This window comes from Scardinius erythrophthalmus (genome assembly GCF_964197995.2).
Source record: "Scardinius erythrophthalmus genome assembly, chromosome: 22".
Lineage (NCBI taxonomy): Eukaryota > Metazoa > Chordata > Actinopteri > Cypriniformes > Leuciscidae > Scardinius > Scardinius erythrophthalmus.
Window position 1 is genome coordinate 23,764,133 of NC_138242.1, and position 144,179 is coordinate 23,908,311.

General features: G+C 37.3%; 4 protein-coding genes across 8 annotated transcripts; 3 read left to right on the forward strand and 1 right to left on the reverse strand.

The window, feature by feature from the left end:
• Positions 1–12,930: 12,930 nt before the first annotated feature.
• On the reverse strand, positions 12,931–30,127 carry klhl24b (kelch-like family member 24b). Its single transcript, XM_081352662.1, has 7 exons — positions 29,329–30,127; positions 27,321–28,299; positions 25,409–25,593; positions 23,118–23,236; positions 17,642–17,830; positions 15,432–15,620; positions 12,931–14,699 (listed from the first exon to the last, which is right to left on the reverse strand). The coding sequence occupies exons 2-7, from the start codon at positions 28,238–28,240 to the stop codon at positions 14,499–14,501; spliced, it is 1,803 nt and encodes a 600-aa protein (XP_081208788.1). The 5' UTR covers positions 28,241–28,299; positions 29,329–30,127; the 3' UTR covers positions 12,931–14,498.
• A 980-nt stretch (positions 30,128–31,107) lies between these two features.
• sh3kbp1 (SH3-domain kinase binding protein 1) lies at positions 31,108–78,263 on the forward strand. 3 transcript variants are annotated; one of them, XM_081352660.1, is made up of 19 exons: positions 31,108–31,183; positions 45,430–45,587; positions 60,720–60,843; positions 61,618–61,659; positions 62,054–62,160; positions 62,300–62,429; positions 65,203–65,396; positions 68,440–68,515; positions 68,648–68,742; positions 69,016–69,117; positions 69,492–69,543; positions 71,547–71,618; positions 71,893–72,052; positions 73,537–73,604; positions 73,838–73,947; positions 74,764–74,913; positions 76,214–76,431; positions 76,785–76,848; positions 77,355–78,263. In XM_081352660.1, the coding sequence occupies exons 1-19, from the start codon at positions 31,180–31,182 to the stop codon at positions 77,391–77,393; spliced, it is 1,965 nt and encodes a 654-aa protein (XP_081208786.1). In that variant the 5' UTR covers positions 31,108–31,179; the 3' UTR covers positions 77,394–78,263. The 3 variants fall into 3 exon arrangements, with proteins under 3 accessions (XP_081208786.1, XP_081208785.1, XP_081208787.1); XM_081352659.1 differs by lacking the exon at positions 31,108–31,183 and adding an exon at positions 31,815–32,150; XM_081352661.1 differs by lacking the exon at positions 31,108–31,183 and adding an exon at positions 31,815–32,150 and having other exon boundaries at positions 73,540–73,604.
• A 3,069-nt stretch (positions 78,264–81,332) lies between these two features.
• map3k15 (mitogen-activated protein kinase kinase kinase 15) lies at positions 81,333–112,533 on the forward strand. Of its 3 annotated transcripts, XM_081353325.1 has the most exons (30): positions 81,333–82,014; positions 83,492–83,631; positions 86,042–86,065; positions 88,011–88,088; positions 88,779–88,972; positions 90,299–90,467; positions 90,549–90,655; positions 90,783–90,953; positions 92,012–92,124; positions 92,280–92,439; positions 92,659–92,809; positions 92,904–93,011; positions 93,092–93,141; positions 93,372–93,467; positions 93,994–94,081; positions 94,188–94,321; positions 95,202–95,329; positions 95,410–95,540; positions 95,623–95,728; positions 97,226–97,383; positions 99,000–99,183; positions 101,416–101,593; positions 104,309–104,483; positions 104,561–104,746; positions 105,957–106,062; positions 106,153–106,384; positions 107,209–107,324; positions 110,115–110,224; positions 110,360–110,436; positions 110,661–112,533. In XM_081353325.1, the coding sequence occupies exons 1-30, from the start codon at positions 81,708–81,710 to the stop codon at positions 110,755–110,757; spliced, it is 4,074 nt and encodes a 1,357-aa protein (XP_081209451.1). In that variant the 5' UTR covers positions 81,333–81,707; the 3' UTR covers positions 110,758–112,533. The 3 variants fall into 3 exon arrangements, with proteins under 3 accessions (XP_081209451.1, XP_081209452.1, XP_081209453.1); XM_081353326.1 differs by lacking the exon at positions 88,011–88,088; XM_081353327.1 differs by lacking the exon at positions 88,011–88,088 and having other exon boundaries at positions 93,095–93,141.
• An 18,002-nt stretch (positions 112,534–130,535) lies between these two features.
• On the forward strand, positions 130,536–131,902 carry ccl20b (chemokine (C-C motif) ligand 20b; the record flags this gene model as incomplete). Its single annotated transcript, XM_081352775.1, has 4 exons — positions 130,536–130,671; positions 131,143–131,245; positions 131,675–131,752; positions 131,854–131,902. Exons 1-4 carry the CDS (start codon positions 130,605–130,607, stop codon positions 131,900–131,902), a joined length of 297 nt encoding a protein of 98 aa, XP_081208901.1. The 5' UTR covers positions 130,536–130,604.
• Positions 131,903–144,179: the final 12,277 nt, after the last annotated feature.

Sequence of the window (144,179 nt, forward strand, 5' to 3'; positions counted from 1 at the left end):
TCGAAAGTTGAATGAACGAGTACTTATTTCTTTTCTATTTCTTACAGGTTGAGTTGTTGTTGCCCATAACACGCTAGCATTCTGCTAATGACGTCAGCATTCTGATGTCATTGACATTTTAAAAGACTTTTTAAACAAAATAAGTGACTCTAAAAAAATCGAACACCCAGCAATGTGTAATTTCTTTGCATCTCCTTTCGAATACAACATTCAAATTACTAGACAAAAAATTATATCCTGAGAAAAGTGGGTTTTGAGGGGTATTTCGCCATAGACCTCCATTCATTCTGCACTCGCTCGCGAGCGCCCCCGCATGGACAGAGACGTGTTACTGCAACCAATCCAGAACCCGGAAGTAAGCAGAGAGTGCCAATTCTCTTCCTATTAGACATTCTCTGCTAATATGCAAATTCAAAATGCCGGAAGTGGCAAAATAAAAGCTCGAGGTGGTCAGTGTGTTTATAGCATGGTTTATAGTGTCAAATAATGAATAAAAACCATCTCATAATAATAACTATAATTTAACGATAATAACTACCTAAAATAATAAACACGTTTGGAGAAACTGTAGAGCAGTGGTTCCCAAACCTGTCCTGAAGGCCCCCCAACACTGCACATTTTCGTTGTCTCCCTAATCAAACACACCTGATTCAACTCATCAGCTCAATTAACCCATGTGATAATGAGCTGATGAGTTGAATCAGGTGTGTTTGAGTAGGGAGACAAAGAAAACGTGCAGTGTTGGGGGGCCTTCAGGACAGGTTTGGGAACCACTGCTGTAGAGTATCGTGATGACAGAGTAATGAAATGACATTCAGTCAAAGTGAGCCCCCTAGTGGCTGGCTATTATGGCTACAGGTCATAAGTCCCGCACTTTTCATAAAAGTGACACTAGCCTACTCTTCAAATACAGTTTCTCCAAACGTGTTTATTATTTTAGGTAGTTATTATCACGATAATCTATGTCCAAGAGTCCATTTCCTCGGATGAGATGGTTTATATTCGTTATTTGACACTATAAACCATGCTATAAACACACACTGACCACCTCGAGCTTTTATTTTGGCACTTCCGGTTACCGGCATTTTGAATTTGCATATTAGTTAAATATTTAGTTTCAACCCAAACATTTAGATTCAACATTTAGATTTAGATTTAACATTTAGATTTAGATTCAACATTTAGATTTAGATTTAGATTTAACATTTAGATTTAACATTTAGATTTAGATTCAACATTTAGATTTAGATTTAGATTTAACATTTAGATTTAACATTTAGATTTAGATTTAACATTTAGATTTAGATTTAATATTTAGATTTAGATTTAACATTTAGATTTAGATTTAACATTTAACATTTAATTTAACATTTAGATTTAGATTTAATATTTAGATTTAACATTTAGATTTAGATTTATATTTAACATTTAGATTTAGATTTAACATTTAGATTTAGATTTAGATTTAGCATTTAGATTTAACATTTAACATTTAGCTGTAACATTTAATATTTAGATTTAACTATTTAAAATATCTCTAAGTTGACAAATATTGTTGTAAATGTGGTAAAAAGTGACCGTCAAAAATTCATACCAGTTTTTTAAACATTGTTTGAAGCTAAATGTGACAAAATGTTGCTGTTATTTTCAGCGTGAGCTGCTTTACAAACGGCGCCCCATATAAACGGGTCTGTGTTTGAAACTGTGATGCAGAGAGCAGCCTAACAGCCACCAATTACATTCTCCCTGAGGGGCTCAAATAATTAGTGATGATGAGGCTTCCAAATTGATCTGTCACAAGCAAATGCATCCATTATTTAAGCATGGCAGCACTCACTTAACACACATGGGCAAACTTTAATTGAGTGAGTGTGTTTAGGTGTACTGTATGTGGGGCTAGTGTGAGACTGTGTGTGTATGCATGCTATGTGTGTTAGGTATACAGTAGACTGCATGTTGTCACGCTTAATCCAAGAGAAGATGGAGGTAATTCCAATATAAACATATAAGAGCTGAAACGCGAACGAAACAGTGTGCATAGCACAAACAATACCGGACAAAGAAGTAACCAAACTGAGGAACTTAAAGGAACACTCCACCCATTTGCATTAAGCTTTGCATTGTTAGAAACCCAGTCATACTATTGAATGGTCGTTCAACACTCTCTCATTTTCCCCTGAGACGGGAGAAATCCGTATTTACCTCTTACACTTCCTCCCACAATGACGCAAAAATCGTCATTTTGCGTCATTGTCGGAGGAAGTGTAAGAGGGGCGGATTTCTGTTGAGACTACAAGCACTAGTTCCCACCCTTTCAAACCCGCCCATAGGGGGTTGGACCTAATGCGCTAACAGACCTATCACAGATCAGTGCCAGTGTGTTTGATTTCCAATGCCATCCTCTTTTTCCCGGACATGTCCAGCCGTCGAGATCGTCCAAAATGTCCGGGATTCGGCTTTTGCTTTCTGCGGTCGCCATTCATTGTTTACATGCTCACCTTTTGTTTCAATCTAGCTGAATTCATTCCAATTGGTGAATCTGAATGTAGTGTTTACATGAACGCTAAACAAGTGATCGGTTGATGTGCGCTTTAACATTGCTAATAAAATTCCCGCTCCTCCGTGAGAGATGCAAGACCGGTGCGTCTCAGTAATGACGCCACCGGCCTCGCGCCGTTCTCCCGCGGCCGTCAGCCTCGTCCTGCTCGCCACAGTAAACATGATGAATGGTGACTGTAGAACGCAAAAGCCGAATCCCGGACATTTTGGGCGATCTCGAAATCCAGGGCAAACTCATCACGGAGACTCGCTAGTAGCTTAGCTTTGTTGTTTTCAACTGCCCTCTCTTACCGGTAGGCGTGGCTTGGGAGTGGCCTCCTAGGGCAGCGAAGCAAGTGCATTCTGGGAGTTGTTGTCTTTCATCCACAAAAGCCAAAAATACATTTTCTGGCTTTTCTTAGTCTAGAAAGCTCCAAATTCAAGAGTAATTTCAATTTCTTATACATAAATGACCTATTTTAAATACACATTCATCTTTCCAGAGGTGAAGTATCCCTTTAAGTACATAATAATGAACGGAATACAAACACATGTGATTGTTAATGAACGTCCATGGTAACAGATTAGTGGCGGGAAACTTGAACAAAAGGAAACAGGAAACGGGTAACTGACGAATACAAACTAAAAGTCCATGAAAACGAAGCTAAACACACAGTATGTGCATGTTATATCCAGTCCTGCATGCACTCCTTTTAATCATATTTGTGATATATAGATAGAAGAACTTCTTAAAAACGAGAGAAAGATAAGTTTACTTCAGACTCTCTGCTTTATCACATCCCTTTGATTTTATGATATCAAAATATCTTGCAAGAGACATATTTAATGTTTTCATCACCTTTGCTTAATTCATAGGCCAAATATCAGTTTCTGCATACATCATAATGTAATACAATGATAGAAAGAGACAGAGATTGCATAATTTTCTATGTAAATTTTTTTTTTACAAGAAAAAAAGATGGACTTCATTCTTGCACTTAAAGTCTGCATGAACCGGAAGTTGCAAACGACTTTTCTCCAGTGTTGTGACGTATTTCCCAGTGAAAAGGAATATTGAACAGAGGGCAGGGTTTTAATCTAGCGCTCCTCCTCTCCATCTCTGCTCATAGCAGACTAACGGTTTGAGGGGAGTGGTTAAGCGCTTCCCAAACCAAGCCGTCAAACCTACATCATCAGAGAATGAACGCCATTCCAGACCGGAAGTAACTTTTCAGACTTTGATTAAAGATTACTACGGCAAACTATTTTTTTCTGTGTATTTACTTGCACGGATTAATTGTTCACCACAAGACTAGTAATATGCGCTAACAAAGTAAATAGGGTAAATTTTGATTTCAGTTGGACTCTAAAAAAAGCTATTGTATATTACAACTTTATCTGATTTTTTGGTCTCGTTTTAAATATGAACCTCACTAATTCTGTTGCTCTAATGCTTAAAAAAAGCACACAAAATTTCTTATAAAAGCCTATATTTTCAGATTTAAAGAGGTTTTCTTTCTATTTTATTATTCTACATCTTAATAAATGTCAAGTCAAGTCAAGTCAAGTCACCTTCATTTATATAGCGCTTTTAACCATATAGATTGTTTCAAAGCAGCTTTACAGTGATATTAAGAAATTACAGTAACAGAGATTGTTTAGGATTTACAGCAGCTCTAGAATAAAGTTATTGTCCAGCTAAAGTTAGTTTTGATTGATTCATTTACTTCTGTTGCGAAGATCATTAGTTATTAACTCAGGGGCCGCTTACACGACACCGTTCTAACAGAAAACACTCAACGCGCTCCGGCCCGCTCATCCGCACAACAACAGTGCCTGGTGGCTCGAGAACCTGAAATAGATTCCAAGGTGCAAGCCTTGAAATAAAAAAATAAAAAAAGGTTATCTCTGCGCAAACCTCAAAAACGCAAACCCGCGAAAACGCAGACGGCGTCCACATGTGCATCACGTGTTTAGTCCATAGGTAAATGTCAATATTATTGTGTACTTTTCATCAGTGCACATTATTCTAAATACTTTTTTCCCCCCAATAAAATGTAGTGTATATCTGTGTATGTTTTTGTCTGTATATGCATGTGTGTGGGTGTTATGTCCATTCATTGAGATTTCAGTAAAAGAAAAGGAGATTAAAGGGTTTACTGAGAACAGTCTGTCTGTTCCTGACCAATCATTTCCATAGAGGGAGTCTCAGGGTCCTTATACCAACACTCATACATAGGTCTGTATTTACAAAAAGAGCACCGATGCACACATACTGTATGTCCTCCTCCTTTCGCCATTATATTTAATGTTATATCTTCTCTAGAATAAGTTTAAACACCTCTCAAACTCCTCAGAGGACAAAGTAAAGCCGAACTTATAGCAGAACTAGCGTGCAGTGATGCCAACAGTACAAATCTGTCCCTCATATAGATGATCCTCTCTGTCCGGCCTGTCCAGAAAGACAGCATTACAGGGCAGATTAAGACCTTCAATTTTCAGAGGAATGCTTTTGGGAACAGCAGCCAGAGGTCTATTACAGTAGGAAAGAGTCCAGCCTGTGGCGTTACATCACCGATCCTTGGGGATATTTTAATCAGTGTGGACATGAGGCGGACCGGGCACTGGTTTCAGACCCACCGCCTGTCATTCGGTCTGCCCGACGCCCCGCAGTCCTGGGGAAGTGCAGCAGATTATACTCAAGGTCGGGATGTACCAAACATATGTCCAGAGTAACACACGAGAGGAAAGGAGGTCAGAGAAATGATTGCATGCTGACATTTTGTCTTTCAGACTGTATGTGTCCACCTTTGCTTGCTCAGATTTATCTCTCGCCCAGGTTCAATGCAAGTCGCATTGAACGTCTTAGGTCGCACCGTAGTCCTATCAGACAGACTCAAATACCCCTTTATCAACAGCAAACCTGGTGCGTTATAATTAATATTAGAAAGGCCTGCTAAAATATTAGGGGGAAGAAACTGACTCATCACCAAGAAATGAGACAACTACTGAGCTGAAATGCACCTCTATCTGATGTCTTACTTTACAGTATATGCACATACACTATATATTAGTGTTATACCAATTTTTTTTTATAATATTAATAATTTCTTTCCTCAAATAAGGTGCGGAATGTGTAAAGGCTTTAACTAAAATGAACGGCTATTTTAATAACATTATTTTGGTTTATTATATAAATAAAAATATTAACAAATATAATACTTGTATATATATTTTTTAATTATTCATAATCTCTGTTCATTATATGTTTTCAACATTGATAATAAAAAATACATGTTTTATTAGAACCAAATCAGCATATTAGAATGATTTCTGGCGAAGGATCATGTGACCGAAGACTGCGAGTAATGATGCTGAAAATTCAGCTTTGACATCACATAAATAAATGAGGTAAATGTATTTAAAAATGTAATATATTAAAATAGAAAAGATATTTTTAACTGTATTAATATTTCACATATATACAGTTTTGTTTTTACTGTAAATTGGATCAAATAAATGCGGCCTTGGTGAAAAGTGTCTGCAGGAAAACAGGTCAGTGTTTAATAAAGACTATAATATATTATATATATTATATTCTGGATTTCTGGCTTTTACAGAGGTGCAATCCAGGATAAAAATTCTGTATTCATGCAACATTTACTGAACCCAAGGTCTCGTGTGTGTGTGTGTGTGTGTGTGTGTGAGTGAACCCTGATTGGGTTTTAAAGGCTTTTATACTCTTGTCTGTTGCTAGCAGATTTTAATCACAGACTGAAGAGGAGAGAAAACGCAAAGGGGAGAATCAGGAGTGCTGCAACATCAGATAATCTCCTGCTCTCACACAACCTGATGGACCATAACCTCTTCTCAACTAAGATCATACACCGTTGTCTCATCTGCACCTGGTGTCCGTGATCGCCGAATCTTAACGTATTACAGAGGAAGTTACTTCTAACCTTTTAAAATCCCAGAAACAGCCATATGTACCAGCTGAGCACACAATACAGACATAACAGGATCATGAGATATATAATACGTGTTAAGCTGCATTTTCCAAGAAGTAATTAATTCAATTGTTATTCCAAGGTGACCTTGGTGATTTGGCAGTCAACTGGCTTGTGAGATTTCTGGCTTGGTTAACCATCAGTTTAGGTGACCTTGTGTACAGCACATTCAATCAATTTGCAGTAATTCTACGTGCTAAATTCTGATTGGCTTGTTAATCTTTAAAAAAAATGTCAGTCTATATCATCTGACTTTCTTCCGGTAAGAAGCATTCTAGTGAATTCTGTAATGTGTCTGGGAGGGGGAACTGGTTGGTGAGCTGGGCTTTCATCAGTGAAACGGCATAGATGTTTGCCATTCTGCCTTGAGAGCTTATTAGGGGGGTTTACTCCTGAACAGATTAGATTTACTGCACCGTAAGAGGGTGGAAACATACAGACTGTACAAACAAGATGCAAAAAAAAAAAAAAAAAAAAAAACATGGGCAGATGTGCTCTCTGCTGCAGTCCAGCAGATGCAAATCCATTGTATTATGTGTGTGTGTGTGTGTGTGTGTGTGTGTGTGTGTGTGTGTGAGAGAGAGATTTTGAAGGTGTGTGCATATTTCTGGGTGGGCTTTTCTGTTTTTAATTTTGTAGTTTAATTTTGTAGTTTTGTAGTTTAATTTTGTAGTTTTTAGTTTGTTGTAGTTGATTTTGATGTATAGAAGTAACACCTGCAGATTAACAGATAAATAGATTATAGAATGCAACAGAAAGTTATATAAATCTTATAATCCAATCTATACTAAATTAACTCATTTCTACCCATCCATCCAACGAAAGTTCAGAACAGACAGACTGTGATCATTTATTTTGGATCTAAGATTAAGCTCATGCATGCCTTGATGACATAGCAATTATTAATTGCGATAATTAATAAGAAACGTGCTGATGACGTGTGATGGGTGCGTGGAGGTATGAATATACGTTGATAGGCAGGCAGGACATCGTACCATTGCAATCGGACCAATTTATGGTCCTACACCTTTAGACCACTACTGCTATCAGGATGTTAAGAGACTTTCAACTAGCATAGTAAAAACAATTGTGGAACGAATCGCCTATCCTGGCTTATGGATAAATGATAAATATTAACATGGTATTGACACTTCTCACTTTCTCTCTCCGCACAACCCTCACCTGGGCTTTGCTGCCCAAGAATCAAGGAATTTAGATGCATCTCAGGAACTCACTTACTGCAGACAGAAGCCTCGCATTGTCTGTGCTGCCCGTGCGCGTGCAAGCCGAGGCTTCCTTCTCTTTCTTGAGTCGTCTGTGATCTGAATGCAATTGGATTCTTTAGGGGGAGACAGTGGAGCCCTTTTGCCTTCCATTCAACTCTGAATCTCATTCATAAGAAGCAACACCACTGACAGAACAGGGGAGGGAGGAATCACCCCAGCTCTCTGCTGCAAAACACCACCAAAACATCAATGAGAGCACAGAGAGCATACCGAACCCAAGCGAGCACCTGCATACTAAGTAGGGGATGAAAGCCAAAGTACATAATGTAGTCTCTCTCATCAAACAGATAAGTGAGGAAGCATATGGATGATATTTTGAGCATATTGAGGGGTGCTCAACACACTGACATACACACACAAGAGAGTGCAGTGAATAACAGCTCTTGAGTGTAATTCATGCTTTAGCATGCTCATGGATATTTCTGCAGGGTGAAGCTTCTCCGGTTTCTTTCTCACTCCAAGCTGGAGGAAGTAGGCTAAATGAATGTGGGAAGCCTTGCTGGACACAAGCTAAAGCGGTCTGGCTTCCTGTGATACATAACATTGCAGCAGGGCATGATTGACAACACTTTTCCTGGCAGGTACTAATCAACTAATCACCCCAAAACATTTGGGTATGTATCACAATTGTTACACCATACTACTCTGATAGGCGCTAAAAAGCATTTATTTAATTAGTTAGAATCAGCATAAATCTAGCCTACTCATTGACAAATAAATTAATTCAATTAAAAAGTTTGATCATGGAGTCTATGCTAACCAGCTGTGATCCTTTGGTGGAAATATGGTTACCATGGTAAATGGATGCCTGCATCAGGTTTTTTTTAGCGGTAATCAGCTTGTAGCTGAGCATACAAATCAAGTAGCAAATATATTTATGTTTTTATGAGTCCATATAATGTGGGCAAATGTTAAATGTGCGCGAGCCTGTGTGTATATAGGGCAAAAGATTAAACACGCATGTGTGGAGAAATATAAAGACACGTGTTTCTCTCACTGAGCGCATATCCACCTCCTCCCACCCTCCACCTTCTTCATGGACTTCAGACCACATTACATGCATGTATGTCAGTGCAGATTGAAGGGTGAAAATGACAGAGCTTTGAGGGTGTCTGACCAGGGCTGCCAAACTAAACATGCATAGGACAGAAACTCTATTCAATTAAGAGCAGAGAGGCGGTTGCAGTGACTGTCAGTGATTCTGCTGAGGTGCCGGGAGTTCCTGTCATTCCCTAACACAGATTTTCAAGCCCCACAGGTGATGCTGTACATACATAAACTACTGCGCATTTCATCAGCGTGCTGCAGCTCAACACTGGCCTCTATGGGCTGATAAGGATATAGCAACATATTTTCCCATTTCGTTTTCCCATACGTTTATCATTTATATAAATGCGTTTGCTGTTAGACAGGAAATTGCACTGGGACATTGATTCGTAACTCGAAAAACGTGCATACAATTCCCTCAAAATTCTAAATAATAAGCAAAAAAATATTATTAAACAAAAAATTTATTAAATAGATTTTCCTGAAAAAAAAAAAGTGTTACATTTCAAGGCTTCGGTCACTTTTGACCCAAAAATTAAGGGGCTCAGAGGGTTGACAGTTTAAGGTCGGCAAGCTGATTTTGGAAACATATAAACTTGATTTCTGCAGCCAAAATAGCAAAACGCATTGAGTGAAAATGTGCTTTAAGTGAATTTTGAAGGTGAAAAGCTAATGACTGCTTTCAAACAGGTTTCCAGAACAGTGAACACTACCAGAGACAATTTTCTAAACAGATAGCCACGCCCCCAAGCTCACGTCATTGCTCGATATTGGCAGAGAATTTCCTGATTGGCTAACATGTACAGCTTATATATTGTCTTTTTTGCTGTTTATAGAGCTGATGGCTGTCACAAAGAATATGAGTGCATTTGTGCAGTGTTAAGGAGAAAATACTCAGCAATGGTGTTGAATGCATTAGTAGCCTATGGTTTGTCTTAAAGCACATTGAAAACAACACATGGATTTCCTGATTTATACAAGATTTGACTCCAAACAAGATTTCCTGTCTTATACTGTCATCTTATGGTTATATATTTGAATTGCATGACCATGATTCGGTGTGTCTTCTATTGTCCAGTGTCTCTAACAAGTAACAACATAGCCTATCTCTAGATTATGAGAATTCAAATATATTTTCTTATTTTAAATACGCTGTGTTTAAAGTCTTACCTGTAAGCAGTAGTGGTTTCTTAAAGAAATCAAACCATTTTGTCAGGCATGTCTCTATTAAAATAAATTTACACATGAACTTGATATTTTGATGCTTTTCTGGAGGTTTTTGGAAATATGCGAAAGCAGGTAAAAGGTCAACCTGGAACAAAGAATACGATTTTCCTTGGAAGGATTCTGCAGGTCTGAACAATACACCACTTCCTTGTTGCCTATTCCAGATAATGCACGTGACTCAGAAGAACGAGGAAACCATATTCACCTTAGGGGAAATGCACACGCTGCTGTTTTGCCATAGTGCCTTCACTCAAAGTGTGTGTTATTCCAAGTCATCTGTGCTCGTACATGTTACCTAATTTCTGTTAAAAACAAAAATACATCCCACCCATATAGCCTACGCACTTATAGTTGCACACAATTTCAGTGAACAAAGGTAAACTCATTAAAATCTCATTCAAATATAACTTACAATTGGTGTATTTATGTGTGCAGAAACAAAATTCAAAGTTTAAACAGGTGCATGCGCACATAAATCTGTTCTAATGTTCATGAAAACAGTGCCAGGAGGTGGTAATTTGCATAAACACGCCCACACCCCTCTTTCTCATGTTCGCTTGCATGAAGTCTCGCCAGAGCGCATGCGCAGCCAGATATTAAAGTAAGATATTCAACCGTTCTAAAAAACAGTCAAAACTATTTTTTATAGACTACTACACTCAGTTGTGTTTTGGATCTCGTATTTGCCTACATTTGCATGTACAGGCTGCAATTTACCTTGTCATTATTTTATTTACTGTTATTTTGAAATAGCCTAACTAATACTTTTACAGTCAATTCAGTTTTTAACATACATTTTTAAATAAAATAGTTTTAAAATACTTATTTAATAGCCACCATGATCATTTTGTTGTATGTGTGGTTTTAGATGGTTCTAAGCTTCATTGTAAGTTTGTGTGAATACATTTAATTTCAAACTTATAGATCATGATTTCTGCACATATCAGGCTAGAACGATTAGTGAATTAGACTAGACTCTATGTTTATCTTTAAATAAACAGTTCATGACAGTTTATGTCAGTTCTTCTGAGAATTCCTTTTTCTTTTTGTAAAACATACATTCTTGAGAAGGAACTCGTATCTCGGCAGGGCATTTTCAACGTCAATATGTCCATTAAATGTTCCCATGTTGCCAGTGGCGACAGTTTACAGTTCCTGCCCTGTGGCGTTGTGTATAGTGACATCAGGAACAGTAGTTCCAGTTGGAGAACATTTATTTGCAGGTGTCTTTGTAATTCAACACGTCTGCTCTTTGTTTGACTAGAGTGGCGTTTTTGTCAGTTATCCGACGGTTTTTATTCTAAGTGACTTAGTACACAATTTAATCCCTCAGCACACTGGAAGGAAACCAGTAAGACTTCGTTGAAATACATGACGCAAGGCAAGAATCACATTCACATTATTACTTACCACAACATACCAGATTTTTTTTTTTTTTTTTTTTTTTTAACAGGACTAGTTTACCTGTGAAAAACTCACCACAGTGATACCAGGGAATTGCAATGAGGTTGCTAAGGTGTTCAATAGCTGTGCAAATATTGTGGTCGTTATGATTCAGATTCCCTCGTTGAACTTATAATTTAAAAAGGGGGAATTTAGGTTCCCCTTCCATATGTGAAGCGCTATATCATAGGGCTCAAAAGTTCCACTGTTTTGTTTCACTGTTCCACTTTTGATCACAACACTTCACTTCACAGAATCCTAAAACTTCTGTGGATTATTTATATGATATGTACGTTTTGGAGTTCTGGCATGGAAACCGCATGTGTTTAGTACGTGCCTTACTGTGCAAGCTGAAACCTCAGTGCCTGTTGCCACCAAGTCTTGCTGCAGGTCTTTTGCAGTCATTCAAGGATTTTTCTGAACCTGCCTTCTCAGAAATCTTGTTGCAGCCGACGATAGCTTCCTTTTTCTGCCCCGTCCAGGTAGTGTAACCACTGCTCCTTTAAATGTGAACTTGCAAACTATGCTTCCAAAGGTGTCCCTAAGAATATGTAGTGCCTTCACTATCTTATTGTATCCTGTTCCTTGTTTGTGAACGGTGATGATATCTTAACTTTGTGGACAAATCTTTTGACTTAGCCATATTTCTAACATTCAGTCAAAGTAACACTCAACAAACCTGCCAGTTTAGATATTTCATGTGTTCTAGCTCAAGAACACCTGGTGCAACTAATGAAGCCCTTGATCAGTTGCATCAGGTGTGTGTGAAACATCTGTTTTGCAGATTTGTGCTGGTGTGAGGGATTCTATTCAGGGGGTTGAATAATTTTGAGACTGCAGAAGTCATTACAATTTGGGGAAACCACTTGAAACATCTGTTGTGTTGAGCTATTTCAATTACTTTTGTTTGATTTGTTCATTGCAAACTGCTGGAAGTCTGTACATTTTGCCAATAAACCTGATTTGCTATGGGGGATGAATAATTTTAATTACAATGTTAGTAGTGTGAGATGGTGGTTTCATAGAAATTCAAGGTCCAATAAAGAAAAAACAAAACAAATATAGTTTACAAATCCATACTAAAAATTGCTTTATTAAGGAAAACTTATGCATATACACCACATTAAGCTCTTGTATATTTCAGTTACTTAGAACAAGAAAATTTTAGTGACAGTTTTAAACATTTCTACAATATTGTGCTGGAATTAACAGACAAAACCAATCACACATCTTTGGCGAGTTGTCAAATGTGTATCATTCCGCCACAAAGGCACAAAATTGTAATTTCTTTTAACACACTTTTAAGTAATATCTTCTTAAATTGGCATTTTTTTCTGCAGAACCATAGCTGTAATCAGCACTTAAGCCACATTCTTGCCATATTTCTTATTTTTATTTTTTTGACATACAAGTTTTTGGCATGCACATATAGTTCAATACCCTATGATGACTCATTCAAAAAGAAACATTTGTAAAATAATAGTAATAAAAAACACTCATTCTGTCTATGGCTTTTAGCAACTGAGAGTTATCAGATAAAGCAAGCCTATATAGCACTCACCAAAAGACACCAAACTCACATCAACTAGTCTACACATTTATTTACACAAAGTCGTAAAACTACACACCAAAAAAGGTTAAAGAAAGGACACGTGTTGTTGCATTTGTGCGCAGGGTTTCGACTCGGTCTTTCAGTTGCATTGTAAAATTCCCAGAGTAAAATGAACAATGTGTTGTTCTGGTCTTGCATCTGACAAATCTAAACAACACTTCTAACCAAAAGCAGGCAACCAAGCTGACATCACTAGTCTTAGAATCCCTGGCACTCAAACACACAATCTTTTGCTGCTACATCACTGAACTGCATGCACAAATACTGAGCTCAGATTACTGTAAGAACAAAAAAAAAAAGGAAGAGTTTTATAGGAGCTGAGAGTGTGAACTGGCCTTTTGGCCTGATGCATCAACATTGCAAACACTTACTGATACAGTAAACCTGAAGAAGGATCATATTTACATCCGGGACACTGAGAAATATTAAAACTTAAGTGCCTGGTTGGGGCTTTTGGACTTCAAGGATCAAGAATAAATAACTTACAAAGTGAAAGCGCATAATGATTCACTTATAAACAAGACATTCCTGATTGTATTCTACATTATATGCAAGAAATCATGTTTTCCCATAGATTAAATGAAACAGAATAAACATAGGCTAATCGACTCACATTGTAATGCTTCATATGGCTGGCATTACTAGAAAAGTTTATACAGACTATTTCTAAACATGTTTTTTTCCCCCCAATAAATGTCATGATTGCCGCAATTTCTACTACAAAATACAGAAAATACTTAATCACCAGAAAACATGCATACATAAAGCAATATTAAAAGAAACCCTATACTTTTTGGTGCCTGATGGATTTTTGTTTACTATATACCCATTAGACATGGGAGTGGTTCCTGCATATTCTGTGTCTCACAAACATCTGGCTGAATCTTTTCAAACACACTTATATATACACAAATCCATCACAACTGAACACTCTCTCGACCAGTCGCACATAATCACACCATTCACCCATTTTAAACAACCACTGACACCATACATTAAAATACAAAAGAAAATTCAACATTAATAATAATAAAGTGGAAAAAATAAATCACCATGGGAGGAGTTTAACCCGAGGGGAAGACCCAGATCACAGAGAACGGGAGATCAGAGACTAGCTTGAATTCACAGCCGTGAATCAATTCTGTCAAACTGATTCCTGATGGTAGTATGTAAAACAGTTAGGGTTGTGTATTTGTCAGTTTAACGGACAGCTCTCAAAGCTTGTGAACTGAGGGGGGTTGGGAAACCGTACTTCTCTACCTTACCTGTCGTAATGATCCATTTTCTATAAGGCGGCTCAGTTTATCTGCGTCCCTGTTGTGAGTGAGCTTTTTAGTATCATGACTGGTAGAACTTCTCATTGTAGCGGTGAATGGTGACGCAGCCGTGGTAAGAAATGGGGCGGGGCATGGCGGCCACGCCCGTGATGATGCCCGTGGACGGGTCGTAGCACAGGATGGTGTCTGACGCCTCGCCGTTTTCACCACGCCCACCCAGGATATAGATCTTGCCGTTGCATACTGACATACCGCAACTTTCCTGAAAAACATAAACATGCAGGTCTGTTTACACAATGTGTCAACTGAGTGCAACAGATGGGTTTCAATAGTGCATTTTCTCCACAGAGAAACATTTTTAGTGCAAACATTTCAAGACAGGTGGTTAATGGACTAATATATACTTCTGTAGATGCCGTAAGTCAGTGTGATTTCGATATTTTTAAATGGACTGTTTTCCCGATGAATAGCTACACTACTCACAATACTTAACAATTAGGAATGTTGCTGTTACTATCAAAAATGGGAATCGATGGTATTGTAAATGACTAAATCACATCATCATTCTCCCTACACTCTAAAACAATTGATATATTTGTATATTATTTATATTTTGTAAATAATTGTTAAAATGTATGTGTATATAAGTTGTCATGTATGTATATATATATATATATATATATATATATATATATATATATATGCTTTTATCCAAAGTGACAATAGAGAAACAAAAGCAATATATGTATATTTCACACAAAAAACAAAAAAAAATGTATGTGGTATTTTAGTTTTCACTGTTATTTATGATTAATTATTAATTTATTACAAATTTCATTTGATACATCAATTGTTATTCTTTCTTTTTTATGGCTTCAAATTATAGTTTGTAATGTGATTCGTGTTGAAGCTGGTTTGTTTAGTTCAAGTCTTAGAACACTTTCACTTTTGCGCTCTGCAGCATTTCAAATCGTAACTTCATTGCAGTCAGTACCTGTTTGCTGAAAGTGTGGACCACATGCATCCAGTAATCTTCACTGGGGTCATAGCAGTAGATGGATTTGGTCAGGCCTCCAGCAACATAGATGAGATTGTTCAGTGATACGGCTGTGATGCAGCGCTTAGCGATGGGGATGTTGGCCCTTAGCAACCAGGAGTCGGATTCAGGGTCATAGCACTGAACCTGAGGGCAAACACACACAGTGACGTTAACATTTTTTAATTAACTATACAACTGGTAATTAACTACTCAACAGCCTTATTCAAGCCTGCCTCTTCAGGCTGCAAAACAGTCGCAACCGCAAACATACATCAATCCCCCTGCCATACTTGAAAGGAGGGTGTTGATAACAACTTCACAGATTTTTGTGATCTTAAAATTATGAAACCACCCTGGAGGGATATGAACTCACAAAAACAAATCATTGATCTTGTGTCCTGATAAAAAGGAAACAATTGCGCACAGACACAATATCTCCTGAGAAAAGCCTGGGTGAATTTCTATCTCCCTCTCTGTGTGGAGTATGTAATAGTGGACAGGAAGGTATTATAGGGGCTTCACACATTTTAGAAATAGCAGACACTTGTGCAAGAGAATGCTCTGGGCACAAATTATCTGGAAGACTAATAGGATAGAAACGGGACTGCTTTGACCAATCAGAGTTGAGATATGCGCCAACATTAGTTATCATCAGAACTTCCTTGTAAGGAAGCAGGAAATGCTCCAACGTTATGCAATTCTCTGAGGACGTTTACTTCAATATTCAAATCAACCATCACAACAATTTTAAGAAACACAGCGTCAAGCTGTACAATTGTGGAATTATGGGTCCAAAGAAGTTTTATTTGGGAATTAAAGGTCAGCTAGTTCAGAACTAATATGACCTGCACTGAATCGCAGTGAAATACATTAAGGAAATCCAAGAAAATATCTGCGGCTGAGTGTTTCTCTCCAAAGAGACACCTGGAGAATGTATCAGAGCGGGCTGACAGATCCAGGTCAGATGGTCGTAGCTGTTGATCTCCATTAGGGGGCAGCGGGTAGCACATTCAATGCATCTTCCATCCATTGTTCAGCTAAGGCAAAGTCAGGCCGTGATGAAGGACAAACTCTTTCTAACTACAGTGTAAGAGTAAACAAGCTGCCATCATGTAACAAAGGGGGGAATCTAACAGCTGGTAAACTCAAGGTTTAGGCGATTGATGCCATTTTGGTCACACACAATGTCGTAGTTACCATTGTAGGGGCTTTGTATACTTAAACATCCTGTCATTCGTGAGCAGAACGTATTTAAACGTAGAATGACCTCTGGTTCAACTCAATTATATATTGATAAGTTATTCAGCTTGAGTTTAAAGCAGTGTTGTTATTGTTAAACTAAACCCTAAAACTATTAAAAATCCTTTTTATTAATTGAAATAAAGCTGAAATAAAATACAACAAAAAAAATATTAGATTAAATAAAATTAAAATAAAATAAAAGTTGAAGTTATAGTACTAAAATGGCAAACTTAAACTGAAATAAAAATGAATTAAAGCTAATAAAACTATAATGACAAAAGCACATAACAAAATGTAATAATAATAAATAATAAAACAAACTAAAATACTAAAATAAACGGAAAATATAAAAATAAAAGCTATATGACAAACCTGTATGTCTTTTCTTTTTCCAGTGGAACACCAAATAAGATAAGCAACTTAATTAAGAATGTTGTTTTTGCCCATTCAATAAAATTTGGACAAAAGAAAGTCTCAAAAGAAAAGGATTTCAAATATCTAGTCATTCTGGTCTTCAATGACATGAGTACAAGTAAATTATGACATAATTTCCATTTGTGTGCAAACTGTCCCTTTAACTGTCCCAAGTGATAACTAACAGACTTCAATGAGACATGAATTATAAGGATTTACTATAGTAACAGCACTGGAATACAAATAAAGACATCGCCCATTTCTCAAGTAAAACTATATAATCAGAGCTGTTTTATTTACAGCGGCTGGGTTTATGGTCCACTGCACTGTTCAGAGAAATGCCAACATCACTACACTGGAAAACAAAGCATGTCACACCCGTGCGTGACCCAAAGATAAATGTCATGTGTTTACATGCAGTAAATACACAATGACATGCAGAGATAACAACAGGGTGGTTTCAAAGACTCCCTACTCCTCAGAAACATGCGTCAGACTCTTCTACAAACCTTATCTGAGCATGTGTTGTCATCGGGTCCTCCTCCAATCACAAACAGTTTATTGACACAGCTGATGACGGCTGGAGAGCTGACAGCCTCCTTCATGGGTGCCACTTCTGTCCAGCGGTTTGAGAAGGAGTCGTAGCATTCGACGCTGCTGAGACGTGACTGACCGTCATATCCGCCAACGGCATACACCTGTAGAACAAAAAACACAACGAGATGTTACATTTAGTGATGACCCTGTACACAATACACCATTATAGTGTTGCGTAATGTAGGTAAGCTCAAACTGTTTTTGTCTGTTTTGAAATGTACACATGACGTTTCTGTGGATGAAACAATCTGGAGGTGAGCCAAAGCGTGTGGATCTTGCCAAACAAGAACTACTGTTTACCCTTTCATGATTCTCAAATTGATTTAGTGACAAATGGATCGTTACAGACACACGCACAAGCCTCGAGGCTACCACTGCATTCGCAACATGACAAATCTGATTATACCTGCGTTTTATTGCACAAGTGGACTAAACAAACTTGATCCAGAAACAATGATGACAAATATCCATTTGCAGGAGTTCACATTAAAAATAGTCATGAGGTGAACATATCACTTCTGACTGTGCCAGCGGTTAGAATCTCGTGGTTTACTCTTGAGTAGCCAGAGGCAGGTTTACTTTAAAGGGGTCATATAAATGGTACATGCACTTTTACAAGTTGATTGCACTGAAATGTCTGTTGGCAGTGCCTGTACACAACCATCCTATCATGATAAAAATCCATCCAGTGGTTTTGTTTTAATCTCCTTATATGTTTGACCATCTCTGAAATCAAGCCGTTCGATATTGTGACGTCATAAGATCGTACGCCACTCCCGCTATTGTGATTGACAGCCGTGTTTCAACACAAGACCCGCCCTGAGCAAGCTGTGACAGCCGTCGTCATAGTAGTCCGCCATTGTTGATATGCTGGAGTAGAATGGCGTCTAAGCGATTGTGGTGTTCTGTTCTTAGATGTAATAAGGAACACAGCAGTCATTTGGATGTTCCTAAATCCGAGCCGTTGAAGAAGCAGTGGCTGAGTTTTGTTTTTGAAGCGATATGCCCAAATGATTGACGCGGGGATTCCCTCACGGGGATTCCCCACGATCGTCTGTGCTTTCATGTTTGCACGAATCATTTCACACCAGACAGCTTCACAAACGAGAAAAAACGGATCGGTACCAACGTGTTCCTGCTGAACCTCCAGAAGATGTGAGTGTAATGTTTTATTAACCTTTATATTAGTATTTATATTAATCTTTGCGAAATTTGCAAACCTTGCTGCAGGCTTCATGATGAATGCGTCTAAGGTTTACACTCAGGGTACATTACGGCATGTTTTCTATGTACGACGTTCTCAATATAATTCATAATCCCACGTTTATAACGAATAACACGTGGTTATTGTGTTAGATACGGTCAGAGAATGTCTAATACGGTGTACCCACAGAACAGAGGGGCGGGGTGAGCAAAGCTCATTATCATTTAAAGACACATGCACTGAAACGGCGTGCTGAAAACAGAGCTGTTTTTGACCAGGTAAAATTAGTGTTTTCTTACAATACTAATGAGAATTTTTAATTAAAGTATATTACAAACTTTTAATTTAGACCCTAAAGAATCATATTAGCTTGTACAAAAATGGCATTATATGACCCCTTTAAGTAACTTTTCCTAGCAGGGTCAATGACAAATATGGATGTCAGAGATGAAGATAAGACAGTCTTAAAAACACAAATGTAAAAGTTCTGAATGTCAATTACCTTGACTATAAGAAATCCAGTGCGTCCTATTATGCCTACTTTCTAGTAGGGCAAAAGCAGTACAAGAAATGAGTAGTACGTCTGAATTCAAAGTATTTGTAAATCAGTGGAAAATACCCAGATGACCTACTTCTTCAGCCGCATCCAAAGGACACTTTACTGTCCCATGAGGCCACAGGAAAGGAGTCGTGAATGACAGTGAAGCGAAACAACTGAATCACGTGTAGTTGTAGTTCATCCGAATTTCATTCAAACTAAACACATTCAATTCATACCATACAGAACATACTTCTCAACAGTCGTGAAGTTTGTTCCTCATTAGACAGTGTGCGGTTTTGAATGAAACTACAGTTTTGATGATTCAGTGATTGTAAGTTTGTTCATTATTTAAAAAAAAAGGAATTCAAATATTTTAAGGTAAAAGTTTTTTTTTATTTAATATACCGAATGTAATTATTAATTGAATATTTATGGGGTTATACCATTTGACATTTTATATATATGTGTGTGTATATAAAACCTGAAAATGCAAGAAACCCTTTACACTTCAAGGGTTTACAATTCAAATATTTAAGGTAAAAGTTTTATTATTTATTTTTTTATAAATATACCGAATGTAATTATTAATTGAATATTTATGGGGTTGTACCATTTGACATTTAAAAACCTAAACTAACCTTTCCATTAGTATTTAAATATATATATATATATATATATGTGTATGTGCATATGTATATATATATATATATATATATATATATATATATATATATATATATATATATATATATATATATATATGTGTGTGTGTGTATGCATGTTTTTTCCTTCCAAGATTTTCAGCCACAAAAATCAGCTCATTACAAAAATATAAGAAACCTTTACCTGAAAATGCAAGAAACCCTTTACACTTCAAGGGTTTTTCTTGTTTTGATGATAAAACATAAACAGACATGCCCTTGCAGAAACACTAAAGGTCGGCAGAAACACTAAAGGTATTACATGCAAATTAGGGGTAACAGTTGGAAATTGATGTGTAAATCAGGTTCAACTTAAATCATTTAAGACCGTTTAAAACCACCGTTTTTGCATAACCTGGTAATTAATCACAATCGATGTAAGACTTATTGACAGCATCCAACAAATGCGATCAAAACATCTCCGCTGAAAAAACATGACCTCTCTGAGTGCAAATCGTTGACAGTTCTGTGTTGTAACGCATCACTCAATCACTCTTGTTTGTGTAAGTCCCTGAAGAGATTGAGGAATTTCTCGCTCACTCTCAAATGAAACCACGTGGAACGCAAAACCCCTGAAGAGTTTGTCTCCTTCTCCTGTCTCGTGGCTCAATACTGTTAAAAAGAATAAGGTAAACATGTTTCCCTTAATGGAACAACCATGAAAACCGGTTGAACCAGTGTTGGCGCACGAACGTAGTCGAACAAAGAGGGGCAACTTACGGAAAAAAAAAGCAATGTGCTTTCTGATGAGCTCTTTGTTCAGACTCAGATATTATTGAGACGGTCCTATCATCCCTGGGACTGATAAGATGTATATCAAAAAAAAAAGCAATAAGGAATTATAAAATGTCTTCAGAGGAATTAGATTTCCTGTTCAGTGTGTGCGTAAGTAAAAGGCTAATATATGCTGACAGGGTGTGAGAATGCGAGTCATTCTTTCTCATTTAAATGTTAATCATAATTCTATATCACACACTTGCATACACAATAATCACATAGAGTATCTAACCAGTGTCAGCATGGCTCACATCAGATTATTGCAGCTTAACCCTGTAGTCATGCATTTCATTTTTCAAGTCTCAGTGTTGTGACTTCAGTTGATTAGATTTTATCTGTCAGTCATGAATCTTTCACAACCAATAAATCCAACTGCAGTCAAACAATCCATATGTCTGAAGGAGTTGCTGCTCAAAAACAAACCCAAATAACCTTTTGGGGTCAAATGAGTTTTGGGTCCAAAACTAGCATGGGCCTGAAACACAAAGAGTTGGAGAGACTATAGCAGACACCCAGAGACAGGAAGCTGGGGGGAAATATCTGAACAAGCCACAATACAAAGCATCAACACAAACAAAGCAAGAGAAAAAGGCGTTCATGCAGACAGCTGGCTATAACTTGCAGTGCATGTTAATTAGTGATTGCACAAGTAGCTTTTGTTGGCTCAGCTCATTCGATAACAACAAGACACTTTTGAGCCGGTTCCTTACCGATTACATAAAATGAATCAGATCTTTCTCACACAGGACAGAACAAAGCTATTTAACCCCCAGCCAAAGTAAATCAGATTTCTGGAGCTGATTACGTTCATTAATAAATGTTAAAAACAGCCTCATGAGTGATGCAATATCAAGTGACGTATACAGATCTAAACTCGTTTGACAGCGCCCTTATTTAATGGTTCATATAACTGATCAGTTCACATTCAGTTACTGATTATTAAAAAAATGCAGTGTAAGCAAACCAGTTCCAAGGGAGAAGTTAAAAATTAATTATATCATTGTTTAATGAAAACAATGTTTAATGAAAACAAGTTTCAAGCAGGAAAATCGAAGCTTTGAAAGTGGAACTGACTACAAGACAAAGAGCAGTAAATGACAAGCACGCAATAAATTATAAGGGTGGGAACATGTTTGAAAACTAAATACGGATAAAGATACTCCAACACCCATTTCTATATGTGGGAAATATTCATCATGGTTAGTAGCCTGGCTAACGTCAGACCTAGTCTCATTTAGACGTGGTCTGGGAACCACATGTTCATTTTCGTATTTGAGGTGTGGTTTACGAATGCCCAGAGCCGTTTATTGGGCGCTACGAATGTTTATCAAATGCGCCTGTACGTAGCTCATAGCCAATCGTTTCAATTATACCAGATGACGTATGTAGAGCGACATAAATTCGATGAGGAAGAAGACAAAATAAACTTGCGTTCTAAACTACTTAGAACACTATATAAGGCTGCATCGAAAGGTAACTTCGCGTCTGCTGCCATGTTGGATCCATAGATATAAACAAACTGCTTCGGTGTGTCGCATAGACATCGTCATCGTCTTGCTGCTCCCTCCCCGTTCTGTGATTGGTCCCCTCGCTGAGGCGAAAATCTGGTCCATGGAATCCAGGCTGCCTAGCAGCGTGAATAAAATCGCGCTGCGCGCAAGGCAGCATGGGAAAACCCAGGCTACATGGTTAGAGGTATGTAAACCACAGGCCATCATCAAAATAGGAAATCAATGTCTTCTTCCTGTGGCATGACTAGAGCCAAGACTTTAATTCATGGGGCTCATTGAAAAGGCAGCAAAAGCCAACAAAATGCCCTTAAAAGTTAAACACTGGAATGTATTGGTTTATTATTGGTTTCTAAATGTCTCTTGAATGGCTTGATGGTGTCATGCTCTCAGCAGCCAATAATTCACAAAACACAACACATTGTGGTTGGCGCAAACAATGTTTATCCTTGCTACAAGTCAACTGGTAATAAATCTAGTCTTGTTCAGGTTTATCCACATTTGAGTACTTGTATATTTTTGTTTATAGTTGAGGGCATGTGAAGCAACCTGTCCATGTTATCTACCAGAAGAGTGTTCCCCACATCACATGTTTCCAGTTATGGGCATCTAGCGGGCTATTGGTTATAGTATGAATGTGGAAGTCGTTCAACTCACCTTTCCTAACAAAACAGCCATTTTGTGTCTCCAGCGACCCTTGTTTAAGGAGGCAACCCTGATCCAGATGTTGAGCTGGGAGTTGTACATCCAGACATCCCTGCTGTTGATTCTACCCCCTGAAATTGCAGCACCAATTGGTCACCACCATTCTTGCATGTGCCATCACACACTGATTATAATCCTTTCAACAATGTGAAAAAGTAAATAACCCATGACACACTTTGTGAATGTTCCTTGTTTCTTATCTTATCTCATATAAACACATTATGTAAATAATAAAACACAAAATTGAAAATGTTCCAGTTCTGAGATAATTCCGGTGAAGCAACATAATTAGACCAGATATATTTATGAAAACAAATTTGCAATGCACTGAATAAACCGCAATTCATTATTTGCATATACACTACCAGCCACAAGTTTGTGACTGAATTTATGTTTCTCATCATCTTAAACTCCTTTAATACTTAAAGCTTGAAATGGGTTTTGTATAAAATAAATGCATCACTTACACCAGATAGTGAAGAAAAATCCACCAACAAGCATCCGGTATGCTACTGTTTAAAAAGCATCTTAGGATGCACCTCATGAAGTTGGTTGAGAAACTGCCCAGGGCTGCGTTTCGCAAAATCATAGTAAGCAATGGTCTCTAAGATCAACTTGGCTAACAGTGCTTTTGGGAAACTCAGCCCTGAGCAGTAATCTAGACAATGTATGGCTACACTGAAGAACTAAAAAAGTAGCTTTGATTCGTGAAACATTCATTTAGTCACTACATAATTCCATTTGTGTCATTTCATAGTTTGAGTGACTTTACTACAATTACACAATGTAAAAATAGTAATAAAGACTGAGCAGGTAGGTATGACCAAATATTTGACTGCTAGCGTATCGGTTAACATGTGTGCATCTGTGTGATTGTGCTAACAGAAGGTAGTAATCTACAAAACTGTTCCAGTTCTTCAGGAAGCACGTGGAAAGAACACACTGGACTCAGCAAATCTGCTCAACCTGAAGCTCATCTTTCTATCAGTTTCTATTATTTTCTGACTTACATATCTTAGTCTTGAGTTTTACATATATACAGGTATAGTTCGACAAACGCACAGGCTTCCTGCCTTGGAAAAGCCTGCCTGGCCCTGGCTTACTAAACAAACTTCAAAGGAGGAGTAGAACAAAATGTTTGGGGAAGGACTGAACTTAAAAGGAGGTTGAAACGCGCGAGAGAGAGAGAGAGAGAGAGAGAGAGAGAGAGAGAGAGAGAGAGAGAGAGAGAGAGAGAGAGAGAGAGAGAGAGAGAGAGAGAGAGAGAGAGAGAGAGAGAGAGAGAGAGAGAGAGAGAGAGAGAGAGAGAGAGAGAGAGAGAGAGAGAGAGAGAGAGAGAGAGAGAGAGAGAGAGAGAGAGACAGAGAGAGAGAGAGAGAGAGAGAGAGAGAGAGAGAGAGAGAGAGAGAGAAGCGTTAACTAGCAGATCTGTTCTCTTGGAAACACGTGAGCGCTTGGCACATGCAGAACGTAAACTGATCGCTCAGGATTCTAGCCCCCTCACTCACCCTCACTCTCTCTCTCTCTAACACTATTTTCTCATGAGATAACTGATCTCTTTTAATCATGTCTCACAGTCTTTTTTTGCTGAACCTGCTCGCTGTTCAAAGTGAGCTGCTCTGTAATGCGTGGCGCCCTGCTGTGTCTGACAAACCCCTGCAGACTAAACCATCAAACTGACAATAATTGAGAAATTAAGACAGAGGATACGGAAAATTGACAGATGGAGGGCGTGTAAAAACAACCCTTAGAAATAAAAAGACCACAATACAGCAATTAAACATTTCTAAATAAAGTCTTTCATTTTACAGTTAGTAATCCATATATTAAAGACCTCACAAAATCAAAAATCAAGTTTTGTGAGTTGTTGTCCATGTCTGTGAGCTTTAATGTCATCTATATGCTAATGCACCACTAAAAACTGACAAAATGAGCAGATATACGCATTCAAAATTTTTTTCATAGTTTTTCTATGTTAGACCAAAAATATTAATAGCTCATCTTGCACTTACAAGATTTACTTGTAAAAACATTTTATCCAACCAAATGCTATAATGAGATTGTCCCTCTCCATAATGCTAGCATTAGCAATCTTCCTGGATGTGATGTAAACAAAAGGCTACTGGCATTGAAAAAGGAACAAGGCCTTTGATAGACTTGAAGAAAACCAAGTCAAGTCTAACAACAATTGCCTACAAAACAATTTAGAGCTCAAGACTGTTATTACAAATATACGAGATTACCTGAGACCAGAATGTCGTTCCTGAGGGCACACACAGCATACTCTGACTTGGTGAATTCCGGGAGTTTGGCTAAGGATTTCCATTCCCCAGTTACAGGATCATAGCACTCAGTGTACGGCAGGTTGAAACCTCCCATTCTCTCACATCCTCCGACTACCACAATGACCTCAGAGAATCCTGTAGACCTGCAGGGACATGACTGGATGTCAAACTTGGACACATGGACAAATGTAAATCATTTAGTCCTGGTAACATTACAGAAAATAGAAAGTGTTCACATGGCAAGCAAGCACATATTTTGTCATACTATTAGTACTGCACAACTCATTGTTTACATTTTGTTTTCTTGTCATTTTCAGTCTATTTGTTCACTGAATGACACTGAAATGAGAAAAGTACAGAACCATTTCTAAGAATAGCAGTAAAAATCACTGTCTACTAGTGCCCAGAGCACAACATGTATTCTCTGTTCAAAGAACCAATCGGCAGGCAAACACATTTTATCCAGAACCAACTTCCCCCATTTTTCCCCTGAAATCCTCTGCCTAGAAGACTGTGCTCTCTGTGTAAATGATCATGGGGTTGGAGAAAGCTCAAGCGAAGATGCTAAAGTTAGAGTTGAACTTTGAATACCCTCTCTGGGGGAAAGAGCTTAGCACGAATAGAGCAAGTCGCCCAGTCAATTCATGCAAACATGGAAAAATCTGATCAGTCTTTCATGCATGATGTAATTACTGTAAATGTGCTGCACCCACATAATTCCCTGAGAATAATTGGTGGAGGTCAGCTAGGCCCTATCTCATAATTCAAATTTAAGAACCATCACAAATCTGCCTGGAAACAGAAGGTGGAACTACAACTTTCTGCCAACTGTAAGCCGACACCCGTCTGAAAACTCTAACACAGTACGCTATAACTTTTTTCATCAAACCAAGGAATAACAAAGGTACATGGAGTTGAAAAACAAAGTACCCTTGCATTGTCTTGCATGAACGTTTAGCACACTTTTGTCAGTTTAGCTGGTTGCATGAGACTTGGGCTGCATTTATCCTGATGACTGTGCTACACCTTTCTTCAAGCAGTTAAATGAGACTTTGGTGGTTCCTCCAGCGAATCACGTTCAGGCAGATTCCAGGTCACTATAAATTTGGCTCTGAGAAAAACAGAACTGTGCATTCCCCTCCCCCCCGCTCTCTCACCCCATGCTCCTCCAGACATAACACAAACAGAGCGCACACTGCAAGCAGGATCAGGTCAACAGGAACATGTTTTGAAACTCAGGTGTTCATGTGTTATGAAGCCTGTGAAGGCAGAATGTGTACGGGCAAGCCCCGCTGAGACTTTTTTTGCTTGCGCTGCAATGCAGTGGGCCTGAAGGGGCCGTCCCTTCTTGCTCCATCTCACTGTGCTTACAATGTGGCTCGAGTTGTTCCATATCCATAAATTAGAGCATTGAGCTTCCAATGATCAACTATGGAGTGCGGGGCTATAAAAAAACAAGCCTTCAAGTTACTTGTTGAATCATGCCTTCGTGTTTCGAGGATGATTGAATCTATAATGTAGCCTTTCTGAAAAGGGTTCCAGAAGTCTCTGGGATCTTTAAGGACATAGCAGAACGGGTTTTGCTTTTAACCAAGCTAGACAACTACAAATAACTAGTAAACTCCCATTTGCTTGATGTTTCTGGGTAGCCAATAAGTTTGAAGTTAAGTCATAGTAAACAAACTCTTTGATAGTGACTTGAGTGAACTAGACAAACAGTTCAAGCGAGGTATAAAAGACTCTTCTCTCTCCTGCAATCACTGGTCCATTTTACACAGTTTAAACTGCTTGGTGCATTGACTGAGACTTGAATTAATATGGTGCTTGAATAAGAGTACATTATAAGCACAAGAAATGTTGCTAGAAATACCTGCGAGGACGGGTTCTAGGCGACATCATTTCGTTGCCCAACACATGATAGCGTCTTGCTTCATGTAGAAGCTGGTAGCACTCTGGTGCATTTTGGATCAACTGGTCACCTTCTACCGTCTGTACGAAATAATTCGGATGCAGCAGGGGCAGGCGGACGTGGTTGAGAAGGTCTTTGAGCACGATTCTGCGGTGGTCCACATCGTAGTACACCCAACGAACCACTGCTTCAAACACCGTCTCCTCCTTTCCAATGACTAGCTCGTCACTAGCGATGTACTCCTCCAGTTCTTCCTTACGCAAGTCCAAGAATTCTTCATGCTGGGCCACGTCGGCAAATCTCTGCAGCGCGTAAGAACGGCAGCGGCTGGCCAGTTGCTTGAGGGAGTGCGCGTCGGCAAAACGCTGGATGCCCAGGCAGTTGCAGGGATCAAGTTGGTCCTCCAAGAACTTGGCACAGGCATCACGGAGAGTGCTGATCTGGAAGAGGCAGGAGGTCTCAAAGAGGAATTGCACATTGTCTGTGGTGATGCGGGCACGTCCAGTGTAGACGTACTGTAGGAAGGTGTCCATGGCTTCGACACGGATGCCGTTGATCTCCACCAACATCTCACGGCTCTCACGGAGGTCGTTGCAGAACATTGCACGGAAATAGCTGCTGCAAGCTGACAACACGGCGCGGTGGCATGGGAACTCACGACCCTCCACACTGATCACCACGTCCGTGAACAGTCGGCCATCACGGAACTCATTAAACATCTGCAGAATGCTCTCGGAGTGGCACGGGCCAGAGGTGAAATCGAACACATCATGATTACCCACGGACTTGTTGTCCATTTCCAGAACCTTTCTCTTAACTGCTGGAGACTCACGGACTCCAGAGTCCTCCCGGTTCAGTCTTCTGCCCAGAATAAGTACCATTGCTATTAGACCAGTGAGGCCAGAGGCCCTGTAGACAATAGAAGATAATGATGCCTCAGCTGAAATGAAAAAGAGAAATATTATTTTAATCAGGAAATCCATTAACATGTTATAAGCATATAAAAATTACAATGAGACACATTTCTGAGTCATTGCTTTCGTAACCTAATATAAAAATATGCTGTATTAACTGAAATAAGCTTAACACTATAACCTATACAGCTTTTCAGGCTCAATTTACAAAAGGTAAAGGAGCAGCTGATCAACCATGCAGTAACATACACAAAGTGTTGCTATATTGCTGGCAAATGTTATGTGACAAACATATGACACACATTAAGTATTAAACCTTTTTTATTAACAGTTAAATGACATTTTAACTTTTTTATATCAGAAAAGTACAAGTCTCTGCCTAATTTACAAAAATGACATTGTCATGACAACCTTTTGTTTGTTTCACAATGGCCTCTCATTGCCCCAGGTGAATTCACCTTAGACAACAGAATGCTGTTTTTCTGGTACTGCAGCCGCCTAGCGGTCACTTCCGTATTCAACAAGAGGATCAAAACAAAGAACTTGGGGAACGTCAACAAAATATACTTCAGAAATTGACCTGCCACCACGTGTTGACTGACAAAATTAATCATTCAAATTTATGATTAAATTCAATCGTAATGAAATTATATTATTCAGTTAAATTACATCATCTTATATGCTTTTTAAAACATATTTATAGCAGGCTGTAAACTTAGTAAAATTCCATAATTCTTGTGTCGCAGTTATGCCTTTTTTTCAACAAAAAAACAAATAGCCTACCATGGTATGAAGAATTTTAGATAAAAATACACAAAGTATTTTTTCTTTTTTTTTTCTTCCTTTTCTTTTCTTTTTTTTTTTTTGCATTGGTTACGTAGGACTTAGGCTATATAAATACATGCATTATAAATACATACATTTTACAATTGTCACAAAATGTGTTTCATACCTATATAATTTAAATGATCATAAATACAAAACTGTTACAGAATAGAATAGAACAGAATAGAATCTACTTTAGGCCTATAATATTATAACAAGCATAAACTCACCAGTTTAAAAAGTGAAGACTTTGTTGTGGAAGTCTCTTAAGTAGCCTACTTAAAGTCAGAAAATCAGTACATGAAAACTCTGCTCGTCTACCCCTCGGCGGTCATCTCTGTTCCAGCAATGAGCCCAAAAGAACGTCTGAGGAAAAAAACGGTCCGCTGGGTGCTTTATTGCCATCATCACATCCGAAAAACACTAGCGGCAATCAGCTGATGACGCAGGGAGTTCTGGGAAATGTAGTCTTCATGTAGGCTGACAGAATGACGGCAGAAGCGCAGGTGACTACAAGTACCAGAGTGCTCAAAACGCCACATGGCCACAGATTGTTTGTAAACGTTTCAACAGTCACAAGAGTGGCGGAGGTGAATCTCATGTTGGAAAGAATTTCAACTCCTTTTTTTTTTTACTCTTAAGAGTTTGAAAGAAGGATATAAAATACATTCTTGTGCAAAAAAAAGTAACACATTTTAGAAAACAATCATAAACAACACGCACACATGACTTCTAATTGACGTATTTTTGTACTGCGCTGATGATATTTTCTATCTATAACGACCGTAATCACAAGTATTTTTTACATTTTCATTAAGACATTGCTTAGTATGCTTATTTAACCGTCTGAACTGAGATGAAAGAACACGGTAGCAGATTTCAGTTTTTCCTACATTGTACATTGTACATTAACAATGTTTCTCTCTTTCCTTTCCATTGTAGCCTATTGTATGAGGTTCAAGACAAAGATTTCCTTTTCTCGCAATCCTTTCAACACCAAAAGGCACCATTTAAACAAGTGTCTGGCTCATTTGGAAAGCAGGTGAGGCGGTTTAACTTCCTCTCTTCTTCTGAATGCCTGGAGGCTAAACGGTTATAGGCCTAATAATAGACTAGGGCTATGCATATCTATTTTCTATACATAGTCATCACTTCCCCATCACTTGAGTGCCGAACGCTAAACGTAAACATACATAGGCTAGGAATCTTGACATGTTCAGGAAACTGAAATTGTATAAACATGTAGGCTATGCATAAATGAGGCAGTAAGCAGAAGGTATCAGAAAGCTACAGGTTCAAATGAGTCTGACTCAGAACTGCTGTAGAATAATTGACTCAGAACTACTGTAGAATATTTCATCCTGTGTTCTTAACACACCAACAACACTTTTCCCACTCACTTTTATTTGCATTGGTAAAAAAAAAAAATGCACCCATTTAAACCGTTTTGCTTCAATACTAAATTTGGACTGTGAAGTTCTCTCAGATAAACAAAATATATCCAAGTAAAGTCTACTTTAGCCATGGAATAAAAAAGGTAATTGCGACTTTTTATCTCACAATTTAGACGTTATAACAATTAAAAAAAAGCATAAAGCATTCTGATGGCAGACCTTTTCCTTTCTCTTTCAATGCTTTCACCTGCTATCTCTCTCTGCCTTATTTGTGTTCTGTTGCTATCATGTGTCTCTGTTCTCTCTTGGTTTCCACCATTGCTGCACAGCAGCCGACTGCACTTTCTGCTGTCTAAAGCACATTCCTCTGTCTCTGTGTGTTTATGTGATCAGTAGTCATTCCAGCATTAATAGTGCTATTATAAAGATCCACTCAGTTAAGCCTCATTACTGCACAACAGGAGAAAGTCCAAAGCAAATTTACTGACTTAAGCCAAGCAGAATATAAGACAAGAAGTATGGGGGGAAAGTACTATTTTATATTTGAATATTAATTAAGGATGCATGGCCAAAAAAATAATAATTTATAAGTGCACTGCGGGTTGTATTCTATACTGGCCACAGGGTGGCAGTAGTGACTTTAGAATCAGCATAACAGGGAATTTGCAAGCGCATGCAGGATAACAAATGGGTATTTGGATTTATTGTTTTAAAAATTGTAATTTAGGGCTCATTTGTAGGCTTGTATTTTACAATTAAATCCATGCTATAATATACCATATCAGTAATTATTGATTTAACATGGTTAAGGTCTCATCAGTTCACATAGCACAACATTTTATATAGCCTAGGAGTGAGTTTTTGAGATACAATCATTTTGAGGTAAGTATAATTAAAAAAATAATCCAAGTGTCCATGTTTGCTGTAAGTCTTACAGGTTGAAACAACAGCCCTCTATTTGACATTAATTTACATCGTTTAAGAATAAGTAGGCTATTTAGTTGACAAATATGGGAATATTACATTAAAATCTGGCATAGGCCTACGTTTTCTGACGTTTAAACCAAACACTCACTCCCTACAGTTTACATTCGTTTCAAACACTTAAAGTTCTTTAAAAGTAACCAGATATGTTACACCCCAGTGATTACGCTCTATAATGATATGTATTGAGTAAACAAAAACATGCTTTTAGAAACAATTACCTGCGACTTGCAGGCCCCAGGTAGGCCTATTTATTTGTATAAAAGCGGAAAATCCCGTTCAATGGCTTCGACCATTACAGCGCATCCTTCCAGTTCTCGCGAGAACTTTCGGTTCACGAGCGCCACTGAGTGAGCGCAGTGATGGCAAGCTGGAGTTCGTTAAGCGACGGAGGCAAAACTGTAGTGAAGCGCCTTACGGCTGGGGCAACATTCACATCATCTCTTCCCCCCTCTTGCATTGTTGCCCCTGCCTTTTTTTGCTCTTTTTAATGAGGGGCAGGAGCATTTGTAAGAAATATGCTTAGAAGCCGCGTTGCGCTTTCATTTTAAGTGATTATTTGAGGTATTTCCGACCCAGCGTGCTGCATCTCCGAAAGTAGCGGATTTCTTTTTTTCTTCTCTACGTTGAAAACATCCTAGACAAACACGCCGCGTATACAAGTTCATAAATGGGTGAGTACAACATATTTGGGATAAGTCCGTTCATTTTTATGCTAGATCTTGACCTCATTGTGCAATTGTTGTGTCATATAAAACATTAAATGAAACTGATATCATTGATAGTTATTCCATGATGCGTCCGTCGCACTATAATAACTATAGAAAGAAGATCTGATCATTTCAAGATGTGGACACGTTTGCATGGTTTTCCCCCCTCTTCTCTGTTGCTCAAATGTCATGAAGAGTTAAAAGCTGAATTTCATTTCCCTCTGAGGTTTCCTGCTCTCCTCCAGCTGTCCGTTATGTTTCTCTTTACAGATGTGGCTTTTGCTACATTGTTTCATAAGGATGTGCTCTTTTTATTATGCATATTATTTTATTATGACCTAACAATGCAACGTAAACTGCTCATCACATTTGATCTGTTTCCCTTTATGGATTACCTTGAATAGTTCTGAATAGGCTACATATCGACCGATATTGTTTCTTTACGACTGATTACTGTATAGATTCATGTTGAAATGTCTGTTAATTGGCTAATTATTAGTTTCCACACAATGAGAAATATACAATAGTTTGCAAAAAATGGGCTGACAGGCTTATATTAATTCATAAATTGTAATAGACTCAGATATTGGCAGGCTGATTGATTGGTTGATGTTCTTAGATTGTCATTATCGGGCATTAACTGTACCCGATTGGCTGATTAATATACCTGTTCTTTCTGCTAAGCGTCAAGGTCCGTTCACACCAAGAAAGATAATGATAACTATTAAGGCCCATTCACACAAAGAACTACTGTATTAGCGTCCACACCAACGCAGATAGCATTCTGTTCATTATAAACATGCTGCTGTTTTGTCTGCCACTTTAAATGCTCAAGCTCTTTGAGGAGGATGGATTCTGATTGGCTGTCAATGTTTTTATCTTTCATCAGCTGGAAAAATACATATTTTTAAAGTAATTCCAACAATATTATTCCACTGTGTCCTTAAGTTGTGATGTGGAGTCTGCTATTATTTTAAAACGATATCTTTATCGTTAAAGTTATCGTCCTTGGCGTGAAGGGCCTTCGGGGTTGTTAACGGACAATGCACATTTTTCTATATTTATATGTATTTTAACTTTAATAAGTGTTCATTTAAATTCAGTGGAATGTTTCCAAAAAGGAAACGTTTCTTTGTGATCAAAATGGTTTTGAGATGATTCAACTAGGTTTAAATGTTAAAGTTAGAACTGAGTCCCTCCCCTACATTTTTGTATTGATAGTCTGTTTCACTCAGATGTACATCAAAATACAGAAGAAAAGATCACACTTCTTCCGTTTCATTGCGACTTTAGGTAGAAAAGTGTGAATATCGGCAAATGATATTGGTCAAACAGAACAAAACAGGCCACAAATGCTTCTTACATTATATCGGGTAACATCACACTATGTGCTTTAAATAAAGGTGACTTGTTTGTACGTTTTTTTTTTTATTGTTTTTTTTTTTAAACAGACGCCCTTGATGGCCACAAGCTCATCACAGTCAGTAACTGGGCGGCCGCAGCCAAAACTGTTTTTAGCATCTCAAGTCAAAAAAAAAAAAAAGTCATTGGTGTTGTTTTCTTATACTACACTGATGATAAAACACGATGACAGACATTTTTGAGGAATGCCACACCGTTGTGAAACGAGATAGTCATATCTGCAGAGTCATCACTGTAGAGTAATCTCATATCTAAGACTGTCGTACTGAGCCTATCATTGGCATTGGATTACAATCTTTTATGGTTTATATTTAACAAACTAAAAGCAACTTCTTATTCAATGAAGCGCAAACAGATGTACAATCCTCTTATGTTCTAAGCACTCTCCCGTGATGAGCTCATCAAAAAGGGGGTGTTTTGTTTGACAAAACACAGCGTGAGACAGTCACACACGTGTCTCTGATCTCTTGGCAAGATTCATCAAAGCATTTAGATCAACAGGCGTTCGTGTTGAAAACTTAAACGGCACAATCCGGTTTTTGAGCACATTGCACATCACATTTGGTTACATTCTTTAGTGACTAAAGCCATCCATGTACAAACCCACCGGAGTGTTTGTTAGGTTTGTTCATTTCTGTCTAAACATGAACGGTAACGGATATTAACGGCCCAGGGCCAGCTGTGTGTACCAACTATTTCAAAACATAAATCAATGACACAAACAGGACTGCAGGACTGATATGATTTAAAAATCAATCTGACAAATGATCCATGCTCTGCGCTAAATATGGAAAAAATATAAAACATGCAAGATGTTTGTACCTTATCAACCCCTAAGTGGTGCATATTAGTACCTTAAGGGATACAGTAGTTCACTCAAAAGTGAATATTCTGTTATTATTTACTCACCTTAATGTCGTTCTGAATCTATATGACTTTATTTCTTCTGTGGAACATAAAAGAAAATATATTGAAGAATATTTCACTGGTTTGTCTGTACAGTGGAAGTCAGTGAGGTCCAAAAAACGTTGACGTTCATTGTATAGGGATAAAAATACACTGAGACATTTTTCAAAACATCTTCTTTTGTGTTCTGCAGAAGAAAGTAAGTTATGCAGGTTTTGAATGACTTGAGGGTAAATTTGTTGATCCCAACATGCACCTCTTTCCCCACCAGCGTTTAAAATATAAATAAAAGTTGCCAGCCACCGCCAGTGTTTTTGATCAGATTTTGAATCTTTCATGACCCCCAGAATATTTTGTTTTATGAATATCTGAACATGCAATACATCAAAAGAAAGAACAGACCCACTGCTTTTAGACAAAAAAATCTGTTGTATTCTAGCTTCATACATTTTTTTATCAACACTTGAATATGGGTAAGTTTCATAATAAAGCTAAATTTTGAGCAAAAAAATAAATTAAAAATCACGTTTTTGTCAAAGACTACGTCAGGATCAGATTCAGAATGAATATCAAAACACACTTGGAGTAGATCGAGTCCATCAACACCCTCTAAACTTGCACAGTCCTATAGCTTGTCCTGGGTCGACATTTCATTCAGTAGCAGCAGGTAGTTTTGATTTGTATGCTGTTTAATGTTGGTGATCGCATTATTTATTCATTATTATTATATATAAGATCGCTTGTTTCTGCATCGCCAAAGAACCTCTCAGTGAGCAGTTCTTAAAATAACCATTTTTTGACTGAAGAACATTTGAATAATCTGAAGTACCTTTTGTGTATGGAAAAGCTTTCATTCATATTTAAGGTTCTTCATGGTACCGTCAATGACAATAGAGAACCTTTATTTTCAAGAGTGTAGGAATTTATTTTCCTCTGTTTTGAATTAAACATGCTTTCAGTAAGTGAATTCATAGTGATCAAGGGCTCCCTGTGAATCCTCATATCGCATGCAAGTTAATGAAGCCCTGGCTTCCTCTGTTACTGTTTTCGCCGCAAGCTCCAGCTTTGCTTTTCCTCCCCAGTGATGTGGTGCGCTTTGGATTCTGGGAAGTGTTGCACTGTACTCCGGTCTCTTTACTGTCATGGCTGCTATGTCATGCTCATTCATTGCCCTTTGGCAGAAAACAGGGAAGTGGTGAGAGAAGCATGTTTCTGTGTACAGTATGATGAGTTCCCGTTATAGTGGAGCATTTACACATCTACCACAAGTTCCTCCATGTTATAGTTGCTCTTTTATTGTCAGTGGAAACATTGTAGGGGAACCAGTCGCAGTTGTTTATATATCACACTTTTCTGCCTAAAGGTGACTGGTTTGGAAGATCTACACATCTCCAGCTGCTTTTGTTTTTTTTGGTTACTAAATATTTTAGCTAATTTGATTAGCCTATTCTTTAAGCATCCAATTTAACACATCTTACCATGTTTAAAACCATTACTGCTGATTTTCCCCCAAAAGCAGGACAGAAAATGCTCATTTTCTGCAGATGCCTTCTGGGCATGCCTATGTTAAATAATAGTATTCATAGATCCTAATAAAATAATTCAGAGGAGAGTTGTTTTGTGTGGCATAGACGAAAAAGTTTTCTGTGCATATTACTGGAGGGGAAATGCACAATATGCAGTAATAAAAACCATAAGGCTTTGTATCAGATGGAAAAATAATAAAATGTTGCTCGTAAAAACAGAAGGAAGAAAGAGTTATGTGTTTTTGAGCACGAGTAGTCATTGATTTCTTAAGTCTACAGGAGATTGCAAGACAGACTTAAATTGTCATGCGCTAGGCTACTAGAGTAGATCCACCATGTCCAGTGTAAGAGTTTTGTACAATATTGTGCAATAGCTCCAGATTTATTCATCACATACAGTCGAAAACATCTGCTGAAAGAGCTTTTGGAGATTAATAATTTAAGTTTTGCTACACTCGCTGAACATTTCACTTTTAAATCATGCATTTAAGCTATAATGAAACTTTGCTCTCATAGATCTGCATTAGGACATCCAAACAACCAAGTGCTTTGCAATCACAAGCAACTTCATTAACGTGTTTGACTTTGGAGCAGTAACTTTAAAGAAGAGTTGTAAAATTGTTGTTTGTTAGCTTTAAAGGTTGTATCAGTGATTTCAGGCCCAAAAATAAATTATCACATTCATCTAATCTTTCCTAACGATCCGCTAGCTGCCCGCCCCATAAGCATGCCGTCAAAAAAACGCGTCTCTCTAGGCTCTGAGATCTGCACACAAAAATAGTTGCTTTCACTACCACTCAAAACCAAAATAAATAGTGTTCCAACCAATCACAGACAGGGGTGGGTGTTGTGAGGTTTTTGCGTGCAGCCGTCATAGGCAGCCGTGCACGAGTGCAAAACCTCACAACACCCGCCCCTGTCTGTGATTGGTTGGAACACTATTTATTTTACACCAACCACTCAAAACCAGATTGTTTTTGTGTGCGGATCTCGGAGCCTAGGCTGCCTAGAGAGACGCGTTTTTTTGATGGCATGCTTATGGGGCGGGCAGCTAGCGGATCGTTAGGAAAGATTAGATGAATGTGATAATTTATTTTTGGGCCTGAAATCACTGATACAACCTTTAAGGAAGTTGTCTTGCACTTTACTCTCCAGCATTGAGCACAAGAGTGTTTGTCCTACATACTACATTATTTAATGGCATGTTAACAGCATGTTTTATGCTTCTGGGAAAGTGTGTCATTTTGTGTCTTGCACCAATCGTATGTTAGTTTTTTTTTTTTTTTTTTTTAATTTCTGCACATGACCCAAGTTCAACGTCTAACCCACATATTAAGTGGCTTGGCTAATACAATTTGGGAAGCCAGAACACATGATGAGCCACATGTGGTAATGTGTTTAAGAGGACCTTAACCTTTTCTTCTACTATATAAAGGTCCTCTAAACAAAACAAAAAACAAAAAAAAGTGTTTTTTTGATGATTTATAGGGAATACAAATGTAAGCATCATTAAGAATATTGCAGTGATTTAAACAGTTTATTGACTGTTTAACATAAATTTAATCTCAGTAGCAAAAAGTGTGATAGGAAGTTTGATTAATTTTTGAGATTTAATTCTTTCAAACAAGTTCATTTCAGTGAACTGCTTGAAAACATGATTCATTTGTCATCACAGAGTGTTCAGAAATATCCCACCTGTCTTTCTAAAATGTTAGGAATGCGGTACCTTATCAGTTATGGTATTGATGGTATTACAGATTTAACTGATTTAGTATATTAGTCATTGGATATTTAATTGCAAAAATAGATTAAATGAGCATGAACATTTCAATTACCATCAGCATCTGACGCTGTTCGGAAGAGAAGAGAATTCGGAAGAGACTGACTCGGAAGAGAATTAATTGTTGAATAAAGTTGTTAAATTTTTTTTTGCGCACAAAGTATTATTGTCGCTTCATAACATTAATGGCCCTTTCATACACCCGGCGCAATGCAGCTTCAAGCGCGACACAAGTGTTTTTTGCTAGTTTCAGCCTGACGCAAGTCAATAGCGCAATATTTTTAGCGCATTAGTAATGTGCGCCTATAGGCGGGTCCACAACACGTGCAGCAGCACACAAACATGCCAAATAAAAATAAAAGGGTTTTTATTGTGTACATAAATATATGGTGAAATCCGGCTTGTCCCGTAGATGGTCTGCTTGCGTTTGCGTTTGCGTTTGCTCTGGAGACACGTTCAGTCTTTACATTTGCAAACTGCGCCATGTAAATAGCGAATCCGCCATGGCACGAGCGCAACTGGCTTTTAAAGGGATTGGGAAATTACACTCTGATTGATTTTTTTGCACGTTACGCCCCAAAACACACCCATTAAGAGAATAGAGACAACCCTTTTAGACCATGCGCTGGGCGCGCCAACCATTTTCCCGTCGTTAAACTAGCAAAAGTGGATTCGGACACGCCCTAAGAGCACTTGCGCTCTGCGCTTTAGACCATGCGCTTAGATCGTTAAAATAGGGCCCTAAGGTTGAACCACTGTAGTCACATGGACTATTATAACGATGTCTTTACTACCTTTCTGGGCCTTGAAAGTGGTTATGATTTTGGTGTCTATAGGGGGTCAGAAAGCTCTCAGATTTCATCAAAAATAGCTTGATTTGTGTTCCAAAGATGAACGAAGGTCTTAAGGGTTGGGAACGACATGAGGGTGAGAAATCAATGGCAGAAAATTAAGTTTCAGGTCAACTAACCCTTTAAGCACAGGGTTTCCCTGATAGAAGGCTGTTGCGACACCCAACCCACCCACGTCGAATCAGCTGATTAATGTATATTTATGTCAGTGTTACTTCTTCTGTTGCCCTGGCAACAGATCTGACTAAAGCACGTACGAAAGGACATTGATGTCTCTCCTAAGTGCTAACCAGACCACAGCAGAGTGCATTTGGTGAAATGGGTCAGGACTACGCCTGTGATCACAGCACTGCTCTGAATGTTGTATGTTTGTGTTAGGGCCCACCACATTTCGTAGTGTTTTTTATCTGCAGTTATATTAGGCCTACTGTTCCTTCAATCTACATTAGGAGGTGTGTAATAAGTCAGGGTGGCATGAAATGGTTTGGCTGTGAAGGATATCTGCTGTTCATTTCACTGACTCATTGGAGTCATTTTGTGTCATTCGCATCTAGGCTAATGCTGCTCATCCATTCAGACTTAAGCATGAGCTCTTTGCTGTATAAAAATACTTTTGCCAGTGTAATTAATTTAATTCATGTCCGTTCCATTTAATGCAATCTAATACCGTAAATTTGATTAACCTTTACGGAGTACATGGCCTGAGTCAGTATGCGAGAATTACCAATTAAAATGTAAGTCACAAGCTCCCCTTAGACGGGAAACAATGAGGGATTTTAGTTCAGTTCAATCACATCATTAGCCAAAAAGGTTGTTCGTACAATGCTGGAACATTATCGATCTTGTTCTGAATCAATGCAACCTAACAATAATGCGTGTATGTCTTAACTTCCAAGATTTATGCAAATGCTGTGCAGTGGATTATGGGTGCAATGCTTATATGACAGGGAATGGATCAGGCATACATGAATTCAGTGAGTATTACACATCGACTGTGTTGATGTTTAATACATGAGCTCAGAGAGTTGTGCTGGGGTGAAAAATGCATCACATGATTTCACTGAGGTCCTCTAAAGCAGACAAACACTTGACTCACATCAGCGCAAATCAACTGAGTCCAGACACACAGGCTAAAGGAGCTACTAAGAAGAGGAGTAGGCCTATTTATAGCTGCTCAGGGAGATGACCAGCACGCCATGACGCTGGTAAAAAAGAATAATACCTCTAATCTTCAATGCACACACGTGGTTCAGGGTTGTTTTTAGTGCTTGCTATGCATGCAGTTGCTAAGTTGTTTTAGGTGGTTGATTACTAGGACATTACTATGTGGTTGCTTGGTTGTTGCTGGCTCAAGTGTCTGTTATATTAGATATTACGTGGGTCTATGTGATATTTTTAAATCACCACATGATAATTGTCCAATTGCCTAGAATACACTCACCTAAAGGATTATTAGTAACACCATACAAATACTATGTTTGACCCCCTTTTTCCTTCAGAACTGCCTTAATTCTACATGGCATTGATTCAAGGTGCTGAAAGCATTCTTTAGAAATGTTGGCCCATATTGATAGGATAGCATCTTGCAGTTGATGGAGATTTGTGGGATGCACATCCAGGGCACGAAGCTCCCGTTCCACCACATCCCAAAGATGCTCTATTGGGTTGAGATCTGGTGACTGTGGGGGCCATTTTAGTACAGTGAACTCATTGTCATGTTCAAGAAACCAATTTGAAATGATTCGAGCTTTGTGACATGGTGCATTATCCTGCTGGAAGTAGCCATCAGAGGATGGGTACATGGTGGTCATAAAGGGATGGACATGGTCAGAAACAATGCTCAGGTAGGCCGTGGCATTTAAACGATGCCCAATTGGCACTAAGGGGCCTAAAGTGTGCCAAGAAAACATCCCCCACACCATTACACCACCACCACCAGCCTGCACAGTGGTTACAAGGCATGATGGATCCATGTTCTCATTCTGTTTACGCCAAATTCTGACTCTACCATCTGAACGTCTCAACAGAAATCGAGACTCATCAGACCATTCAACATTTTTCCAGTCTTCAACTGTCCAATTTTGGTGAGCTCGTGCAAATTGTAGCCTCTTTTTACTATTTGTAGTGGAGATGAGTGGTACCCGGTGGGGTCTTCTGCTGTTGTAGCCCATCCGCCTCAAGGTTGTGCGTGTTGTGGCTTCACAAATGCTTTGCTGCACACCTCGGTTGTAACGAGTGGTTATTTCAGTCAAAGTTGCTCTTCTATCAGCTTGAATCAGTCGGCCCATTCTCCTCTGACCTCTAGCATCAACAAGGCAGTTTCGCCCACAGGACTGCAGCATACTGGATGTTTTTCCCTTTTCACACCATTCTTTGTAAACCCTAGAAATGGTTGTGCGTGAAAATCCCAGTAACTGAGCAGATTGTGAAATACTCAGACCGGCCCGTCTGGCACCAACAACCATGCCATGCTCAAAATTGCTTAAATCCCCTTTCTTTCCCATTCTGACATTCAGTTTGGAGTTCAGGAGATTGTCTTGACCAGGACCACACCCCTAAATGCATTGAAGCAACTGCCATGTGATTGGTTGATTAGATAATTGCATTAATGAGAAATTGAACAGGTGTTCCTAATAATCCTTTTGGTGAGTGTATATGGACTGGCATTGGCAACTACCTCTTGATATAATGCACATTGTAATATATTTGTCACAAATCATTGTGATTCATGGGGACTTTTTTGTAAAATATTTTATTTAAAAATATTTCATATATTATATGTAAAATATATTTTAAAGAATATGTTTTAAAATAATTGTTATACTTCATCAAATACTTTAATCAATTCATTAACACATTCTCTATAAATAGATTGAGAATTTGTTTCCTCTTACAGATAAAATTAAATCAACAAATCAAAGGAAATTTTTTAAATAAAGTTTTCTTTATGGGAATATTTTTATTTTCAAATATTTTATTAATAATATATATTATATAAATTATTGCAAATATAGATTAAATAATGTATTTCATTTTATTTAAAAAAATATTCTGTTATCCTTCATGCCAAATACTTTAATATAATCAATTCATTAACACCATTTCTTGTAATTATTTTGAGAATGCATTTCCTCTTATAGATCATATTAAATCAACAAAAAGCAGTTTTCACCCTCATATATTGATATCATGATTTCATACCCTGGATGTGTCACTAATAATTGGATCCTGATTCAGTCTTTCTTGTGGCCAATAAAAAGAAAGACAAGAATCAACAGAAAACAGCTTTGTTGTTTTATGTCTGTAATTCTAGTGTGTTGTTGTGTGTGAGTGTGTTTGTGTTGGTCAGTTGTAGAAAGGCTGTGCTAAAAAGTCAGACAGAGACTGACATTTGTGGCAGACATTCAAGACAAACGCAAGTATTCTTGGTGTAAGGGTGTGAGTGTGTGTGGGAGGTTTTTTTTGGAAGATGTATTACCCTAAACATGACAGCTGTGCTTTGTCACATCTTTATTTCTAATCTAAAATTCAAACAGCTGGAGAGTGAGAGAGATGGGCCGACTTGATGGTCATCATTCAGGATGTCATCAAAGTCTAGCATAACAGTTCCTTTAAAGAATAAAAGATCCAACATGGTGTTCAAGGCCTGTAGAAAGGTCAAGTATGAATAATTGTGATTAAGGTCATGTTATGATCCACCTATGTATAGAATCTATGCCATCAGATCTCCACAGGAAGTGCCGCCTATTATCGCTTAAATGAAAAATATAATAAACAAAAATACAAGGATCAGGAAATGCGCACAATGAATGAGTGACACTCACTCATTCATTGTGCGCATTTCCTGATCCTTGTATTTTTGTTTATTATATAAATAAATGTTTCTATATTAATTGTATGTTAAATTTTTATTTTTAAATATCAAATGTTTTATATAAATTGAATATATAAATTCCTTAATAAATTTGTATATAAACTCTGGCTGATACTGGTAAGCCTATATTTTTAACGCAATTTTCCACCGGACAAATTGCGATTGTTAACTCATGATTTCTGTTCTGTGCGTCTGTGCGCACCAATCTTGCACTTCTATCTACTCCTCAACCAGACCACCTAGAGACTTCGGGTTTTTCGGCATTATGTTAAGGAAGGTCTAATCTCAGGAACGCACAAAAAAAAAATCCAGGAAAAGATTTACTATCTCTTAGTGTTGTGATCCCATGAGGTGAGAAAATTGCGCTAAAACACTCACCGAGTTTTTATTACTTTTTTTTAATTATACTATTTTTCCAATGATCAAAGCAATGTTGTGATGCTTAAAATAATTTAGGCATCACAGCATTATAATGTACGGTTACGGTATGAAACGTGGAAAATGGTTAATTTAAACGGAAGCTCAAGCGTGTTCGCTTGATGTGCGAGAACCAATCAGGTTCAATCTTGTTACGTAGCACATTTGAGCTTCCTCAAGAACCAATGAGCTTTGTTCTTGCACGTTAAGCAGGTGTGGGTGAGCTTCTGTTTATGTTCGCTGATCAGTGTTGTTTATATGTGAATATAAGACTAAATTCAATTTGTTCATCATATAAAGCTATCGAGGCTCTTCAGATTCATTCTACGATCTTTTTATGAATTATTTGAAGCGTCAAAGTAGTAGTTGCGTAGCTGTCAATGGAGGGACAGAACTGGCTCAGATTTTATTAAAGATATCTTCATTTGTGTTCTGAAGATGAACAAAAGTCTTAAGGGTTTGGAACGACACGAGAGTGAGTAAATACCACCCACCCAGATTATCTCTTCATGCACAAGGGTATTGATATACCATTAGATATTCAAAAATACATAACAGCATGGTCTATATGATCCCTCAGATGACCCTGCAGAACATTCTTGAACATTCTGTTGAGCTGTGCAGGGAGAAAAGCATGATGTTGTATAAACGAAATCGGTCAGCCCGCAGCCATAACAAACATAAAGGTACCGAATACTTCCAAACATCTGGTGGAACACGCCTACGCATATGCACAGATATAAAAAAAACTACCGGCACAAACCCACACACACAATATAACTGCAGAAATGCAACAGTCTGTGGTGTTATATGGAGATCTATCATCTCTAATGGCTGATCAGGCCCAGATAGAACCTCTTCAGATTTTTCTTGCCTTTCCTCCATTGCTTTGTTGGATAAACTGTAGAATTTGGTTTAAAAAAGCTTAGGGTTAGTTCACCCAAAAAAGGAAGATTCTTTGATCATTTACGAAACCTATAGTAAGAGTTGCTATATAGAGCAAAGATTGTATAGATGTCACAAAGGATGTTTGCAATGTCCTGCTGTTTGTGTTTGTGTCTGTGCAACATGCGTTGCATTGAAGCGAAGCGTGGGTGTGATCTCGTCTTGTGTGGCATGGCTTGATGACTCATAAACGCATCATTGTGATGTTCTATCTCCATCTCTCATCCCCATCCTGACGGTAACCCCTTCCCACCATCATGACCTCATGCAAACGCACACAATTCAATTCAAACCCGCAGTCACAAAGCTGGGAGGATGACATGCTCATCCTGCACTTCCCTAACAAAAATAGCACCTCTGTAGTTCAGCAGAGTTCAAAAAGCTTCCTTTAAATATTACAAACTATAACATAAAAATGTCTTCTTGTCACTTTAATTTCTCGGTTCCTTGTTTTGTTGCTTTCGCTCCTGCCTTGATCTCACCTAGAGGAATCCTCCTATCTGCAGTGAAAACATGATGCCTTCTGATGCTCCAGGGGTCTGTCAGCTCTAATCCTTTCAGAAGGACTCATATCTTTCTCTCTCTATCTCAGTTAATGTTTTATTATTGTGTATATATATATATATATATAAAATAAAATAAATGAAGTTATGATGTTGTCAGAACACACATGACAAAGTAGTTTTTATGGTAAGCATCACCATTTGTATTGCTCTAAAATAACCCTAAAATAACCTAGCAACACCCTAGAAACCATCCAGAATACAATAGAATCACCTTGATACAACCAGAACATGGATAGCAGCATAGCAGCACACTCAAAAACATTCCAAACACCTTAGTATCAACGTAGCAATTCCCTGGCAACTACACAGAACACCCTTGAATCAACTAGCAACACCCTAGAAAACATCAAGAACACATTATTCTCACTAATCAATGCCCTAGAAACCATCCAGTACACCCTAGAATCACCCCGCAACACCCTAGAAAACATTGAGAACACCCTATTATCACCTATCTATGCACTTCAAAACGTCTACCCTAGCAACACCTTAGAAACAACCCAGGACACATAGCAGCATAGCAACATGCTACAAACACTCCAAACATATTACTACACGCATAGCAATGGCCTGGGAACCACCCACAACAGCCTAGAGTTTTTGCAGCAACTTACGCAAGCACCACTAAAAACATCTAGTTGAACTTTTCTACATAAGAGAGTAAGATAAAACGGCAACAGAACCAAAAACAGGATCTTTGTTGGTTGCGTATGTTGAATTACAAAAGTCACATATAAAAAATTTTTGCATCTCCTTTAAGGTCAAATGTAATGATGATTAAAATTACATATTGATACTTTGAGAAATATAAATGGATCTCCTGTAGGTTTAATTTTTTGTTTTCACTGAATGGAGAAAGTTTGTCTACGTAAGTCTCGTACAGTAATACTGTATATCCTGCTTCCTGTGTGTAACTATGAGTGCTAAATCTCTCTGTTTGTTTTCCTCTCTCTCAGTGGAAGCCATTGTGGAGTTTGATTACCAGGCCCAGCATGATGACGAGTTGACCATAGCTGTCGGTGACATCATCAGTAACATCAGGAAGGATGAGGGGGGCTGGTGGGAGGGAGAGTTGGACGGTCGGAGAGGGCTCTTCCCCGACAACTTTGTCAGGGTAAGTGCTGAACTCAGCGTTTGCACTTTTGACCTTTCACTGCAGGAGGTAGTGAATGAATTCACACTACAGTCTCACCACATTTTCCTTAATTTAACATGACCAAACTATTAACATGTAATGCGTGTGTAATGCTCTGAAAAGGTTTATTCAGTGCAACCATTTTTCAATCAAACACCAATTACAACCAAATACACTACTGTTTTTTTACAACTGGTGCAAAAAAATTTGTCATCATGTCAAGCATGAATAACAAAATAAATCAATAAATTGCATCACTTTTTCTGGGTTTTCTCGGTAGTGTTGTAACATAAGAATCTCCAAACATTCTCAAAATCAGTTTTCTTCAAAATCTGAAAGGTTTTTTTTATCAAATGAGACCATGTGCTTGATGATACCTTTATTTTTGTAGAGTTATAAGCCATTACTTTTAAGTAGACCACTTAGATGTGAAATCATTAAAAATGTCTTCAGGGTATTCTGATTGGAGTATCCTTAGCACATTTAATGAATATATGTTATATATCACCCAGCACTAGTGTGTGTTCACAAGTGTGTATGTTTGTGTTAAACTGAACTTAGCAGGCAACCAATGCTTACCATGATCAGAGGATGGTGAGGTTGTTAGTGTCAGTGTGTGTGTGTGCTTACTGGAAGAGTATTGGTCAAACTGAGCAGCACTGGAGAAGAGCAGGATGCTAGTGTTGATTTGGAGAGACAGAGAGAGCATCTCTGCGACTTGTGCGCACTTTCTCTCTTTCTCTCGCTCTCCTTCTCTCCAGTGACATCAATGCATCAGGGGCGTATTGCAGCAGGAAACCTGTGAACTCCACTAGCAGGTTGTCATGAGCTCAGGTGTGAGAGTCCATGAAAGCTTGTTAGCTTAGTAGCACTACATACCTGTTAACTCCATTTCACAAGGCGTGAAATGAGGCTCTTTCTAATCACGCTAGTAGAATTATCAGTATTTTCATAGTACAGTTCTTATTGTACGTTGGTTTTGTTAATTCCTTACTGTAAACACACTACTTTTCAACAAGTAATACCACAGATGTCGGTGTGAACATTAGTGTAAATCATGTGGTTGGGTGAAATGTTAACAGTGTTAACAGTTGTCTTTTTTTAAATGTTTATGCAGGTTAGTTTTTTAACCCTATTGCAAGATGCAGAGTTTTCTTCTTTTAGTCTTTATTTGTTCATATGATATGCACATGTAAATGAAAACACGTGAAGTTTTACTCTAATCACAGTTGGCAAGACAGGAACTTCATCTAAAAACATCATTGAATTACTTTGGGCAAGTTTTTTTCTGTGAAATCTCACTCAAGTCTTTGAGTCATTTGAAGTCTGAATCAAGTCAGTTGTTTATGAGTCTAAATTTAGTCTCAAATCACAATTCCTTGTGCAAAAATATGTTTAATTGATGATACAAATGAATCGTTAAATCCGAGTTTTAAATTAATGAATTGAGCTTAAAAACCCAAACAACATATTTTATACTTTTCTGTTGTATGAAAAGAAAAGATTGCAAAGTAGTTAAAAAAAAGAAACTAAAGCTTTAGGAAACTAAATGGCAATTAAAAACACTTTACAATATCCATAAAGTCTTCTTTTAGTGTTTGTTTATTAGTTTGTTTTGATATGCTCATGTAAATTAAAGCATTGGCAGTTTTACGTAAATCAAATTTGGCAAGGAAAGAACCGTTCATCTTTTAAAGAAGCACCATACTACTTTAGGAAAGTTTTTTTTTTCTGTCTGTCCTCAAAAACTTGTTGTTGGAGTCTTGAGTCATTTTATGTATGATTCATCTCAATTCATAGTCTTGAATTGAGACTGTATTTTTTTAATGTTTTATATTGATTAAAAAGCACAATATACTGTAGATTAGTTTTATTCAGATCCCACAACCTTTAGCTTGTCTGTACTTTAGGACTATAAACTATGCAGTTTATGCAGTGAGACTGCAGCTTTGTGAGGTCACTTCCTCTTCTATGGTTAGAGGGAAGTATAGACTTCCTCTGATGACACTGGGGAGGGTAGGTGCAGTGAGACGCGAGAAAGTCTACGGGTGCAATTTAAACACTTTTCTCAGCTTGAGCATGACCAATGGGCGTATCAGACAAGCTCTAAAGACACTAGAACAATCATCATAGAAGTCATTCCTAAAAGACAAAAAGATTCTCTTCACACACTGGAAGCTGGTTATAAAAATTATGCAGAGATAGTTCACCCAAAAAGGAAAACTTACCCTCACGTCTTTCTAAATTTGTCTTTCTTCCTTTTGTGGAACACAGAAAATATTTTTTTCATAAAATGAGGTGTGGTGTCCAGTGTTGCATTGACTTTAAGTATATAGACAAAAACAGTTACAAAATTCTTTAAAATATCTTTTGTTTCACAGAGTAACATACAGGTTTAAGTTAGCACATTTTTAACTACTAAAATGCCCAAATATACTTCACATTTAAGATCATTTTCATGTGATTTTGTTGTACATTTAATGAGAAGAAATTTGAATGTGAGTGTTAGATTAATGTTACTCTCAATTAATCTGCGTGCTAATTTTTGTATTCTCTCAGCATGCTAAAATGGAGCTTGCCAAATAAATGGCCATTAAATAAGCTAGAGTGAAATTTCCATTCTCAGAATGGTTTGCATAGTGACCATACACCCACATATGGATGATCAACTGTATCTACACGTCACATCCAAGCCCATTTTCAGAACAAAAACACTAACGCAAACAGCAGATCTTGGCTGCAGTGGAGTGTTTCAGAAGCGATTCATGGTGCCTTCATACTAAAGCAGGGCCAGTTTTGTTATGTTCTCTCTGTGGGTTTGGAATGGATTGTGCTGAGTTTGGGTATCAGTAAAAATGGTGTGGGAGTCAGATTTCCACCTGAACAGCTTCATACGGCTCGCAGTGGTCTTAAAGCAGCTGAGTGAGGTTGGAACATTTGCACTTATTTGTGTCTACGCTAACTTAATTCATCCACTGTGTTCAGAGTTCGGCACCTTGACGACCTTAAAAATTTTGAGCAAAAGCAAGATGAGCCAACATGCTGGGGTTTTTTGAAGCTCTTTCTTGAGGACTGTTTTCTTGCTCAAAGGTTGCTCTTTTGGTCTGTTTACATTAATGATTGCTATCCAATCTATTTTTGACCTCATACATATGTTTCAAAAAATATATATAAATCCGATCTTCAATTTTCACGCACTTTATGCAAACATTCCAGAGTTTGTTCCATGATGGCGCTAATCCCAGGCAGCGACATTTTCTGTTGTACATTTTCTTCACCTCATATGACAGTTGCTTTTTAGTTCAAGATGGATGGCAATCTGGAGGGCTTTTCCACTAGCTATCTGATTGTTTAAAACACATTGTGTGAGCACGTCATCTTTAATATTTTGTTTAATATCTCAGGAGGATAGCTAATTCAAATGAGTATGTGTACGTATGTATATGTATGTGTATATGTATGTGTAAGCCCGTCTAAATCGGCCCAATGGCGGTTTCTGATAGAACGGTTCAAGGTCTCTGCACGTTACTGTCTTTATATATAGGCTATATCCGCATGGCAAAGTCATTTAATTCCATTTAAGCTTTTATCTGACTCAATTTTATCACAACCTCGAATTTAGGTTAGATTGACCTATTGGTATTTGGTCAATTATATAATAGTTTAGCAATGTATGTGATTATTCTATTTAACTCTTTACTTTATGTTTTACTCTGTCGCTCAGAGAGTCTTGCGCCGGCCGTTTCCTATCTCGCCAGTCTGATAGATAACCAGGGGTTATGGCTAAAGCAATTCAACAATGCCGTATACACGCTTGCCATTGTTAAAAAGTACCCATTTAGCCCCCTACAGTCGGCCATATAACAACTTAGTTAAAGCCCAAACAACAACCAGAGGTTATGACTAGTACATTAAGATAATGCCGCTTCAACGCTTGCTATTACCTTAATAGTATTTTTATCTAGTCCCCTATTTGCGACTGCATAACAACTTAGTTAAAATCAAGCAGTTAGCTAGGAATCTAGAATCCCACCAGATGTGCCTCACGCTCCTTCTAAACTGGGATCTAGTATGTTCTTAACCCTGGACGCAGATTTGTGGAAACATAAGACTTCACTTAATCTACTTGAGAAAATAATTTCAGAGTAATTCAGATTAAAATCAAATGTAACAATTTGTTATGTCAGGTAAATTTATCATGCCAATTCCATAATCAGTTCAAAGATAATCAATACAATAACATCAAATGCTCAGAGATAAAGAGTAAAAGATGTAGATTAATCCCGACATTTTGAAAAATACATAATGCTTAAGTCTTTAAGATCCTTCAACATTATGGGCTGATCTGAGTTACAGAATTGCCCTGAGCCTCTTGTTGCATTTCTTTATATAGACAGAAACTTCTTTCACATGGAAACATTTGCTAACAATAGGAATTTGCATTCAGAGTTTACACCTTTTGGGAGCAGAATGCCATTTGCCTGGAAGACACACCCTCCTCTGTGTGCAAGTTGTCTCTAAACTCTTAAGAACTTTATTACCTTTGGGTTTACTTCTTTTGGAATGAGACATTTGTACCAGTCGCACCGAGACATTTCAAATTATACCAAACATGTATAATACCGTATGATAATTATTCACATTAAACCATATAGATTTTTGGGTGAATTTTCTTCCAGTTTTTCCAGCCTTACATACTGTATATATATATATATATATATATATATATATATATATATATATATATATATATATATATATATATATATATATATATATATATATATATATATATATATATATATATATATATATATATATATATATATATAATTTTATTTTTGTCAGGAGAAAAATCTGAGAAACAAGAAACTCAATTCCCTTTATTTAATCTTCCAGGAGAAACAATTGAGCATCTCTGTTATGACTTTTCTTCCCGCAGGGTTGAGAAAGTGAGCGTGAACATTCAGACACTCATAGTGTGTCAGGAAATAAGCATCTGAAAAATGTGTTGAATTTTGTCTAGCTTCATTCCCAGACACCCTGTTTACTTGAGAAGTTCATAATCTTATGTAATCTCTTATCAGAGCATTAGATGGTCAACTTTGGGCAAAAATGCAGTTGAGCAGCTGTGACTTACAAACCAGACTTTTGAAAACAAAGTGCAGTTTTTAGCTCTTGGGCATCTCATGTACATTAGTTAATTTATTGTTTTTATTTGGTTTAAATGTCTATTTGTTTTAGGCTGTGCTTTAAAAGGAATCATTTTAGTTTCGTTTTAACCTTTTTACTTTTCGTTTGTTTTTGAACTTCTCTTTCAGTTTCAGCATGCTAAATCATAGTGTGCTAAAACCCTCTCAGATAAGTTATGTCTCTAAAGCCTGCCAAACGTTCAACTCCTATTAATCAACAACTCAACTAGTCAAAGATAAGCAGTGGACCATCTGACTCATTCTCGTGTGATGTATAGTGGAAGTGTGCATTTATCTTTAAGAGAAAGAGACACAAGAAAAGCATGTTGGCATCTACAGGTGTTTCCTGTTTGAGGTCTGCCACAAGTAAATCTCACCCTTATCCTGTTTGTCTGTCGATTTGTGCTCTACCATAATCTGCTGAGCCGCCACATGCTACAGGGAGGTTATGATAATGAGTGATGATAAATAACAGTTGCAAGCACACCAGTGGGCCGGTCAGTTCTTGTACGGGGGGGCTTCCTCTCTGGCAGATTGGTTCAGTCACTCACGCATCCCTGCTTCCTGTTTTGGTGATGTGATAATGGGCCGATAATTGGGCCGATAATTTAGCCTCTTGTGATTAAATGAGCGATGTAATTTTGAATAGACAGGCATCACAAGCGCTCAATGATGGACTCATGCCATCCTGCTTTTCTTTCTCTCTTTTTTTTTCTCTGATTCAATTCGACACAGCTGATAAGGATTGTTTCAATATCACGTTTTTAATTAAGATCAGATAATCTGCTATTCTCTGAATTGAAATAAGGAGATTATGTTCTGTCATAAATTACTTTTTAACTTTCCTATCTCACTTTTGCCCTCTCCTTCTGGATTGTTATTTTACTAGATTTTATTTTTATTTCATTTTATATTTTGGATTTCATCATATCGCATAAATGCCATAAATAGTGCTTGTTGAACATAAATAGTTTTTTTGTTTATGCATTTTTTTTAAATTTGTTTTTGTTTTCATCAACTAGGGGTTTGAACAAGGGGAACGTTAATATATATTAACGTTTAGCATTCAATTGTAACTGCCATTAGGCCAGCATCTCCAGAACATTTATGATTCAGCAGAACAGGCTCAATCTGCTCAGATATTGTGTCAGATGGCCCACAACGCAGAACAACTAATCACTGGATTTGCCAAACTTTGCATGATTCATGGCATTGAGTATTTGGAATATATTCAAGAGGATGAGCTAAATGAGTGTCTTAATTTCTATGTTGTTGTCTTTGCAACTTTTCACAAAGACAGTTGGCATTATTTATTGTTAATATTATTGTAACATTATTCATTTCAAAGTTACGTATCCTCACTGTCCCATTGGAAGGTTACCAGATGAATGGATGGATCTTCATTATCTCCGTGGAGGTGCTTTACATTTTACTTGGTGCCTGAGCTGTTTAAACAAAATCCTTCAAAATCATGTGTGTATGTGTCTACATGCATGTGCATATAGTTTTTTCTATGTGTGATTGTCATTTTTACCTATCTGTACTTTTGTGTGAGTGTGTCTCAGCGTGGGTCTCTGTTCTCGCTCCACTGCACTAATAATCCATTGGGGGCAGCAGCTCATGAAACTGTGTCACAGCCAATGAAGCGTTTCACCCTGAAACGTTGAATTCTGTATCCCGGCATCCTGAAGCACTTGCTGATGTAACTGGTTTGTAGAGCATTTAACCTCTTAAAATAAGAGGGAGGTTTAGGTGGTCTGCTGGATTGTGGAATTTTACGTCATTCATTGTTCTTGCTCCATTCTTCTATTCTAGTCAGAATTGCACTTCACTGCAGTCTCGTCATGATACTGACGAATTCCAACCCACCATACTGGTTGCTAAGGACCTTTCGGTCACATTATTTTGGGGGAAATTTCGCAGGCAAAAAAGATCCATTGTCTCTAGTCAATAGTTCAGCAATGTATGCAGCACAGCTCACACAGAAGTCACTTTCAAACCAAGCAACTTTTTTTTTATCAACATAGCAGATTTAATCTATTGTGTCTTATTGAACCTATTGTGAAATCTGTGCAGGGAAATCTTTCGCCCTCACATGAAAGTCCTGTCTGTCTGTATGTATACCTATTGAAATGATATCTGGATTTCACCTATGAAAATTTGCCAAACGTAGGTAAATGTCCCTTATGTATACCTATATTCTGAAAGAGCTAAGTGGAATAGAACGGAATGGAAAAGAAAGTGGAGCATCAAAAGCAGTTGAGCCAACAATTAGTAAACAACTTTTTCAAGAGGATTTTACACTGTCAACTGTCTAACAGTTAAAGTATAGCACACTGTTAGCATGCTAACTAAATCAAAACATAAGACAATCTAAAACAAGTCAACCATCTTGGTCTTGACCTTGTTATTTATATGTGAAGTGTCTGTATCTTTAAAGATCCAAGTATTGGATCAGTTTACCTGTACCTATATAAGACTGCACATTGTATCTGCAAGTTAGCTTGCTAGCTGCTAACTTGCTACATTAGCTGAAATATACATTTGACCCTTTCTTAATGCCGCAGTTTATGTGGACGTGATCTTGCATCTTTTTATAGCCGCTGTTGAATCTTCATGTTCCCTTTTTGCCAAGCCCAGGGCGCAAGTCATTTAAACATGTTAGATGCTTCAATTTAACATCAATCTAAGGTACTTTTTTTTTAAGTACATTATCTGACCCTATTGTTGTTGCTACTTATGTATTCTGTGTTGTTCAAACCTGCGCAAATAACAGACTTTATGGAATAAACATTGTTAAAACAGCTGTTCAGACATTTTTTGGTGGTGCACGGGAGACATTTCCATTATTCACCTCCTCTGTCTTCCAACGTGAAATTAGTTTTTATGAGAATAAATACATTTTTCATACATCGTGCAGCCTGGTTCTCAGCATGAGTAGGCCTGTGGCATTGATCAAAGAGCAGCGCTAGCTTACCAAGGTCGTCTACACTGTTGTGTATGAGAGAGCCTGTCATTCCCCGAAGCACATGATGACTTTTTTCCCTCCTCCCTGTGTAGTGGAAGACCAAGGAATGATGGGACGCTGTGGAAACCAGCTACCATTGACCATCTGGAGCAGACCAATGAGTGGGGGGGGGAGGAATGTAGATCACACGCACACATTTTCAGAGCTCTGTTAATGCTCTTGCGAACAGGAAGTTAGTGAAAGGGAGTCTCGTGACAGCCCCAAGTATGAGGTCAATGTGTGTGTGTGTGTGTGTGTGTGTGTGTGTGTGTGTGTGTGTGTGTGTCAGTGTATTAAAAGAATAACCATGTTTGAGATTCATACACAAATAGTCAGTCAGTATGTGGTGGAAGTTGAATTCTTTGTGGCCTGAAGTATGCAAGTATGTGAACGCCCCCTTCTAATCTGTTCCTTTGATAAACCCAGACTCTCTCTGTCAGGTGAGTCTGATTAGGCATCTGCTGTTCCCACAATGCATTGCAAAACTGCTGTTTCTGCTAGCAAGTTTATTTTTACAGCTTAAAAGGAAAAGGTTTCGTCTTGTCTGGTCTGTATGTCTGTGTTTGTGCGTACAGTATCGTTTGATTGAGCGCACTGCAGAAGTTTGCAACTACAAACTGTGGTTTGACTTTAGCTCAGTTGAAGCCTTTAGTTTGGCAGGAAGTGTATATTAAAAATGAGCCTTGCAGCTGCATGCCGTAAAGCGAGATGAGCGAAAAGCAACGAGTTGTGATTGTCCCCTCTACAAACACCACAGTTACCATCTTAAATGGTTACCATTTACCAAAAAGTCACCATCTTGTTTTATGTGCAAAATTACATATTTTTTTATAGTGCATAGAAAGTTTTAACTAAACATGAATATGGTTTTAATATAGCTATCCAAAGATATCTTTGAGCAAAAACACAGCTTGTTAGCATGTTAGTGATGTGTTAAACTATGTATTTTCAAAAATCAACAAGTTAGTGGATTGCCTAAACGACCAGTCAATTAATCTATCTTTAGGAGGCCTTATGTAACAAGCTAGTTTGGGGTCTTTTGACCCTGATCAAACAGGTTTCTTTGCATTCAAATATCACACAATAATAGAGCAACGCTTACTTGACCTGAACCCTCAAAAAACGAGTGTGATGCAGTGGCCAAAGATTTGTTTGCATGTGTTTGGCTGCATTAGCGGTGCATAAAAGAGAATTAAAGAAAAATTTAAGTATACAACTTTTCCAAGATCATGTTCATTAGCACGTGTGTGTGTGTTAGCGTTATTGTAACTTAAATACACTTGACAGTTTCATACGCTTTTAGTATTTACCAAGTGTTTGTTCTGAATGGTCCTGTCGTCTGCTGTGTTCAGACTTAAGTTGTGTTTCGATGTTTTCTACATTCAGGAAGTGTACTTTCTTGGAGCAGATAAAATAAAAAGGGAGTTCATATATCTGACTGCTTGTATTCATTGATGAAAATGTAGGCATGTGCAGTAATATTGAAAAGTGAGGATGCAGCGCATCGTGATATAGAATCGAATCGTTGATAATCGTAATCGAATTGAATCGTGAGACCAGTGACGATTCACAGCCTTAGCTGTAACATGAAATAACAATGAACAATACTTTTACATCATTTAGCAGCAGAGTTTCATGTTAAATTGTGCATATTCTACTGTTTTTTAAAGAAGTCTCACCAAGGCTGCATTTATTTGTTTAAAATATAGTAAAAACAGTAATATTGTAAAATATTATTACAATTCAAAATAACTGTTTTAATATATTTTAAAATGTAATTTATACCTTTTATGCACTTATGATGCATAACACACAGACTAAAGTTAATAAATTCAATTTTTTTTTAAGTTTCACCAAAATAATCTAGACAAACTTTTTTTTTGGTGACTAGTCAGCCATTATGACCCATTCCTAATGTGTTTATGGGTCTGCATGATCGTCCCTATTCTTCTTGCTCAAGTTTCAGTGTTTGACCCACTATGTGATCTCCAGCTGTACTTCGGCCCCTAGGGGCCTTGCTTTAATAAGTTACCATGGAAGCGACACCATAAGGTATGCAGGTAGACCATTACACATATGCCATACCATCCATGCTTTTATCAGTTTGGATCGAGCTGCATCTACATTGTAATAACTTGTTTACCACTCTCTAACCAAAACCAAGTGTGGTATTGGTGAATCAGGTCAACCTATTTGGGGAGAAGCTCCAACAGCCACAAAAAAAGAGTTTCTATCCAGAAATGCATTTCTGTTTTAATGATAATTGTACTTAAACACTTAACAGTACTTGCAGCAACACTCGCTTTGCTTCTGAACACTGTGACGTATTCAGATGCTTTCAGATTTCATCAGCTCCATGCTGATGGCTGGCACCGGCTGATCCGATTCGAACAGTAGGACTTTGTGAGATGTGGAGTTTGGAGAAGACCCATCAATCAATGAGCTCGCCTGTCTGCAGTGCTATCACAGTGACTGAGAGAACTTAGCACACTAACAGTATAGTTAATGCTAGGGCTGCAACCCAATGCTAACAGGGGAGATTAAATTCTAAATAGTGTATGCTAAACAATTGTGTTGAAAAATAGCTTAAAATATAGTGATAGAAAATAAGCAAGTTGATCTAAAAAGTTGTTAATGCCTACATTTGATGTCCAAAGATATTGTTATGATGAATGATTGCATTCAGTTTCTTTGTTGTGCTCCATTTGATTGACATGCATGCATACACAAATATTTACATTTTTATAGTCCAGCTAAACTCGCACCAAACCACCACTAATCATCATAAACCAGTCTGAACTAGCATGAAATCCTTCTGGTCTTTTCAGCAGGACGGTTGCAAGTGTGTTGTTCTCATCATAAATAACTTGATAAGGCACTTATGGCAGAGTGAATGGAATTTTGTTTTCAGGGTTTTTTCTTGGAAAGAATGTCTCTGGTATACACACAGATGTGTCTACACACACACACACAGTAACACAATACGGACATTTACAGGATCCAGTGTGATGTGCTGCTCAAGGTCAACTCTTATTTACTGTTGAGGGCTCTGTCCTTTCGATCTGTCTGGTTATCTCCTGACTTTTCAGCAAGTGTGTGTGTGTACGTGTACGTATTCTTTTTAGCTCTCATAGCATTCTGTCTTACCTATATTCCTCATTTTTCTAGGGAAAATTTTAAAGCTTTTACCAATACATCACATGCATTTAAAATATCCATTCTTTCTCTTCCATGAAAACAGACCAAAAATATTGATTCCGTTCTATTGTAAGCGTCATATTTGTGGGCAACATCTAATGTAAAAGGAGTATATTTGCATAAACGATAAACCATAAACGTTGCAAAAATATCCAGTAGCACCTCAATGCAGTACACAAGATCCGAGGGGAGGAGTCGGATCTTATATAAGGGGTGGAGATTGGTAGGTTTAGGGGTGGAGATGGGTAGGTTTAGGGGTGGGTTTAGGGATCAGGGGGTGGAGATTGGTAGGTTTAGGTATGTAAGGTGGGAGGAGTTGGATTTTATCCGACTCCTCCCCCCGGATTTTATGCTCTGCAGTGAGGACCATCTCAAAATATCAGCTGGATTTCATCAGGGAACATTGTATAGAGATTTAAAGATATAAATTGACATCAAAATTGTGTGATATCAGGAAAATCTTGAGGTGTGTGTGCATGGATGTTAAATGCATGATTTTCATGATTGGATATCTCTTATACTGCATTTTCTCTGATACCTTCTCGTTTCACGCCTAGACTGGTCACCGCTCTCTCTCCATCTCTTTCTCACGCAATCATGCAGTCGACATAAAGAAAGCTAACTACTGTAACCTTATTTCATTCCCTGGCTGATAACTTTAAAATTTTATATTTCTGCACATTATTCAGAAAATAAAATTGCATTTTCCTTTGTGAGACACTTCCTGTTTGTGTGTCATGATAAATTCTGATGCGTCTTCCCATTTTATTTTATTTTTTATTAGCTTTTTAAAACACATCTATTAGGTTTGTGATTTTTGAAACATTAACTAGCTGAAAAATATAGCACCTTTGCATTTACTTGGAGTTAATGATGTTTTGAACTAATTTAGATTTTTTTTTTTCTACTAATGAAGAGTTAATGAGATCCATGAATGACAGACCATAGAGTCTAGCCATCTATATGTGTTTATACCTAAAAGTTGATCAAATTCAACAAAAATATTGATTATCCTTGGATATGTCCTGGCTATTATATTATATATTAGGCTATGTCCTGATATATCTTTTGATTTGTCCTGGCTTAACCTTTTTGTTTCAGAAGGAAATATGTCACCACAGAAAAAAGAATTGCGTATATTAAACCAATTTGGTCTTTAATAAGAGCCAGAGATATGTGTAGAGACATGAGTCAGATTAAAAAAATGTAAGATGTGCTCTTGAAAATATAGTTGAGATTAATGATGTTGTCCACCTGCAGAATGACAATTTGATGAAGTATGAAGCATCCAGCGAGCAGATAGTCTACTCTTATTCCTCTAAATAAATAACCATGTCAGAGTGAGCGAGAGAGTAAAACACGCAGAAAGAACTTGCAACGAGAGCAGAGAAAGATAACATGCAGGAAATTGAGAAAGGATGACAGCTTTGTGTGAGCCAAGAGATGCTTGAGATCTTTCTCAGCAGTTCTCTTAACCTTTACACAGGCCATGAAGTCAGATACCTTACATTCACAATTCCTATGTGCAGAACGAGAGAATGAGGAGGGTAGAGCAATCATTGTGCTCTTTAAATTACTATCGCATATTGCCAATCATATATTGTTTTATGACCAACTCAGTCAATGTTCAGTTTGCAGAGTAATTTTCATATCCTCCATTACAAATGCAGCACATTGTGGGTTCACTTTATTTTTACATCAGCACAGGTAATGACCTTTTTGACCATTACAGTTTGCCGAGGTCAGGGAAGATGAGCACATTACTTCAGATTTGGAATGAGGAGTATTAAAAACTACTATGAAGTTCAACTAGGTCATCTTCCTTAATGCAACGGCTTTTTCAGACTACCTTTCTGTTAAACTCTGTGTGAAAGTGAAGAATTCAAGGCAGAGACATATAACCCGGTATCCGACGAAGCTTAAGCCTAGTCTCAGACTAAAATGCATGAGCTGTTTTAACTTGCACTGATATATCTTAAAATATGTCAGTGCCATGGTTTTGTCTCAAGATGCACACCAGTAATGTTTTTTTTCTAAAGCACATTTATAAAAACTACTTAATTGACCTAAGGCCTAATCCTGCCTTAATCTAAACCGTCTGTGAAACCAGGCCATATTGTTTCATTTGTAATTTTACCTTTATCACCTAAATCATAGTTTAGTTTTACAAGTTTAATGTCAGCTTCACTGAACTAAATAAACAATTAAGTACTTAGTCACAATTATTTGAATTTTATAATTCATATAGCCACATTTTCACAACATTGACAGCCCTAGTGGAGGGAGGGAGAAGTGCAGTACAGACAGAGCTGCTACTTCTGCTAACAGACGTACAGACTAGAGGCTGACATTTTTTCGGGAATCCCACGGGTCACGGGATTCCCGTGGGATTCCTGCAGGATGGGAGTCATCTTTGCTATTAATCACGGGATTTGGACGGTACAGGATAAATGGTTAACGGGAGCAGACGGGAGCGGGAATCAACCAATAGCAAAGACGACAAAAAAAAAAAAAAAGTAAATGCACCATTTTGTAGTTTCCTTTTAACCTGTTAAGCCTCACCAGTGCGTCGGCGCACTGAAGCGTTTTTTTTATTTTATTTATTTAGTTCAAAGTTACTATCAGATTTAATGTTATACATTGACAAACTATAGGCTACATCATTAAAAAGATATAATACTCAAGTTTCAGTATTTGACCACTATTGTATTCTGAGAAACTTATAGTGACAGTTATTTCTTAATTTGTGTCAGGAGTTATGAAATGAAAAAAATGCGTCGATACCTTTAATATGAATTATGCGCGTCAGCCGCTTTCATTCACAAAAAAACCTCCCGTGCTGTCGTCATGACAGCGATACACAAAATAACGTCCCTCAGGGCTTTAGCTCAAAAATGTGCAGATTTTGAGAAATATTGATAGATTCTCATAGATTTACATCAGATTTCTATTGACAGGAATAATATTTATTGAATTTATACCCATAATTGGACTCATTATGCAAGAGCATAATTGATGAAAATCGTTAACATGTAATTAAAAAAAACTATAAATGTAAACTATAAATGTATTGTTTACTCAACAATAAATGAGAAAAAGGCAGCTTTATGTGCTGTTTGGGTTTATTAAACTATTGTAGACATGGTGTGAACTATGTACTGTTTTTCTTTTATTTGCTGTCTTACATTTTCTGGAGAAAATCTAGAAACGGGCTCAGCAGCTGGTCTAAAACAGTATGGAGAGCAGATTAAATCAAATTATGTATTAACTAAACACTAATTGAAGAAAAAAATATATGGGAGCGGTACAGGAGCGGGAGTCAGTTTAAACAGGAGCGGGATGGGAGTGGGAGTCAATTTACCAGGAGCGGGATGGGATGGGATTGTTTTTAAAACTTTGGTCTGGGAGTGGGACGGGACAAGATTTCTTTCTATGGGAGTGGGACGGGACAGGAGTGAAAATCCACTCCCGTGTCATCCTCTAGTACAGACAGATGGAGAAGTGTTTTAAAGCTGTGTGTGTGTGTGTTAGGGGTTGACTGAGTCACTCTACGGCCCATCCAGGAAATGAGCCCCGCTCTGCTGCACTGAAGCCTATCACCGCCTCTCTGTCTGCCTGTCTCTGTCTTGCACGCTCATACACACACAGTGAATGAGAATGGACCAGTGCTCCCCCTATGGTTTCTCTGCATTAAATGCCCTTTTTCTATTTTAGGAGATAAAGAAAGACTCGAAAAAGGAGGTGAAGAAGGAGTCCAGTTTGGCCGGATCGAGATCAGACCTGTCCAATGGCAGCGCCAGCCCGAAATCAGAACCCATCCTCAGACCCGCTAAGAAAGGTAGCACATCTGATCTGAAAAGTAGACCAGTGCTTATTCAGCACAATACACCCACACAAACACACCCTCATGTCTCACAGGACAGGATTTGGGGGCTGGTTAAAGTTTCTGTGGATCAAAGATTCAATTAAACAGAGATCTGGCTCAGATTTGCTTCTCGCAGATGAGAAGAGAGACAGTTAAATATATAAAAAAAGACTCATCCTTCTTAAATGTGCCAAGTCACCCATACGGGTCCAGAATCTGTCCATCAGACCGGTTGTTGTGTGTGTGTGTGTGATTGGGCCTTTGAGAGCAAGTACAGTATTACTCTCCTCAGACCAGAAACCATTTACTCCTACCACTTCCTGTGTGTGCGTGTGACGGTACACAATTATACATTATTAAATCACCTTTACACTGACACAATTACATAAACATCACATATAGTCTTAATTGGGCCACTGTGAATCCTCTGAGTGGTCAGAGATCAGTTTGGCCAAATTAGTTGAGTATGTTGCCAAATTAATTTAAAATAAAATGCATAATTAAAAAATATGGATAAAAATATAACCATCAAAATAGTACACTTTCTTATTATTTACATAAATAAGTAAATAATTTGGGTCATAGAGATATATTTAAAAAAATATATCTACTGGATACTATTTAAATGTAATATCTGGTTTCTGAAACAAAGAAACATTCTGTTATGAGTCCTCAATGTACGTATATCACCTGATTTTCAGACAACAGCACTAGTGTTGGTTCATGTGACTTGAATTTGTTTTTCAGATAGAGATGTTGGTTTCCAAAGAAAACGTGAACCAAAATACAGTATGTGTGTCTCATTGGTTTTCCCCAGAGTATAAAGTATTGAAATATTTCGCCATTCTCAGTATTGTATGGCATCAAGATATTGATATCGATTGGTCAGAGTTGGGATGCCCAGTTTCTCCATTCTGTAGAGAACTAAAACTTTGAGTATCTACAGTATTGTCAGAGGCTGATTCATGAGCTACATACAAGTCTGTATGTATAGTGATCAGCACGAGAGTAAAATGTGTTGCTAATTGTCTAGCATAAATTAAGAGAAGAGCGACACCTAGTGCTAGAATGTGTAAGTGCTGCTCTGTTTTGTTATTTGTTGATGGATGGATGATAGATAGATAGGTAGATAGGTGTGAGATAACTCACACATTATTTATCCATGTGCATTTCATGTAAACAGGTGAGGCAATCCGAAAAAGGCGCTGCAAAGCTACCTTTAGCTACACTCCGCAGAATGAAGATGAACTGGAACTGAAGATCGGAGATGTTATTGAGATTCTGGGAGAAGTGAGTAGTGTACAAGACTGTAGTTTAAAACAAATACATGACCATCACATTATAAATATATTTCATGTCACAGATCGTTTCTACCAAATATGGAGTCTCTAATTCTTAAAACTACCTTTGTGTGTGTTTTCTCGCTCAGGTGGAGGAGGGATGGTGGGAGGGATCTCTTAGCGGCAAAACTGGGATGTTCCCTTCTAACTTCACCAAGGAGCTGTTGGCCGAGGCTGAGGATCTGACCCCACAGGAAGACACGCGCAGCACACGAACCAGTCAGTCTCTACACCACATACTCTCTTGACCACATCTGAAAATGCTTCCTCATCTTACCAACCCAATGACTTTGAAATTTCCCAGGGATCCAGGTCATGATAGAAAAGAATGGAATATATTTTGGAGCATGTTTTTCTTATTATTGAAGACATATTGGCTTATTGAAGTGACGATTTTCCAGCAAACAAGCAGATGATGAACTTGAAACATGACGGTCATGATTCACATCATTAAGCAAGCGACTCCCACAGTGATTTGTGAGGCTTGTGATGTTACAGAGTGTAATGAGGTTAAGTGTGGGGAAATCTTCACCTCCTCCCAACGGCTGATGAAGTCACTTAGATAAGTGGTGAAACATTTGTAACACATGGAAGAAAAAAATAAGTTTTACAAAATATCCAGCCACATCTAATCTATCATGTTACATGCATCTTAGCATTCACTTACTTCTCCGCTTTTAACCAATCACAAATAATAAAATAATAAAAAACAATTAAGATAAATCACTTACTAGAAGAAGTTTATTTTATTTGTTTAGCTGCATGTCATGTGACCATAAGCCAGCATCAGAGAACTGTGAACATGCAAATGTGTTGTTTACTTATTTAACTATTCATTTAAAATCTCAGGGGTACTTAAACTAAACATTTTATTTTAAAGGGGTTCGGCTGGCAAAAAAAAAGTTTAGGAATCCCTAGCCTAATAAACGAATGCGCAAATATCGCTGTTTTAAGTTCACTGATTTTTTTGCATTTATTTGCTCAAAAATACAACAAAACAGTAATATTAGTAATACTGTGAAACATAATTACAATTTAAATACATTTAAAGGGTTACTTCAGGATTTAGCATTAAGCTTTGTATTAGTAGAAAACCTGTAGTATTTTCGAATTACCATGCTTTCCCCCCTCATATCCCCCTGAGAGGAGAAATTTATGTATTTTTAGTCTGGAAAAAATCCTCCGATGACGCAAAAATCGTCATTTTGCGTCATCGGAGGATTTTCTGTCCAGAGGCTAAAGACTACAGCCAGTAGATGGCGCTGTTCCGCATGTTTTCAACCCGCCCATACTGGTGGGATCTCACTCACAGAATGTACACAGTATCAGCCGTCTTTCTTTGGAAGCTAAGCTAGCATGCTCTTGTTCTGTGGAGAAAGCTGAATAATAGGAGAAAGCTGAGTAAGTAGGGGTTACCATCTTCCTTTTCCCGGACTTGTCCGGCGGGCGAGACTGTTAAAAATGTCCGGGATTCGGCTTTTGCGTTCTGCGGTCGCCATTCATTGTTTACATGCACACCTCTCGTTTCAATCTAACTGAATTAATTCCGATCGGTGAATCTGACTGTAGTATTTACATGAACGCTAAACAAGTGATCGGTTGATGTGCGTTTTAACATTGCTAAGACAATTCCCGCTCCTCCGTGAGAGATACGAGACCGGCGCGTCTCAGTAATGAAGCCACCGGCCTCGCGCCGTTCTCCCGCGGCCGTCAGCCTCGTCCTGCTCGCCACAGTAAACATGATGAATACGCTGATTTCACGCAGCCGTTATTTTGAAATCGAAAGCAAGGCTCCGGTGGGAAGAAAACCGGAAGTGTCGCCTTTAATCATAGGAGAGTCGTGAATGCGATGGCGTATTGTCGTGTTTAATGATGTTTTGTCAATTCTAAAACTGTACATACATTTCTTTCATACTTTAGACTATATACAGTGAAATTCATTTATAAATAAAATATTTTTTTTATATTATTCAGAAAGTAAAAAAAGAAGCAGGAATGAACTATATAAATATCCTATATTGGATATTAACATCCAAAAGTGTAAATCGCGGCAGCAGCTTTAGGTTGGTAGTCCAAAGCCATTGTTGTTTATCTTTACTTCCGGGGTTTTTCCCACCGGAGCCTCACTTTCGATTTCAAAATGGCGGCTGCGTGAAATCAGCGTATGGCGACTGTAGAACGCAAAAGCCGAATCCCTGACATTTTGGGTCTCTAAATCCCTGGCAAACTCATCACTTACTTAGGCTAGCCTTGTTGTTTTCAACTGTGCTCACTGCACTCTAACCGGTAGGCGTGGCCTCCTAAGGCAGCGAAGCAAGTGCATTCTGGGAGTTGTTGTCTTTCATCCACATAAGCCAAACATACATTTTCTGGCTTTTCTCAGTCTAGAAAGCTCCAAATAAAAAAATTTCTCCACATTTCTTCTACTTAAATGACCTATTTTAAATACACATTCATCTTCCCAGAGGTGAAGTATCCCTTTAAAATATATATATTGAAAAAAGTATATACAGTATATATTCCTGTGATGGGCTGATTTTTCAGAATCATTACTCCAGTCTTCAGTGTCACATGATCCTTCAGAAAACTTTATAATATACTGATTTGGTGCTTAAGAAATCTGTAAACAGTTATTTATCCTTATTGTGACATTGGATCACTTTAATGCATTCTTGCTAAATAAAAGTATTATTTTCTTTAAAAAAGACTTTTTAACAGTAGTGTGTATTTCTATAATAAAATTAAACTTCATAAATAAATTGTTCATTAACATTCATTTTAGCTGTAACATTTACATATAATACCTATATCAGCGAAATCTCAGGATTCATTTACCAAAATTCACCTACTGAAATGCACAAGCGTGCACAGCACTATCAGCTAGGATTCCTGGACAGATCTACTCTAACAGTCCAGCTGTGAAGAATGCTGTATTCAAAGCTGCATGCAAATGCTTTCAGTCCTCCTTTGAAACGTGTTTGTGTATTTGCAGGTATAAAGGACAGCACCGGCTCAGAGAGTGATGGCGGCGACTCCAGTAGTTTACGGTCTGACACTGGCAGTGTGTCCTCCAGTTCTGAGATTCAGCCCAAGAAGGTTCGGGGGTTCGGCTTCGGGGACATTTTCAAAGACCAGCCGATCAAGCTCCGCCCACGATCCGTGGACATGGACAATGAGGTGGAGAAGGTGAGTTTGGAATATTGGTATCTCTGTGTTTTAATGAAGCAAAAGAAAAGTGGATGTGCGACTCTCAGATTTTATGACTCTCTTCCTCAGTAATTACAGTCAGGCCGTCTCAATCTCGGTCCCCTGCGTTCACTCTGCCTTCGGCCCCACAGCCTCTTGTTCATTAAAACCTTCCTGCCTTCCTGTCCCACTGAGAGTGGCATGTATTCCTTTGCTCATTTCCTCATTTTCTCTACCCATCGTTGGCTCTCTTTATTAGTCTCACATTTAATTTATGCCTTTCGTTTCCTTTTCTTTCTTTTTTGGGGGGTTTTGTGTGTTTGTCTCTCTCTGGCAAGTTCTTGCTCAGAAGTGTGAGTCTGTGTAGTTAAGAAGTTAATAGTTATGTATGAAATAGCATACTATCATTCAATGCATAATATATATATGTGTGTGTGTGTGTACCATATTTATTATCGTCCGATATTTATCCGATAATTCAATTTTCCAATCTTTATAATATGCTGATTCAAAAGAAAGTTCAAAAGAACAGCATTTATAAAAAAAAAAAAAAAAATTGTAAACTAAATGTCCTTAGTCACTTTTGATCACTTCATGCATCCTTGCTAATTGAAATAATTATTTTCTTTTTGAACAATAGTGTGTATTGATTTAATACTATGCGCAATATATCGGTACCATATTGATTATTGCCCAGTATTAAATATTTAATTATGCATGATAATTTCCCATATTTTCACGTTTACATTATTTTTGCAATTATCTAACACCCATTTAATGGTAATCTTTAACTAAATTCACTAGTAGCATTACATTGTTTTTTTTAAATTGGTTCATAAATTAATTAATTAAAACAAAAGAAATTCTTATAAAACTTTAATGTATATAAAATAATTATTTATTGGTTAACAACACTGTAATCTGCCCTCATTATTGTACCCATAAAGCAATGTGCTCAACTCGATCTTCTTTTTCCTGTGACAGAATTTTACACTGCCTCACATTATAACACAAACTTAGATAAACAATAGAAAATAATAATTTAATAATTTAAATTTAAAATAATTTATTATTATTATTATTATTATATAATTATAGTTACAAATAATTTAACTGAATTAAACATGCAAAATGAGGTCATGTGATATATATTTATTGTGTGTGTGTGAGCTGGGCCAGTATTCTCTGTCACTAAGAAAGGAAGTTATTGTCAAATAAGTGTTTATGGGACGTCTTCCGCACTTTGTGTCTCTCAGCCTCACTTTGTTTACTCCTAAATAAAAGGAAATCTCTTCAGATCTATTATTATACATTCCAGTGCTTAACTCTTCCACCTGTTACATACAGAGACAATTTTCTTCTTTGCAAGGCAAGTGATTATTGCAATATGGAAATGCAGTGTCGTTTATAAGCTGAAGGTTTACCCACATACAAATTTACCACACCCTGACACGGCTCTCTTTCCATGTCCACCCCTCTCCTCCTCTCTTCCTCTCTCTCTCTGAGTGGTTTCCTGACTGAAGGGCTGTTGTAAAGCAGAAGTAGGACTTGTTAGACTGTAAGAGACTGTCATGACTCAGGGGGGAGTGAACTGTGGTTAGACTGAAAGCTTGTTGTAGGTTCCTGTTGCAGGCAGGACTTGGGCGCACAGTCCTACGTATGCACGCCGAATATTTCTGAAGGATTGTTTTTGTCATTTTGAGCAAAGACGAAGGTAAATAAGACCTATTTTTCTCTGCAACTCTTTCTTAATCTGTCCGTCTTTCTACAGTATGTTAACGATGCTAAAACTGTGGCTTCCTCGCTAGAAGTGAGCTGTTAAATACGACAGCCGAGATGTGTTTTGTTTCATGTGGCGTGATTTGGGCTTCAAGACAGGGCATTATGGGTGTTCCGGGTTGGAAGTCAACGTAGGCTCTTCACAGAGATGACATGTGGCCTTTGAGAAGAGCAGTGCAGCCAGATGTTGTAATGATGTTCTTATGTCGTTTAAACATTTGGGTGCCACATGGCGCTTGTTAGTCCGACTCCATCATGACTGCTCTAAATGAGAGGAAAAGGAAGAGAGGGAGAAGGAGGAAGAGTGGGTAGGGTTTTTTTTTTCCTGAGTGAACAGCGAATGTGTGTGTTAAGGCCACATTGGGAGTGCAGGATGTTAAAGAGCTTGTTGTGTGTCAGGTTGGATTGATTCCCTGCCATGTTTGTGGAAGGATTGTGGCTTCCCTGTGGGAAAGAGGCCAGATAAACAAAGTCAACTGGACAGTATGCTATTCACACACGTATGTTTGAATTCACTGGGCCCCTGACAACTTCCTTATGGCCTCCCAACTGCACAATAGCTTTTGATTAATTCTGCAGATTGTTCTTTATCAAAAAATGCAGATTTTTTTTTTTTTGTGAGACTGTTGGACTCGGGGTTGCCCTCTAGTTGCCCTCATTGACTGCCATGCATACTCAACAGCATTATTATTTTTAATTAATATTGATATTAAATTACTTTTAACATGTATTAACTTTAACATAAATGTATAAAGATGTCTAATGTACTACATAAATCTATATTTATATTTTTTTAAACTAATTATTCTGCAAGGACACGTCCAATTGATCAAAAGGGACAATACAGACATTTATAATGTTATAAAACAATTTATAAATATTTCTATTTCAAATAAACGCTGTTCTTTTGAACTTTCTAATCATCCTGATAAAAGTATCACAGTTTCCACAAAAATATTAATCAATACAGCTATTTTCGAGATTGATGATAATAAGTAATGTTTCTTGAGCACCAAATCAGCATATTAGAATGATTTCTGAAGGATCATGTGACATTGAAGAAAATGGCTACTTTGTCGTGACAGTATTAAATGCATTTTAAAATATATTTAAATTGAAAACAGTTATTTTAAATTGTAATATTTCAAAATATTACCTTTTTAACTGGTAATAAATGTTTTATCTTATTTTTATCTTACCGACCCTAAACTTTTGAATGGCATGTTCGAAGTAGTATTTAATATAAGTATTTGATTCTCCTCAGCCTCCGATGGTGAAGAAAGTCGCTCCAGCTGTTGCCCAGGAAACCATGAAGGCGGAGCCTGAAAACAAGGCCAAAGGTAACAGGATTAGATCATACCTGTTCTTTGGATTATTTCAATGCCTAGATTGTCCATAATACTCAAATTGTATGCAAATACGACATAATTGTTTCTTGATGTGACTTGTGGCTGTGAACATTTAAATTACAGCAAAGGAGTTTTGCAAAGTAATTTTCCCGTATGAAGCTCAGAACGAAGATGAGCTCTCAATCAAAGAAGGAGATATTGTTGCGATTGTCAATAAGGTGAGTATGGTGATTGAACACAAAATTGTTCTAAAACCAATAAAATGAGCTTCTAATGAGATATATATAATAGTTATTAATTTTAATGAACACGCCCACTGTGAAATCTCATTGGTTCAAAATTCCTCTCCAGATAGCTATACAGTTTATGTTCAGATTGACATTTCTGCTTTCGTTGTGGTTGACAAATTGTTACTGACATCATGTCAGGCTTGATTGGAACACAGATAGACTGTTGAAATGTGTGCTTTCCTTGTTTGTTGTTGTGTGTAGGATTGTGCAGACGCTGGTTGGTGGGTTGGAGAGCTGAACGGCAAACAGGGAGTGTTTCCAGACAACTTTGTGAAGTTATTCATTCCTGAGGTAGAAAAAGAGGTGAGATCTTATTTTTGTCTCTCTTTGACACACTTTAGCCGTTTTCAACGGGAAGCTCCCGTCCTGTATGTCAACGGGCCTCAGTCTCTGTGCGAAAGGAGAGCTGTGGTGGAATAAACACACACACACACGCACACACACGCTGCCCTCTGCCCTGTATTTTTGCCTCCCTCCTTACCCTTTGCCTGATTGAGCAGCATGTCCTTTGATGTTTGCTGTGTGGCCTGAAGGGATTGTGTTTTTAATAGGACAAATGTGTATGTTTAATGTTTGTGTTTTAGTATGAGTTTTAAAAGGGCGATCAGTGTGTTAATGAGTGCACATGTGTGTTTTAATAGGTGTACTGTGTGTTTTAACTGTGTGTGTGCTTACAGAGACCTAAGAAACCACCTCCTCCTGCAGCACCAACCACTAAACAGGTCACAGGTAACAAACTCCTTTCCTTTTCTTTCTGCATTTTTTTTTCTGCAGATGTAAAAATGTGTAGTATACAAGCAGAGTACTCTACATGGGGTACTGTATCCCACTATGCATTACTCTCGACTTAACCCTTTTCCATTTCTTGTGTAACAAATGTAAGCAAGAAGGATTCAAAAATAATTTATTTCTGTCACTAAATTAAACATGCAACGTGGTCCTATGAAGTCTTGAAAACAATGTATCAGTTTAAAATGGATTTAAAAAAAATCCATTATATTATATTATATTATATTATATTATATTATATTATATTATATTATATTATTCTGGCTCTTCCTTGTGGCTTATAAATCTTTCAGCTGTCTATTTAATGATCATTGGAATCTTTCATTATGATCTATCATAATGATCTTATCTGTCATAATAGTGTTCACTTTATGTATACAGTATGTATATACATTATGTACAGTATATATACCAGCTTACTCAGAAATCACTTAAAATATAAATAGGCAAGAGTTCCTTATAGCTTCTCTTCAGAGGTTTTGAAACTCGGCCCACGTAATCTTTGTATTAACATACCATGAAATTGGTGGGAGAAACAAAGGTTATGTCTAGAAGGAACACAGAAATTATGCAGTAGTTATATTTCCAACACTAGTATATGGAATAGTGATAGACAGATATTTGACCATTTTTGCATTATCAACCAAGTTTATTTATATAGCACATTAAAACAGTTATAAAAGGAATTAAAAGAGTTATATTATACAGTTATAAAATCAATTAAAAGAGTAAAAAGATGATACATAGATAAACTTCTCATCTGGCAAAACACCGGTGTATCATATTTTTCACAACTACCAGTTTTACTGTTATTATCTATTATCTATCCAATTATCTATTGGACGTCTCCCATGGACCCGATTTTTCCCTAAAATCAGACAGGAGGAGCTCTAGGACTGACTCACGGGGTAACCTTCACTGCCCCATCAGTCCGCACCCCAAAAAAACATTTGTTCGAAAGCTCTAGGAATGTAATCAATCCAGTCCGCACCCCACAGAACCTCAGGTTTAATCACGTCAAACTCACCACTCCACCACAGACCCAGGCCATCAGCATGGTTTCATCTCTCAAGTTCCCCAATTAAGTGGTTTATGTTTCTCTCTTACCCAGTTCTCAGTCCCATTTGAGTTCAGTTTAGAATCTAAAGGAAGATTACAGTGCAGTCAGTTGGACGTACAGTGGATACAGTTATAAAAATAACTAAAAGAAAGAAACTGGCAAAACACTGGTGCATCATATTTTGTACAGCTGCTTGTTATACTGCTAATACGTCTCTTGAGGCCAGGGGAGTGAGGTTTACATGCCTAGCTCTTACTGGCCTATGTCCCGAGTAAAATAGTTATGTAATCATTATAACATAATATAATAGTATTTTAAAACCTGTTTTAAACTGTTGCATGCTACATTGTTTAATAAGACTTCACATGACCACGTTATTTTTGCGACAGACTAAATCTGACATTTGTCTCACTGGAAATGGAAGGTCAAGTCAAGACTACTGCATTGTGGGATAACTGTATACCACAATGCAATACTCTTGACTTTACCCTTTTGCTTTTATGTGCTTTTTGCTTCAGTGACAGCAGCACTCGAGCTGCATGAACTCCACAGGTTTGTGTAAAACCTGATGATCATATTCTCCTTCACGATTTGAGAATGATCCAAAGAGCATCTTCTGCTTCAATAGAAGCAAGAACATCTGACTGTCTGTACAAAGAGTCACATGATCAGTGTCACAAATATGTTTATATGATTAGTGACTTAGAAATAGTGCAGCGTCTCATGTATTTCTTCATTTTACATTGTACCGTTTCTTTGTTTCATTTATTTATTTATTTTTATTTCCATGTTTAAATTGGATTTCGAATCCTAGATGTTCAATGTGTGCATGTTTCCCGTGAGTCGGCTGTTGAACCCTCATTTTGTGTGTATTGATCCCCAGACAAAAAGACAGAGGCAAGAAAGGTTCCACCAGAACGGCCCGAATCTCTCCCACAGAGAGCTGAGGAAAAAGGTTGGTAGCGTCTTTCAGAGTTGTTTTAATTTGCTTTGGTCAATTCTAATTCTGTTATTTAGAACTTTTACTGCAAAACTTGCCTTCCTCTAAAAGGTTTAGATTGACATAGTGCTTGTGTTTTCAAAGACTTCTTGCTTCTCTGAAGTAAACATAAATTGGAACATTTTTGCTTTGACAATCCCTCTTTTAGTTTCCGGTAAACATCCTTGTATGACATTTTATACCCTTTAGTAATGATGATGTCAATGATGATGATGGTTATTACATGTAGGTGAAGAGTTGAAGTTGGGTGAGATTCCAAAGCCGTCCCTCCCGGTTGTCCTCCCAAAGAAGCCTCTTCCTCCGAAGAACAACAACATGTCGAATCGACCGTCATCCCTGCCACCCAAACGCCCAGACAGACCTGAGAGACCAGCTGTACCCAATATACCGTCAGTCTCACACGTGTACTAGCATCACCAACACATACATGATCACATTCATCATGCCCTAATGCATCATTAGGGTTGGAATCATTTGAATTTGAACAATTCCGATTCTTTTTATCGATTCCTAATTTTGATTCCAATACATTTGTTCTAAGTGTTATTGCAAAACATTTCATTGTAGCTGAATACCATGAACAAAAATCGACATGATAAAGAACACTTACACAAGGAACTTTTTGAAATACCATAGTCGAACTAATATAAATTTCTAGCATTAAAGACAATTAAACGCTCACTAATTAAAAAAAGAACAAATAAACTAATTTGCAATCGCACAACTGAACAAAGACACAATTGAAATAAACCGTGTTTTAAGATTTTCAGGTATTCAGGTACAAAAAAACTAATTAAATGTAAAATAACACTGCACTTTATAAATAAAACGCACATTGCAAATATACTTACTCAGTCAAGAACAGCGAGTGAATTTTCTCTGTCTTTTGTTGTTTTATTAACGTTATTATAGAGACGGCAGCAGGAATATTAGGCTGCTGTCACTTTAAGAGCTGCACGGATCCAATATACCGTTACACATGTGTTTTCTTTGTCAACCGTTTACGTTTACTTAAGATATAACAGAAAACAGCGTGCGAGTCGTCTTGTGCATGAGTGGTTTAAAGTCATATTAAAATGCACACAAAGGAATCGATAAGATAAGGAATCGATTTATAACAAGTATCTGACTCCTGCCTTTTAAGTATCCAATTCCAGAACTGGAATACATTTTCGATTTCAAAACTTATGCATCATGATATCTTATCATGTATCAGAGTATCAGATGATATTCTTAATTTTTACACGAAGAACACTATTTATTTGGCACTAAGATGGAACTCAATTAGTGTCACAATTAAACATTAACAGATAACATTAAACTTTTAACAGATGAATTTACACTAAATACAATTAAAAATATCCTATTTTACATGACATTTTATTTTTGAACGGATTCATTTAGCACCATCCAAATTACTTCCATGTAGTGATTCCAATGAATCAGTGAGTCATTTCATTTTAGAATGGATTGATTTAGAATCAACCAAATAACTTTGTGCAGTGATTCCAATGAATGAGTGAATCATTTCATTTTTGAATGGATTCATTTTATTTAAAACCATCCAAACTACTTTTGTTCAGTGATTCCAATGAATCAGTAACTCATTTCATTTTTCAATGGATTGATTTATAACCATTTAAATGACTTCTGATAGTGAATCAGTGAGTCATTTTGTTTTTGAATGTATTAATTTAGAAACATCCAAATGAACCAGTTCACTAGAATGAATCAGACTTCCAATGATACATACTGCATTAGAAATTCATCTCTTATCACATTATTACTCCATTTTGTTGTCATTTCCAAGAACATTTGTGCTATTTTTGTGTTTTTACTAAAGCTCATTCTGGTTTAATTATCTTTTGCACAGTAGTGACAGTCCGAAGACTGATGGTGTGGCAGCTGACCGAGGCTCTGCAGACAAATCCCTAGATATCGGTGAGTCCCTGTTCAGAGATGCCATTCAATCCAGAATAACTCATGACTAATAAGACTTATAATAATCTATATCTAATAAGATTAAAACAGCTCTCTGTCCAACTCACTTCATTCGTTTCCATTCTGGAGATGATGGTCTGGCGTTTTTTTTCCTGTGTTCGTGATGCATATGCACGTGATATATATGTGGTCCCGTGTGTTTATCTTTGTATTCGTGTGACTCTCGGCTGAAGATGTAGAAGACTTCGACTCCGTCGTCTTATCCACAGAGAAGCTGAGCCACCCGACCGCATCACGGCCCCGTGTGATGGACCGGCGGCCACGATCGCAAATCTTCACGTCTGTGAGTCCACGGATTTTATTTGTGCATTTCCGTAATTATGTTGTGTGTTTTTGTTATTTTTATTAGTGTTTATTTTTTATATTTTTTTATATCTATATATACCCAGTGGGCACCGGAAGTCAATGTAACATCAGAAAGACGAAGGACAATGTTGTACTGACGTAAAATTTTGGATGAAAATGAAAATTGGGTTGACGTCAAAATCCAACATTGTTTTTTTGTCAGCCTCCAACACTGGACCACAGTTGACTTTTGGTTGCTTAAAACATAACTTATAACCAACAAAATATCAAAGTGTAATGATGTTATAATTTAACATTGAGTCAACATTAGCACTATGACTCTCATGAACCTCATGACTAAATGTTAGTGTTGGATGTCAATTTGATGTTGGCATTAGATGTTTGGAAAACATTGAAATTTTGTTAAGTAATACCACAACTTAAAATCAACAAAATATCAATTCAGCTGTTGTCAGTATTCTACAGTACATCAAAATGACATGGGCATTGGACATTGAATTTTTTTATGGTTTTAGTTTCTGTTAACTATAATAACTCTGCCACACATGCTTGTTTGTTGTTATTTTTTACCTATCAGAGTGTCAGGTCAATTACATTTGGGGGGTTTTCACGCCTATCAGATGCAATCAACTGACAAAATGTCATAGATTTGTGACTTTTACAGGTGTTCAGTGTTAATCCGTCAGATATGATTGTGTCATTTGCTATGTGTGAACGTCACATGGGCTTACCCCGCTCTGCCTGTCTATGGGTTATCTGGTCATGATCACTTAAATATCTCTCTACTTCCTAGTCCTCTCTCTCTAGTCCTGACCTCCTGGAATTCCCATCTCCAGAGGAGGAGAGGAGAGACAAGGATGTGGGAAAGGAAGAGCAGGACTCATTCACTCCCAAAACTTTTGACAACTCCAAGAAGATGCCCAAGGCAGTGCCAGTCATAACAGTAAGCCCCCCCCCATCCCTCCCTTCCCAGTCATCCACCCCCTTACACCCACCTCTCCTTTTGCATGCACATCCCTGTCCTACCACAAGGGAGCACCCTTGTCAAGCATTTTTATGTACAGACACAAAAAGTATTACTTTTGGATACTTGAGTCACACTTTTTAATGATTTCTTTAAAAATTCTTACATTTGAAGTGTGTCTTAGAGGGATAGTTCCCCCCAAAATGAAAAATCTGTCATTATTTACTCACTCTCATAATGTTCCAAAATTGCTTTTATTAGAGGATATTTTGGAAAATGCCTGTTTTTTTTGTTGTTGTTTTTTGTCCATAGGATGAAAGTCAATGGGGTCCAATAGAGCGCTGCAGTGATGTGTGTTTTTTTTTTAGTTAGCATCACCCTGGTTCGACAAAAACATTTGGCATTTGAATTGTTGCAGAAAATAAGCTTTGGGACCAACAAAAGTTTATGATTCTTTCACATTTTGTTCATCATGATAATAATCTTCAATCTTTGAAGATCTTAAATGATAATCTAATCTTGGAAGCTTAAATACAAAACGTAAGCTATAAAAAAAACTACACCCTGGTCACAAGATGACCACCAATATTAAGCTTCCAACAACACTTTCGGTCTTTATACAAAAAAAGTTTGTTAAAATAGTTTGCAAGAGAACAATTATAAACACAGTCTGTCTGCAAAAGCAGATTATAGAGGAGATGAGTTTACCTTTTCGGTGTGATGATGTTTAATGTACCCAGTAACTTCTGCAGTCCCATTTAGACACCTGCCTTTTTCAAGACAAGTCAAAGCTTAGAAAAAATCATAAGGGGCTGTTATTGATGTATTTTATGTTATAGAATAAAGCATGAAAAATCCTGAGCTTGTGTTCACCATAGGCCTTATTTCAAGCATTTAGCAAAAACCCACTGTATGATGGAGCCGGAAGTGCTTAAATGCTAACTCGTTTCTAGGTTTTCACCTCCAAAAATATGTCAGTCCTGCAGCACTCCATTTGTTGTTTTGGACCCCATTGACTTTCATTGTATGGATTAAAAGAGTTCTTAAAAGTTCTTCACAGATGAAAAATAGTCTTGCAGGTTTGGAATGACATGAGGGTGAGTAAATAATGCTAGAATTTTAATTTTGGGGTAAACTATCCCTTCAAGTGTCCAAATACTTTAAGGTGCCACTCACACACACACACAAAGAGAGACTGAGGCCCGAAATGGAAGACAAACGTCCAAGAGTGATTGTTTGATGAGCTCTTTTTCTGATATCTCATGGGGGTTTTCCACAGGCTCCTGAGAAATCATCTTTACCCCCTAAACCAAGTGCCCCTCCATCCTCTTCTGGGTCCAGTGGGGCTTCTCTCCATCAGGGCACCGCTGGTCTGCGGCCCCATTCCCCTAACGTTGATGCGAGAGGGAAGAATGAACAGGGTTCCACGCTGGAGGAGCTCAAAGCACAATTACGAGACCTGAAAGGAACCGTGGAGCTCATGAAGAGCCAGCACAAGTATGAACCAACGGGATGGGGATCAGGGGTGTCAAGTCTTGCTCTTGGCGGGCCACTGTCCTGTTGAGTTAAGCCCCAACCCCAATCAAACAAAGTCTGACTAGGCAATCTAGAAACTTCCAGGGAGGCAAGTTGGAGCTAAACTTTCCAGGACAGTGGCCCTCCAGGACCCTGGTTTGATGGAAGACCGATTGAGTGAAGTAGTGAAAGAGGGGAAGTATAAAGAGAAGGAAATTATTAATCAATGTATGGAAGGAAATGTTTGAGATGAGATGTGGGATGAATGAGTTGATTGACTGATGTCTTGTTAGAAGGATGTGAAATGTGTGTAATTCCCAAACTTGTTTTATCAGACAAGAAATAAAGCAGTTGGTGAGTGAACTGGATGAGGAGAAGAGGATTCGTATTTCACTGCAGGTGAGGGGATAATAGATCAGTCACTAACCAGGTGCAACACAATAAAGCAATATTAACCAGCCTAACATACACTGCCCGGCCAAAAAAAAGTATTGCAGTGATTATTGTTATGTTTCTACAGTAGCATGTTAAATGTTTGGCAACAGTTCTTCTAACCCTAATTGAGTAGATTTTCATTTCTTAAACAACCATGTAGAAAGATACATCATGGCCAAATTCCAGGATGACAATGTCAAGATTCATCAGGCTCAAATTGTGAAAGAATGGTTGGGAGGGAGCATGACGAATCATTTTCACACATGAATTGGCACCTCTGAGTCCAGACCTTAAATTCATTGAAAGTCTTTGGGATGTGCTGGAGTAGACTTTACAGAGTGCTTAACATTTTCAATACAAAATCTGTGAAACCAGGGGGAAATAATCTTAAATCTTAATATGTGAAGTGTTGTTTATATTTCCTATGGCTCTGTTTAACTGACTCCTCTTTGGTTTATGCTTTGTTTTAGATGGAAGTGGAGCAGATTAAGAAATCCCTGTCCAAATGAACTAAAGCATGCTGGATGTATCAGATGAAGGATCTGGCTGAGGTTCCACACCACAGCCCGAGTAGATTGTGCCAAAAAAAAGAACAATGTATCAGAACAATTGCATAAAGAAAACAACTGTTTACCCCCCCAAATCACTTGTACTCTTTCAGCTTTCGTTTTTTTAAGAAGCTTATTTTGCGTGTTATGCTCAGACTGGGCGCTGACTCACAGACCCGTTGCCCGGGTGTGGCCTTACGGTGGGTCATGTGATTAAAGGGTGCCGATGACCCACACCTGGAGACGGGTGATAGCGGTTGCCATGGGGATTAGCTGGTCTCCTGCACAACTGAGACACAGTTACCCCATCACCCTCTCTAGTACTGCCTCTGAACGCTAGTCAAAGAACACATCAAATGAAGGAGAAAGCCGTGTGTTTTACTTAAATACTCTTCACCTTAAGTTCTTTTCTTTTGACTTGGAGGCCTTCTGTTATTTTCTTTATATGCAAAGATGCGTTTGATTTCACACCCCTTGCAGTTTCCACATGCAGCAAACCCACATTGAGGCCTTGTTTATTTGGAGCGTAGTCTTTCCTATTTCTTTTACGTTGGTGATGACAATGAGAAAACTCACGTTTTGTTTTCTTGACTCGGTTGTTTTCTTTGAAATCTTCTATATATACTTTTATATTTTAATGTACTAAATACAATAATGTGTGCAGATTTTATTAAAAAAAGATACTTCAAAAAAGTGATTTTCTGGTTCTTTGTTTATTATATACGCTTATGTCCTCTAGGTGGTGCACCAGGGTCAAGTAGCCTATGTAAATCTCATTTCCCGGGTTAATAAAAAATGTATTATTCAGAATTGATAATAAAAAAATTATTTAAAAAATTGCAAATCATATAGCCAGTGACTTGGACATGTTTTAAAGGGGTCATGAACTGAGAATTTAACAATGTGAATGTCTCAGCAGTGCATTATTTGTTTGTATTCGGTGCATTTCACTGGATTATTTGGTAGTCACAATTTCGATGCAGGCTTTGCAAACAGACTTTTACGATATGGATCTGCCAGCATGTAACCAACCATGTCTATTCTAATGCCTGTGATCAGTGATTTCTGATGTGTAATTATTCAAGTTCAGATAGATTATCTTTCTCTCAAAATCGTTCAATACTGTTTATGCATCAGCAAATCAAGCCAGTGACTAACCAATCAACTTCATATCGTTTCTCTTAGTAGGATGAAAATAATCTTATTTAAACTGTGATTAAATTATATACAGAAAGCGATCAAAGAACACTCCCTTTTCTAATCGCCCAAGCTGTCAATCATACAGCACGAGTTTATCTGGACACTTGCCAAAACTCGTTATGAAATTAACGATGCTGTTACATTGCACAACGAATCTCTTACTGTATTTACATCGTATTTGCATTGTTATTTGGTGAAAGCATTCGTGAGAGTGCAGAAATTGCATTGCAATGATGAGATCACTTCATTCATGCGATCAACAGACTGTCTTTCATCTGCTCAATGCTCATCACTGCAACCTTTCATGTGTAAATCTAAATATAATGCTATAATCATTACTTTACACCTTTTTCTCATCATCTTGGTCATCTGTATTAACTGAATATAATTCAATAGAAAATATAATTAACAGAAAGCTCATTTCCCTTTCCAGAATAAGTCAGAAGCCTCCATCCAAGCATCAAACAGCTGATCTATGATCAGATTTTAAATTCTTGTACGTCTTTTTGGATAGGGGTCACTGTCATGTATATGTGAGATGTTTTATGAGATGAAGTTTATTTTAAGTTCAGCTGCTAAGGGTAAGATCACACACATCAAGCGGCTCAGATACAAACAAACACTCAGACGGCCCTCAGAAGCGCTCACCGTCTGCAGCTATATGGACCCCTCTCTCAAACACATTTAAGACATTCACTGATATCATTCCATAGGCATCCGCTGCTCTTTATGGTATTTGATCTGGTAATTGAGGATCAGGTCTCCTAGTTGCTGGCCACTGAGGCCTGCAGATAACTGTGTCTCTAAGGACGGTCACATCACTAATGATGCACAAAACCAGGAGATGTGAGCACACCTCAGAAATGTTTTAGAATCCAGTATGTAAATTATGTTGTTTGGGTCAATCATTTGAAAAAATATATATTTTGCATTTGATTATGCATTATATTTCTTTAATACTTCTAATTTATTTGATAATACAGATGTATAAAAGATAAAATATCAGTACATTTGCAGGTGGAATAATTGAAAACATGCAGATTTTATTCATAAACAAAACATACATCATTCTGAACCCTCTCATCACACCTTTTGTCTACAAGAGTAAAGTTTGAATGAATGAGGAACTACTAGTAGTTCGGCATTTCGCCACAACCACCAGTTTTTCCAAGTATACTTCTGTCAACGACGCCAGTATGTTGACAGTATTTCTGAAGAAACAATCCTGTGTTGTAATTCAAATTTTTTTGTGTGTGATTTGTGTGCCTTAAAGGATGTGTTAATCATGTTGAGTATGTCCCTTCTGCGTGATCTCGTATGTGGTTGTCTATTTGTCTGTAAACAAATTAAATAAATGATAACTTAAGTTAAAATTAGAGTTATTCTTTAAATGGCATTCTATTAAAGAATAAAAGAGACATTTGTATAAATATTTTATTATTAGTAGTAGTAGTAGTTATAATAATATAACAATCAAAATTATTATTGTTGTCGTTATTTATATTTTCTATAATTTTTTTAAACTGAATCGCTCTAGACACTCTAGACATATGAGTGGCAAGATCAACAAATCTCTTAAAAATCTTTTACATTTACAATTTGGCTAACTTATATTACACTAACTGATATATTTACTAGCAAAGCTTTAGATAAAATGACCCAACTTTTGAAAAAAAAAATAATAATAATAATAATAATTCAATAAATTAAATATATTTGCAAACTTATGTTTGACTATAATACGTTCACTCAGCTATACACACACCATATACCATCTATTTCATTTGTTTACAGACAAGGTAGGGTAGACAGTACATATGACAATACAAATGAATGCATATTTGAAAATAAAAGGAAGTTACTGTTTGGAGTTTAGAAAATAAGCAGCATTTCATATTGTATGCTGTTCAATAGTCTAAGTCTATTTAAAAAAAATGCTATGTTTAAAAATATAATACATAGATGGTGAAATAAACAAAAACATTTCAATATTTATTGTGTGAAAATAATTTAGACTACATCAATTAGCGCTGTCACCATCGTTATGACGTCACGTTGCCGTTTTGCGCCTAATGAAGTTTAAAACCGTGTAGGCTATTTGTTTACCAAGAAGGCATCCGTATCACCGAAGAGTGAGATAAAATGTGAAATCTGTGGCGTGTAAAGAAAACCAAGGTAGGCCTATCATTTGTGAATATTTTACTGAATGTTTTCATGGTGCGTAATTTTTGAATTACGAAAATATTAATTCTGTGTAGGCTATGAGTCATAAAATAGCCGGTCGCTTTATTACTTAAATATGTAAAATGCAATTTCCACCTCATCATTTCAACACTTCAAACGTGATGGAAATGGCATAATTGAGGAAAAATGACTCAACTCTTTTGAATGTTAGTGAGCGTGGGAAAAGTTTTAATGCAGCCTTGCAATGTTTTGGAATTGTTTACTTCCAGTTTCTCGATTCTGAAATGAAATGAAGACAACAGAAAGTAAACCAGTTTGGCGAGCTGGTGCCCTGGGCTGTATGGATCTGGTGGCGGTGCTCTGTTTGCCATGCGCGTATCAGCACGGACAAGTTTTATATTTAGACAAAAGGTTCCAGATGATTCATTAGAGTCTGTACATGCAGCAACAACCGCGAGACGTTTCTCGCGCACTAAACTCTTATGAAATATACTTAGGCTACGCCTGAACGGAAGGACAGACGTTTGAGGAAATGATCGGATCAGAGAGGGCAGGAGGAATGACTTCCTCAAATAGGATGGTAATGCCTGTCTTTGGAGACATTGAGTGCGCGGTGCGCCTTAAGTTTGTCTGACTATCTGCACTTTCCGCGTTAATTCACAAGAGCTGCATTTTGTATAATCGCACAACCGCTGGCGCAAACGAGATAAAACTGGACCGGATTGTAATATTTAGTGATGCGCGCTGCTTTAATGAATCGCAAGACGCTGGACGTCACAGCCACGCGCCTTTCCGTGCCACAGGTGCGCACTACACTTTGGTTATTCATTATTGATTAACGGCGCAAAGAAAAGGAGGAACGCGCAGAGGGACAAAACAATTACTCGCAGTATGGAGATCATGTCCAATCAACCCACATCAGAGACTGGTGGCGACCACACCGCAGCGGTTTCCATGTCTGCAGGCGTGGAGAGGACTGATGTGACCAGCCCGAGTCCGGTGACCAAACAGAGGTCCCTGCGAGCGGTTTATGTGCTGAATGATGGACTGAAAGCAGTGGCCGCGAACAGCCCGGAATCCGGGGCGCTCCAGTGTCTCCAGCGCGCCTGCGACGCGGAGAGTGCCATATTAACCACAGTGACTTTTGGACGATTAGACTTTGGGGAGACAACAGTGCTTGATACCTTTTATGACGCAGGTGAGGCTCTGCAAGGCAGGTTTAAGGCATGGGTGCTCTAGGGGGCTATAGTTCTAGAGCCCCCCAACACTTTACCCTTTGGGTGTCTCTCTTATCTGGCACACCCAGTTCAGTTCTTGGAGCCTCTAACAAGGAGCTGATGAGTTGAATAGTGTGTGCTGGTTACGGAAACATCCAAAATGTGTAATTTTGGAGAGCCTCTTGGACCAGGACTTCCATAGATAACATTCAGCCCTGCAGGATGGTGCATCTAAGAATAGAAACTCATTGGCATTGGTCATGTAAGATTTAGAGCATGGGTGTGCAATTGAATTAAATTACTTGTAAGAATAGTGCTATAGTATTAATGATGCAAATACATGCAAATAAAATAATTTTATATAAATAAAAATATAAAGTTATAAACAAAACTTCATAAAACATTAATATAAAAAAAGATGTAAAATGCTAAATAATAAATAAATAAATGGTGGTGCTGTACATATGCAAAAACATGCAGTTGCTCTCTTATAATTATTACATACATTAATTTAAAAAAGTGAATATTAGTAATACCTTGCAAAAAAAAAAATATATATATATTCATTAAATAATCTAACATAAGAAACATGTTATGGTTAGGGATCAATGGGCTTTCCTATGGGAAGGCTATTACTAAAAGCAAGGGATATTAGGTGTGCATCTGGGATCTTCTGCCTCCAGCACATTCCTTTCCTGGAATTTACTCGCTAGGTCTAGTATGAAGTATCTCTCTCTCTCTCTCTCTCTCTCTCTCTCTCTCTCTCTCTCTCTCTCTCTCTCTCTCTCTCTCTCTCTCTCTCTCTCACTTGTGGGCGTGACTGCACACATTACTCTGGGTGATCAAAATATGTTTACATATGAGCGTTAGGAGGGTGAGAAAATGGGAATGTTTTTAAGTTTGATGCCGAGCCCTTTTGTGCATGCAGACTTCGTTACAGCATTTACAGCACTTTTCAATGATGAAAAGTGCATTTTAGAGCTAAAACTTTGAATTCTAGTTCTGCAAAAAGTGAACCAAACTCTCTATATACCGTTCTATAGAGTAATCTTCTTGTTATTGTATTTTCCTCTTCTCCTCTTTACTAAGAATGTGAGTCATGCATCTTACAGTACATCAAGTCTGGTCTTGTCTCTGCATGGCTTTTAAACATGATTTCAGATGTTTGAGTAGTTTCAACAGAGCAAGCATGTTTGACTGGAAACGAACAAATATAACCATATATAGTAGAACAAATATGCCCTTAGGACTAACTTTAAACAGACAAAATGTTATTTAAAGAGTTTATAGTGTGTGCTGTCATGGACAGTCATAATAAACAAAAGAAGCTCATAAAAATCTTTCTTAAATAACAGGCACTGAGACTGATGCTCAAAGTATGCAAAACTAGAGTGTGCTATAGAGGGATTCTGCATTATGGTCTCCCCGAGGGCTTACTGTGTCTCTGATTGATTGCAGACATTGCAGTTGTGGATATGAGCGATGTGTTCAGACAGCCATCCCTGTTTTATCACCTCGGTGTGCGTGAGAGCTTTGACATGGCCAACAATGTCATCCTCTACCACGACACGGACCCTGACACGGCACAATCTCTTAAGGTGAGAGTCTTAAACACACTCACAAACAGTTTGTTTACCTAGACTTTTACAATGCCCTTTTACAAAGTTTTGATTTTGTTTTTAGGGTCTACTAGAATAGGGTTTCATGCTTGAATGTTCAAAAAACACCTTATTTTTCACATATTTTACATTGTTTTAAAATACAGTCTGTCAGTGACGCTCTGTTTCGTTTTGGTTTCTATGAAACACCTCCTTTCAAAAATGTGCAATGTGCTCTGATTGGTCGGCTGAACCCGTGTGTTATGATTGGTCAACCGCTTCGAGCATGTTTCGGGAATGCCTCTCCCCTTATCATTACTGCAAGTTTCAACACAACTCAGCCAGGCTTTACCCCTTTATCTTGCATATGCCTTGGTGGGAATTATTTAAATGAGGGATATTGTGATGTGTACGTTCCTGGAAGAAACCTCAAGACGATAATCATTGTGTTTCAGAAACAGTACACACTGATATAGAGTATAAGTCCATTTGGAGTGGACTTTGTGCTTTATAACTTTGCAGACCTTTTTCATGCTCAAACCGCAACATTACACACTAAAAAAATGTAAAAAAAAATCATAATATATCACCTTTAAAGGTGCTGTGTGTTACTTTTTTTGATGTTCAATGATTTTAAGAAAGCCATATGTAGTCTGATTTTCCAGTAAATACTGGATTAATTAATATTGATTTCATTAATAGTTTGAGTTTGAGGTGGGACTACATGTTTGTATAAAAAATGGAAGATTGGAAACCTGTTTGGTAACAGTAAGTATTTTTGCCATTGTTTAGTGCTGCTGATTGCAGAAAAATGAAGTGCTATACCTTTAAATCAAGCTAATTATAATTACTACAGATGTTTTAGACTAAGAATTATCCAAAACCACAATCTTACCCCTTAAGAAAATCCTATTTATTAATAATAAAACTAAAACATTTCCCCTTTTATGACATCCACAAAAAGAGGCTTTGTCTCATTTCTAGAAACTTCTAGTTTCTTAACTACCTTTCACCTAAAAAATGTCCACAAAAAGAGACTTTTGGACAGATTTACTAATAGCTTGCACCAGTGCAAACCCTCTTTTGGCATTAAAAAACTACTTTCAGGAAAGATTTTCCTAAAGATAGGGTTATTTTCGTGGCTGACTGTATTGCATATGCATTTAAATGAGTTTCCCTTTCAGATAAACTCCTTCCTAAGCTGAGAATAGCAGGTCAGGCCCTGCCGCCTAGTAGTGGGTGGCCTCTTTGTTCAGATGACAAAGATACTAAAAGAGAATGTAAGAGCCTGAGGGCTCGAAAGTTTAACCTCCCATCAATCCTTGCTAGTATTTGTGTAGTGGCACTTAGAAAAAGTTATGACAGGAATATGTAATTCCTAAGTTGTGGGTTGGTAAATAATGGCATAATAGCCCAAAAAGCATGTCTTAAACCAGATGCTAATTTGCACTGCTCTTGGTAGATTGAGTTGGTCTTTGTGGAAATGATCCGCGTTACTTAGGAATTACATATTCCTGTCATAAAGTGCCACCACACAAATACTAGCAAGGATTAATGGGAGGTTAACATTAGTTAACTCAGGTTCTTACATTAGTATCTTTGTCATCTGAACAAAGAGGCCGCCCACTACTAGGCTGCAGGGCCTGACCTGCTATTCTCAGCTTAAGAAGGAGTTTATCTTTTCTGAGCACTGGACAGTAGCGCTGCCTGAACAACACGGTCTGTATTCGAGCTAAGGAATGCTATCTGCCCGGGACAGCTGCTCATAGCCACGTTGCCACAGAGACATTGGAAGGCATGTGTTCTAGCATACTGAAATGATGACAATCACATGTGGGGAGGAGCATCACACGATCTGTTTGTGTATTTGTTAAAGTTGTGTCACGCTGCTGTGTCCAACTGATTCAGTCCGGTTTCATTCACTGCACCACATGGCCATCAGTCATGGAATAAGTATAATAAATGACATGACATGACATGACAGCAAAACTTTGGAAGTTTGGGACTTATAGTCCTGGACAGTCCTAGTCCTTGATTATGATTGGCTGAGCCACATTCAAAGCCATTGTAAATGTCTCTACAAACATACACCTGTGAACGCATTACATCAATATTACTGCGCCACTATGTCTCTGTTGCTTGTTCTGAAGAACTATATTGCTTAACGGAAGAGTTGTCTGTGTGTTTATTTTATGAAACCATGCCAGGTATGTAGAATAACCGTTTTATAAAACAATACGCCCTGTGAAGTTATGGTTTACAGTGAATTTAGAACAGTTTTGCTCTGCGTCGTGCCCAACAACACCCCTTAGCTGTTCTAAATTCACTGTTTCTTGAGGCTTATGGCTTTAGTATGCATGCATTTTTGGAAATGGAGTAATTATTTTCTTTTCTTTTTTTTCTTGCATAGGACATGGTGGCACAGAAAAACACAGTAAGTATCAAAAGGATGTAATCTGATGAGGTTTGGAGTCCGTTGTTGGTGTGCCAAGAGCTTTGTGTATGAGACTATTTTTGGAGCTCTTATGACATACGTTTACATGCTCTTCTGTGTCAGGGTTCGAAAATATATCCTCCACTACATTTGGTGGGCAGATCATTTTCTAAACTCTTCTTTATGCACATACAGTACACTAATGTGAGTGGACACAAGGTTCTGGTGTGTCGCCGTGTCCAGGTGTGAAGACTATTGCAGGATTCTGATGAACCCATAAGGGCTCTCAAGGTGTCATGGTACTCTGAGTTAGTGGTTTTGAAAAAGGAGATGGTCGTTGAGTGTTAGTCTTTAAATACAAACCTCTTCTATTGGATACAAAGCGGAATCTGATCTTTTATATCAGCATTTTATATCTATGTGATTCACCGAAATGGTCCAGAAACAAGCAAAAGTGTGTTAACCTCTTAAGATCAGTTTTGTGAACACAAATGAAATTCAATATTTGTTCTTTAATATTCATTAGGAATTATTCAGGCATCTTTCTCAGGAATCGTTAACCCAAGATTTCTGACATTATCTACTCAACCTCATGTTCCAAACTCGCATGACTTTCTTTGCTCTGTTTTCCATGGTGAGTGAAGCTTTCAAGCGTAAAAAACCCACAAAAACACTCTAAAAGTGCCATAAAAATGGTCTATATGTCTCATGGGCTTCTGGTGTCATGTGATGGCTTTGTGTGAGGAACAGGGTGAAATTTAAATCTGTATTCTTTTCAGATGACATTAACTCCCAGTAACTTGATCACTGTGTGAATAATAATTCATGAGTAAATTGTAAAAAGAGTAAGACAAATGAACTGGATCAGCCAATTAATTGAAAAGAGTCATTTCCAAATTGCTACTTCTCTCATGAACTCTCATTAACGTAGCAAGGATGAAGCTAGGATTTGAATTTGCTTAAATATGTTTGCTCCTCACACCAGTGTTATTTTAGTATTAAAGAGAACGTAGTTTAATATTAATGGGACACGGGGTCTGACAGCCAGCTTTCTGTGCGAGTGCTTCGGATGTGCGCGCTCAGAAAACCATATATCAGAAGTTTAGACTGACATGGCTTTCAAACTAATGCAGATAATAAACTTTCATAATGATGAAGAACTGCAATGTCACGTAACCGCGATAGAGATGATAATCAAAACTAAACAGATGTTCTAGTTTTTGGCTGAGTGTCTGAGGCACGTGCTGTACAGGCTCCGCCCTCTTCTGGAAAGTGGGGTTGGGAGCAGCAGCTCATTTGCTTTTAAAGATACATGCATGGAAAAGCATGGTTTTTCTTCCACTCAAAAATGATAATTTACAACATGGTATAATAAATGATCTGTGGGGTATTTTTAGCTGAATCTCGACAGACACATTCAGGGGACACCTGAGACTTATATTACATCTTGTAAAAAGGGGCATAATAAGTTCCCTTTAAGGTTTTAATGTAATATTTATAGTTTATTTCATTTCAGCTTTATTTTTTAACAAAAAAGTTTTAGTAGTTATAGTTGTTATTTAACAATAACGCCACTGCCTCACACAAAGGTGTTGTGCGGTTTCTAAATGGCTTCTCATACAGAGCATGAGAACCACATCTTTAATATTTTTATAGTTTTTACATCTCTTTGAAAGCTTGAAAAGTCAACTCCCTATTCAGTGTAAATGCATGGAAAAGAGTGACTAGTGTTGGAACAACATGAGGGTGAGTAAATGACAGAATTTTTTGGAAGAACTTTGCTTTTGTCTTACTCCGCCTTTATTTTACCGTCTTCAATTCATACTGTGCCGTGTAGTGTATATTCTTTCTCTGTCACTCTCTTTTTCTCTTTTCCTTTCAGTTCCCTTCACTGTTTGCTCTCCTTTTCTTTCTTTCTCTCTATCTCGTGTGTTACCTGGAGTAGGCTGCAAGGCCTGTTAAAATAGGCTTCCCATGGGTCCAGTTGCCTCCTGAGTACAGGGGCTCCAGCCTAAGGAACAAAGTAGGTACTGCGAGTGTGCTAGTGCATGCTGGGAAAATCCCATATTCATGTATTGGTATGAGAGTGACCTCTGATGTTTGTCTCTATCGCTAAAAGAATCAGTGAAGTCAGAAGTCAGTGAGTTATTTGTTGCCGAGAAACAGCTTGTTTACTTTTAAATGCTTTATCATTTCCATTAAGTGGATCCAATGGCTTTGTAGTTTTTTGGACCTCCATGCCCTTATGGCCCCTTGGACCCCATTTTAAAAATCACAATGCTTTAGCTGAAGAGTCTGAGAATTTAAAATGTGCTCAGTTGCTATGATTAGAACACAGTCCTAACAGTTTAAATAGTCTAGAAGTATATGGGGAACATTTGACTTGAAAGAGGCTTTAGGTGACCCCTTGCATTTGAGGTGTTGATGTGGCAGATTGCTAAGATGTGCTTCGGCCACCTCCATTTCACTCTGGAAATCTGGGACAGTACATGATCACAAAGGTGTCAACAAGATTTCCTTAAGCACTTCACATCTCTTGGCTGGCAGCTGCTGAGTACATGATCACTAACACAGAGTCACCTCTGACAGACAGTTTGTACTTTTACAGATGTACAGACTTCATATTCCAGTGGTCTCTAAATTGCTCCTACCTGCAAAGAATAGGTCTATGTTGCATTTTTTCACAGATTTAGAATTTGTTTCTCTTTCTTAGGCCTCCAGTGGAAACTACTATTTCATCCCTTACTTGATGACGCCCAACAACGAGTACTTGTGCTGTGAGAACGTGGCCCAGCGTAGAGCATCGGAGTACATGCAACCCAACTGGGACAACCTTCTTGGACCTCTGTGCGTCCCGTTGGTGGACCGCTTTGTCAACTTACTCAAAGACATTCATGTCACGTCTTGGTATGACTGCTCACATTATGATCACTCTTGGTAGGATGCCCACTCTACGGTCTTGCTTTCAGGATATCCTTTACAGAGTTACGCAACGATGTCATGACATTTTTGCTGAACATAAATCAAGTGATTTGTGATTGTTAAAACTTTTTTTTTTGACCACATCTCGTTGTCCCTGAATTGAAGAAATGGGACTCAGCCCAAATGGGATGTAGCAGTCAGATAATATCATCAGGACAGACATGCACAGGTGCATGCAATATTTATTAGGAACTACTGTAGCTTCTAACAAGTATCGGGGTGTCATTTCACCCAGAGCTCTGGTATCAAATTTTAGAACTCCTGCAGATTGTAGTGCCATGATTTCAGGACCCTGTTACATAAAGTACACTAGTCTCGTGTAGATAGATTTTTGACTATTGCTAACACACTTTTTAGCTGGCCAAAACACTTAAGGTACAAACCAAATTAATTGTTGTTGCGTGATGTTTAGATGCATCAGATGGTTCCAAAAATGTGTTTTCTACAGGGGGCCGAGAGTGCTCAATGCGCTGCAACTGTAAAAAAGAGCACTCTCTGCCACCGTAGTTTTCGCAGCAATACCAGAGGAGATCCTTTTTTTTGGTTCCCCCAAAGAACATTTCAGTGAACAGTTCTTACATTTTTTTTTTCTTAACTTGAAGAATATTTAATAATCTATAGAACCTTATTCCACTATAAAGAATCTTTTGTGGAATGAAAAAGTTCCATGGATGTTAAAGGTTCTTAATGGAACCATAGATGCAAATAAAGAATCTTTACTTTTAAAGGGTTGCTTCACCCAAAAATTCACTAATTTCTCACATGTAGTTCCAAACCCGTAAGACTTTTGTTCATCTTCGGAACACAAATGACTATCTTTTTGATTAAATCTGAGAGCTTTTTTGTCCCTCCATTTAAAGCTATATGCAACTACCACTTTGAAGCTTGAAGCTTTGAACAATTAAGTTCAAAGAGAAACTAATCCATATGAATTGAGCGGTTTAGTCCAGATTTTCTGAAGAGACTCGATCGCTTTATATGATGAACAGATTTAGCTTTTATTCACATATAAACATTGATCAGCGAACATAAACAGAAGCTCAACCGAACCTGCTTGACGGGCAAGAACAAACGTCTTTTCAGATTTTTGTTCTGAAGATGAACGAAAGTCTTACGGGTTTGGAACTACATGAGGGTGAGAAATTAATGAATTTTTGGGTGAAGCAACCCTTTAAAAGTATATCTGAGGTTTATAGTACCTGCAGATTTATCAGTGTATTCTAAATCCTTTTATAAATTCTTCCCTGACAGTGCTTCTTACAAAGACACTCTCCTGAACGACATCCGAAAAGCTCGAGATAAATACCAGGGTGAGGAGCTGGCTAAGGAGCTTACCCGGATCAAACTCCGCATCGACAACACTGAGGTTTTGACTCAGGACATTGTAATGAACCTGCTTTTCTCCTACAGAGATATACAGGTAAATACGATAAACCAAAAACATCTAAGCATTAAAAAACTTTACAGCTGGGTTTTAATGGTCATTGGTTCGTGTTTTCAGGACTATGATGCCATGGTTAAATTGGTACAGACCATTGAGATGTTGCCCACCTGTGACTTGGCCATCCAGCCCATGATTCAGTTCCACTATGCTTTTGCGCTCAATAGGTGACCACAAATCTGCATTGTGTGGTATATTCTCCTATTCATATGCTTGGCAAACAGACATTTATCTTATACAGCGTTTGATCTCAGGAACAAATGCATTTATATTTGTGTGTGTGTGCGAATGCAGACGAAACAGCCCTGGAGATCGAGAGCAGGCTTTGCGTGTGATGTTGCAGGTTCTTCAGTCATGTGAGCACCCTGCACCTGATATGTTCTGCTTGTGTGGGCGCATCTATAAAGACATCTTCCTCGACTCTGACTGCAAGGACACCAAGAACAGAGAGAACGCCATCCAGTGGTGAGTGAGTGAAATGAGCTGCTCGAAGCTCACTTTTCAAAGCTCATGTTATTATTTTATTTATTTTTTTAATGAAGGAAATCCTTTAGGTTGGGCTCTGGAACAAATATCTGCATTATTTTACACTAAAACACTCAGAACATCCTAGCACCCAATTTAAGTATGCTGAAAAAAAAAACACCCAGAACACCCTGATAACCTCATTAAATGTGCTAAAACGCCTAGATCACCCTAGCAACTGTCAGAATGCATTAGCAGCTGCATTAAATGTGGTAGAACACCCAAGTAGGTGTATTGAATATGCTAATAACACCCAGATTACCCTGGCAGGTGCATGAAATGCACTGAAACACACAGAACACTCTAACAACCGCATTAAGTGTGCTAAAAACACCTTAGCTACAACACTGAATGTGCTAAAAATACTGAGGAGAGCAGACACATTAAATGCACAGAAAACAGCCAGAACATCCTAGCAGTTGCATTACATGCGCTAAAAACACCCAGAAGGCTCTAGCATCTGCATAAAATGCATTAAAAATACCTAGATCGCCCTAGCAGCCGCATTAAAGTCCTCAATATAGTCCTCAAAAAAAGCTGAAGTTCTCATTCGTTCTTCGCTTAGGGGTAGATTGTTAAAAGCAAACAGCTTTGCCGTATTAAACATGAAAAACTGTGTCAGTGTCTCATTTCATCTGAAGTACAACTTCATTTTCTATATAAAGCTGCTCTCCAGTGGGTTCATGTTTTTACCCACGGACATCTGACTCCAAACAAACAACTTCGAAATGACGTCACATCAGTTTTTCAATTTCGCTTGAAGTATATCGGGGCCTTAAGTGTGCTAAAACACCCTAATAATTGCATTAAGTGGGTTAAAACACCAAGAACAACCTAGCATCCACATTAAATCTACTAAAAACCCATAGCAATTACAGTACATAGCAAAGCACTGGCGTCCACCTATGACACTGTATTATTGTGGTGGTGACTTTACATTTCTTTAGAAAATGTTAATGTGTAGTGTGTGTGTGTGTGTGTGTGTGTGTGTGTTGTAGGTATAGAAAAGGCTTTGAGCTGCAGCCCACTCTGTATTCAGGCATTAATCTGGCAGTGCTGCTTATAGTATCCGGACAGCAGTTTGAGACTTCCATAGAACTCAGGAAGATCGGTGAGGAGGAGCACACTTCCTGAATCCTGTTTCTCCCAGTCCATTCACTTCATTAAGAGCACACATCTCCCTCCTTATCACCTTCTCTCTCTCTCTCTCTCTCTCTCTCTCTCTCTCTCTCTCTCTCTCTCTCTCTCTCTCTCTCTGTCTCTCAGGTGTGAGGTTGAACAGTCTGCTGGGCCGTAAAGGCAGTCTGGAGAAGATGAATAACTACTGGGATGTGGGGCAGTTCTTTACTGTCGGCATGCTTGCCAATGACATCCCCAAAGCTGTCCAGGCCGCAGAGAAACTCTTCAAACTCAAACCACCCATATGGTACATATACAATATACCTGTAGAATATTTATTTTATACGTAAAGTTTAAGAAATAGAGTTGGAGCTGTGGCCAAACAGTTGCATTTCGCCAAAATGCTGGAAATATGAATTTGAATCTGGCCACATCCTTCTTCTACTCATAATTTCTTTTTACAGCTCAGCTTTCTAAAATGGCAAAATTGGGCTTGAATGCAATTCGCATTAATTTAATCTTTCAGGTACCTACGATCAGTCGTCCAAAACCTTCAGTTGATTCAGCATTTTAAGAAGCAGAACACTGAGCATTCTCCTCAAAGAGAGAGACTCAACTTCTGGATGGACATTATCGTGGAGGCCACACAGGGAACCACAAATGGCCTCCGTTTTCCGGTACTAAACCGCCTGGCATTAGTGTCTTATCCAGGACCACAACTGAATCGGCCGAACGGCATTTAATACGCTCGTCCCTTTTTCCATTTCGCAGGTGTTGATTCTGGAGCCGACTAAAGTGTACCAGCCCTCGTATGTGTCCATTAACAGTGAAGCTGATGAGAAGAATGTTTCAATATGGCACGTGTCCCCTTCTGAGACGGTCAGTGCTTTATGTGACGTCATGTTTGCTGAAAATTTTTATTTTGTGTATCATTGTTTGATTTTCCGAACTGGTTACAGAAGGGAATACATGAGTGGAACTTCACGGCGTCATCCATCAAAGGCATTAGGTGAGATTCTGTCTCTGTCTCTACTTTTTTTCTAAGATTAAATTAACAATAGTATTTTTAAAAACTATATATATATAAAAAAAAATCTAGTGTTTGTTTTTGTAGGTAATATAATATACAATTTTAATATCAGCCAAAACATGAACATATGTTGTTTCAGCTGTAATTCTTCAATTTAAATGTGATTTATTCATGATGTGAAAGATATCTTGCATCCTTCCACTCTTTAGCATCTCAAAATTTGATGAGCGCTGCTGCTTTTTGTATGTCCACGATAACTCGGACGACTTCCAGATCTACTTCTCCACAGAGGAACAGTGTGGCAGGTTGGTGTTCAGGTCAAGTTTCTATAAAATATATAAAAATGACACGCAAATGTGATGTTCATCTAAAGTCATGTTGGCTTATTAGTATGGTTGAATTGGATCATTGAAGGTCAGAAGCAAAGACATTGGTTAATAAAGTGAGATTAAATACATAAAGGATATTTGTGTAATTTAACATTTAATTATTGCAGGTTTGCCTAATATTCTGAGTTTGCAATTCACTATTTTCTATCCATTTTGAGGAATACTCAATCTGTTTTTGTGCAAGTGAGATGAGTAAATGTATGCTAGTCTAGAACTACAATACCCATCATGTTTACACAGCGCACACAACGCCTCTGCACTTATTCCCGATTTCTCTCAACATGGGGATTGGAGAGGTGTCAGTCAATAGATGAGAAAACAAAATAACTTGTGTTATTTGAAAAAGCAACAAAAGATATTTAAAAGAAATTAGTTACTTTACTGGTTATTTGAAAAAAGTAATCTGCTCACTGATGTGGGAATGGTTGTCTCCTGTTTGAAGGTTCTGCTCCATGGTGAAGGAGTTGATCACAGACGGATCAGGAAACGCTGTCGAGCTGGAGGGAGAGGGAGACGGGGACACCCTGGAGGTGAACGTTTCAAAGACTAACTAGTTTGTCTAACTAGACTAAAAACTAGTCGATTCTTGTTGGATTTGTGTGGATTGATGTACTTAATTCCTGAATTGTTCTATAGTACGAGTACGACTACAATGAAAATGGCGACAGGGTGGTTCTAGGTAGGGGAACGTATGGAGTGGTCTACGCAGGGAGAGACCTCAGTAACCAGGTGCGCATTGCCATCAAAGAGATCCCAGAGAGAGACAGCAGGTGAGATATTTTTATGATAACCCTATTGAAAAGGCCAGCATGGATGTTCACCTGCATGTTGGCTTATGGATGCTGGTGTTTCCATCAGCCGTCTTAAAGGGACAAAAGTAGTAAATCCAGTCATCATTTACCCTCATGTTGTTCCAAACCTGTTTGACTATCTTCTGTGGAACATTAAACAAGATATTTTGGAAAATGTTTCAGTGTTTTTTTTTATCTCCATACAATGAAAGTCAATGGGCTACAATGTTGTTTGTTCCCAACCTTACAAAGAAAGCCATACAGGTTTTTAACGACAGTGAGTGAGTGAGTGGGATCTTTTTTTAAGTTATTAAAAATAATTTTTTGCAGTATTTTGGATTTTTTGAGCAATATAATGCATTTCCAACTGAAATGAAAAATGTTGGGTAGGACTTAATTTTATCAATCTGGAATTGATTTGATTGTGAAAAGTGGTCCCTGTATGACAGACAGAGAAATGTCTTAGATGGTCTTTTCAGGAGGGAAGATGAATAGAGAATTTTATTTTTTCGATTGTCTACAATACTAAACCATAAGATACATATAAGTGATATCACTTCTACAGTGTTAAGTAAAGCTAATAATAGTTTTTGTTAATTGAAATAAAGATGAATTAAAATGTAAGATGAATTAGAAAAATTGTAAAAATTAGTTTCAATTAAAGTATTAAACTTACTATAACGAAAGAAAACAAAAATCTGAAATTAAAGCTTTAAAAATGTAGTAAAAATGACAAAAGAAATGACTAAAACTTAAACTAAAAAGAAAACTTAAAATATAAAAATAAAAGCTAATTTGAAATATTAATAAATACTATAATAGCATTTAAATAATACTATAATAACGCTGATACATACAGGTATTCCCAACCACTGCATGAGGAAATAGCCCTCCACAAGTACCTGAAACACAGGAACATTGTTCAGTACCTGGGCTCTGTGTCAGAGGATGGCTATATCAAGATCTTCATGGAACAGGTTCCTGGAGGTACATGTGTGGTTTCTGAAAGAAGAATATTAAGTATATCTTTTCTACTTTAAAAATGATTCATCATCTCTCCTTCACAGGAAGTCTGTCAGCGTTGTTACGTTCAAAGTGGGGTCCTCTTAAAGAAGCCACCATAATCTTCTACACTCGGCAGATCTTGGAAGGACTTCGTTATTTGCATGAGAACCAAATCGTTCATCGGGACATCAAGGTAACAACTGTGACAAACCTTTTGGGTCTTTATTTGCGGGTAATCAAAACCAGAAGTTCAATGCTCGTTCATCTGTCCACAGGGAGACAATGTCTTAGTCAACACCTACAGTGGCGTGTTGAAAATCTCAGACTTCGGCACGTCCAAGAGGCTGGCTGGAGTCAATCCCTGCACAGAAACGTTTACCGGTATTTCGCCTTTATCGCCTTTTGTTAGTTACAGAATGTGCTCTCCATGTGACTCTCTCGCCTGTTCCATTTGACCCGTGCTGTGTGTCACGCATCATACATTCTGGTGTTCTTGCCAGGTCAGGGTTTTGGGCTTAAAGTTCAGTCCATCATTAGCCCACCAAACAGGATCCGGGAGAATTTCATTCCTCCCCTTTCAGTGTCAGGGCACCTCCTCCATCCCAACACTATCAGCATACATTAATACATTTTACGAATGCGATTTCCAATATCAGTATTAATGCTCTACATTAGGGGTTTTCAAACGGGGGTCGATGGAAAAAGTTTGAGAGAAAAATAGTGTACAATAATAAAACAATGTGTCACGTCTTGTTTTGGCCCTAGTTTCTTGTCAGTCATGTTTCATGTCTTGTCATGTGATTCCTTTTTCTAGTCTTGTGATCCTATGTCATCAGAGTCCACTAAATTTCTCCACATATGTTTCCAGGAGACCATTCCCCTGGCAGGATCACATGAGGGCAAAGGAATCACATGACAAGACACGAAACACGTCTGACATGAAACATGGACCAAAACAAGACGTGACAAATTAATAATAATAATAATAATAATAATAATAATAATAGTTGATTAATCATTCAAAATAAATATTTATTTCATAATTAATTGATTTAACTATAATAATTTGACATAAAAATAATTTGACAAAGAAGTCTCCTATGCTCACCCAGGTTGCATTTATTTGATCAAAAATAAAATAAAAACTGTAATATTGTGAAATATTATTACAATTTAAAATAACTGTTTTATATTTGAATTTATTTGGTGATGGAAAATCTTAATTTTCAAGAAACGTTGTTATTATCAGTATTGTAAACAGTTGTGCTGCTTCATATTTTTGTTAAAAAATACAAATATGTTGTAGCATTATAAAATCCTTACTGTCACGTTTGATCAATGTAATGCATCCTTGCTGAATAAAATAATTAATTTCTTTAAAAAAAAAAATCTTAGTGACTTCAAACTTTTAAACAATAGTCTATATAACTCGCTTTATATTTTAGAAAGGGTCTCCTCCATATTTAAAACAAACAAACAAACACTTGACTGTTAGTCGTTTTGCTATCCAAACCACTGGTGTGGACTTGGTCACCTTTCCAGGACTTAGATAATTCTTATCTCCTGACTCAAAATAGACAGCGTTTATTCTAGTGTGGTGAGCGATTCTGAGACCTGGTCATTGGTAACATGAGAATGTCTCCTGTGGGAGAGTAATTAGATTAGCATAGCGTCTGAGAAAGGAGTGTGTTTGTGTTTCATTAGTGACTGCTGAAGCATCAGAGCAGGTGCACTCATCCGTCCTCCCTCTCGCCTTCCACTGTCATCGTCATCACTTCTGAACTTCTCTCCTTGAATTATTGTATTCTGTGTAACATCCTGTCACAGCACATTCGTATCTACTGAAGCTCTGCTCTTCTCTGGTAAACCTCTGTCCAGGCACGTTGCAGTACATGGCCCCCGAGATCATCGATAAAGGCCCTAGAGGTTACGGGGCACCTGCTGATATCTGGTCCCTGGGCTGCACCATCATAGAGATGGCGACAGGCAAACCACCTTTCCATGAGCTGGGAGAGCCACAGGCTGCCATGTTCAAGGTATAAATATATTTCCTTAAAGGGATAGTTCACTTTGAAATTAAATTTTGGTATGTTTTAGCTTACCTCCAGGGCATCCAAGATGTAGGTGTCTTTTTTTCCGCAGTAGTTTCAATTTTGATATTTTTAGGTCAAACCGTTCTTGTCTGTCAGTCATATAATGCAGGTCTATGGTCACTGTCTCAAAGAGCATGCACAGAGTCCAAATTAAAACAATTCCCCATCGTCCAAATTAAACAATTTCCCATCGTAAATACACATTGATGGCCTAAGACACGAAACGAGCGGTTTGTGTGTCCAAGTGATCTGAGGGCGCGCGCGCATCCTGGTGCGCATCCACTAGATGTCGCCTTGTCTACGGCAGTTCATTGGAACGAATGTCTTTAAGGCGACATCTAGTGTATATATCTATGCACCAGTCTGCGTACACGTCACACACCAGGATGCGCGCGCGCCCTCAGATCACTTGGACGTGGCTGTGTATAAGAGGTAAAAACGATATAAATACTGTTAGTTTTCTCACACAAACCGCTCGTTTCGTGTCTTAGGCCATCAATGTGTACTTACAATGGGGAATTGTTTAATTTGGACGATGGGGAATTGTTTTAATTTGGACTCTGTGCATGCTCTTTGAGACAGTGACCACAGACCTGCATTATATGACTGACAGACAAGAACGGTTTGACCTAAAAATATCACAATTGAAACAACTGCGGAAAAAAGACACCTACATCTTGGATGCCCTTGAAGTAAGCTAAAACATACCAAAATTTAATTTCAAAGTGAACTATACCTTTAAAAAAATAGAAATGTGATGATACTTCTAGTGCATTTGCATACTTCACACTTATGTGTATTCCCAATAAATGTATCTTTACTAATTTTACTGGATGGAAATTATAGCATGTTAATGCCAACTTTGATTAAAAAAACTTTCAAATATATCAATAGTGCAAATTCTACACTTATTATACACTACTGTTCAAAAGTTTGGGTATGTAAGAATTTATTTATTTTTTTGGAAAGAAATGAATACTTTTATTCTGAAAAAAATCCCTGAAAAGAAAATCATCATATTAGAATGATTTCTGAAAGATCATGTGACACTTAAGACTGGAGTAATGATGCTGAAAATTCAGCTTTGCCATATATAACATTGAAATTATATATATAATTTATAATAATTTATTTATGTATATGGGTCTTGAAGGTAAAGCAGTATATAATGTGTGTGTGCATATGTGTGTAATATAATTTTTTAATGTATTAATTTATAGCATTTTTTAAAGTAATATATAATTACTACATTATTTTTGGAATCATTTTGTTTAATAATCTAGTTTCAAAGCAGTAGGTAACCAACCAAGAAAGGATTTATTTATATGTAAATAACATAATATATAATAATATAATATTATAATAATAATAATAATAAATTATTTATTTATTTTTTAAATGATGAATAAAAATTAAAATAATCCTATCCTCTGAATAAAAAATATGGCTCATCGCAGTATGTTTTTTTGTAAAATATTGTGTATTGTTCATACTTTTCAATAGGCTATTATTAATCAGAGAGCATCTCCTCCATTCATCTCTGTTTTCTTTTCTACCAGGTGGGCATGTTTAAGATCCATCCTGAGATCCCAGAGTCTCTCTCGTCAGAGGCCAAATCCTTCATCCTTTCCTGCTTCGAGCCAGACCCAAATAAACGAGCGACGGCTGGGGACTTGCTCAAGGATCTGTTCCTGCGTCAAAACATCAAAGGCAAAAAGAGCAAGATCGCTTTCAAACCCTCAGGTAACGTCTCTTAGTCTAACATGCTTTCCACAGCTGTGATAATAATGTGACCTGGATTGACCCTTCTGGTCATATCCATGGTGTGTAAGGCATTTTGGGTCTGTGGGAGAGCGCACATGGATTATTTCTCGCAGGCAAACACACAGAGCTGCCAACCCCCCCCCCCCCCCCCCCCATAGCCCGGCATTCCTACTTCTCTGCGCTGTCTGGGATCCTCGCAACAGGTCCGAACTGCTCTCAGCCGGCCGATTGCGGTCCAGATTGAACTTGCACAAGAGATGGGTTGGAACAACAGGACCTGGAAAAGGGGAGGGGTCAGAGGAAAGCCCACAGTACGGCCTCACGCTACCATCACAAATTGTTTCCATCCTGCCGCACATGTCAGCTACCCCGCTGTCCGTGAAAAGCATTCTCAGGGTGTGGTGTTTCACACAAACATGCACACTGCTTTCTTACAAACCGCTCAGATTTCTCTTTGACATTGACAGGAGACAACAATGTTAGTGAAAGACAAGCTCTTTTCCAAATACGAGTGAGCTGCCTACTGCTGTCTGTCGCTTAAGATCATGAGTGACTCATTTAAAAAACTCTCCATGTAGTGAATAACATAAATACCTTTTTGCACAGAAGCCTTGGTTGATTTCAATAGTTTAGTGTTAGCATGTTGCTAAGCTAATGGCTTGATACTCTAATAAGCATAAACATAGGCTTGCCTACATACATATTTGGTGACATTTTTTATTATTTTTTTTTAAACACTATTTTGTTAATACTTTTAGGTATTGCATTATTAAATATAATTTTGTATACATAACCGTTAAAAAGTTTTGGGTCTGTATGTGTGTGTTTGCAAGAATTTGTTATTGCAAGTAAGGTTTTTGGAATGGTTTCTGGAAAATTTAATTTCTGTGAAGGATACGTGTTCCCTTAAAATTTGGTCAAAAAAAGTTTCCTCTTAGGAGGAGGTATATTTTGAGCAGTCTTTGCATCTGGAGCACGCAGATGATAACAACTCAATATTTCCTTCTCCCTTCACGCCATCCAATCGGCTGCTTGGATTCTCTGTGTAACAGTGTGGCAAGGTTTGTGTCTCCCATCTATGTGTCCTTATATGTTCCTGAGGACCATGAAATCATAATCACTGATCTTTTGCTGGTTTCTGGTTATTGTATTAAGTGCATGTTCTTTGTGTGCTCTGGTTCTTTGTGATATATTTTTCCTAATTCTCTTCAGTTTTCTTTTCCTTTCTGTTCTCAGTGATTTAATGTTGATCTGGTTCTAGGGGTTTAACTTACTATTGAAGCTTTTTAGAAATTTTTTTTTTTGAGTATTATTGTAATATTGTGGGTAACACTTTACAGTAAGTTTCCATTAGTTAATGTTAGTTAATATGCATTAACTAACAATGGGCAATACATTTGTTACAGTATTTATTCATTTTTTATAATTTTAGTTAATAAAAATACAACTGTTAATTTTAGCTCAGGTCCATTAAAACATATGAACAGATACAGTTTTTCATTTTAATAATGTATTACTAAATGTTGAAATTAACATTAACTAAGATTAATAAATGCTTTGTAAGTATTTTTTCATTGTTTATGTTAGCTCATGTAGTAGTTAACTAATATTAACAAATCAAACCTTATTGTAAAGTGTTACAATGTTGTGCTTTTATATTGTAATAGAAACCCAAATGGAAAATTAAATTAAATTAAATTGGGTGCTGTCAGTCAATTATTATTATTTATTATTAAATCTAATTAATTACAGTCAATCTCACATATTTGCTGATTTAAAAACCCTAATGTAAATATATTTATATTAATGTGGAAGATGAGTTAATCATTGAACAGGCATAACAAAACTTGTCTTTAGATGTAAATAAATTGTGTGTTTATTATGTATGTGTATATACAGTAGGTATTTATATTTATATGTCTATTGTATAGTCTATTAATGGCCTTTAGGAGGCATAATTAATTGTTGTTAATAACAATATAAAAAACATGTTGAATTGACAGCCCCAATCAAATGTTTCGTTTTAAAATGAATTAAAAATATAGGCTAACACTTGACTTTATTATCTAGGCTATTATAAATATTTATTGAAAGGTTTGAACTTCAGAGTGGGAAAAAGCCAAAAATGTTGGTAAACTCTGGTCTGACTGAATGAGTGCATATATGTGGGTGTGTGTACGTATAACCGTGTGTGTGTTTTACTCCATTTAGACTACATCCGCAGCGTTTCGCTCCCAGTACAGCTACAGACGGAGGCCACGGGGAGCAGCAGCAGTGAACCAGGCTCCGTGTCTCCAGACTGCGACTCCAAACAAGACGTGTTTTTCGAGAAGAAAAAACGCTCTAGCTCCGAGAACCTCATCAAACCACCCAACTCAAACTTCCTCAGGTGAGCTCAGAAGATTCCTCGCCAGAGCACTAAGGTGAATGCAGAGCTGAAAACCGGTCCAGACGAGTTTAGGTCATGCACTGGTCAGCGATAGCTGCAGTTGCTTAAGTGTGTATATGTATGAGATTATGTGAGCGTTGGATTAGCGTCTGGAATGTTAATGACGTGACTGTGTTTACGGAGCTTGAGTACCCGCGTCTGCTTCCGACAGTAAATCAACTTCCTGGGCATGAAGCGCTGAGGCCTGTCCTGACAGCTAGTCGACTCCTTGGAAACGCTGTTTAATTAACACGGAGGAATGAGGAGACAGGTGTGCTGGGCCGCGGTTTCTGGGCAGGTGTATGTATGTGTGTGTAATGAGATAATGCCTTTTACAACAGGTGCTCTCTGGTTGCTCATAAAATAATCCCATGAACACTTTACCGACCACTTCTTCACCTCGGTTTCAACGCACACACCCAATCACAGAGCTGTCACACATTAACCACGTTTCCTCTTTCCTCTAACGAAATCACGTTTTTAATCACCACTCCAGATTTATTTATACTTTGGCTGCCAAAGTTAACATTTACTTTTCAGATAGATTAAATTCACAGTTAATTCAATGATATTTGAAAGCTCAAAAAGTATGAGATCACCTATGAGCAAAACACTGTTTGTAAAATGTAATAAACATTCTGCTGCTGACTAGTGCATTTTTAATAACAATTATAAAACATTTAAAATTCCATATTTGAGATAATTAAAAAAAAATGTATGGTAAAAATCATAAGATTAAATTGTTTTAATTTATTGATAGCCAAATTAATACAATTAATATTTAAATGCTGACAAAATTTAAGATATGATGAAAATATATAAGATGTCCATGTATGGCAATAAATACAATAAAGTATGCCATTTAGGCAATACCACACGAGTAAGAGCTGCTTTTCCTGAATATCAGCACAATTGCAAATGTGATATTGATTTTATACAACAGTTCAATAAACAAGAAGTTAATATAAGGTGACTTACAGTTTAGACTATTTTTGTAAACAGAATATTGTCTGTTTTTGCTCTATTTCGCAAACGAAAATAGTTCCAAACAAATCCACAGTAGAGCCATTATGCATCTCCGAGCAACACACCGATATTTCGTAATTGAACTAATCGGTCTAATGAACGACTCAACAAGGCACGTTTAATACAGAACTGTATACTAGTATACTACCTGTACTACGTTACTCATGTCTATCTATGGCAGAAATTGTTAGAGTAGAATGCTGGTATGTAGTTCCGAATTCAGCAAGTCACTTGCTTTATCTCTGAATGATCAGCCGTTTTGAACGAAACATTTGACTGTGTGATTCAATGGCTGCGTCCGAAATCGCATACTCTCTTGAGTAGATACTTATTTTGAATAATTAATTACTTAACGACCGCTAAAGAAGTATGTTCTTTATAGTAATGTGTGAAGTATGAATATAATCTGGACGTACTACATCTGCCACGTTGCCCTTATCATGTGACATACCAGCATCAGTTGCGTCACTTCACTGGCATTCACAAAATCCTCTCCCGTGGCCTCATGGGATAGTAAAGTGCCCATTGTATGCACACTTCAAAATCTATCCGGAAGTAGTAGGTCATCCGTGTACATAGGGAAGTATCTGATTTCGGGTGCGGCCAATGACTCGCCTGTTAAAACAATGATTTCCTGCCAACTAATGACAGTTTTAGCTTTGTATCTATAAGTATTATTTCATTTTTTCCCCCATCTTTTTATTTTTCTATATTTATATCTCGTGCCTGCAGCTGATAAAATCACACTTGCGATTAAATCCACCATGCTGCATTAAAAAACTGTCTGCGCTTGCTGTCATTCAAGCACAATGTTATGAGATTGCTGGATAAGGACAAACTTGTCATGGCAAGTTTGCAACACTTCGTCATCGGAAAGCCTATAAGTAATTTCCATTAAACCCCTTATCTAATCCCTGTTCTCAATTTTTTTTTTCTTTGCTCTATGCCTAGTCATTTCGCTCTCCAATATGCTCGCTGAGGGGCTAAGAGAGTGATGAAGATTAAATGCTGTTTTTGGTCATGGTTGTGATTTCGGCAGTCACGATTCTGGTTAAAGAGATAGTGGTACATAAAATGCGTTTATGAATAGACTATCAAGTGTAAAAAAAGAGATAATAAAGTAATTACAGTCGCATACAGTTTTTTTGTCTGTCTTTTTTTCTCATTGAGAATTTTTTTCTCATTCTCTTTGAAATGGGCCTCCGAATTGCAAAGGCCGTATCTGTATATGGTACTAGAAAGTACTTCTTAAAGTACCATGTATATGTCCAAAAACACTGTATTACCATAGTAGAATCAATGGTCAAGAACCATGGCATTTGTAAGTGTATATACAACCATTCAAAAGTTTTTTTTTTTGTTGTTGTTTTTTGCTGTTCTTTTAAACATTTATTCAATCACATTTCCCACAAAAATATTAAGCAGCACAACTGTTTTCAACATTGATAATAATAAGAAATGTTTCTTGAGCAGCAAATCAGCATATTAGAATGATCCAAAGGATCATGTGACACTGAAGACTGGAGTAATGATGCTGAAAAATCAGCTTTACCATCACAGGAATAAATTACATTTTAAAGTATTTTGAAGTAGAGGACTATTTGGATTAATATGTTCTCACTGAATCAGTGTTAAATGTGTGTGATTCAGTGTTCCAGATGAGAGTCCTACAGCAGAAGACCGCAGCTCTCCAGCTTCCTCTGAGAACAGCGACTCCGGCCTCTTCCTGCTGAAGAAAGACAGTGAGAGACGTGCCATACTCTACAAGGTCCTCAATGAGGACCAAGATAAAGTGACCTCCAACCTCATGGAGAACCACATTCAGGTGTGTACCCCTGCGAATGTGTGTTAGTGTGTGAATAGTCTGAATCATGCACTGATTATTGTGTCCTTGTCTTTTAGGGTCAGGAGGAGCTGAAGTTGTCGGTGGACCACATCAAACAGATCATCTGCATCTTACGGGACTTTATACGTTGCCCCGAGCGACGCGTCATGGCAACCACTATATCAAAACTCAAATTGGACCTGGACTTTGACAGCACGTCAATCAACCAGATCCAGCTTGTTCTGTTTGGTTTCCAGGATTCTGTGAGTGGATTTAGGCTCAAAATAGTATCTTTTTCTAATGCTGCTGTAGTAAACAATCTCAGTGTCCTTCTCAGGCATGATACACAATTGATGAAATCCTATTCATCTCTCAGAAGATATGTTTGTTGCTCTTGTTTTTGTTGCAATGTGACACCAACAGAGGATTTTCAGTGTTCCATAATCGCACAGCACAAAGCTATACATTGATCAAATGATGTGTGATTTTTATCCACCTTGTTGTGGGACCAAATACATTCTTCAAAGATATTTCTCTTTCTTCATTCATCAAAGAGATTTTTCTTTGCTATATAGTGATCAACATCTTGGAGCATATTTTGTATAAAGATATATGATTGCATATATGATAAAGAAGGGGCTTTCGCACCGGTTCGTTCTGGGAACTAGCCGCCAAGGTGGTTCCCCGAGAGCTAATGGTTCCCCTAGGAACGGTTTCCTGGTTGCATTCACACCGCCAGTAGGAACTCTAAAGTCACGTAAGCCGCGCTTGTTGTTTTGACTTTTATTTTGACGGCGCTCTGCGCAGAGAATGAGCCTACAGCGCTCGCATTCTCCGTGTTCATTACTTTACGATGTGTCTAACAGTCCTGTCTAATACGTTATTAGATAGAACTGTTATAATTGTATGTAGAAAGTAGACAGTAATGAAAAGTCATTAGCATATGCCGTGTGGTTGTTGATGTCCAGTGTTACTATAGCTGAGCAGAAATACATAAGTTAATCATGTTTGGCTTGGTCCCCTCAAAGTTGCGTTGTATTTTCTCCTCAGCGTAAAGGTTTTCCATGTTCGTTTCGTGTGAGTAAACATATAGGCTATAATCTGTGTGTTTACAGAGCTTTTTTAAAAATGGGCAGGTGCTGGTGTTCCGCGTGCGTTCGGTCAATCAGCGTACACTAACATCACGGGTAGTTCCTATAGTGCTGGTTTAGACCCTACTTTGAAGTAGGACCTAAATTAGTTCCTCCAAAAGGCGTTCCTAGAACTAAAATCGTTCCTAGTTCCTGCACGCCAAAATCCGGGAACTTCCACCAATAGTTCTAGGAACTATGAAAAGGTTCCTTCAATGCGAAAGCCCCTTATGTTAGAATCTTGTTAGTGCCTCATTTTTGTGTTGCCTCAGTGTCTCCCTCTTGTGTTTGGTTTGAGTTTGATGACGTTAATATCCATCTTTCCTCACTGTTTGTGTCTCAGGTGAATAAAGTGTTAAGGAACCACCACATTAAACCACACTGGATGTTTGCCATGGACAACATCATCAGACGGGCTGTGCAGGCAGCTGTTACAATTTTAATTCCAGGTGTGTGAGTGAGAGACAAGGAAAAACAAGGAAATCAGAAACCAGAGGACTGAGACCTTTTTCAACAGTATCTCTCTCTCTTTCCTCTAGAGCTACAGACACATTTCGGGCCTGCATCGGAAAGTGAGGGCGCAGATAAGGACGCAGATGAAGTAGATGAAGAGGACGATGGGGATTTTGGATCAGTGGCACGTACGACGCAGGAAGATCAAGCCCTCACGTCTGGAGTCAGCACCCTGAGTTCAGTCATATCCCATGAGGCTCAGCGGCCACAGCACCCGCTGGGAGCCCAGCTCGGACGCCTCAAACAGGAGACTAGCAGGTACACACCGCAGTTCCTTCATAAAACACTCAATATCATTCTGATGAAGGGAGTTAAATGTAAAAATACATTTTTGACATCAGTTCGAATGCGAGTGGATTGAAAAACAAAACTCAAAATAGAACTAAAATAAAAAATAGGCTACTTATCATTAAAAAAAAAACTTTTTTTTCTCAAAAATTCTCAAAATACTGTTTGGGCTCAGTAAGATTTTTTCTTTCTTTTTTAAATGAAGGAAATCGCTTTTGCTCACAAAGGCTGCATTTATTTGATTGAAAATACAGTAAAAAAAATTTTTTACAATTAAATAGGTTTACAATAAAAAAAAAGATTATTTGATGATAAGAAAGTTCAAAAGAACACCATTTATTTGAAATAGAAATCTTTCGTAAAATATAAATACATTTACTGTCACTTTTGATCACGCCAATGCATCCTTGAATAAAAGTTTTAATTTCTTTAAAAAAAAAAAATTTTGACCCCTGACTTTTGAATGGTTATGTATTTTATATATTCAAAAATATACTTTGAGTATATTACCAATTAATTCCATTATTACTGACAATTTAATTATTTACTTTTTTTTCATATTTGTGAAAAACCATCATCTAGTTCCTTGCATTTTATACAAAATAAGACTCTCCCGTTTTACTTTTGAGTGTAGATCTTGATGGTTTTATGTTGCTTTTACAGTGTTACAGTGCGCTGACATTTCTTGTTGGATTTATATGGTGAAATGTGGTCTTTGAAGACTACAATTTGTTCATAATAAAGACCATAGCTTGAATAGTTTGAGAGACAGTGTGTCATGTCTCCCTCTGCAGGCTGCTTGAAGAACTGGTACAGAAAGAGAGGGAGTATCAGCAGGTACTGAGACAAACTCTCCAACAGCGGGTACACGACATCGAGCTTATCAGGATCAGACAGCAGTCTGCTGCAGGTTCGTTGTGTAACCAAATCATACACACTTATTGATTTAGACTCGCTTATTATTCCATTCACTCTGTCTTTATTTACACTGAAATCATACGTAGGCCTGATAATAGAGAAAGTGTTCGACTCACCACTATCTGATTTCCTGTGTCCCATTCTGACCTCTGGAGTTGTTTACAACCAGTTTATAGAACAAAGCAAATACAAGTTCTGTTAAAAAAACTTACAAGTCGCCATGCTGTCTACTGCCTACATAGGCAACAGTGTTGTGTTGTGGTTTTCTGAAATGAAGAGGGAAAGTCATTTTAATGTCTGTTTGTTTTTTATAAATCAAATGTAAATTTATGTCCTAGTTACACTTAATGTTGTCACATTTTTTGACACCTGGTTAAATAAACATTACTAACATCAAAAAAATATTTGGTACTATACGGTTATCCGGACCACATGTGATGACCTACCCCAACCCCGCCCCTAAACCTACCCGTCACTGGGGTTACGACCAACCAAGAGCGGTTGTTGTCACGTGTGGTCAGATGTGGTCCGGATAACCATATAGTACCAAATATTATTTTATTATATATATTTTTTTATTAAAACCAAGTATAAATCTTTTTATACATTTTGACTTTTTCATTTTTTTTTTTTTTACAAAAATAATAAAGGCAGTAACAATTTAAAGGGATACTCCACTTTTTTTTGGAAATAGGCTAATTTTACAACTCCCCCAGAGTTAAACAGTTGAGTTTTACCGTTTTCGAATCCATTCAGCCGATCTCCGGGTCTGGCGGTACCACTTTTAGCATAGCTTAGCATAGATCATTGAATCGGACAGGACCATTAGCATCTCTCTCAAAAAAATTACCAAAGAGTTTCGATATTTTTCCTATTTAAAACTTGACACTTCTGTAGTTACATCGTGTACTAAGACCGACGGAAAATGAAAAGTTGCGATTTTCTAGGCTGATATGGCTAGGAACTATACTCTCATTCCTGCATCAAGAAACTTTGCTGCCGTGCAGCAGGCGTAATGATATGACACAGCGCCTGAAAATAGGTCTAATAGGTTAGACAAACTTAGTCCTGGTCACATTGGAAGTTACTGAGCTGGGGACTATTTTCAGGCGCTGCGTCATATCATTACGCCTGCTGGACTCATGGTACGGCAGCAAAGTTTCTTGATTATTACGCAGGAATGAGAGTATAGTTCCTAGCCATATCAGCCTAGAAAATCTCAACTTTTTCTTTTCCGTCGGTCTTAGTACACGATGTAACTACAGAAGAGTCAAGTTTTAAATGGGAAAAATATCGAAACTCTTTGGTCATTTTTTTGAGAGAGATGCTAATGGTCCTGTCCGATTCAATGATCTATGCTAAGCTATGCTAAAAGTGGTACCGGCAGACCTGGAGTTCGGCTGAATGGATTCGAAAACGGTAAAACTCAACTCTGGAGGAGTTGTAAAATGAGCCTATTTCCAAAAAAGTGGAGTATCCCTTTAAACAATATGTTTTACTTGTGAACTGATGTTCAGCTGTTTTGTTTTTAATAGTCAACTTATTTTCATCAGTCATCAAGCTCTGTAAACACTGATCACAGCCACGAAGATGAACCTTTAATTTCACCAAGCAAAATGCTGTTTCAAGTTCGAGTTTGATGGGACATAAAACAGTGATGTCTAAGTGGCTGAGTTGTTTACTTACTTTTTAATTATTCTTCCCTTTAATACCATTAATTCTGTCAGAACCACTATCGGCAAATACGATTGACAATTAGCATACAGTTAGGATTGGAGGTATGGCAGCCTAGCATGGATAAGAGCAGGGAGAACAGCAATAACCCCCCTTAGGATAAACAGAACAGAACCAACATGAATGTATTGCAGATATCATTAATTCAAGATTTTAAAGTACAACATGATTCGAGATTTTATTCTGATTCAAGGGAAATCAGATTGCCATACTGACTGGCGAGAGGAGGAGCTGGGGAGGGAGAAGGGTAAATAGCTCCAGAGAAACGCGATAGTTGCTGAAAATACTGAAGGAGCTTATACCAGATAGCACACGTACATCACGGAGACGTCTATTTGATGTGCGTTTACATATGGAAGACGTATTTTTAAGAGTGTTTGCTCATCTGCAATACGTCTGTAGGACGTTTCCTGTCAGATGTAAAATAGACGTTTAGAAGATGTCTTTAAGATGTAATGATTTAGAATGTATGTTAAACTGACATCTTAAAGATGTCTATCAGATGTTAGTAAACAGCAGATGCTTTCCAGATGAAGTGATGTTTAACAGACATCTTGCAGACGTACGTGTGCTATCTGGGTATATGTCTACAGTGATAGGCATTGTATTCCTATAGGTAGACGTGTATCAGCTGAGAGTCAGCTGATGAGAGCTTGACTACCAGAACTGACGCTATGCTTAATTTCAGACTGATTAGCGCAAGAAAACAAAAGGTGGGATTTATCGGACTAACCAATTATAGCCAATCATAGAGAGACGCATTGTCCCGCTGTAACTTTATCTGCTGGTGTCACTGTTGGACAGTGTTACTTTAGAAAAACGAGTGATTAATGTCATATTTTGTCTTATTTGCACTAGAGGTAAGGGAGGCAATGCCTCCTTAAAAAGAATTGGATGAGAAAAGAATCGGAGGAAATGCCCATGGCACCGAAGTGACTGATTTTGAATGCTCTGCAGTCTTGTTACTCTGTGAGCCTTAAAATGCTGTCTAGAAGGATCTTAGCATCTGTGCTTAAATATTCCTTCATCTTTCCTTTGTCCTCATCAGAGACACCCTCCACCCCCTCTATATTTCACGTTGCCGCACAGCCCGAGCCTGACAAAAAGCTCACCGACTGGCTGAAAGAGCAGGGTGTTGACTCCAAGACCATAGATAAGGTGAAAACATACGAAACACTGAATCACACTGTTTGTATAGTGTCTTTCCCACAGTATAAAATGATGACTCACTGTTTAAGTTTTCATTGATAAACGAACAGAAGATTCATGCCAAGTGCTTGTGGTTTCTGACAGTTTGTTGCAGAAGATTATACACTCAATGACATTCTCAGCGATGTGACTAAAGAAGACCTTCGCTGCCTCAAGCTTAGGTGAGGGTTTTATTTTTATACGTTTAATTGAGTGATTGATTGTGAGTACTATTCATTTGCATAAAGTGACCTCAACCATTTGATCAAGCAAGCCACATTTAAAATGCAATAAATATAATAAGGTTGCACTTTATTTTACAGTATGTGCACTCAAGTGTACTTACCTTATCTACTTGTAGTAGATAAATGCATATTGTTTTGTTTTGTTTTTGTGCATACTATAGGGGTGGAGTGCTGTGTCGTGTCTGGAAAGCCATTCAGAGACACCGAAATAAAGGGCTTAGAAAGGTCAATAATGACGAGGGAAATTCAGAAGGATGAAAGCAGCAGGAAGTTGCTGATAATAAACACCTGAGCCAGCACAATGCATCCTCACACACATCCCTATAATGAGAGACTTGTAATTATGTCATGCTCTCTCCTGGTTGGACATGTTTACTTGTCTTTCAGCTATGACCTAATGTTTTTGTGGTATTTTTGTATATGTTTTAAGCCTCTCCAAGATTTACATCTAATTTCCATTGAATCTCAATTGGAAAACCCATGCGGATGAAACGGCTCAATCTAGGAAAGATCGTACTTTCCGCTATTTACAGCCTGTAAAGGAATGACCCTCTCCAAGTGACTTGGGACTGGGCCTACAATGGAAGAGGAGAGAGTGATACCTACTTAATGTAGGACTTCAGATCATGCCATTTTAAATGATAGAAAGTCTATATAGGTTACTGTTTGTTTTAGCGTTACAAGTCTGGAAAATGTGTTGAGTTCATTCTAAAATATTTCGTGACATACTTTTTTGAGGGACTGTATGGACAAAATGACCACAGACCTCTCGGACCAGGGCTAAGGAGCTTCTTTTAGATGTATTATAATAAGTTTGGATGTAATTACCCCAGTACGTAGATAAATACTTAAATAAACTCATCGTCATAATATTCAGTTGCAACTTTAGGAACTATGATACTTACCTGTACTTCAATTGTCGCTAGGGTTGGGCGATGCCTATCAATTTGTCATCAGATGATGCCTACAGTGAAACATCGACGCCTGTCAGCCATCGCGATGGACGATGGCATCGTCTATCGGCCCAACCCTAACCGACACACAACTTTCATTTTTTATAAAAATATGTGCAAGACCAGTCTTGCAGAAAACGAAACCTTTGGTTTACACCGCAATTTACGTTCCACAAACATGTGTCCAATTTCTTAAGAATGATGAGACCTGTTGTGTCAGTCAGTAGTTGTTTTAATTCAGGTTCATTCAGCCTTCATGTAGTCTGATACAGAGCTGAACACCATGACCTGAAAATGCAATGACTCAAAGCGCCAAAAGTGTTTGTCTTGGATTCACAGATTATTAAGTTTGATTTGATTGTTCATCTTTTGTTTTATATCTCAACTGTCGTGTTTCAGTGTTAATGCATTGCATATGTTGATCTGTTGAGTGAAAACGGTCGTGCTTGAGCACCATTGTTCCGTCTAAGCTATTTAAATTATTTCTCTACTGTGTGCGCCTAAAGTGATGTGATGATGGACGATGCCTTTCTCTAACTTTTAAAATGATTTGTAAACTGGATATTCAGGCTGTGTCTGAGAAAAAATGCCAACTTGCTTCTCTGATTGCCAAACTCTTCTGGTGAATAAAGTTCAGACATGCAACTGGGTTCCTAAATTGTCTGAACACAGCAAATAGTTTTTCCATTAAATGTAACATGACAGTTGTTAGAATAAGCAAGTCATTTGACTGCCTTCAAATATTTGCCATAGTTTGGAAACTAAACTATGGAAAATGTTGCAATCATGGGAACATTCTTGAGATAGAAAGACATGCATTTAAAATCATGAAATGTGAAAGAATTTTTTTTTTATATTTAAATGAAGTTTGATTTTATTAGGAGCGAAAACATTGTTATTGTAAGATTTCCTGTTCTGTATCATGCAAACTTAAGGAAAGTAACAGGTATCCCTGTAGTGGTGTTTGTTTTATATCAGTGACACAAATACGCTTTTTGCATAATTTTGCATATGTTCATCCTCAACTGCTCTCTGGAAATACGTCATGTTTTGGAAAATGAATCAAATTTGAAAATCTTCAGATGATCTGTTTTTCAGTTCTCAATCTAAATGCCAGATGCCAAAGAAAAAACGAATCGTTAGCATCACAACCATTCACTGGCTATAGATTAGACAAGATAACATATTAAGTCAAGTTTGATTTAAGTTCAGTCCCAGTCCTGTCATTTACTTGCGTAGTTTTTCTTTTACATTCAACAATAGTCTGTTAAAAAAAAAAAACAGTACTATAAAAATAGTCTAAGTGATTTGTTCATGATTTAAACTGATTCTCATAGTGGGTCTTGAATTAACACTGTGCAGAGAAATATTTCAGTAATGAAAAACAAGACTTACATTTCCGCCTTGGCCACACTGCTATAATTTGACTTGGAAGCCTTCTGGCTGTTTTGTTTGATTGAATGTTGTTTTGGCTTTCTTTGAGGTTAAGATAGTGTCACTGTATGGAAAATAGGCCTATGTATGTGCAAATTACTGGCATGCAACTTTTCAGAAACGGATCTTAAAAGCCATGTGTTTGGAATGTGATGCTTAGCTGCATCGCAAGACTAACATAAGTATGATGTAGAGTTTTGTCAAATATAAAATGTAGTTAGCTATCAAATCAGTGATGTAGAAAAAAAAACTTGCTGCGGCGCATCTTGTTTTTCAACTCTCGACTACCCAGAGGAAAAAAAAAAAACAATGAACATGCTATTGCCTTATCAGAGAGGCTGCATTTTACCTTGCTGTTTAGTTTTGCTTTATGCTAAAATACCCATTTACTTATTAATCAGTGATACATTTCCATATGTGAACATTTTATGAAAATAATTTTAGGCACTCGGTTTGATGTAAAGTCAACATTAGGTTTTGACATCAAATTAATACTAGTTTTTGACGCCTGTTAAACATGGGAGCTTGACGTCACACAAACATTGCGTTTAGACGCCAATTGATGTCGGTCCAATTTTCATTTTCAACCAAAATTTGATGTATGTCCAATGTTGGAGCATGACGTCAAACAAATCATGGGTTTAGGCGTCAACCCAATTTTCATTTTCAACTAAAATTTGATGTCTGCACAATGTTAGAGCTTGCCATCAAACAAACTTTGGATTTAGATGTCCACTTTGTTTTCATTTTCAAATTCAACCCAAATTCGATGTCTGTCCAACACTGGATCTTGACGTCAAACAAACATTGGATTTAGACGTCAACCCGATTTTCATTTTTGACCAAAATTTGACGTCTGCACAACGTTGGAGCTTGAGGTCAAACAACTATTGGATTTAGGTGTCAACCCGATCTTAATTTTCAACCAAAATTTGACGTCTGTCCAACGTTGGAGCTTGACGTCAAACAATCGTTGGATTTAGACGTCAACCCAATTTTCATGTTCAACCAAAATTTGACGTCTGCACAAAGTTGGAGTCCAACGTCTTCATGGCGTTACACTGATGTCCTGAGTCTGCAGGGAACACTTGTAAATGAGTGACCAATGTGAACGTTCTTTTCAGTGAATCAAATTTGGAAATGAAATCATCTTGTTTTTGTGTATGACCTCATATGTGATTCTCAGCTATCCAAATGAGGTGGTTAGTGTGGATAGTTTTTAGGGAACTACTGTAGGAGGAACTTTTGCTCACTATTAAAACAGAGGTTTTCATTATAATTGACAGCCATACTAATCGCTCTTACAGCTGCTCATATTGCAACACGGAATTAAACTATTTTATCTAAATGTCTAAGAATTTCGATTCATTTTCCAGATAGGCTTCCAGAAGAATAACAAAGTGCATTAAACAGTAAAACTATTTGCAATACACATCAGTGTGTTTATGATTATTATAATGCATTGAATAATGTGATAACATGTACCAGTTTGCAATATAAAGCAATATAAAGGACTGTTTTTGTACTGGTAAAATAAATAAGTGTAGCATAAAATCCATATATCGGAGAATAATGCATGTACAATTTAAGAAAGTGAAAAGTAAAAAGTAAGGAGAGAGAGATTTATTAATTTCACTAAGAAAGTGAGAGACACAGCAACAAAGAATGTAACACGTATGCACAGATAGTGCCAGTATTCATGCACTGAAAAATGTGATATATCTATGTGAAACATCACAATGTTTATCAAACAAGTCATTCAAGTGCTATACACAAACATCCAGTTATATGGGCTAGTGCATTCAGAAGGACTTGGCCTATAACTGGAAGTCTTTCTGTTTTTTTGTGTCTGATGACAACAAAATGTGAATGCAGTACTGAATGCATTGTGTTGGCCTCCAGCATCTTGAAGGCAACACCAAGAAAAATATTGCTCAGACTCTTACCAAAACTCTGAGAAATGTAATTTATAAAGTTCCAGTTAGAGGGAAGGAAGGAAGGTTGCAAATAAACGTGAGGTGATCTGTTTGTGACGCATGCAGCCCATTTTATAAAATCAGTTTAAAGGTTAGCCAAGATACAAAAATGTCTGGCATTTAAACAACGGTCATGGAAATAAACTTGGAATGCAAGCTATTTTCACCAAAGATAAACGTGTAAAGATATAATCACAAACTCCAACAATGTCCAAGAAGTGACCTGCAAAGTGCCTTCTTCATAGTGTTGCTGGCTTCTTGTCTGCATGATAAAGCTAGGGGGGTTTTCATGCAGCGATTCCATAGAAGAACCATTCTGGGTTTGCCAAAGAACATTTCAGTGAACAGTTCTTAAAGGAGATGTTTTTTCTTGGTGCGAAGAACATTTTAATTTTCTAAAGAACCTTTTGTGCAATAGAAATGTTCCATGGATGTTAAAGGTTCTTCATGGAAACGTAGATACCAATAAAGAACCTATGTTGTAAGAGCGTTTGCCTTTAACCAATGTTTAACAACATGCCCGGCCAGCCTCAGAAGATTCTAGACTTTGTACAGCCATGATCTCATGGTAGAAAACTTCAAATGGTAATTCAGGTGGTAAATGATTACATCATTATGTTAATATTTAGCTGACCATGCAGGCATTTTAGGATATTTTCAAAGGTTTTGCAAGCAGAAGTTAGGTGAACATCAAGATGAATAATCATATATATATATATATATATATATATATATATATATATATATATATATATATATATATATATATATATATATATATATATATATATATATGTATATGTATGTATGTATGTATATATATATATATATATATATATATATGTATATGTATATGTATATGTATGTATGTATGTACACTCTAAAAAATGCTGGGTTGTTTCTGTAAACAAATTGTTGGGTTGATTGTGCTGGGTCAAAAAGTTGGGTTGTTTGGGGTACTGTAAACACATTATTGGGTTGCTCATGCTGGGTCAAATGAGTTGTAAGGGGGTCATTCACAAATAAACCGCTGGTTGGGTTATTTTGACCCAGCAACTGGTTACTTTTTTCATTCTTTGTGGAACTTTCTGGATTCTTCACTTCTGACTCGAGGAGCACGCCACTTGAAGCAGGCAGTGTTTTATGGTAAGTTAATATGTTTACCTATATTTTTAATAAGTTGTGGTGGTAGCAGCAAGCTAATTTCACTGTTCAACATACAGTCTTTGATATGGAAGTGTGAGGGGTAAGGTATTTATTCTGTGAAACATTAATTAGCCACAGCTAGCCGGTTAGAATTTTTGACAAAATGCCGCATGTTAAATCCTTAGTTGAAATTAAACCAGATATATCAGCAGCCTTTCTGAAAAATTTCATTCTAAATTCATCATGTAATTATCGTAGGCCTATTCATTGTGGACGTTGCGTATTTAAAAGTGAGAAAATATTTTGTATGAAATCCATACGCGCACTTTCCTCACAGGGCTCGCACGTAAAATCAGCGGGAAATGAGTCTCTAATGTACGTTAGGCTAGCAAGTGAGTTGTGAGTGAAAAGTCTGCTGGCGTAGTTTTAGAAATACTCGTCTGAAGAAGTGACTGAGGTAAGTTCCAGCACAGTCTGCGTGACTGTGTCTTCTGTAATGTCTCGAACCATCGCAGACATCCCAAGTCTCCCGGAAGTTCCGGGAGTCTCCCGCATATTGATAGCGGCTCCCTGATACCCGCAAATGAGTTAAAATCTCCCGGAATCTAGAGCGAGCGAGCCAGAGCGCGCGTGCACAGCAGAGAGGGAGAGGGAGCGAGAGACCTTGCGTGTGTGCGTGTGTGCGCGCGTAAGATAGAGAGCATCTGATTGGCCTGTTTCGGTAAATCAACCAATCAATTGTCAGTGTGGGCGGGTTTTATCGCTTCTCCCGAACCGAATTAATCAGTTCAGTGTATCTAGAAACAGGAGCGCCATGGCAACGGGAGAGTGCCACAAAAAAACATGCAAAAAACGAAAGTATAAGATACATTTTACGGCAGACTACATGAAAGTGTACCCCTGTCTTATAAGAGTAAAACATAATGATAGTCTTGCACGCTGTAAAGTTTGTAACAGTGACTTCAGCATTGCCCATGGCGGGTTAAATGACTGTAAAAGACATGTTGAGGTGAGTTCAACAAGTTTCATTTCATTCATGTGCATATTAGCCTATTCCTTAGACCTGTTTAAAGCTGCAATGGAATATAAATAAAAGCAGTTTACATGAATAGTATAAGCAGCTTATAAATAGTAAAAGTAATCTACAAATTGTAACATTATGAACAAATAAATGCATAGGCCTATAGCCTATAGAAATTATGTATTATGCTTTTATATATTTTAGGGACAACAACTCTGTGGTGAAATGTCATATCCTTGTCCTCCTTCCATTTTTTGGGGGGGGGCGGGGGGGGGGGGGGTACCTCCCTGAAATGAACTTTTGCAGGTTGGGATGTCTGCCATCGTTTCTTCCCAAAAAAAGAAGAAAAAAAGAGGCTTTCAAGAGCCTTGATATAGCCTTTTTTAGTAAATGTATGACTTGCAATCTTTATAAACATCAACTGAGGAAAGGAGAAATAGCGCCAGTTTTGAGAAGAAAAGTATACCCGTTTAGTTGAACGAATGATCGTCAATAGCCTATTTAAAACTTAAAAAATGTAAACTTACATGATAGCCTATACCCTACCACCATGCATGTCATCTTTCATTTTATATTGTGTGCAAGTTAACATCTAAACGAGGCGATCATCAGCGCTGCCAGTCAGGAGATTAACGAGCAGCTTTGTGGGTTTGTGAATTTTTAATGTTGACACTGTATCAACATTACAGTAATATTTTACTTTTAATAAAATAATGTTTTATTTTAATGCCTTAATGTTGATAATATTTGTCAAAATTACTCTTTTATTACTATTACTATAATTCAGTTTGCAATACTGAATGCACATTTTGTTTGTTTTTCACATTTGGTCATTTGGTAATGTTTGCAATAATTTTAATTGCATATTCAATAATAAATTGATACTTCCACAAAAAAAGCTTAACTTTCATGTCAGTTTTATTGCAACACTCTAAGTGATTGTCCGGGAAGCAAACACACTCTGTCAGTTTAAATCTAAACTAAAACGCATCTCTTTTACCTGGAATTCATATAGAACATTATACATTTCTATTATTCAAATCAGTTAAATGATTATTAGGCTGCATAGGTCAGCCGGAACCGGGGACACTTTCCTATAACACCTGATGTACTCATTATTTAATAAGAAGAATGGCATCTATGCTAATGTATGTCTTTCTCTTCATTCTAAAGTTTACTGAAGTCAGCCGGATCCAGGCCGTATCCAGATCAGATGGTGGACCTGCGCCTGGACCCATCCATGACGCATCCCTGAAGGGCCAGCCTCATCAGCCCTGTGAAGGCCTCATCGACACGACTGATCCTCAACAAACCCGTCTCCATATGCCAGTGATGACTCCAATCTTCAACCAAATGAACTGGATAATATTCTGAATGTTCTTATTCAATCTGACCTCTGACCTGTAATGCTGCCTGGATCATAATCATACACTGTTCGCTCGATGGCCAGAGGAGAACTGAACGACTGCGCCTTCTCTCAAGGTTTTTTCGCCATTCTGTCACTGATGGAGTTTTGGTTCCTTGCCACTGTTGCCTTGGCTTTTGGCTTGCTTAGTTGGGGACATTTAATATTCAACAATATTATTGATTTGCCTTAAGGTGGACGATGACGCAATTTTCTTCTAGAAACAAATTTTGTTGTATTATATTCATGTTACAGTATCACTGAAGCTGCTTTGATACAATTTGTGTTGTAAAAAGCGCTATATAAATAAAGATGACTTGACTTGATCAACAGGTGAGGACCAACATGGTTGAATATTTACAAAATGAGATGACTGGTGAATTGCTGCACATTTTGTGCCTCAGGGATGAAATGAGGGGGACATGTCAGACCTTTGACATTGATTAACATTAACAAAGAAAAGTATTAAAGAAATGTATAAAATAAAATAAAAAATGAGATTTAAATCATACAGTGGCCTCTCTGGTTTATTGTATTACAGAGATAATAATTATTTTACATTCATAATATAACAAATATTTGTTTCTAATTTTATTAAGGCAATGAGACAAGAAATAACCCAGCACATGAGTAAGACTTAACCCAGCAAGAGGGTTAATTTCACCCACTGGTTGGGTCAAATAAATGACCCAGAAATATGGGTCAAATGGGAAAACCCAGCACTTGGGTCAAACCAACCCAGCGCGTGTTCTGTCCAATAGTGACCCAGCAGTGTGGTTAAGGTTGGGTTATTTTTTAACCCAGCAGTTTTTAGAGTGTATATATATACTTTTTTTGTGATCTATACTGATTGCATGAATCTAGCAGTTTATACTTTTTTTAAATGGCTAAAATACATTTAATGGCACTAAATGTGTATTATATATTTACCATAATAGATAATACATGTTACCATAAATATATAATTAGGGATGGGCAGTATTTCAGATACATGGATTTAAAATACGTATTTAAAAAACGAAATTCTATTCTATTGGATGGCCAATTTCACATGTATTTTGTGTATTTTCAAAATATAAAATACTGTATTTTTATTTAAATGCATGTATTTAACCTGTTAACCGTTGCCAGAGCGCGGGCGCACTGAAGCGGTTTTTTTTATAAATAGTTCAAAGTTACTATCAGATTTAATGTTATACCTTGACAAACTATACATCATTACAAAGATATAAGACTCAAGTTTCAGAATTTGACCACTATTGTATTCTGAGAAACTTATAGCGACAGTTATTTCTTAATTTGTGTCAGGAGTTATGAAATGAAAAAATGAGTCGATACCTTTGATATGAATTATGCGCGTCAGCCGCTTTCATTCATAAAAAACTCCCGTGCCGTCGTCATGACAGCGATACACAAAACAACGTCCTTCCGGGCTTTTAGCTAAAAAATGTGCAGATTTGGAGAAATATTGATATATTCTCATAGGTTTACATCAGATTTCTATAGACAGGAATAATATTTATTGAATTTATACCCAAATGCGTCGATGTAATCATTATGAGCGTTTGTATACTCTGTTAATGCGTTTTCAATTCATACCAATAGCATGAGGGCGCCCTCGCCGCCCTGTGCACAGTATTAGAACATGAAGAAGTGCCATAATCATGTGACAATCCAGGAAGCCTCGAACACACACACAGCTAACAACAGATCGCGCTGTAACATGGAGATACAGTCGTTTTGAAGACAATAAACATGTTTGCTATGATATTTGAGTTACCTGTGTTTTTCAATCCATGCCAGGTATTTCCATAATAATAGATTATTAGGGCCCGAGCACCGATGGTGAGAGGACCCTATTGTTTTTGCTCCGTTTATTATTATTCTTCTTCTCCAAAGTGAATCGCTTTTTAGAGGGCCTAAACATGCTCGAAAACTCATGAAACTTTGCACACGCTTCAGAAGTGGTGAAAATTTACGTGTGATATGGTTTTCAGAATTGGGGGGGGCAAATTCGGTAAATTATTGCCCCCACATTTTGCCCCGGCTCCTGGTTTCACGTACAGGTATGAAATTTGGTACATACATGTAATGACCCAATACCTACAGAAAAGTCTCTTGGAGCATAGCCCTAAACACAACAGGAAGTGAGCTATTTTGAACTTCCTCCTGGATTTTGGGCATTTTTCGTAATTTCCTGATGTTGTACTTTAACGAACTCCTCCTACAGATTTGATCTGATACTCTTCAAATTTGGTGAGTGTAATCTTAAGGCCTTTGTGACGTTAAATTGCGAAGATCTAGAGTTTTCGTCGAAGGGTGTGCCCTCGGCGGCCTGACAAACATCTATCTATAAATTACAGGAACGTCTGTCTGTCTGTCTGTCTGTGTGTGTGTGTGTCTGTTCCTCGCATATCTCTCGAACCGTTAGTCCGATTGATTTCAAACTCGACAGGTGTCTCGCCACGGGCACGAGTAAGTGCAGTGCCAAGTTTGACATTGTTTGGATGAGAAATGCAAAAGATATCGTTAAATATATCATTTTTAGAAGGTTGTGGTTTAAAAATAAACATTCTGACATTAGAGAGTTGTATCGGTCAAAGAAGCCCCAAGAAGGCTGTGGTTTAAAAATAAACATTCTGACATAAACACTCAGTCAGCTACACTGTTTACTTCTGAATATTATAGTTTGGTTCCCGAACGTGATAAATCCATCTATCTATAAATTACAGAAACGTCCGTCTGTCTGTCTGTGTGTTATTCGCATATCTCTCGAATGTGAGATAACCACTAAATGTGTGAAAACCACTATTTTCTGTTTCAAACTTTCACATAGCATCTTTAGGTTATAACAACATTGAAAATCAAAATCTGGATTTGAATTTTTTAAGATTTATTATAAAAACGGATTATTTTTTCCCAAAAATGCAATAAATTCATGACTTTTTTTTTTTTTCAAAATGCAATTAATCCATTGAATCAATATAAAGTTATTTTTGATCATATTGCCATCGCAAGAAATATCTCCTGAACTTTTTTGACGGCGATCAGCTCACAAAAACTGATTTTGCACGGGCACTTTGCACTGCTCCCTGAATCGAGGTGCTTATTCATTTGTGGATGTAAACTGAATCTGTAAGTCAGCTATGCTGTTAGTGTTTACTTCTGAATATTATATTTCATTCTGGTGCGCTTAACGTTGTCGCTACTGTGTAATAGTAGCCTATGCTATTCACCAACTAAACATATCCTATTCAATGCGTTCACAGTCTCTTTCACGGGCATCATTTGTAGTTGCCTATTCACAAACTGTTTGCTCAAGCATAGCGTTTTCTCAGAGTTCACTGTGTGCTTTTTACCATGCACAAATAAAAATGTCACTGAACTTTTGCTGTGTAATTGTAACAATGAGCACACACCAAACCAACAATTACTAAAAACACACACAAAAACTGATTTTGCACGGGCATTTTTTGCACTAGTTCACCCAATTTCGGCCTTTTGGTGATATATGCATGATCAGATAAGTTCAATATTAATGTTGCTTGCAGTTCCGATGTTGCTAGGCAACCACAGACAGCCTGCAGTAACTTAGGCATACAATTTCCAATCTGCCCCAAACTTCACATGTTTGATAAGAGTCCTGTCCTGAACACATGACCATGCTCATATTTGGTTATAGCAATAGCGCCACCTGCTGGTAGCAGGAAGTGTGGCAAATACAAAACGTGCTCGAAAAATCATGAAACTTTGCACACGCTTCAGAAGTGGTGAAAATTTACGTGTGATATGGTTTTCAAAATTGGGTGGGGCAAAATGGCTTAATTATTGCCCCTACATTTTGCCCCGGCTCGACGTTTCACGTACAGGTATGAAATTTGGTACATACATGTAATGACCCAATACCTACAAAAAAGTCTCTTGGAGCGTAGCCCTAAACACAACAGGAAGTCAGCTATTTTGAACTTCCTCTCAGATTTTGGGCAGTTTTTGCCATTTCCTGATGTTGTACTTTAACAAACTCCTCCTACAGTTTTGATCTGATCCTCTTCAAATTTGGTGAGTGTAATCTTAAGGCCTTTCCTAAAGGTGCCGGGTGGCGGTGGCAGGGGTGCGAGGGCCCTTTCCATCGCTGCTTGCAGCTTTAATTATTATTATTATTATTCTCCGCATTGAATTGCATTTTTGAGGGCCTAAACATGCGCGAAAACTCACGAAACTTTGCACACGCGTCAGAACTGGCGAAAATTTACATCTGATATAGGTTTCAGAATTGGACGGGGCAAAACGGCTCGATAGCGCCACCTATAAAAGTTCAACGGAGTGCGCCTCCCGCAACGTTCCACGTACGTGCACGAAATTCGGTACATACATGTAATGACCTAATACCTACAAAAAAGTCTCTTGGAGCATAGCCCTAAACCCAACAGGAAGTCAGCCATTTTGAACTTCCTCCCAGATTTTTGTGCAGTTTTTGACATTTTCAGGCCTCATACTTTAACGAACTCCTCCTACAGTTTTAATCTGATCATCTTCAAATTTGGTGAGTGTAATCTTAAGGCCTTTGCGACGTTAAATTGCGAAGATCTTGAGTTTTCGTCGAAGGGCGGGTCCTCGGCGGCCTGACAAATTTTGATGTTTCGCCATGAAACAGGAAGTTGCTGTAACTCAGGCATGGAATGTCCAATCTGCCCCAAACTTCATACGTTTGATAAGAGTTCTGTCCTGAACACATGACCATGCTCATATTCAGTTATAGTCATAGCGCCACCTGCTGGCAACAGGAAGTGACATGTTTAACACTGTTATGGACTCCTAATAACATATAAAAAAGTGCCAGCAAGTGCTAAACATGCTAACAACATACTAGAAGCATGCTAAAACATGCTAGCAAACTCTTAGCTAAGTGCTAAAGCATGCTATTATTGCAATTAAATAGGAATTTGCTGTAACTCAGGCATGGAATGTCCAATCTGCCCCAAACTTCACACTTTTGATAAGCGTTCTGTCCTGAACATATCTACATGAGAATATTCAGTTATAGTAATAGCGCCACCTACTGGTAACAGGAAGTGTCATGTTTAACACGTTGATGCCATTCTAGCAACATGTTAAAAATGCCATTGACTTCTAAACATGCTAGAAACATGTTAAAACATACTAGCAATACTTAGCTAAGTGCTAAAGCATGCTAATTCAATGAAACAGGATGTTGTTGTTACTCAAGAAGGCAATGTCCAATCTGCGCCAAACTTCACACTTTTAATAAACGTTCTGTCCTGAACACATGACCATGCTCATATTCAGTTATAGTCATAGCGCCACCTGCTGGCAACAGGAAGTGACATGTTTAACACTGTTATGGACTCCTAATAACATATAAAAAAGTGCCAGCAAGTGCTAAACATGCTAACAACATACTAGAAGCATGCTAAAACATGCTAGCAAACTCTTAGCTAAGTGCTAAAGCATGCTATTATTGCAATTAAATAGGAATTTGCTGTAACTCAGGCATGGAATGTCCAATCTGCCCCAAACTTCACACTTTTGATAAGCGTTCTGTCCTGAACATATCTACATGAGAATATTCAGTTATAGTAATAGCGCCACCTACTGGTAACAGGAAGTGTCATGTTTAACACGTTGATGCCATTCTAGCAACATGTTAAAAATGCCATTGACTTCTAAACATGCTAGAAACATGTTAAAACATACTAGCAATACTTAGCTAAGTGCTAAAGCATGCTAATTCAATGAAACAGGACTTTGTTGTTACTCAAGAAGGCAATGTACAATCTACCCCAAACGTCACACGTTTGATAAGAGTTATCTCTTGAACACATGTCCATGCTCATATTTAGTTATAGTCATAGCGCCACCTGCTGGCAACAGGAAGTGACGTTTAACACTGTTCTTGACTCCTAATAACATATAAAAAAATGCCAGTAGGTGCTAAACATCCTACCAACATACTATAGACATGCTAAAACATACTAGCAAACACTTAGCTAAGTGCTAAAGAATGATATTAATGCAATTAAATATGAATTTGCTGTAACTCAGGCATGGAATGTCCAATCTGCCCCAAACTTCACACTTTTGATAAGCGTTCTGTCCTGAACACATGACCATGCTTATATTCAGTTACAGTCATAGCGCCACCTGCTGGCAACAGGAAGTGACATGTTTAACACTGTTATGGACTCCTAATAACATATAAAAAAGTGCCAGCAAGTGTTAAACATGCTAACAACATACTAGAAACATGCTAAAACATGCTAGCAAACTCTTAGCCAAGTGCTAAAGCATGCTATTATTGCAATTAAATAGGAATTTGCTGTAACTCAGGCATGGAATGTCCAATCTGCCCCAAACTTCACACTTTTGATAAGAGTCATGGCCTGAACACATCTACATGAGAATATTCAGTTATAGTAATAGCGCCACCTACTGGCAACAGGAAGTGTCATGTTTAACACGTTGATGCCATTCTAGCAACATGTTAAAAATGCCATTGAGGTCTAAACATGCTAGAAACATGTTAAAACATGCTAGCTAATGTTAAAACATGCTAGCAATACTTAGCTAAGTGGTAAAGCATGCTAATTCAATGAAACAGGATGTTGTTGTTACTCAAGAAGGCAATGTCCAATATGCCCCAAACTTCACACTTTTAATAAATGTTCTGTCCTGAACACATGACCATGCTCATATTCAGTTACAGTCATAGTGCCACCTGCTGGCAACAGGAAGTGACATGTTAAACACTGTTGTGGACATATAAAAACATATAAAAAAAGTGCCAGCAAGTGCTAAACATGCTAACAACATACTAGAAACATGCTAAAACATGCTAGCAAACACTTAGCTAAGTGCTAAAGCATGCTATTGCTGCAATTAAATAGGAATTTGCTGTAACACAGGCATGGAATGTCCAATCTGCCCCAAACTTCACACGTTTGATAAGAGTCATGGCCTGAACACATCTACATGAGAATGTTCAATTATAGTAATAGCGCCACCAACTGGCAACAGGAAGTGACATGTTTAACACGTTGATGCCGTTCTAGCAACATGTTAAAAATGCCATTGAGTTCTAAACATGCTAGAAACATGTTAAAACATGCTAACAATGCTTAGCTAAGTGCTAAAGCATGCTAATTCAATGAAACATGACTTTGTTGTTACTCAAGAAGGCAATGTCCAATTTGCACCAAACTTCACACGTTTGATAAGAGTTCTGTCCTGAACACACATCCAAGCTCATATTCAGTTATAGTCATTACGCCACCTACTGGCAACAGAAACTGACATGGTTAACACAGTAATGCAGTACTAACCACATAATTATTGTGTACTAAGCATGCTAGAAACACACTAAACATGCTAGCAACACTTAGCTGAGTCATGAAGCATGCTATTATCACCATTATACAAAACATTTTGTAACTGACTTTGACATACTCTTACTATATATACCTCCTTAAATGTACATTTCCCAACCATGCTCTGTCTTCCTAAAGCCACCGAGTGTTGATGGCACGGGTGCGAGGGCCCTTTCATCGCTGCTTGCAGCTTTAATATTTATAATGTAATGCTAATCTATATAGACTATCATTGTGCAGAACAGTATACAATAGTATATTTTCTGTCTGATTTTTTTATCTGAAGCCAAATTAGATCACAGAAAATTATTTAAAATACTCGATTTGCTTTATAAAGTAAGTTTATAAGCACAAACATGGTTTTAATCTCATAAATTGTCGTGTATTGATGGTGTGCTAAGCTAACATGCTAGCTAGCCCTAGGTGCACCTGCCACCTAGAAGTTATATTTTTATTATTTTTTGAACGCTTACTGAAATGTTTCTTTATTCAAGAAATGCATTTAAAACAGTTTAGAATGTAAGGGTGAACTTTGAGAAAATAAATTAGTGACTGAAACCATATGAATAGCATGTGAATAGCCAGTCGTTAGTAACTAATGCAGACAAAAGAAATGCATATTTAGAGCCATAACCTGGCTGGAGAGGTGTGAATGTGTGCAGGGGGAGACTGAGACTGAATGGGGCTCGTTTGCACCACAAAACAATAAAGACAATATACTGCATAGATGGTAAGAAGATGACACTAAATATCAGTAGCATTTTAGCATCAAATCAAAATAAAGTCACATGACATAGTCTTGAAAAACATTTCACTAAATACAGAGTTTTGGACTTATTATCTTAAGATTTTAAACATAAAATGTTTAGACATGTGGCATTAGCTGTAGTGCATTTCTAGACTGCTCCAGGGCCAACTTCAATTTTATTTTCATGAGGATGTTTCATAAAAAATAATTTCTAATAACTTTACAAAACTTTGAAGCTATTTATAACAATTTTTGTCATTATGACAATAATTAATTCTACATTACAATAAACTGCCAGGTGTCAGCTTTCAAATGAGATCATACTTGTGCTTTTAGTACAAAGGGTTCATGAACTGTATCTGTTTCAGTTTGGGTATGTCATTTCTTGGGATTTTTCAAAAGTGGGGTTGCAGCTTAACAGGTTAAATATATTTCCATGTATTTATGCCCATCTCTGTATATAATATAAAAAGATTTCAAGCAAATTTTTTAATGTTATTTTAAAATTTTCAAGGCATCTTTTCTAGTGTATTTTGCCTTGTTCTATATTTGCATTTTTTAAGCATAAGCCTCACTATATATACATATATATTTCTAAAATGTATTCTTACATCACCTTTTTTACATGTTCCTTCAATTTAAAACATGTGCTTCTCACCATATGGCTGTTCTCATAAGCAGAACAGTATTCAAATTATTTCCTGGGTGCTATTTATAGTTCTGAATGACGTCTAAATTTAACACCTTGCTATTTTTAGACTTCTGCATAAACAAAGTACAAAGTATCCTACAGATAAAGAGAGAAAACAACCCAAGTGAAATCTATATTAAGCCCAGATCCAAAACTGTACACATTTTTATTTGATTATTTTCCATAATTTCAAAATAGTAAAAGGCTACATCTAAAATTAGCCAGTGCTATTTTCTTCATAAGTTATTCATTCGTTTCTGCAGATTTTACCTCAACTATAACTGGAATTGGTGACGCTGTGGAATAAAATATAGCCTATCGTCAAAGCTATCATGTCTGCTTCATCAGCATCACCACCTCTGTCCTCTGTTTTCTGATTTTAGTTTATAGAATTCAGTAATTAAAGAAATTAGCATGACTAGAGATTTCTTGCACAAATCAGCAGGAACTGCATTAAAGAAAATGAACCACATAAATCAATGGAAATGTCTCAGTGTAAGACTAGGAGCTCTTTAAAATCAGCATAATGCTAGTCGATCAAAAAGAGCGAAAAGGACTATAACCACATGCAACCATTGAAATCGGAGCCTTATTGTGAAGTTTTGTTAATCCAGGTTAAACTACAAATTAATAATAGGTCTGTTCCTTAAAGAGACAGTTCAGCCAAAAGTGAAATTTATGTCATTATTTACTCACTTTGTTATCCATTAATCTTTGATATGTGTCGGCATATTTGATCTGCTGCACGTCAGTGCTGACAGCTGACGGAAGTTTGTTTGTAGCCTACTGTAAATGTCAAGATAAAATATGAACCAAAAGTTCGGTGTGAAATAAGGTGTGACCAGCTGTAAATGCTTACGTTATTTTAGTTGATAAGTCCAAAGGGTCGAGTAGCCTAACTGTGGATTTAGGCTTTTAAGATGAGTCATAACAGCTCTTACTTTTTATGTCTTTCTTTGATATAAAAATGTGTCTAATAGAAATCATCCAAAATTAATCTAACATCAGCTGCATTTATGATTGTTGAAAAAAGACTGCTCCATTTATGCAGTGTTAGGGAGAGATGCTTTTATAATGCATTGTAATATTGCGTAATTGCGTTAGTTAGCCTACTTTTTATGGAAAGTAATGTGTTACTTTAAATTTGTGTTACTTTTTCTTATCTATAGGCTGGGCTTGTTTGTTTTTTTAATAACAAAAAAGTTATGTTTTTGTCAAATGTAAATGCCCTTTCACACCAAAAGTGAGCCGCTACATGTTTAAGCCAAATTCCGGACGTTTTTTTTTTTTTTTAAACTGCGCAGTGTGAATGAGAATGACTAAATAGAAACAGAAAGAAACAAACTGATACCATCGCCGCAGACGTGCACTTCATCGCCTTCGCGTTTCTTCTTGTAGATTTATCAATCGCTCTTCCAAAGGGTCTTGTATGCTGTTTTACAGCATCTTTCCTAACTAGGGTGACCAGACGTCCCGAAAAATTCAGGACAGTCCTGAAATCTAAGCTGTTGTCCCGAATCCTGAATCCGGCCATAATTGTCCCGAAAATTCTATGGATCTGCCTGTAGTGTACATGTTGAGACTTGCTCCCTTGGTCAAAATCGAGGGGTCGATGGTCTGTTCAAATAAACTTCTCGTACACTTAACGAAGTTGAATGCACTTCAAAATGGCGGCGGATATTCCCTCGAAGGTAAGTGCTTAAAGGGGGGGTGGTTGGAGTTTTTTACACTGTTAAAGAGGTGGATTCCCATGCTAAACATGGACAAAGTTTCAAAAATTAAGTTGTACGTTTGATGGAGTATTTCTGTACCAAAAATATTCCTTCCGGTTTATCACAAGTTTCGGAAAGTTTTTTTCGAGTATGGGCATGTGTGACGTCAGATGGGGCGGAATTTCCTTATACGGTCCTAAGGGCTCTTCTCCCGGAAGGGCGCGCAAAAGCAAGAGAGCGAAAGCAGTACCTCAGCGCTGTGCTCGCTGCAGTCACAGGACTTTGTTTGTTCCCTGCATTTCGACGATGATTGTTTTATAAACAAGGCCCAGTTCGCCGCCGGATTTAGCAGTCCCAACGATAAAGGTTCACGGTCGTGCGTTGGAACCGCAGGCGGTGAGTAAAACTCATAGACAAACTGCATCAAATGTGTGTGTGTTGTTAGCATAGACGTTGTTAGCTATCGGCGCGTTAGCACCGCCCACACGGCACGCCTCCAGCAGCTCGGTTTTTTCCGGAAAGACTCGGTACAGCCTATCTTTCTTTTATAAATATAATAAAACTAAAGACTTTTTGGAGATACGAAGGATGCAATAATACTCTATAGGTACTCAAGATTAACATGAGATTGAGTGAAACTGAGTGTTTCACCCCCCCTTTAAGTTCACGAGTGTGTTTAAAAGTGTTAAAAGTTAAACGCAGCCATAATACTTCAGCAATAAAAACGAAACAAAATTTAACACACATGTGATGCTTATCTAAAGTAAATTTGGCTAATTGAAATACATAAAGTAGCTTATACTTGTTTTATTTTTAAAATATATTTAATTATTGCAGGTTTGCGTAATATTCTGAGTTTGCAGCAGTTTACTATTTGTATTCATTTTGAGCAATACTGAATCTGTTTATTATAATAATTTTGTCTGATTGCAAGGTTGCAACATGATAATCTGATACGTATTAATCTACGTCACATGGTTCTATCATACATAGCCTACATTTGAATAGACAGCATCTAAAATGTAAATCATACACAAACTTTAAAGGCATAAAAATGTTTATGAATCTTTATCTAATCTATTAATTGGTTGGTTCATTCCATGTATTTATGATCAGGTATCCATAACATTTACAAAATATCCCTCATTGGCCTGTTTAAAAAGGGTTTGGACAAACAGAATTTGAACAAAATGGTAATAGTTTTTTGTTTGTTTTTTCATCTGAACGCTTTTCCAGGAAAAAGTCAGATTTTAAAGGAATTCATTTATTTGTAAATTAGCCTTTAAATTAATCAAATGTGTATCTTCAAGCATAATGTAATACATGTATTTCAGAAACTTAATAGGCTATCAGACCATCATTCAGAGGAATGTGTTTTTTGTAAGCAGGAAGTAGATTACTATTCAACTGTCTCACACCTGCTCATTCAGTGGCGTATACATATCCACTGAGGAATTTCAAAGGGGAGTAAACATAAATTCCAAAGGTGGGGGAAACCCAAATCAAGGGCTTAAAAGACAAATCAAAGGGCTTTCTAACTCACACTCTTCAGATCATTTCTCTGTGTGGATTACCACTCTCTTAACAACACTTTAATACTTTATGAGATACTGGACTACTTCCAAAGTTCAAAAATGGTAATAAAGATTTGGATTTTCGCTTTCGTTACACTCCTCATTTTTCACGCGGAGACAGAGGCAGGTGAGTGATAGTGCTTCCAAGGAATTTGCAATAGATCTTTTAAATTGAATGCGCTCTATTGAATGATCCGCCAGCATGTTGTTATTTGACTCTGTAAAAATGTGCTGATGAAATGTTGAGCAACTGCTATAAAATATATATATATATTTTAATTACATAACCCATTGATTGCATGGACTAGTATCACTTTAAAAATTAAGATTATGTTTCATGATCGAGGGTACAATTGTAGTACAAAAACAAGATGGATCTCATTACTTGTTGAGTTATGGGCCTATCCTATAGCTGAATTTAAATTAGAAACCCTTGTAGTAGCTGTCTTTTAAACTAATGCATGTTAAAGTCCTTAATGCTACACTAACACTACAATACCGTTTACTATTGTTTTGTCATTTTGGACAGTAGTGGAAAGTTTGACACAGCCTGTAGATGTGTAAAGACGTGAATAACTCTTTTCCCTTTTTATCACAGGTAGTTGCTGCCTCAGTTACACTAAAAGACCCAGACGCTGTGCAGTTCTAAAAGGCTATGATATCCAACCTATAACTGGCGGCTGTGATCTTGCAGCTATCATGTAAGTATTTTTTATTTTGCATGTTTGATGCACTCTGTGTAAGTTTGAAATTGTATAATAAATGACTATATATAAGTGCACAAAGGCAAAATGTGTTATATTATAGTTTTGATTATTTCACCAATTGTGACAAATAGTAATAATACAGAATAAGCCTGTGTATTGTTATGCGTGAATATATGGAAAAATTGAATGTGCATTGAATGTGCATTTCTAAGCTTTGTCATATTGAGTTTAAATATAAAGCATTATCATTTGCATTTATAACAGATTTTTTTTTTTCTGATTTAGCAAAAATTCTTTCTTTGTATATTTTGCGGGTTGAATTTGCAATGCCATGAATAAAATGTGTAGTCCTTTATTTTATGGACATAATAAGGATAATAATGTCTCTGGTGCTTGAGTTCATGGCATGTTATGTCATTGCAGCTTCCACACCGAAAAAGGAAAATCAGTCTGCGCTGACCCTGCACAAAATTGGACGCAAAACAGAGTCACGTGCCTAAAGTAAGAGAAAGTGACTTATCAATTACTAACATGAAAGAATGCAGTCCTATATTGTGTGCTTAAAAAATAAATTGATGGAAAAAATATTCTGTCCCCTATAGGATGAAAGCAGCAAGAGTGAAGGACACGGGCATTAGACATCCATATTAGATAACTTGTTACTCTTATATATATATATATATATATATATATATATATATAGTGTATATATATATATATATATATATATATATATATATATATATATATATATATATATATTCTTTATTGGCATTACTTAATTGCACTTTCTGTATTTCTGTATATAAACATAATATTCTGTATATAAACAGAGTATTTATAGAGGGCGGATTCATAAGCTGTATTTTAGACCTTTTTGTGTTTTTTTGTGTTTTTTATTTTACTTTTTTACAAAGCAAAATAATTTAGAGCTTTTTGTATTGATAACTATCTCACAATTTTTTTTTTTACTAATTCAAATACTATTTAAATGTTTCTTATAAAGAAATAATATATTTAAAGGAATTATATATTTGATAAGATTCTAACATTCACAAAATGTCTCTTGAATGTTGCCTTTGGTTACTCATTGCTGCCCTCTTCTGTTCAAGTCTTGCCCTTGACAAAGTAGGAAATTTAGTTTTCCTCTTAATATAAAATTAAATAAACATTTTATGCAATTGTATATATATATTGTTTGTTTTCTATTACATTTCAATTATATTTTCTGTATTTACTGCATTTTTAAATAAAGGTCCTTTATTTCACTCAATATCTGTGCTGAACTACAACAATATACTAGCACTACAATGAAAATTATTATACAATGGATTTTAGTTTAAAAAAAGTTTTTATTTTATTTTTTTACAAATCAAAAGAGCTATTTTTATTGAGAATGGTTACTAACTATTCAATTACATTTTTGTAGGACTGCACGATAATCATGATTATTTTGCTCAAAAATGACAAGCACGATTAATATCAATCAATTAATCAAACAGTCTTTGAAAAAGTTTAGATGTCAATGGAGTGAAAACACTAAAATGGATACCTAAAAATCTTCAACTGGTTATATAATATGGCTTTCCGTAAAATAACACACCAAATACAAACCGCCAAGCTTGTCATCAAGTTAAAATGAGAGTATGCAGTCATGTAAAAGACTGGACAATCTAGAAGTGAAAGGATTTTGGAGCTTTTGTCAAATAATTCTTGCACATTTTGCAAAAGCTGTAAAACCCAACAAGTTAACTCAACTCAAACCGATTGAGGAAACTGATTGCGGCAAACCATTTAAGTTTAAAAATAAATACATATGAGTATTGTGAACTTATATATATTGATATAAGTTCACAATACTCATATGTATTTATTTTTAAACTTAAATGGTTTGCCGCAATCAGTTTCCTCAATCAGTTTCAGTTGAGTTAACTTGTTGGGTTTTTCAGTGTAAGAATGGTTGTTTAAAAGAGCCTTGTTCATGTACGTTTGGATCCAGAATCAAGACCGGCCCAGCCAGAATGGTAACCTTTTCAAGCCAATTTACTACAGACTGTGTTGGATTGCTGAAATTCTGCAGATCGTCTCTTATTTCAGTTGCAACGTGCAGCTTTACACTAAAAGTTCCTGTTAGTCACTTCTCTCACAATGATCAGTTGCTCAATGTAGTTTAGTAAAAGCACATCCTTGTTGAGTTGTTGTTACAGTAGGTTGCACGCCAGCAAAACATTTCTGATCTGCTGTTTTCATTAAGACACAAATGTGCTCTTTATTGTGCACTTAAGGATCTAAAAGTACATCTAATATGCTCTGATTTGCACAGCACAAGTAAAGAATAGGGGGATTTTATTTACCACTTCCTTCTCCTCCACCAGTTTTAGGTTTCAACCTAAAGGTGTTTTTATTTTTTTTTACTCAACTGCTATTTTCCTTAAAGGGAAAGTTCACCCAAAAATGAACTACTCGTTCCAAAGTTTCATTCTTCTGTTGAACGCAAAAGAAGATATTTTAAAGAATGTTTGTAACCAGACAGTTGATGGTATAGCCATTGACTTCCATAGTAGGAAAAACAAATACTATGGAAGTCAATGGTGTCCATCAACTGTCTGGTTACAAACATTCTTCAAAATACACTCACCTAAAGGATTATTAGGAACACCTGTTCAATTTCTCATTAATGCAATTATCTAATCAACCAATCACATGGCAGTTGTTTCAATGCATTTAGGGGTGTGGTCCTGGTCAAGACAATCTCCTGAACTCCAAACTGAATGCCAGAATGGGAAAGAAAGGTGATTTAAGCAATTTTGAGCGTGGCATGGTTGTTGGTGCCAGACGGGCCGGTCTGAGTATTTCACAATCTGCTCAGTTATTGGGATTTTCACGCACAACCATTTCTAGGGTTTACAAAGAATGGTGTGAAAAGGGAAAAACATCCAGTATGCGGCAGTCCTGTGGGCAAATGCCTTGTTGATGCTAGAGGTCAGAGGAGAATGGGCCGACTGATTCAAGCTGATAGAAGAGCAACTTTGACTGAAATAACCACTCGTTACAACCGAGGTGTGCAGCAAAGCATTTGTGAAGCCACAACACGCACAACCTTGAGGCGGATGGGCTACAACAGCAGAAGACCCCACCGGGTACCACTCATCTCCACTACAAATAGGAAAAAAGAGGCTACAATTTGCACGAGCTCACCAAAATTGGACAGTTGAAGACTGGAAAAATGTTGCCTGGTCTGATGAGTCTCGATTTCTGTTGAGACATTCAGATGGTAGAGTCAGAATTTGGCGAGAACATGGATCCATCATGCCTTGTTACCACTGTGCAGGCTGGTGGTGGTAGTGTAATGGTGTGGGGGATGTTTTCTTGGCACACTTTAGGCCCCTTAGTGCCAATTGGGCATCGTTTAAATGCCACGGCCTACCTGAGCATTGTTTCTGACCATGTCCATCCCTTTATGACCACCATGTACCCATCCTCTGATGGCTACTTCCTGCAGGATAATGCACCATGTCACAAAGCTCGAATCATTTCAAATTGGTTTCTTGAACATGACAATGAGTTCACTGTACTAAAATGGCCCCCACAGTCACCAGATCTCAACCCAATAGAGCATATTTGTGAGATTTGTGGGATGCACATCCAGGGCACGAAGCTCCCGTTCCACCACATCCCACAAATCTCCATCAACTGCAAGATGCTATCCTATCAATATGGGCCAACATTTCTAAAGAATGCTTTCAGCACCTTGTTGAATCAATGCCACATAGAATTAAGGCAGTTCTGAAGGCGAAAGGGGGTCAAACACAGTATTAGTATGGTGTTCCTAATAATCCTTTGGGTGAGTGTATATATATTTTGTGTGTTTAACAGAAGAAATAAACTCATACTGGTCTGGAACATGAGGGTGAGTAAATGACATTTTAGATTTTGGGGTCAGCTATCGCTTTATAAAATCTGTGCTCTTTATTTAGGATATAACACAAGTGCATCTAATGTAACGGTGAAATCATCAATTCTCAACAAAGTGATTCAAGAGTTTTTAACAGTTTGTAAGATAATTCTTACTGCACAATGAATATATTTTGATAATAGCCTACACAAACATGCCCATACAGTAAAAGAAAAAGAAAACAAGGAAATTTTTTTTATTCACCACTTCCTTCTTCTATGCCGGTTTTGTTCCAGTTTTTTTCCAGTTCAGATTGCACCTTTAACACAGACAAAAAGGTAAGCTTATCACACATATTTGTTTGAAATAGATCATGATGTGTGTAACTTACACACTAATTACAATGGCACAAAAAGGTTATTATTATTATTATTATTTAAATTATTGATTTATTATTATTCAGAATGATTTATACATGTATTATTATGTATTATAAAATACATTTAACACAATGAACAACACAGTCTGAAAAATAAAACCAAAAGAAAAGAAAAAGACAAAAAAGAGGAAAAGTATTCTCTTTTGTTTTCACAAATGCAAATCCAAAATCCATAAAATTTGGGGATACGCATTACACTGTTGTCACAGAAGTCCACTGAAGCCGAGTGTAGTGAGAACCCGTGTGCAGTTTATTTACAAAAATGTGAACTAATACAAAAATAAAAATGAAAAACCAGGAACATGACAATGGGAAAACTTCAAAATGAGACATGAAAACATGGACATGAATACAAAACCCCAAACCAAACGTGACAACTGTAAAGTACTTTTTCCATAAAATGTAACAGTTTGTTTTATATAATAATAAGCATTAAGGGCTTTTTAGTGATTTCGAATACAAATTAATTACATTTTGGTATACATATTGCACATTTTTGTCTGCATGATGCCATGCAAAACAGAAGTCTACAACATACTCCATCATAATCCCTTGTCCATTACCTTTGAGAGTTACTTCCCATGGGAGCATTTTGTGAAGTATAATTTGTGTCAAAAAATGTATTGCATAATTCAGTACAGATACAAAAGAAAAAAAGATAATACAGAACAAAGAACAAGAGATACAGTGGAAAAATATATATTACAATGTACATAAAAATTGTTCTATAATACAAGATGCCAATGCTTTTTTATTGGAGGATATTTTTTTAACTGTATAATGACTGTATATGACAATAATAAATGTAAATCATTAGCAAATATTTTGCAGTAAGGTATTTTGCATTGTGAATATCATACAAATAAAGCTTAAGATGTCGATCTAGCTCCTTATTGTCAGAAACATTAGAGTGAAAAAGAAATTGCTGACAAAAATATTAGGCTACACAGCTGGTGTAACACAAGAAGTAGGAAGGTGAAAACATTTAGTGGAAGTACTACAGGCAGAGCCGGATTAACGCAAAGGCAAACTAGGCACGTGCCTAGGGCCCGATTGGCGGGATGGGGCCCAGACAGAGGGACAAAAAAAAACAAAAAAAATGTACAAATGTCCTATCTACAATTTATTTCAAAATGTATTAATTAACTAAAAATAGTGACGATGTTTATCTTAACCATAGACTGTTACATTACGTCACATTAACGCCAGCCCATGACTGTATATATAGAGGCGCCAGCCAGTTAAGTCCGAGGGGACGTCAGCGGCGGTCAGAGGCGGTCAACGAACGCATCCATCAGGTGCTACGAGTGCGAAGCAAAAGCCTAAATAGGCACGCAAAGAAGCACAGCTCGAAATGCAGGTCATCGATTTTGGAGTGATTGCAATGTATTTTAAATATAAACGTGTGGGCTACTGTAGATCAGCGTATTTCTGGAAAAATCATTCACCGCTTTGTTTGTCTAGTCTACGAGTTTAAAAGAGCGCGAGCGTCTAACGTGCCCAGACGCGACGCTTTGAATTTGCGCGTACAACGAATAACATCGCGTTGGGAGCTGACTAGTAAAAAGCTACAAAAGTAAAAGACAAGACGTTTGTATTCAAAGTTAAAAAAACCAACACACTGCAACATTTTTAAATGTTTCAAATAAAGGATCTCATATCTATGGGTCTATCTTCTATATTCTGATGCTGATGATTAGATAATACCCTGACATCATAGCCTATACGAATATTAGATTAGAATTTTTTTCCTGCTCAGTAGCGATCGTATCTTTCTCTTCCACTTGATTTGTGTATAGCATATTTAAGGTAGCAATGCAATACATAATATCATATTACTGATATTAATAATATGACAATATCTGCAGATATTGATTAAATGGGAGGGAAAAATCCTGCCCATAACGCAGCTATGAAAACAATTATAAAAGCAGGTTCATGTTCATCTACTGAAGTGGGATTCTGGAACTGTGAATAAACTGAATAAAACAGCTAAAAATAACAACAAGAACAATAACATCTTCATTAAACAAAAAAGAGATTACCTTAGATAAATTTTGATGTAGTAGCTACCAGTAAAAAGTCTGGACCCATTACTATCTTTAATGTTTTTGAAAGAAGTTTCTTATTATGCTCTACAAGCCTGCATTTATTTGATCAAAATACAGAAAAAAACAGGAATATTCAGCGAGGATGTGTTAAATATATAAAAGTGATAGTGAAAACTTTTTTAAAACAACTTTTTAATAATCAAAAAATCCTGAAAAAAGTATCACATGTTATAAAATAAAAATTAAGCACCATTTCTAACATTTGATAATAAATCAGAATATTATAAAGTTTTCTAAAGGATCACGTGACACTAAATTCAGCTTTGAATCGCAGAAATATATTTTAAAGTATAGTAAAATAGAAAACCATTATTTTAAATTGTAATAATATTTCACTATATTATTTTTCTGTATTTTTGATCAAATAAATCCAGGCTTGATGAGCATAAGAGACTTCTTTCAAAAACATTAAAAATAGTAATTTGTCCAAACTTATGTACTGTGTAAGTAAAAATATACTAAATTTAAAATTAAATGTTGTATAAATAAAAAGGTTAGGAATCATATTTGTTTCAAGTGTTTTTTATTGGGGGTGGGGGGCCTCCAACATGAATTTTGCCTAGGGCCTCCAAATGTCTAGAACCGGCCCTGACTACAGGACATTCAAACACCATTGAAGAGCTGAAATCGTCACTACTTTTTGTCAACGCTTTCTGCGTTGGACACAAATTGTGGACCTGCAGAAGTGTAAAGGCGAACTAACGGCTAAAGTTTCCGAACAAGCAACAATCATATCTCAGTTGGAACACAGAATAGTGGAAGCAGAGCGATACAAACGGCGGTGGTGCCTATGACTTTACGGAGTTCCAGAAATGCAAAATGAGAATGTCAAGATCAAAGTGACAGAGATCTGCAAAGGAATGGTAGCCTACCTGAACTTGCGGAAAAAATGAGCGAGGCGGTGGACGTTGCTCGTAGATTGGGCACGGGTCGCGCGAGGGCCATTATCATCTTCTTTGCGCTTCGCTGAGTGAGAGACTTCATCATTCTGGAAGAGTGCAAAAAACAGCGAATACCTGAAAGAACGCAAAATACGCTTCGGAGAAGACGTGACAAAAGAAGAAAAAGGATCCCGTGCACTACTCTGGCCATGTGCACGCAACGAAGGGAAAAAAGCTTAATTCATCGGCTCTAAAGCATACGTTGCCTGATACTTCCTGATTCCTGCTAGTGTTTGAGTAAAATCAAGGATGATTCTATTGAAAATAAGCACTTCTTTATTTGATACGTATACGTTTACAACCATTTAATGGCTGTTTGCCTATGTTCAATTTAGAAGGAGAAAAGCTTTTTCTTTCTTTTTTGACTCTTTTTATTTGTTTTTGTTTTGCCGTTTGATGGTTTTGAAATTATGTTCCATTAATGCCAGAGGTTTGAGGAAGTTGGTCAAAAGAAAAGCTTTTTTTCTTTTTAGCAAAGAATGCAAAAGCGACTTAATTTTCAATCAAGAGTCTCATTTGTGCCCTGAGGATTTGACATTTTGGGGAGGTGAGATGTGGTTAGCTCAGGGCTATTCAATTAGTTTCATTCGAGGGCCGCATTATCAAATCGAAAAGTTGAGGTGGGCCGGTGGGTTGGTTTTGGGGGTTTAGCTTATTTATTGAACAGTATGCAAATATATAAAACCATAATAAATAAATAACTTGATAATTTACAGCTGTGTACAACTATTTTCCTTGGAACAAATAAATAAATTATACAAACTTATAGCTGTTGGTGAGAAATAATAATTATTTTATTTATAATTGTTATGCTTAAATGAAAATATTCTAACAGTGAGACTTGATAACCACAGGCTACTCACTCCCACTGTATAAAAAAATGCCTAAACACAAGTTAAAAACTATACGCACCTTTACAAAGAAACTGACATAATTTCATAACAAGCATTAATTATATATTCCTCTACCCACCTAATAAAACTAATGCAATATAAATCACTATATTTACTATTATACTATATAATACTATAATACTATATACCTAAAGAATATAATAAGTATATATACTATAATACTATATAATACTATATTTATTTATTACTACATAGTATTCAATATAAATATTGCACATTTCTGCCCAACCATGGTAAATTACTACAGTAAATTCATGGTAAATGTTTGTAAGGGTGATTAGGGGATTTAAAGTCTTCTACTTTCGTTCATGCCTCAGTGTTTCTCCTGCTTTCCTCATCAGTCTTGTTGGGAATGTTGAGGCTGTTTCATCCGATTTAATACTAATTAAATCATCAAGTGATTTGTGGTTTGTAACAGAGAGGTTTCTGTCGAACTGAAACGCTTCCACTGGTTGTCGCAACGCTGTTTAATATTAGTGTGTCCGGGACCGGGAGTAAACGCAACTCCACGCTGGGCCGTGTTGAAACAACTAGTGAAACAACTAAAAACATCGCTATTTGTTGTAACTGTACTGACCGAGAAACCGCTTCAGTGACGGAGCGGTCCGAATGAATCCTAATAGTTTTAGACCGTTATGCAAGCGCGTTTAGAAAGAATCGAACCAAAAATGATTGGTAGCCTATCGCTGGTTCAGTCGACATAAATTCGGGACAAATATAATAACTGCTGAAATATTCACACGTAAAACGTTTCTCAGGTCAATCGGAGCGAAAAGAGGAGGAGGGAGGTTGGTGCCGTCGGGCCACATGGAGATGATTGGCGGGCCGCATGTGGCCCGCGGGCCGCCAATTGAATAGCCCTGGGTTAGCTCATGGGTCAAGTCACTCCGGTGGAGTTGCAATTTTGTCACATACTTTCCATGGAAAATGTGTATGGAGCAAGGTGACCCTAAAGGTCATTGGATAATGCTATTGCTTGAAATGATTGTAAATTCATTATTGTTAATGTTTAGGGGTACTGTTCAAAAGATGCAAACACTTTGTTATTAGGTGAAATTGAAGATTGTGTCAATTCTTCCATGAATAATAACCCTAAAGCTAAATTAATAATTGGTGGTGATTTTAATTTGGTCATGAATGGTTCAATGGCTACACTGTAAAAAATTTGCTGTAGTTTTGCAGCTGTTTGCCAGTAACTTACTGTAGATTTAAATTGATGTTATTTACTGGCAACAGTTTGTTCAAAGTTAAATGAACATTAAACATTAACAAGTCTTTGTCTTTAAAGAATAAAATTATAAAATAACAATCTAATGCAAAGCATTCTGGGAACCAGAAATCTTCATCAACCTTTTTCTGTTTTTTTCCTTCAGATTTTGGTTCCCAGAATGCTTTGCATGAGGATGTTAGTTTAGTTTTATTCTGTAAAGATAAAGACTTGTTAATGTTTAATGTTCATTTAATTTTGAACAAATTGTTGGCAGTAAATAACATCAATTTAAATCTACAGTAAGTTACTGGCAAGTAGCTGCCAGTAATACTGTAATTTCTACAGATTTTTCTAACAGTGTAGATTTCCTCCTAGAGCAAACAGTGAATCCAGTGATCTTTTACGTTTAAGTTACAGCCTTGACTTGATTGATATCTGGAGGGTAAAAAAACCCTCAACTAAACAGTTTACTTGGAGCAACAAAAATGTCTCATTACAGTCGCGTATTGACCTTTGGTTAGAACCTTTTATTTTAGAAACATATTGCCTGCTGCTTTAACTGACCATACAATTATTAGCCTTAAAGTTGCATTGTCTGGGCGTAAGGATCATAGAATTAGTGAAGGATACTGGAAGCTCAATAATTCATTGCTAAATTTTGAAGACTTGAAATCCATTATAGAAAGACTTATCCAAAAATCACTGGAACTCTGCAATTAATTATGGTGAATTTGGTGAACAATGGGAACATTTGAAATTTGAAATAGGGTGCTGTTAGGACCTATGGTAAAAAAAATAAAATAAAAAAGCTAAGAAGGGCAGACTTAATTGAAATTTCAGCTGAAATTTATAATTTAATGGAGAGAGCCACTTTAACTGTTGAGGATCAGGCCACTTTGAATAAACTCCAAAATAAACTATAACAAAATATATGAAGAAAAAGCCAAGGGGGCCTTTATTAGATCGAGAAAGAAGTGGCTAGAGATGGGAGAAAAAAATTGTAAATATTTCTTTAGTCTTGTAAATGCGATTAGGAAATGAAAATTGATGGTGCTGTCTCTTATCTCATCCCATATAACACATTTTTTTGGTAAGTTGTATGAAAAGGATTAATGCTATTGACCCTTTTCCTATTCTAAATTCTATTACTTCAAAAAAAAAACTGTTAGTAATTCTATATGTTCAAAAAATATATCATTGGAAGTTAAAGAAGGGATTAATAACTTGAAAAAATAACAAATCTCCAGGGAGTGATGGGTTGACTTTAGAGCTACTGTATATAAAACTTTTTGTGACACTTTATCTATCTACATTTTTATTGGCAGTGTAAAGAATCATTTGTCAATGGATGCCTACCTCCATCAATAAGAGAGGGTGTTATTACTCTAGTACCAAAATCCCATAAAGACACTCTTTTGATTGATAACTGGCGCCCAATCACATTATTAAATAACGACTATAAAATTTTGGCATCTGTTCTGATAAAACGACTAAAATATAGCCTGGATGATTTGACTGATGAGTGCCAGTCAGGATTTATGATTTTCTTGGTTGGCAAGAGATTTGTCTCATACTGGTCGAGTTTTATTATCAAAGGCAGAGGGTCTATCAAGAGTTTCTTATCTCTTCTGTAATGGATTGTCCCAAGTCATTGTGTTCCTTGTTAGATAAATGATTATATAATTTCATATGGAAAAATAAATCACACAAAATTAAAAAGGAGGTTCTAAGAAATAGGATTAGTGATGGAGGTCTTGGAGTTGTTGACTTTACCCTATTTAACCATGTGTTAAAAGTAAATTGGTTAAAAAGATTTGTTAAAAAAAATTTGTTTGGAAAGTATTTCCTAATTTTGTTTTTAAGAAAATTGAAGGTATTGAATTTTTGTTATAGTGCCCCTTCTCACTTGGTAAACTACCCATTAAATTAGCAAAATTTCACCAACAGGTTTTATTATCATGGTTACTGGTTTACAAACATCATTTTTTCACCTAACCGTTGTTTTATTTGGAATAATCAGAATATTATTTACATATTTACAATATTATTTTCATATTATTTACATTATTTGGCATAAATAAAATAAATAAATAAATAACTACTACAGGACTGAAAGAGAATGTTCCTACTCTTGGCAAAAAGAGGATTAGGGATGTAGATGTAACATTTCGGTTAAATTTACTTAAATATTTATTACAAGGGTAATAATTATGAAACAGAAATTTATTTGGCACTGTCCATGTGAAGTGTAGGCTACATCTGATCAACAAGCCTGTTAGTAAATCAGTGGGAGGGAGAGAGGTGAGGGGCCATCATCGGGGGACGGATTTGGTGGACGGACCGGAAACGGAAGTTAGACTAAACTGTGTTTGCAACCGTCGTGAGTGTTTGAAATAAAGTATACTGAATTGTATTAAGTATAAAAGTTGCTGAAATAAGAAGAATACAATGGGGAAATCGAGGAAAAAGAAAAAAGAGGAGGTTGGATCAGAAACAAGATCTAGAATTGTTGAATCAGAGATTGAAGATGAAAGTGATGAGATGGGTTGGGTTGGACACAAGTGGACGGAGGGAGAATAAAAAGTGTTGAAAAAGTAAATAATGAAAGGAAGAAAGATAATGAAGAGGATTCAGTAGGTACAGATGAGGATAGCGAAAGGGAAGTAGTAAGTGAAAGGAGAGAGGAAATACAAATGATTGTAAGATTTAAAGAGGGACAAGGAGTAAAAGGGGTAAACCCAATTGAGTTAACAAATGAGTTGAGGAAACAATCAGGAGAGATTAGGGGTGCAAGAGTACTTCAGGATGGAGCATTGTTGGTGATTTGTGATAATGACGAGCAGAGGGATAAGGTGATGAAAATGAAGGTTGTGTGTAAACAAGTGATTTCAAGTTGTAATCAAACAAGTGGAAAATCATGGTTATGTGGAGTAATTACAGGGGTAGCATTGGAGGTCACTATGATAGAGTTGATGAGAAATATTAAAGGAGGAAATGTAATTGAAGCAAAACGATTGCAAAGGAATAGGGAAGGGAAATAAGGAAGATAGTCTTCCTGTAATGTTGCATTTTGAAAGTGGAGGAATGCTACCAAGTAAAGTGATGATTGGATATGTTAGTTTTCGGGTGAGAGAATATGTGAGTGCTCCGCTGAGATGCTATAACTGCCAGAGATATGGTCATATTGCGAGTGTATGCGTGTGAGTGTGTACGAGTGTACATGAGTACGGAAAATGTGGAAGAGGTGTGGAAGCAAAATGTTGTAATTGTGGAGGAGCCCATAATGTGGCATATGGAGGATGTGAAGTGAGAAAGAGAGCAGTAGAAATTCAGAAGGAAAGAGATGGAAATAAGCTGTCATATGCGGAAGCAGTTAAAAAAGTAGACTCAAGGAAAAAGAAAGAGAGTGAGGAGAAGG

Coding starts and splice junctions, on each gene's coding strand:
- map3k15 (XM_081353325.1), top strand. CDS start 81,708: ATGGAGATCATGTCCAATCAACCCACATCAGAGACTGGTGGCGACCAC. Junction 93,012..93,091: donor ACGTGTCCCCTTCTGAGACG/GTCAGTGCTTTA, acceptor AACTGGTTACAG/AAGGGAATACATGAGTGGAA. Junction 95,541..95,622: donor TCGTTCATCGGGACATCAAG/GTAACAACTGTG, acceptor ATCTGTCCACAG/GGAGACAATGTCTTAGTCAA.
- klhl24b (XM_081352662.1), bottom strand. CDS start 28,240: ATGGTACTTATTCTGGGCAGAAGACTGAACCGGGAGGACTCTGGAGTC. Junction 15,621..17,641: donor ACAACACATGCTCAGATAAG/GTTTGTAGAAGA, acceptor GTTTGCCCTCAG/GTTCAGTGCTATGACCCTGA. Junction 14,700..15,431: donor TCCACACTTTCAGCAAACAG/GTACTGACTGCA, acceptor TATGTTTTTCAG/GAAAGTTGCGGTATGTCAGT.
- sh3kbp1 (XM_081352660.1), top strand. Junction 68,743..69,015: donor TTGTTGCGATTGTCAATAAG/GTGAGTATGGTG, acceptor TGTTGTGTGTAG/GATTGTGCAGACGCTGGTTG. Junction 71,619..71,892: donor ACAGAGAGCTGAGGAAAAAG/GTTGGTAGCGTC, acceptor TATTACATGTAG/GTGAAGAGTTGAAGTTGGGT.